Here is a 138,596-nt window from a genome sequence, read left to right on the forward strand (position 1 = left end):
CCTCTCTGGCTTAATTGAGTTGTGATGTCTTACCTTAAAAATGATATATAAATGAACCTATTTAGAAAATTGAAATTGAATCACGGGCACAAAAAGCAAAGCTATGGTTACCAGGGGATATGGTGGGGGAAGGGATCAACTGGCAGTTTCTTGCTTAGTCACTCAGCTGTGTCTGACTATTTGCTACCCCATGGCAGATTCTTTACCAGTGAGCCACCAGGGAAGCCCTAAGCTTTAAAAATGACACATCTGCCAGCGTTCATGTCCTACAAGTGGAATCACACGCTGTGTGTCCTTCTGTGTCTGCTTCTCTCACTGAGCATCGTGTGTTCAAGGTCCATCCACACTGCAGGCTGTGTCAGAGCTGCCCTCCTTTTCATGGCTGCATCATATTCTGCCGTGTGGGTGGGCCACATGCTGTTTATCCATCCATCCATCCATCCATGCATCTATCCATCCAACCACCCATCCATCATCCTTCCACCTGTCATCCATCCATCAACCCTACCATCCATTCATCATCCATCCATTGATCATCCATCTATCCATCCATCCATCCACTCACCCATGCATCCATTCATGATTCAGCCAGCCAGCCAGCCAGCCATCCATCATCCTTCCATCCATCATCCATCCACCCACTCCCCTCCCCCAGCCCCTGGGACCACAAATCCCCTTTTTCTGTCTCTGCGGATTTCCCTGTTCAGGACGTTTCTAGTCAATGGAGTCACATGCTGTGTGTCCTTCTGTGTCTGCTTCTCTCTGAGCATCGTCTGTTCAGCATCCATCCACGTTGCAGCCTGTGTCCGCGCTTCCCTCCGGTAACTGTTCACATGGACGTCAAGAGACCCCTACGCCCCTCAGAACATGAGTCTCCACAGAGGATGACATTAGGGCATTTCACTCACTTGTTGGCTCTTGAAAGATTTCTGCAGAAAAAAAAAGTCTTCAAGGAAACCCTGAAAGGCTGACTGCGCAGTTCCCGGTGAACCTGCAGGGAAAGCGGTGTTTCCAGCCGACGCTGAGCTGGACCGTCTTTGTGTGGGGAGGCGCTGGGAGCCCCGCACACCTGCCCGACCCCGTCCAATACCTGCGTGTGGCTGAGTGGACGTGAGGACTACACTGGCCGCCCTGCACGCCCCTGAAAACAGCTGAAACCTGACTAAATGCCTTCTGGACGGCTCCACACCCAGGTTTGTGATGTTTTCTCTGTTGGGATCACTGGCCGGCTGGGGTAGATGTGCGATATGACTGGGAGCTGTCTCCTGAATCGGATTTCGTCGGATCTGCATGTTGACCCTTGAATCCACAGAGTCAGGCAGAAGTCAGAGAAGCGGCCGAGGGGGTGGGTTTATTAGGAGAACCCTGCAAACTTGCTTGCATCCTCTCTGGCTTAGTTGAGTTCTGGTGTCCCCTGGACCAGGTTAGGATCCAGGGTCAGGTTGGAAGAGGATTCGTGCTAGTTTGTAAGTGCTCATCGCTAAGTCCCCTTCCAACGGTTTGCAACCCTTTGGACGGTACCCGCCAGGCTCCTCTGTCCATGGGATTTTCCAGGCAAGAATACTGGAGTGAGTTGCCATTTCCTTCTCTGGGGGATCTTCCCCACCCAGGGATCGAACCCACATCTCTTGCATTGGCAGGCGGATTCTTTAGCATTGAGCCAGCAGGGAAGCCTAGTTTACAATGAACTTCAAACAAAAAGGAAAGAAAGAAATGCAAGCCACGTTAAACATAGAAAGGTGGGGAAGGCTCCATTTGGCCAGCAGAGAAAAATTTTCAATACTTTGGTAAAGAAGTATGCATTCTAAAACTAGGCAGACGCTTAGGGACGTTTCTGCTTTTCTGTGGGTGACAGCGCCATCGTGTGGCTACACGGGGAATGGGCGCCCAGATCCCGGATTTTCTTATCCAGCCGCTCAGTCTGATTCTCTGCGACCGCATGGACTGCAGCACGCCAGGCTCCCCGTCCATCACCAACTCCCGGGGTTTACTCACACTTGCAGGAGATCCGGGTTCGATCCCTGGGTTGGGAAGATCCCCTGGAGAAGGGAAAGGCTTACCCACTCCAGTATTCTGGCCTCAAGAATTCCATGGCCTGTATAGTCCACGGGGTCGCAGAGTCAGACATGACTGACGACTTTCACTTTCATGTCCAAAGAATCGGTGATGCCATCCAACCATCTCATCCTCTGTTGTGCCCTTCTCCAGCCTTCAATCTTTCCCAGCATCACGGTCTTTTCCAATGAGTCGGTTCTTTGCATCAGATGGTCAAAGTATTTGAGTTTCAGCTTCAGCATCAGTCCTTCCAATGAATCTTCAGGACTGATTTCCTTTAAGATGGACTGGTTGGCTCCCCTTGCAGTCCAAGGGACTCTCAAGAGCTTTCCCGGGTTTAGGCTCTAAACATCTTCTACCCCTCAGGAATACCCCGCCTGGACTTTGGCCCACCCTGACTGCCTTCAGCTCTGAGAACTTGCCGAGCTCTTTCCCAGCTTAGACCCCTGGATTGCTGTTCCTCGTGGGTGGCTGGCTCCTCCTGGGTGCTCTCGCTGTCTGTCTACATGTCCTCCCCTCTTCATGGACAGCTCCACGACCAGCCCAAGGACACAGCCCCCACTGTGCCCTTCTCCGCACGCTACAAGGTCACTTCCTCCCAGGAACACCCCACAAGCAGCAGTTATATATGATTTTGTTTGTCTATGCACTTTCAGGGCTTCCCTGGTGGCTCAGACAGTAAAGAACCCACCTGCCAATACAGGAGACCCAGTTTGGATCCCTGGGTTGGGAAGATCCCCTGGAGGAGGAAATGGCAACCCACTCCAGTGTTCTGGCCTGGAGAATCCCACAGACAGACAAGCCTGGCAGGCTACAGTCCAGGGGTCGCAAACAGTCAGACACGAATGAAACGATTTAGCACGCACGCACGCACTTTCAGTCTCCACAGTGGATGGTCAACCGGCATCTCCTAAGCTAAACTCTGCAGGGCGGGGCTGAGAGGTGTAGTGTGGAGGAGAAAAGAATTCTCTGGGCCCGTTCCGAGCGCCAGAGCCGCTTGCAGCCTCTTTGCTTCTGTATCTCCGAGGCCACACATACGATAAATCTCCCGTCGTCACCGTGGCCTGCGGAGCCTGCAGCCGCCTACATCCTGTGGCCCCAGCACTGTCTCAGGTGCCCCCAAACCCTGAGGGTTTTCTGTGGAAAATGAAAGCATTAGTTCTCCAGTTGCATCCGACCCTTTGTGATCCCCTGGACTGTAGCCCTCCAGGCTCGTCCATGGGATTCTCCAGACAGAAATACTGGAGTGGGTTGCCATGCCCTCCTCCAGGGGATCTTCCCCACCCGGGGGTCAAACCTGCATCTCTTCTGTCTCCTGCATTGCAAACAGGTTCTTGATCACTGAGCCCCCAGGGAAGCCCTTATAGGCTGAATCGTGTCCTTAATAAAGACACTTCCGCATCATGACCCCAAGAGCTACAAACGGGGCTGTTTAGAAACAGGGTCTCTGCAGGTGTGATGGAGTGAAGGGTCTGAGATGAGGTCCCTCCTGGATGGGGTGGCCCTAAACCCAGTGACAGGGTCCTTACAAGACACAAAAGAGGAGCGACACGGACACAGAGGAGAAGCCACGTGGAGACGGAGGCGGAGACGGGAGGGAGGCAGCCACCAGCCCAGGGACGATGCCCGGAGCCCCCAGAAGCCGGAAGAGGTGGGGAGGAGCCTCTCCTGGAGACTCTGCAGGGAGCTCAGCCCTGGGACACCGTGACCTCGGACGTCTGGTCCCCAGGGCTGGAGGAGGACGGATGTCTGTGGTTTGAAGCCCCCAGTCTAGTCCTTCATGACAGCAGCCGCTGGAAACCCCTGCAAAGCCGTTTTCCTTGGTGAGGCTGGTGGGCGTCGGGGGGATGATAACCCGGCGGAGGTTGGCGCTGTAATGAGGCCGATGGTGCAGCCTTCAGCGTTTTGGTGTCGAAGGCTGGAGAGAGTTCCTTCCGTCCCTGCCTTCCGGGCTCCGCTCCAGAGCCATAAATCAGAGCCGTGCGCAAGGGCCCGTGCGTGGGCACCGTCCTCACCAAGCAGCTCCTCCTGTGGGATCTGGAAACAAGCGGAGCGCCTGCACGGCCAGGAAACGGCTGGATCGGCCGCGGAGGAGCCACACCGAGAAACAGCCTCATCACTTGGGAGAGGAAAAGACCGTTCTCTGAGGTTTTCTTTGTGGCACGGAGACTGCTCATCACACAATTTAACTGGAAAAAATTCTGGCTGTAAAAGCATCTGCTGTTACTCTGGTGAGATCCCAGCTTATAAGACGAGCTGTTGTTGTCGTTCAGTTGCTCAGTCATGTCAGACTCTTTTGCTACCCATGGACTGTAGCCCTCCAGGCTCCTCTGTCCATGGGATTCTCCAGGCAAGAATCCTGGAGTGGGTAGCCGTTCCCTTCTCCAGGGGATCTTCCCGACCCACGGATCGAACCCAGGTCTCTCACATTAGAGGTGGATTCTCTACCAGCTGAGCCACCGGGGAAGCCCTATATATACATATGTATGTTCATATACTGGAGTGAGTTGCTATTCCCTTCTCCAGGGGATCTTCCTGACCCCGGGATCGAGCCCAGGTCTCCTGTATTGCAGGCAGACTCTTTACCGTTTGAGCCACCAGGGAAGCCCTTTCTTTTTTTTTACTATCTCAATTCCCTTCTTCTTTAGTGTTCTCTGGAATTTTCTGCCGGCAGCCTGTGCGGATTGCTCTTGCCGTCAGGGACAAGCATCTCATGGCATGTAAAAGCCAAGACAAACTTTCCTTCCGTCTTGGTCTGGAGGATGGTAGGGCTCGCCCCCCACCCAGAGCCTCTGAAGGAAGAAGGGACCCCCTCCGCTTGTCTTCCACAGGCACCAAGCACCGCCCGCCCCCCGGGTAGGGGAGACGATGGGCCCAGCCTGCGGGCCCTCAGCGGACACAAGGACCTGTGTTCTGGTGCCCACACAGCAGACCCAGGAGGGGCGGGGGCCGAGGGCGGAACCCCAGGCCGCCCACCTGCCCGGCCCTGGTGCCCGCGCGCGAGTCCGGGGCAGGGCTCCCGGCCCCCCCCCTGCAGTTTTCTCCCCCGGGCAGGGCCCCCAGCCCAGCCCAGTGGCCGCAGACGCCTTTCCCGGTTCTGGGAAGCCCTGGGCGTCCATCCTGGGTGTGGAGGCCGCCGGGAGGCGGCCGTGGGATTAACACCGGCAGACGCGGGCGGATGTGCGCCCAGGGTGCTGGACCCTGCGGGGCAGACGACTGTGTCTGTAAACACGGCCTCTGTGCCGGGCCGGCGGCGATGTTTGTCCACCAGCGAGAGCGCTCCGTCCGCCCGGCGCTCCGAGGCCACTAAAGAGAGACCACGGAATCCGGCCGTCGGGACCGCGGCCACCAGCAGCACTGCCCGTGTTTGCTCAGCTCTGCTCCGGGCGCGGGCGTCACGGGGACCAGTTGCGGGCCCCACCTCTGCCTGGTCCTAGGCTGCGGGGCGTCCCTGGTCTCAGAGCGGGGGGCATCCCTGGGGGCCCGTCAGCCACGGGGACCACCAGGAGCCCTAGACCCCCTGCCGGGTGGGCCTGCGGGGGCCTCCTGCGTCTTCATCCTGTGCGTCCCCTCCCTGCCGGCTGTAGGGTGCTCAGATGTGGCAGGAAGTGGTTTTGAAGTTGGCCTTGGAACCCACCCATGGACATAAATCTGAGCAAGCCCCAGGAGATGGTGAAGGACAGGGAGGCCTGGCGTGCTGCAGCCCACGGGGTCGCAGAGAGTCAGACACGACTGATGGACTCAACCACCACAATGCCTTACGGCTTTCCCGATTAAAGCAGCCACTGCACTCTGGGGTCGGATTCACGAAGGTTCCCCTGGAAACGGAGTCTATTCAAGCCTCACTGAACCCACTCTGGGTTGGGAGGCGGCTTCTTCTCCAGGTCTGACCAAGTGCTTTTTGCAGCGGGTGTGGTTGCTCACTCGTGTCCGACTCTTCGCGACCCCATGGCTGTAGCCCGCCAGGCTCCTCTGTCCATGGGACTCACTAAGTGTAAAAAAGACCCAAAACGATCGACATGGAGATCCCGCTTGTGGAGGTCCCTGGAGTTGTCAGGCTCACAGAGGGTAGATGGTGAGTCCAGGGGCTGGGAGTCCGCGTTTCGGGGGCTGGGAGTCCGCGTTTCGGGGGCTCGGAGTCTGGGTCTGGGACCGTGAGGAAGTCCCGGAGACGATGGTGGGGAGGGTCGTACGTCAGTGTGAACGTAATCGATGCTGCTGAGATGTGCGCTTAAAGCAGTGAAAATAGAAAGTGGTACATTCCGTATATTTTACCAACACAGGATAAACAGCGGTGTTAACCAGCCACATGTCAAGACCTGGCCTGCGTCACGAACCTCAGTTCCTTTGTGTAATTACTTTCCGTCAGATGCTTCCGATGCCGCAAAATCTAAGTGCTAGGCGTTCAATTTGCATGAATTAGTGCTACCTGGGGGCTTCCCTGGGGGCTCAGATGGTAAAGAATCCACCAGCAGTGAGGGAGACCTGGGTTCGATCCCTGGGTTGGGAAGATCCCCTGGAGGAGGGCATGGCGACCCACTCCAGTGTTCTTGCCTGGAGAATCCCACAGACGGAGGAGCCTGGTGGGCCACAGTCCAGGGGGTCGCAAAGAGTCAGACACGCCTGAGTGACTCAGCAGTGCTACCTGGGGTGCCCAGATCCTGAACTGCAAAATAGTTAGGGATAATTGCTGTCTTCTTTTCATCTCTATCTCATCTTCCTCTCCCTACGTTTTTTTTTCTTCATGTTTTTAACACCGAAAACATTGCGTATTGGGGTAGAGCCGATTAACAATGTTGTGATAGTTTCTGGTGCACAGCAAAGGGACTCAGCCAGACATATACACGTATCCATTCTCCCCTAAACTCCCCTCCCATCCATCTCATCTTAATGAAAGGCCTGTCGTTCTCAGGCTCAAAGTTCACATCCACAGACTCTGGGTCAAATTCAAAGATGTTCGGATGTTTGCTAAGGCTGCCGAGGCTCCGTTAATAAAGCAGGCGGAATGCTTTGCAACATTGGGTTTTTTTTGTTTTTTTTTTTTACTTTAATAAGGGAAGTTTAATTTCTTTCAGTTAAATGCTTTTAAAAAGTTCATCTTTTTCACTAATGGGCAAGGTTATAGGAAAATAAGTACCAATGTTATTTCTTGTTGTTGCTTAGTCACTCAGTCATGTCCGACTCTTTGCGACCCCCTGGACTGTAGCCCCGCCAGGCTCCTCTATCCATGGGATTTCCCAGAGCAAGAATACTGGAGTGGGTTGCCGTTCCCTCCTCCAGGGGATCTTCCTGACCCAGGGATTGAACCCGGGTCTCCTGCATCAAAAGAGTAAACAAAACCTCAAAACTGGCAGGCTTGTACAAAATTAGGCACGCATGTTAAAAAAGAATCACATCCGATCACATCTCGCAACACAGATGGGGAAAACAGAACATGAGACCAGCAAAAATAATTTTCTGTTTGAATGATGTGTCAGTTGATACCCGCGTGCAGCTGCGGTTAATTACCTAACATCTGCTAATGGAAGCTTTAAGAAGCTGTGGGAAACCCCTGAGCAGTTACAATCAGCGCCCAGACAGTTCACCCTTCTCGGGAAGCCGTCTGCGTTTTCTCACTTGGCCCCTCCTCCTCTGGGGTCTTCAGGGCTGCTGGCACTGCGTGTGGGCACACCGCAAAGCCCCCGGAAGGCTATTTTGAGGTGCCGTGTCCCCCATAAGCACCCGTGCCCGCCGAGATGCCAGCCCCAGCTGTCAGTGTTTACAAGCACCGGCGCTGGCCGCTCCACGCCCAGCTGCAGCCCCTGCTGACCTCCTATTTCTAGCCCGTGTCTCCCGGCAACTGCACAAACACAGCTCCCGCGACAGCTGCGGGCCCGGGGCGTGGCCCCGAGGTCTCAGATGCAGAGATCCTGTTTCCTTACACGCACTCAGAGGGAGAGCTGGGCCCCGAGCGCCCGGGGTGCCCACTCTGGGGTCAGCCCTGCCCCCTGCCCCGTGCCCAGCCCAGGGGCGCCTGGATGTCCCGAGTGAGCCAGGCTCGGAGGACGAGGGAGGCTGTGTTACCCCCTGCCCGGGTGTGGATCTATTTCCTCCATCCCACGGAGGTCTCCGCGGTCCCCGGGGGTGAGGTCAGCGCTGGCCGGCCGCCCCCGGGCTCGGGGCCACAGGATGTGCTGTGTGCGGGGTCGCAGCGGAGGGTTAGGAGCCCGCGCGCCCAGCCGCTCGGCGTCCCTTTAAAAGGCGCGTGACCACATGGATGGGCCGTGACGCCGAGTGAAATAAGTCAGATAGAGGCTGTACATCACCGCTTAGGTGTGGAGTTAAAAAAAATCACAGAAACGAACACACACAGCAAAACAGAAGGAGAGAAAACGAAGCAACTCGACAAACAGGAGACAAACGGGCGGGTCCCAGTGGGGAGAGGAGGCTGCAGAGGGGTCCGCTTAGGGCACAGGGACCGACGGACACACAGGACTGTGTATGAGCCAAACGGGCAGCAGAGGTCGGCTGAACAGCACAGAGAACGGAGGCGATGCTTTACACGTGGGGTGAAAACAGTGAAAGTCGCTCCGCCGTGTCTGACTCTTTGCCACACCATGGACTATACAATCCTTGGAACTCTCCAGGCCAGAACACTGGAGCGAGGAGCCTTTCTCGTCTCCAGGGGACCTTCCCAACCCAGGGATCGAACCCAGGTCTCCCACATGGCAGGTGGATTCTTCACCAGCCTAGCCACCAGGGAAGCCCAAGAACACTGGACTGGGCTGCCACGCCCTCCTCCAGGGGACCTTCCCGACCCAGGGATGGAACAAGAGTCTCTTATGTCTCCTGCACTGGCAGGCAGGTTCTTGACCACTAGGGCCACCTGGGAAGCCCCAATCAACCATACTTCAATTAAAAAGAATCAAAATACACACAAATTAATCAATTTTTTTTTTTTAATGCAGTGTGTCCCGCCATCCACAGAGGCATGAAAACCAGGGATTTTCAGTCCTGCTGGGAGTCCAGGCCCAGTCGCTCTGGCCCCATCCTCCTGGCCACTGTCTTGGCTCTTGGCAACGCCGGGCGGGAGGTTTTCACCAGGTGGGCATCTCGGCTCACAGCTCAGCCCCTATTAATAGCCACCGGCTTTCAGCATGTGCCCTGGCCTCGTGAAAGCAAGAGCTTTGGAATTCCGGGCGGGGCCCTGGGGCTGGCCTCAGAGGCAAGCAGGCCGCCACAGCTGTTCCTGGCCGCTGCGTTTTCCATTTTTACTTCAAATGCACTGGCTGGACGCCTAGAGACCCTGAACCTGTGTGTTCTTTGTAAGCCTTTCTGCTTCTTTCCACACAAACAAAGCCTCTCCACATCTTAGGGAAAACGGCAGCTCATGCTGAACTTGGGGGCTTCCCTGAAGGCTCCGTGGTAAAGAATCCACCTGCAATGCAAGAGATGCAGGTTCGATCCCTGGATTGGGAAGATTCCATAGAGAAGGAAATAGCAACCCACTCCAGTGTTCTTGCCTGAAGAATCCCATGGACGGAGGAGCCGGGAGGGCTGCAGTCCATGGGGTCGCAGAGAGTCGGCCAGGACTGAGTCACTAAACAACAGTACTCAACACAAATGAGTGAGCTCCTGGCTCCTTCTCAGATGGTAAAAGGCAAAACCCCTGGTGCCCCGCTGGCTGGGCCAGACCTGGGCTCGTCCTCCTCTGCACCCCCACCTCCCGGCAGCTGGCAAGTTCCCGGGGCTCCATCTCCAGCTGGACCTTGCCTCCCATACCCCACGGTGTGAGCCTCCGTAGTCTCTGGTCTGGGCCCAGGCTTTGGGTTCTGTGGCCCAACACTCTCCATGATGGTCAGTTCTCAGCTGGGGCCAGAGGCGGGTCCAGACAGCTCAGCTTCAGAATCCTCCCTGAGGGTGAGAGCCAAGTGGGGAAAACCATCCAAGTTGTCCATGGATGGACGATGGGTGGGTGGGTGGATGATGGATGGATGGATGGAGGATGGATGATGGATGGATGGTGGGTGGATGGAGGATGGGTGGATGGATGGTGGATGGATGGATGGATGATGGATGGATGGATGGATAGATGGAGGATGGGTGGATGGATGGTGGGTGGATGATGGATGGATGGTGGGTGGATGATGGATGGATGGATGGATGGTGGATGGATGGATGATGGATGGTGGATGGATGGTGGATAGATGATGGATGCATGGATGATGGATGGATGGTGGATGGATGGATGGATGGATGGATGGATGGATGGTGGATGGATGGATGGATGATGGATGGATAGATAGAGGATGGGTGGATGGATGGTGGATGGATGGATGGTGGATGGATGATGGATGATGGATGGTGGATGGATGGATGGATGATGGATGGATGGATGGATGGTGGATGGATGGATGGTGGATGCATACATGGATGGAGAGATAAAAGACAGAACTATTGAGAGATTACTGACAGGTGGCTAGAAGTCTGGACCCAACAGCCCACAGCCTGGGAGGGTTAGGTTGGTGTCTCCCCTGCCCCCTTTAAAAGTGGTCAACCGCTACATTGTATACCTGGAAAAAGTCACTTCAGTCGCTCAGTTGTGTCCAACTCTTTGCACCCCATGGACTGCAGCACCCCAGGCCTCCCTGTCCATCACCATCTCCCTAAGTTTGCTCAAACTCATGTCCATTGAGTCGGTGATGCCATCCAACCATCTCATCCTCTGGCATCCCCTTCGCCTCCCACCTGCAATCTTTCCCAGCATCAGGGTCTTTTCCAGTGAGTCAGCTCTTCCCATCAGGGGGCCAAACTACTAGAGTTTCAGCTTCAGCATCAGTCCTTCCAATGAATATTCAGGACTGATTTCCTCTAGGAGTGACTGGTTTGATTTCCTTGCAGTCCAAGGGACTGTCAAGAGTCTTGTCCAACACGACAACTCAAAAGCATCAGTTCTTTGGCGCTCAGCTATCTTTATGATCCAACTCTCACATCCATATATGACTACTGGAAAAGCCATGGCCTTGACTAGATGTACCTTTGTCCGTAAAGTGATGTCTCTGCTTTTTAATGTGCTGTCTAGGTTGGTCGTAGCTTTTCTTCCAAGAAACTAGTATACTCCTGTAAATTAACCATACATCAATTTCAAAATGAGAATCAAAATAAACTACACATTAAGTTACACATTTTTTTAAATGCTGCGCCAGGCACATGGGCATGTATATCCAGGCCCGTGGGATCTTGCTGGGGCTCCTGACCCAGCCGGTCAGTCCCCCTCCTCCTGGATTATATACTGACCTGGCTTTCACCCTGGGGCCCCTCACCAAGCCTCTGAAGCCGCCTCGGAGCCCCTGGAATGTTTTTCTTCTAGCAGGTCCAGAGTGAGCAGGTCTGCTGGGAGAGAGGGGGTGGGTGTCAGGATGGAAGGGTCACCCTCCTGGGGACAAGACAGGAAATGTCACGCTGGGCGGTGGTAGTGACGCCCACGGAGACCAGTAAACAGACCCAGCCTGCCCGGAAGGAAGCCACCTCCCAGGCCGAAAGGTCAAGGCCAGCTGTTCCCCCTGACCTCGGCCACGGTGGCAGCTGCTACCTCCACCCCGCCTTCGGGAAGAAGGTCTGGGTGACGGGTGAGACAGACACACCTCCGCCGTGTGGCCACGTCCCGGGCTGTAAGCTGGGTAATCTGCCAGGCTCACAGGGTTTGCAGAGCTGTCCGGACATGGAGACCAGCAGGTCTGTGCTCTCAGGTGAAGTCTGGGCGCCTGTGCTCAGGCAGAGCACAGTTTCTGGGTTCCAGCTAAGAACCCTTGAAGATGCTGGGAGAGCGGGCCAGTTGGAAGGGTTCGCCTGCGATGGTCGTTTCCGTCTGGCCCACCAGGTGGCGCCCACCGCCACCAGCCGCAGCCCGCTGTGAGCCCCTAAGGGCGTTAATTCCCTGCACGAGGGAGGTTTCCCCAATGGCTCAGTGGTAGAGAGTCCGCCTGCAATGCACGAGACACGGGTTCGATGCCTGGCTCGGGAAGATCCCTTGGAGGAGAAAATGGCAACCCACTCCAGTGTTCTGACCTGGAGAATCCCATGGACAGAGGAGGCTGGTGGGCTACAGTCCATGGGGCCGCAGAGGCAGACACGCCTTAGCAGCTGAGCCCGGGTACAGGTTGGGGCCATATATTCATCCCTGGCATATCCCACGTCCCTAAAGCACTAGGACCACAGCTGTTAACAGGACCTTTCACAGGGATGGTTTCTCCGTGGCGGTGGGAATGCAAAATGGTGCAGCTGCTATGGGGGGGAAAAATTACATAGATCTATCACGTGAAAGAGGAGAGTGAAAGAGTTGGCTTAAAGCTCAACATTTAGAAAACTATGATCATGGCACCTGGTCCCACCACTTCATGGCAGATAGATGGGGAAACAGTGGAAACAGTGGCTGACTTTATTTTTCCGGGCTCCAAAATCACTGCAGATGGTGACTGCAGCCATGAAATTAAAAGACGCTTACTCCTTGGAAGGAAAGTTATGACCAACCTAGACAGCATATTAAAAAGCAGAGACATTACTTTGTCAACAAAGGTCCATCTAGTCAAGGCTATGGTTTTTCCAGTGGTCATGTATGGATGTGAGAGTTGGATGGTGAAGAAAGCTGAGCGCCGAAGAATTGATGCTTTTGAACTGTGGTGTTGGAGAAGACTCTTAAGAGTCTCTTGGACTGCAAGGAGATCCATCCAGTCTATCCTAAAGGAGACCAGTCCTGGGTGTTCATTGGAAGGACTGATGTTGAAGCTGAAACTCCAATCCTTTGGCCACCTGATGAGAAGAGCTGACTCATTGGAAAAGACCCTGATGATGGGATGAGATGGCCGGATGGCATCATTGACTCGATGGACATGGGTTTGGGTGGACTCAGGGAGTTGGTGATGGACAGGGAGGCCTGGCGTGCTGTGGTTCATGAGGTTGCAAAGAGTTGGACGCGACTGAGCGACTGAACTGAACTGATTATGTGACCCAGCAGTCTCAATTCTGGATGTTTACCCTGAAGAATGGAAAGGAAGGTCTGAAAGACATGCTTGCACAACCATGCCCACAGTGGCATTATTCAGAGTAGCATCTGAGAAGTAATACAAGTGTCCATGGATGGATGAGTGAGTGGAGGATGGATTGATGGATGGGTGGATGGATGGATGGGTGGATGGGTGGATGGATAGATGATGGGTGGATGGATGGGTGGAGGATGGATGGATGGTTGATAGATGGATGGGTAGCTGGATGGATGGATAAGTGCATGGATGGATGGGTGGGTGGATGGATGGATGGATAAACAGCATGTGGTCTATCGCCACAGTGGAATATTATGCAGCCATGAAAAGGAGTGAAGCTCTGACACAGGCTACAGCATGGATGGACCTTGAACACGGGATTCTCAGTGAGTGAAGCAGACACAGAACGACACACGTCTATGGAAAAGGAAACACCCCAAACACGCAAATCCATGGATACAGAAAGTGAATCCTTGGTGCCAGGGGCTGCTTGGAGGGCCTCAGGGCCATGGCAAAGGGATGTGGACTTTCTTTCTAAGCTGATGAACGTGATCTGAAAGTGACTGAGCTGATGGCTGTTCAATGGTGAACACACTAAAACATCCCTGAAATGAACACTGTATTATTTTGATATTTTTTGTATTGGGGTATAGTGTATTAACAACGCTGTGGTAGTTCCAGGTGGAGAGTGAAGGGACTCAACTGTTCATACACATGTACTCATTCTCTCCCCAAACCCCTCTCCCATCCAGGCTGCCACGTGACATTCAGCAGAGCTCGCTGGTGAATCAGACTCTTTCTGTGGCTAAACTGTCTCATGTGAACCATATCTCAGCGTGCCGTGTGCTCAGTGGCTTTAGTCGTGTCCGCTTCTCTGCGACCCCATGTACTGTAACCCACCATGGTATTTCCCAGGCAAGAACACTGGAGTGGGTAGCCATTCCCTTGTTTATGGGATCTTCCCAACCCAGGGATCAAACCCATGTCTCCCACATTGTAGGCGGATTCTTTACTGCTTGAATCATCAGGGAAGCCTTCGTATCTCAGTAAAGCCCTTTTTTAAACACAATCAATCTGTTTCACCCACCTTACAAATAGCATAAAAGACAAAAAAAAAACATGATTATTGTGATTGACACAGAAAAAGCATTTTTAAAAAAGGCCAACACCTTTCATGATAAAAACTCAATACACAAAGAACAGAAAGATCTCCATCAGCCTGACTGAAGACATCTACAATAAACCCACAGTCAATATCATACTGAATGCTTATGTGAATTTGAGGGGAAACAACTCAATTAGAAAAGAAAATAGAAGCGAGGTGGTCACCCTCCTGCCTGCCTGACATGGCTAAAGGGAGCAAAGACTGTGGACGTCTGAGTTCAAACAAACGCGACGGGAAGGGGAGGGCGTGAGCAGTGGCCGCTGCAGGGCGAGCGGGCCGCTGGCCGGTCAGCGACCTGAACCGGCCCCCTCCCCAGCCCGGCACAGCCCAGAGAAATGAGGAAAGCTGGATGGGTCCTTGAGGGTCCCGGGGCGCCCAGCCTCGGGAGCGTCCTTCCCCCCTGGGAAGAGCAGACACACCGCACCGAGGAGCCCGACGGGCAGGGACACAGATTTGTTGCTGTTGTCGTTCAGTCGCTCAGTCGCGTCCAACTCTACAACCCCACGGACCGCAGCACGCCAGGCCTCCCTGTCCATCACCAACTCCCGGAGCTCACCCAAACCCATGGCCATTGAGTCGGCGATGCCATCCACCCATCTCATCCTCTGTCGTCCCCTTCTCCTCCTGCCTTCAATCTTTCCCAGCATCAGGGTCTGTTCCAATGAGTCGATTCTTCTCATCAGGTAGACAAAGGATTGGAGTTTCAGCTTCAGCATCAGTCCTTCCAGTGAATATTCAGGGTTGATTTCCTTTAGGATGGACTGGTTGGAACTCCAACACGAAGTTAGGTTTTATTTAAAATAGGTATCAAAGCAGATGTACCAGCAGACAGCCAAGCGCTCTTTTGTTCCTTTGCAAAACAGATCACAGTAACACAGCCTCATCGTTGGAGATCAAAGGTACACAAGGATGCGTGAACGTCAGTGAACGGTTTGGGTTTTTTCTTCTTTTTTTTTTTTGGCTGTTCCACACAACATGTGGGATCTTAGTTCCCCAACCAGGGATCAAAACCTGTGCCCCCTGCAGTGAAGTTCAGAGTGCTAACCACTGAATCCCCAGGGACATCCCTCTTCTTATTCTTTGGTAGGATTTTTCACTTTGGAACGGCGATATGTATGATTTTAGTATTTATTTTTAGTTGATTGATGAGTGCAATATTGGTTTGATCTGTCACATGTCAGCAAGAATTTACGGTAGGTGCACATATGTGCCCTCCATCTCGACGCTCACTCCCAGCTCCCGCCCATTCCCACCCCTCTAGGTTGTTACAGAGCCCAGGGTGAGCTCCCCGAGTCACACAGCAAATTCCCACACTGTCTATTTACAAACGTTGGTGCACATGCGTCCGTGCTGCCCTCCATTCATCTCCCCTCTCCCTCTGGCTCCCACCCTAGTCTGAGTCTGTTCTCTGTGTCTGCATCTCCATGGCCGCTCTGCACACAGATACAGCAGTACCGTCCTTGTAGATTCCATACCCATGGGACTGCTCTCAGTCAAGCTGGACTCTTTGCGAGTCCATGGACTGTAGCCCGCCAGGCTCCTCTGTCCATGGGCTTCTCCAGGCAAGAATGCCGAAGTGGGTTGTCATTTCCTCCTCCAGGAGATCTTTCTGGCCCAGGGACGGAACCCAAGTCTCCTGTGTCTCCTGCATTGGCAGGTAGATTCTTTACCACTGAGCCACCCGGGAAGCCCTAGATTACATATATAAGCCTTTAAAGAAAAAACAAAAACAGTTATATTTTGTATAGACTTATTACTTGCTTGAGCAAAAAGCCCTTTTTTTTGGTCTCTAGAAGACAAAACAATTACGCTCCGCAATTTTTGGCTCTGACCATGTGCCGTGCTGTGAAGCACTAAAAGAAAAAAACACAGAACCAGGTGAGAGTTTACACTCCATTTCCCCATAGAAATCTGAGGGAAGGACGCCGGGCTGGCCCCACAAGCCCGTCATCAACAGCAGAGTTGAAGCGCCCCATCTTAGTAGCTGATTAAAAAATTCTTCGTGTATTAAATAAGCCCACATCCTTTTAGGAAGCGATGAAGCAACTGCCGAGGATCTAGGACCCGTTTCCCTCCGGGGAGCGGTCGGCGCCCTGCACCGCGGTCCGGCCTTCCTCTTTCAACTCTGCCGACCCCAGGTTATCGCAGGCTTGACTTAAGCCCATCAGCATTTGCTCTGCATGACGGGCGAGGGGAGGGGAATGGGGTTCTGACGCCGGCAGTGCAGGTGACAGACGTCAGAATTGCGCGTCAGTGCAGGTGACAGACGTCAGAATTGTGCGTTGTCCAAAAAATGGCCTTGCTGGGATGAGCCGCCACGGTTCTGATATAGGGCAGTTTCTCTGTTTCTGACCCAGAAGGAAATAAAAATGAACTTTAATAACAGGGATTCCATAACTGAGCCGGAGCCTCAGGGCCAAGCAGTCTGAGTGCAGGATGCTCACCTTGCTTTTTTATAAAATTAATCACTTTATTTTTTATTTTCTTGGGCTCCACCATCACCCCAGATAGTGACCGCAGCCACGAAGTTCAAAGATGCTTGCTCCTCGGAAGAAAAGCTATAACCAACCTAGACAGCATATTAAAAAGCAGAGACACCACTTTGCTGACAAAAATCTGTCTAGTCAAGGCTATGGTTTTTCCAGTGGTCACGTATGGGTGTGAGAGTTGAACCATAAAGAAAACTGAGTGCCAGAGAACTGATGCTTTTGAACTGTGGTGTTGGAGAAGACTCTTGAGAGTCCCTTGGACTGCAAGGAGACCCAACCAGTCCACCCTAAGGGTATCAGCCCTGAATGTTCACTGGAAGGACTGATGCTGAAGCTCCAATCCTGATGTGAACAGCCAGCTCATTGGAAAAGACCCTGATGCTGGGAAAGATTGTGGGCAGGAGGAGAAGGGGAGGACAGAGGATGAGATGGTTGGATGGCATCACCTACTCAATGGACATGGGTTTGAGCAAGCTCTGGGAGTTGGTGACGGACAGGGAGGCCTGGCGTGCTGCAGTCCACGGGGTCACAAGGACACGACTGAGCGACTGGACGACAGCAACAATTTCATTTTTGACTGTGCGGGGTCTTTGCCGCCCCGAGCAAGCTTTCTCCAGTGGAGAGAGCGGTGGCTTCTCCCGTTGTGGACTGCGGGCTCCAGGCGCGCAAGCTCAGTAGCCGTGGCCCTCGGGCTTGGTTGTCCCACGGCCTGTTGGATCTTCCCAGACCAGAGAGGGAACTGGACCCACCCTGCTTTGCCAGGCGTGTTCTTATCACCGCGTCACCAGGGAAGTCCCGGGGGGACCCTTCTAAGGTTATCGTTCCCTCCGGGCTCCCAAGCCCTGGATGTGGACATGTCGGCCCGTCTTTCATCAGCTCAGCGCAGGAAGCCTGGAGCGTGAGCATGTCAGCCGGGCTAGGGATCCCTCGGCCATCCACCGCTCGACACCACAGAGCCGCCCGGCTCCAGGCTTCCTCCAGCTGCCGTCCCGAAATAGCCCTGCCCAGGCCGCCCGCTATCAGGTGTCAGGCGGGGAGGCGTGTGGACACATGTCCCCTGCACGCTCCCGGGGGATGTTTTTAGACCGTCGGAATCTGGTCCACTTGCGCTGCAGCCAGAAATAAACTCTCCCACTCAGATGGGCGAGGCGTCCGGGAGACGTGGGCCAGGCGACATGCGGTCCCCCCCGCCCTCCGTGCTGTAGAGACGCTGGACACAGTCCGGAGACGGCACCCCGTCCACGCCTGGATCTTCACTGTCCAACCCTCCGCGGGGCCTCACTGGCGTTGTGTGTCTGCGTGTCTGTTATTGCTGTTGTCCGGTCGTCAAGTCGTGTCCAACTTGGTTCAACTTAACATCATCATCATGAAATAAATGGCATTCAGCCTAAGGGAAATGACAAAAATACACAACGGTTCCTTAAAATGAACTTAAGTAATTGTAGCTGTGCTGACGTTCAGTCACTCTGTCGTGTCTGGCTCTCTGCAGCCCCGTGGACTGTAGCCCACCAGGCTCCTCTGTCCGTGGGATTCTCCAGCCAGGAACACTGGAGTGGGCTGCCCTGCCCTCCTCCAGGCTAGCTGTGGTGAGCAGGGGCTCCTCTTGTTGCGGAGAACAGCCTTGAGCAGTTCTGATCACCTGGCCTCAGGAGCCGTGGCCCACAGACAGTTACTGCGTGACTCGGGGGACTGCTCACTGAAGCAGGCTTTCTCATCTCTCCTTGCTGTTCTCCAGAACTCTGCTTTCAGTTGGGTGTATCTTTCCCTTTCTCCCCTGCCTCTCGCTTCTCTTCTTTTCTCAGCTATTCGTAAGACCTCCTCTGACAACCGCTTTGCCCTCTTGCATTTCTTTCTCTTTGGGATGGTTCTCATCACTGCTGCGGCGTGTGGGATCTTCCTGGACCAGGGATCGAACCCATGTCTCCCGCGTCGGCAGGCGGATTCTCACCCCCTGGACCATGAGGGAAGTCCTCCCTGGCTGCCTTCAACGTCCTTTCAGTCGTGTCCGACTCTTTGTGACCCCATGGACTGTAGCCCACCATGTTCCTCTGTCCATGGGATTCTCCCGGCAAGAATACTGGAGCGGGTTGTTATTCCCTCCTCCAGGGGATCTTCCCGAACCAGGAATTCAACTCATGTCTCTTACATCTCCTGCACTAGCAGGTGGGTTCTTTACCACTACGGCCACCTGGGAGGCCCCGGGAAGTCCTCCACCACACTCTTGTTCACGAGCTGAAGGGCCAGCCCAGCCGTTCTCCTGGCTCTCAGCCTCCACATGGGGCTCCATCCTCTGAAGTCTAACAACACAGCCCGCCTTGATCGCACCCTCACTGGCACCATAACCATACGCTATTGACCCGCAGCCCCGGCCAGACAGCAGCTCGGAGCTGCAGAAGGCACTTGGCTGATGCCTCCCTGGGGGCGGTTATCACGTCCAAGGGGCCAGGGCGATGCCTTCCCCTGTGAGAGCTTGGGTGTCTTCCCTGTGCATTCAGACCCTACAGGTGGGGATCTTCAAGGGCTGGTGGGTGCAGCCTGCTGAACACATGAAGCGATGAAGACCCCTGCCTGCATTGGGTGGACCCTAGTTTTTAATGAGAAAACCTAATTGCTAATCAGGGCTTCCCAGATGGCTCAGCAGTAAAGAACCCAGCTGCCAGTGCAGGAGACACAAAAGACTCGAGTTCCATCCCTGGGTCTGGAAGATCCCCTGGAGGACGAAAGGGCAGCCCACTCCACGATTCTTGCCTGGAGGATCCCATGGACAGAGGAGTCCGGTGGACTACGGTCCATGGGGTCACATAACATTGGACACAACTGAGTGACTGAGCACACAGCATCTACGTATTTATCATAAATCTGTCATCTATTTATCATCCATATTTCCATCCAATCTAATCTATCATTTATCTATGTATCTCTAATCTATATATCCACCTACTGTATGTATGTATCTATCATCTACCTATCGGCTCATCTGCCTTATCATCCATCTGTCTGTCTTATCTATCTACTACCTATTTCCCTTTCATCTGGTGTCCGGAAGGAAAGTCAAGCTCAATACGTGAGTGAGTTTTCAAGGAGTCCAGCATCCACCACTCCAGTGCATTTACATAGAAAGAATTTGATTGATTTGGGCAACGTGGTCTGGCTTGGGTTTACAGAGAGTCAAAAACAAAGCCCCAGTGAGTAACCCAATTCCTTTCTGAAACCCGGGCTTCCCTGGTGGCTCAGACGGTAAAGAATCCACCTGCAATGCAGGAAATGTGGGTTCAATCCCTGGGTCGGGATAATCCCTTGGAGAAGGGAATGGCAACCCACTCCAGCACTCTTGCCTGGAGAATCCCATGGACGGAGGAGCCTGGTGGGCTGTAATCCACGGGGTCTCAGAGAGTTGGACACCACCGAGTGACGAACACTTTTTCTGACGCACAGATCTAACTCGGCCCTAGCCCCGGTGGCAGGGCAATTCAGCAGAGAAGTTGAGACACCCAAAAACAACACCCATGTTGACCCCTGGTGTCCCTGACGATGGTGATGGGACGGGGTGGGTGGAGGGGCCCGTCTTCGCCTCCCACTGACAGCGTCCGCTCCGTGTGACCATCAGCAGTGCCACTGGCTCTCCGAGTTCCTGCAAGAAAAAGTTTGTGTCCCACACCAGGACAGCCCTTGGGGAGATGGAGGAAGACACCGCGAAACCATCTAGTCTCCTCCCGAGCCCGGCCCCGCACACCCAACACCAGACTCCACGTGTCAGCGGAACCCGCGTGGGCTCCGCGTCCCCCTGCTCCGGCGAAAGCTCCCCCAGTGCCCGGGGCGCCTCTGTCCTCGGAGAGCCTGACCGCGGCAGCTGCTCGGCACGGCAGCTGCAGTTCCACGCGTGGTTGTCATTTCCTGAAATGTGCTGGGATGTAACCTCTGGGGCACGCACGCGAGTCCTTAAAATAGCCCGACTTATGTGCTGCCAAACGCCAGCCTGTTGCCAGGTGTCCCCTCCCCAAGGCTCCTGGAGGGTGGGGGACACGGCAGCCCAGACGGCGGCCTCCTCAGCCTTGGGGGTGGCGGCCAGAGAAGGACCACGGTGTTCGGGACGCCACGCGTGCTGTTTAGGACAGTCGTCGTGATGTCTGCTCGCAGCCAGGCTCCAGGCTGATGGGCTGTGTGCAGTCCCTGCGGTCCCCCACTGTGTGGGCTCCCCGGGGCAGCAGATGCCTGCTAAGTGGGCACCTTAAAAGCACAGGCATCCGTCCTCCCCCAGCCCTGGAGACCAGACGTCTGAGGTCAAGGGGTCCCAGGGCTGAGCTCCCTGCAGAGGCTCCAGGGGAGGGTCCTGCCCACCTCTTCCGGCTTCTGGGGGCTCCGGGCGGCCGTCCCTGGGCGGGTGGCCTCCCTCCCGTCTCTGCCTGCGTCTCCACGTGGCTTCTCCTCTGTGTCCGTGTCTCTCTTCCTTTGGCCTGTCACGGGGTTTAGGGCCACCCCCATCCAGGAGGACCTCATCTCAGACCTTCACTCCATCACCTCTGCAGAGACCCTGTTCCTTACTAAGGTCCCGTTCTGAGGTTCTGAGAGGACGTGAATGTGGAAGGAAGGGGAGGCAAGGAGGCCACTGAGCGCCATCTGGGCCCCTGGGCCCTGTCGGTCCAGCCCTGTGTCTGGGCTTCCCTGGTGGTCTTGCTCCCCATCGGTCCGCACAAGGACGGCGCCGACCCACTTTTGTGTTAGGGACCCCATGGGCATCACACACGTCTCAGCGAGACTTTGGTGAAAAGCTAGGTCTTACTGCTCTAGACACCTCCCAGGAAGCACGTCCCCTCCCCAAGCCCCCGCCCCCACCCCCCTGCTGTACACCCCAAACCTCTCCCAGTAATGTCTCTGGCATGGCGACCCAGGAAGAAACACACTAAACAGCCGGCTTTCATAGCATAAATAAAAGACACTCCCAACGTGTGTGCTTACCCAGGATAGGTAAACCATAGGGCACAGCCCAGGTCCCTTCCAGGCTGCGAGTCTCATGTTCAAGCACAAATTCTCCACCCCAACACTCTCTTGTGCCCAAGAATCCCTGTCCTGCCTCCCACGTTGGGATGGGCTGGTGTCTTGACCATCCAGGCTCTCCATCCTGTGAAATTCCACCCTTGTCTCTATAAAGTGGGGTTTACCTGGTGGCTCAGATGAAGAATCCGCCCGCACTGCAGAAGACACTGGTTCGAACCCTGGGCTGGGAAGATCCCCTGCAGGAGGAAATGGCAACCCACTCCAGTATTCTGGCCTGGGAAATCCCACGGAAAGAGGAGCCAGGCGGGTGGCAGTCCATGGGGTCGCCAAGAGTGGGACACGCGACTGAGCGACTACACACACACTCTGACGTGTCTGCGGTTCTCCGTTACCTCCAGGGCTCCATCTCTCCCTCGGAGTCCTTAGGAGACACGTCAACATCTTGCATGATCCACAGTGAATTCCGCTCAGTCGTGTCCAACTCTCTGGGACCCCATGGACTGTACCCGGCGGGCTCCTGTGTCCACGGGATTCTCCAGGCGAGAATCCTGGAGTGGGTTGTCATGCCCTCCTCCAGGAGACCGTCCCCACCCAAGGATGGAAGCTGGACCTCCTGCACTGCAGGTGGATTCTTCACCGTCTGAGCTTGCGTAACCCACAGCTCACACTCATCTCCCACAGGGACATCCGTCTCGCCCACGGATGCTGCGGCAGGCGGCCCCTGCATTTCCATACCCTCTTGTACATCGAGTCCTAATCTGTGGGCAAGCGCTTCCACCACCCCGAGACGGAGCTCTCACGGGTCCCATAATAGGAGGGCGCGGGGTCTCGTGCTTTAATGTGCAACTCTGCACTTTCTGGGGATGTTCAATCGACTTCATTATCTCCTGCGCTCGGGCCGTGCGGCCGGCGGTTTCATTACCTGCCCCAGACACATTTCCAGACTCCATCCATCACCCCGACCCGTTCACAGTGCTGAATATTCAGATGAAACCGCAGCTGTTTCCCCATGAATAAGGAATTTGATTCGATTCTATCTCTCTCTCACACACACACACACACACACACACACACACACACACACACACACACACACCGTCTCTTGGGACAGGAAATTGAGTTGAAGGTGGTGGAAGGCAACTCAGAAAATTTTATTATCCAAATACGAAAATCTTTTCCATATCATCAAAAAACCTTGAAATGGCGCCGGGGGCGGGGAGGGAGGGTGAACCGGCAGGGCCTGGCAGGGAGAGAATTCAGTGTACACATGAAAACGGAACAGAAGCATTTGCTGACAGGCTTTTTTGTTGCCAAACAGGTGGCAGTGAGGGTGGTGGAATCCAGAACAAAGGGGCATTTGTCTGGGGCCTCCTTCGATTTGTGAACACACATGGGGAGTGACGGAAGGAGCCGTGTGCCGTCTGAGACCCGCGGCCAGCAGGCCTGTCTTCTTCCTGTCCTCTGGCGGGCCTGCTCAGTCACTCAGTCGTGTCCGACTCTCTGCGACCCCACGGACGGTAGCCCACCAGCCTCCTCCGTCCGTGGGATTCTCCAGGCAAGAATGCTGGAGTGGGTTGCATGCCCTCCTCCAGGGGATCTTCCTGACCCAGGGATCGAACCTGGGTCTCCTACGTCTCCTGCACTGGCAGGCGGGTTCTTTACCACCAGCACCGTGCGGGAAACCCCTTAAGGCTATCAGTCATCCTTAAAGACTCCGCTTAAACAGCACTGCCCTCACGCCCAAGCCTGTCCTCTCTCCCTACGTTTTTTTTATTGTCTTTCCGCCTCATACCATGTAATTGAATGCTGAATTATCTAATTAAATGATTCCCCTCTCCCATGCCATTACACTACCAGATCTCCGAGCTCATGAACTGTCCATGTTCCTGGGCGTGTAGCACACACTCAGATGACTCAATGCTAACCCATTTAGATATGCCATGTCCCAGCATAACAAATAAACTGTCAGTAAATTAAAAGACAAGGGACCAATAGAGGCAGCAAGCTGAGGGCGAGAAGTTACTGCTGATCACAACCGTGGCAGCCCACGGACGGACAACAACACGGGATGGGGCAGAGTCCAAGTTCCTTAACAGGTCAGGGTCCCGAGTCCACGTTTACAGCTGGTATACTGAATGGAGACCACCAGTGGCTGTCGGGAAAGTTTCATTAGAAATAGTACAAAACCAGGAACACACACAACTTCTGCAAAACTTTTTCATGTGATAAAAGGGCAGACTATTTGCACACTCCCCAATCGTTTTTAGAATTTTTTATCTTATATGAAAATTTTACAATTTTCAAATTTTATTTTAGAAATTGTTTTTTATTTTTCTTTAATTTTATGCTAAAATTTGGCTGGAACTGGGGTGAGTTCATGTTATTTTTTTCTATTTCATTCAACATTCTTATTCTTTGAAAGCTTATCAAAATGCACACTAACCAAAAAAGATTTGTTTTCTTTATTTTGGGTTACACCATACTGCTTGTGGAATTTTAGTCCCCCAGCTGGGGATTGAAACCACAGCCTCAGTAGTGAAAGCACCAAGTCCTTACCACTGATTGTTGTCCAGTCACTCAAGTTGTGTCCGAATCTTTTTGACCCCATGGACTGCAGCACACCGGGCTTCCCTGTCCTTCACCATCTCCCAGGGATTGTTCAAACTTATATCCATTCAGTCGGGGATGCCATCCAACCATCTCATCCTCTGCCATCCTCTTCTCCTGCCTTCAATCTTTCCCAGCATCAGGGTGTTTTCCAATGAGTCGGTTCTTCCCAATAGGTGGCCAAGGTACCGGAGTTTCAGCTTCAGCATCAGTCCTTCCAATGAATATTCAGGACTGATTTCCTTTAGGATTGACTGGTTTGATCTCCTTGCAGTCCAAGGGATTCTCAAGAGTCTTCTCCAACACCACAGTTAAAAGCATCAGTTCTTCAGCGTTCAGCCTTCCTTGTGGTCCAAGTTTAGCTTTGACTAGATGGACCTTTGTCGGGAAAGCGATGTCTCTTTTTCAGATGAGATGGCAAGTGCCAATTTGTCATTGGCTTCTAGAATCTTCCTCTTCACCCCTACCCTCTGTCCTGAGACCTCTGGCCACCCCTGGGAGGCAGATGCAGCCAGCAGACCTTACATTCCTATTATCAGCAGAGTCCTGCCCCTGTTTAGGTGTGGCTGTGCCCATCCCAGGCCTCTCCAGCCTCTGCCCCACTGGCCTCGGGCTCACAGCACCTCTCTGTCCCCTGGGGCAGGCTCCTGCCCCACCGCACAGACTGAAGGAGGTTCTGTTTCCCTCCCGGGGTTTGTTGATGTTCTGCTGGCAGACGCACAGGCCTTGCCGACCCTGGGGTATAAAGCCGTCTTGTGGAGGGAATGAAAAATGCCATCCCCCCCAACCCCCCCCCCAACACACAAAAAAAACCACACAGATGAGTGGCAGCTCATTTACAGACCCAGAGTGAAAAGCCCGTTTGTGCTCTGAGAAGATGTCAGTGTGTGATAAATGCAAACAGAAACACGTATTAATATTTGCCTCCCTCCTGAACTGACATGGGCTTCCCTGGTGGCTCAGATGGTAAAGAATCTGCCAGCAAGGCAGGAGACCCGGGTCCAATCCCTGGGTCAGGAAGATCCCCTGGAGAAGGAATGGCAACCCACTCCAGTATTCTTGCCTGGAGAATCCCATGGACAGAGGAGCCTGGGGGGCTAAAGTTCATGGAATTGCAAAGAGTCAGACAGGACTGAGTGACTAACAGTTTCACAGAACTGACAACCTGCACACACAAGCATCAGCTTCCCAAGGCACAGAAATAACCGCACAGAATTCCTGTGTCGTGGCCCTTTAGTGACCCAGAATACTTGCGTTTTTATCTTTAGCCACGAAACGTGGACAAAAGATCGTCTGCCCTATCAGTAAGCAAAGGATGTTGAGGCCGCCAAGCCCTCAGCCACTGCAGCTGCCCCAAGGGTGCACTCTGAGGGGGTTTAGGATGAAGAAAAACAGGATTCTGGTATACCAGATAGTGTGCCCTGTTGTGTCCGACGATTTCTCAACAGCGTCCCCAGAAAATGTGTGGGGTTCAGCCACAGGGAGCACGCTGAGAGCCCAAGGTGGGCTTCGGGCAAGGATGAGGGCTGTGGGTTGGCAACAGCACCAACTTGGATATAAATATTTTCCCTTTCTCAGGACACACAGGCTCACCCTGTCATTAATTCCTATAGAATGGAGTGGAACGGTATTTCCTCAGTTGTGTCCGACACTTTATGACCCCATGGACTGTAGCCGGCCAGGCTCCTCTGTCCATGGAATTCTCCAGGCAAGAATTCTGGAGTGGGTTGCCATTTCCTCCTCCAGGCAATCTTCCTGATCCAGGGATCGAACCCAGACTCTTAGATCTTCCCATACATAGAAAAGCGCTAAATTCATTAACTTGGAATGTCTGGTTTTCTCTACATTACTGTCATTTTTTGATGTTCCAACCTTCTTTTTTGTTGCAAAAAGTCCTATATATCATGGTCTCTCCCTTATGTCTTCTGAAAAGTCCCTCAGAAAGATCTGAGAGGATACTTTCTGAGCTTAGCTCTTGAGCAGGTCCTCAGATTAAAACACAATTCTCAGCTTTAAGATGGTGTATTTTTTCAGTAGACAAACACAAAGTTTGCAGTCATTACAAACACAAATAAAATCACAGTTTAACAAGAGTTATTTAGCTGATGGCTCAGAAGTAAAGAAACCACCTGCAATGCAGGACATGCAGGTTCAATCTCTGGGTTGGGGAAGCTCCCCTGGAGAAGGAAATGACAACCCACTCCAATATTCTTGCCTGGAGAATCCCAGAGACAGAGGAGCCTGGAAGGCTATAGTCCATGGGGTTGCAAACAGTGGGACATGATTGAGCAACTGAAGTACAACAAAGCTATATTTACACTGCTGCTGCTAAGCCGCTTCAGTTGTGTCCGACTCTGTGCGACCCCATAGACGGCAGCCTACCAGGCTCCCCTGTCCCTGGGATTCTCCAGGCAAGAACACTGGAGTGGGTTGCCATTTCCTTCTCCAATGCATGAAAGTGAAAAGTGAAAGTGAAGTCGCTCAGTCGTGTCTGACTCTTAGCAACCCCATGGACTGCAGCCTACCAGGCTCCTCCATCCATGGGATTTTCCAGGCAAGAGGACTGGAGTGGAGTGCCACTGCCTTCTCCTGAGAAGCAAAAAGTGAAAGTGAAGTCCATCAGTGGTGACCAACTCTTTAGGACCCCATGGACTGTAGCCTACCAGGCTCCTCCGTCCAGGGAATTTTTCAGGTAAGAATACTGGAGTGCGTTGCCATTTCCTTCTCCAGGGGATCTTCCTTACCCAAGGATCAAACCCAGATCTCTCGCATTTCAAGCAGATGCTTTACCGTCTGAGCCACCAGGGAAGCCTAACTGAGAAGCAGGAGATTTTAACTCCCAAGAACTTGAAATTACCTCCTAAAAGAGAGCAAAGTCAAGTGAAAACTTTTAAAGAGGGGGAAAAAAAAATCTTCCTCCCTCCCCAAAATACCTATAAAAAAGGCGGTGCTTGTGAGCCGTGTGGATGATTTATCAACACTGTTAAAACTGCTGAAACAAGGTAGTCATGCGGCCAAAGGTCAGGTAAGTATTAATTTCGCTTCCATTAAAACAGATTATTTTTGCAATTACTAAAGTAGTTCATGCTCATCCTGAAAGGCCAGCTTGAAAGCAGTTACACGCCTCCAATGCATCATTAACACTTAACACACTTAACGTAACCTTCCGGTCTGATGAGGTCAGTTCTATCTAAAAAAAATTGCACTGGTCTCCAACCCCGCCTCACACTCCCTCCCGCGGGGCGCATGCCCGCTCCGGCGCTCGGCGGGCACGCACTGCGCATGCTCCCCCGTACCCTTTCTCCTGCAGGCACACGGTCCGGCCTCCGGCTCGCTCCCGGTGGGCACGCACTGCGCATGCTCGACCGACAGCCTCCCCGAACGCCGCCGCTACAGACACGCACTGCGCATGCTCGACCCCCAAGCCAACTACCCGCGCGCGCCCCTCCAGACGAACTCGCACCGCGCACGCGCGCAGCTCCGCGGAGGGCGGGGGTGCGTCTCGCTGGCGCGGGGCCACACCCACAGAAAGCCTAAAAGCTAAAAGGCCTCGAGTCGGGTGCCCGCCACCCCTCGCTCGCGTCCAAACTCCAGCTCCTGAGCGCCCTCCGGAGCGCCCACACGCCCCGCACGGCGTCCGGCCCACCGCGCCCCGCACTGCCTCGGGGCGCTGACGGGCGGCGCCGTGTGATGACGCCACGCGTCGCGCTGACTCACGGCTGAGGCGACCTTCTTTGGGCGCTCGTCTCGGCGCGCCCGTTTTGAAGCTGCCCTGAGTTGGGCGGATCCCGCCGCGGTCGGACTGCCCGCCTCAGCCGGGACCCCGAGTCCGCGCAGCCCCCCGGGGCTGGGCGTCGCCTCACCCCTGACCTCCTGAACCCCGGACCCGCGACCCCCTCCCGGGTCCCTGCCTCCTCACCAGACCCCAGGCCCGCGACCCCCACCGGGCCGGGCGCCGCCTCAGCCTTGACCTGAACCCAGGGCCCGCGACCCCCACCGGGCCGGACCACTTCTTCCCCGAACCCCGGGGCCCGCGACCCCCACCGGGCCGGACCACTTCTTCCCCGAACCCCGGGGCCCGCGAACCCCACCGGGCCGGACCACTTCTTCCCCGAACCCCGGGGCCCGCGGTCCCCGCCGGATCCCTGCCTCCTCACCAGATCCCAGGACCCCCACCGGGCCGAGCGCCGCCTCAGGCCGGACCCCAGGACCCCAGGCCCGCGACCCCCACCGGGCCGGGCCTCCTCTTCCCCGAACCCCGGGCCCGCGTCCCCCGCCGGGCCAGGCTGCCTCCTCACCAGACCCCGGGAGACCCCCGGCCAAGTTCCCGCCTTTTGCCCCGGGGCCCTTGAGCCCCCCTGGCTCGTGCCCTCGGGCTGGTCGTCGGCTCCGTGTGTGGTCCATTCAGGCCAGACGTGGGTCCCGGCTCCAGGCACCTGTGCGGGAGGAAGGAGAGGTGGGGGCGCCCCTCGGGAAGGAGGGCCCGAGTCCCGGAGATGCCGCCTGGCAAGGTCCTGCAGCCGGTCCTGAAGATGAAGGTGGACGAGCTCTTCCTGTGCTGGCTCAGCGAGTCCAGCACGCAGGCGATGCTCCGGGACTGCTTGCTGAGGATCCAGATGCCCACGAGGCCCGAGACGGGCGCGGGAGACGCGGAGCAGCCGGGGCCCTGGCTCGCAGCCGCCGCCACCGACCCCGCCTGGAGGCCGCACGAGTGCGAAGGTCCCGGGGCGCCCGGCCCGACCCCCGCGTCCACCGCGCTTCCAGTGGGAGCCGCCTCCAGTGCCCGGAGTGGGCCGCCGGTTCGAGGGCCTCGACGATCCGGAGGGACGAGAGTAGTAAGTTCCTCTTGCTTCTGCTAACGCCTGCTAAGGTAACTGGGGAGTTCCCACCGACATGGGGCTGGGGGTGGCCCAGGCACGTGGAGGAATGTCTAGTGTGCAAGCGCTTGAGTGTCTAGTCTGCCTCCTGCAGTGACCAGTGATCAGTTCAGTCTTCCAGTCGTGACCGACTCTTTGCTACCCCATGGACTTATGCAGCCAGGCTTCCCTGTCCATCACCAACTCCCCCAGCTTGCTCAAACTCACGTCCATCCAGTCGGTGATGCCATCCAACCATCTCATCTCCTCCCCCCGCCCCCAAAAAAGTCCTGCCCACTGAAAAGTACTGTCTTTAACATCTTTCCAAATTGATCATGTTTTTGGAGTTTGTTTACAGTTGGTTTTAGTTATGCATGCATGGCTGTTTTTTTCCTGCTCTGCTTAGTTTGTGAACCTTGACATTTTACCCCAAATTTGCCCGCTTTTGTCCCTGAGTTTTCTACAATAGGGCTTCCCTGGTGTCTCAGATGGTAAAGAATCTGCCCACAGTGCAGGAGACCTAGGTTCAGTCCCTGGGTGGGGAGGATCCCTGGAGAAGGAAATGGCTACTCACTCCAGTATTCTTGCCTTGAGAATTGTGTGGACAGAGGAGCCTGGCAGGCTACAGTCCATGGGGTTGCAGAGAGTCTGACATAACTGAGGGACTAACAGTTCTTCTACAATAAGGACAGTTGGATAGCAGTGCATTTAAAAGTAAAAAAGTGCTTCTGTGTTGGTTAAATGTAATAAAGCGTCTCCAGGGTTTATGGAAGAAGCATGGTGGGGGAAAACAAAGAAAAAGTGTGGTGGGTGCATATTGTTCCCCTTGTTGTTGTTTTGTTGTTTAGTCATGTCGAACTCTTCGTGACCCAGTGGACTGTAGCCCGCCAGGCTCCTCTGTCCGTGGGATTTTCCAGGTAAGAATACTGGGGTGGGTTACTATGCCCTTCTCCAGGGGATCTTCCTGACCCAGGGATTGAACCCTAGTCTCGTACACCTCCTGCATTAGCAGGCGGGTTCTTTACTGATAGTGCCACCTGGGAAGCCCAGATGCACTGAGGGTGGCTGTAAATAGACAGGAAGCTTGTGTTGCTCACCTCCTGCTGTGCAGCTCAGTTCCTAACAGGCTGCAGACTGGTACCAGTCCATGGCTCGGGTGCTGGGGACCCCTGCTCTTGACGTCCTGCCTGAGCCCCCCCTAAAATGAGGAGGTGGCTGTGTGAGGAGAGCCAGGGCTTGGAGAGCTGACTGCAGTAGTGACAGTCCCCCATCCTCCCACCAACCCCTTGGTGCTCTTACTGGGATCCCCGGAATCTCACGTGGTGAGCCGTCCACGTTGTCACTAAGTGTGTTTCGTGACACAGCCCAACAGACACCACTGGAAGATGAATTCCTGTGTTTTGTGACCCCATAAATTGTGTGAGTCCCCGTGGGACTGGAACTGTTTACAGAAAATTCGAGGAGGGTGGCTTTGATGTATGAGAAAGACCTCATTTATGCATGGCAGGCAGAAAGCCACGGAGTGTGGGTGTGAAGTTCCTCAGGCCAGAGTGCTGTTTCCCCAAGACCAGGTTCGTGCATCGTGCTGCCTGGGGCCGTGGAGAGACCAGCTTCTGCCTGGAAGGATGTGATGTGGCCTCGGTGGTGGGGCTGGAATAGTCGGGGGGCGGAAGGGGGGTCGTCTGTTGGATGAAAGAAGGGCTGATGGGTGTGGGTAAGACTAAAGACCCCTCTTCCTGTCTGCAGTTTCCAGGACCAGACAGAGTAAGTTACCATGAGGACCTGGTTTTTGTTTTTTTTGTTTTGAGTATTTGCTTATTTTTATTTATTTATTTGACTGCACCAGGGTCTTACTTGTGGCCTGTGGGATCTAGTTCCCTGACCGGTGATCGAACCCAGGCCCTCTGCTTTGGGAGCCCAGAGTCTTAGCCACTGGGCTACCAAGGAAGTCCCTTGAGGACTCGGTTTTGAGGAAAAGCAGAATGACTCAACCGTCCCAAGAGGTCTCAGGAAGGAGTGACGGGGACCTGCCTGGTGGTCCAGTGGTTGAGTCCACGCTGCCAATGCGGAGGGCACAGGTTCCATCCGTGGTTAGGGAGCCAACATCCAACATTCTACTGTGGCCAAAAAAACCGGGGCCTGAAGGTGGCTTTAAACGTGTCTTGATGAACGTGGATTTTGTGGCTTCAGTTGAATTTTGAGAGGCCAGTAACACAAAAAGGACTGTTGTCATTGGGATAAAATAAGACTTTTTTGGCCCCAAGAAATGGATAATTAATGTTAGGAAAAAGTTCCTACATAAAATGCCATAAGGAAAGTTCTGAGTTTGTGTTCTCTAAGAACTAATAGGAAGTTAAGAAACCTCATGTGTAGCTTTCCTGGGGGCTCAGCGGTAAAGAATCCACCTGCCAATGCAGGAGACTCAGGTTCGATCCCCGAGTCGGGAATATCCCCTGGAGGAAGGCATGGCAACCCACTCCAGTATTCCTGCCTGGAGAATCCCATGGACAGAGGAATTGGGTGAGCTACAGTCCACGGGGTCACAAAGAGTCGCACACGACTGAGCAAGTCAACAACATAAGGGTTCTTTGTGTAGTATCTGCATGCAGCTCCTTTGTGAGACTTATATTTTCACATATTTCTCTTCAGTCTTTGTCCCATTTTGTTGTTGGTTTAACATGTCTTTTGAACACAAAAAGCTGTTATTTTTTTTTTTTTAATTCTTTCAATTTCATTCTTTCATGGTTCTTATTTATTGCATCCAATCTACGAAGTGTGTGACTCTCCCAGGCTGTCAGGGTCGTCTTCTGTTTTCCTCCTAAAAGATGCCTGGTTTTCTCTTTTGCATTTAGAGTTCTGATCCATTTCTCTTAAGTTTCTGTGTGTGGTATATGATATCCAGGTAACCAGTGGTCTTTGAAATTGCTCTTTTCCTGCAGAGCTGCACTGTGAGTTACATTGTTGAAAATCAGTCAGCTTTGTGCATGTGGGTCTGTTTCCTGATCTCTGATCCTGGGAACTGTGTTTGAAATCTCACTCTGCAGCTCTTTGGGGATGAACCTGTGGAAAGCAGGTGGCGTACGGCCAACCCTGTTCTTTTAAAACGGTCTGAGATTCTCAGATGTCCTCTGACCTCAGGCTACCCTAACATTCTCATCTCCATGGAACCCTGAGAACCAGCTTGTCAGCCTCCACAGGAAAGCTTGGTGGAGTTTTGATGGGGGCTGCGTTGAGTCTGTAGATCAATCTTGCACCGCTAATGCCTTAAAAATGTCGAGTTTCCCAGCCCACGAGCTCCGGATGTCTTTCTGTCTCCTTGCATCTCATCATTTTCCGTCAGTGGGTTGCATGCATTCCAGTGCTTCGCCTCCTTGGTGAAATTTATTATCTATCTGTTTAGACATTTAGTGCTTTGCCTCTGTTCGTAGATATGGGGTGCCCAGTTACCTGGTGATCTGACTTTACCTGACTCAGTACTGGTTCAGCCCTGGTTTAGGGCTCTGGTTCAGTCCGGGTCCAGTCCATGTTCAGTCTGGGTTCAGTCCACGTTCAGTTTGGTCCACATTCAGTTCACTTTCAGTCCACGTTCAGCACGGGTTCAGTCCATACTCAGTTCTGGTTCAGTCCATCTTCAGTGCACATTCAGTCCATGTTCAGTCCACGTTCAGTCCGGGTTCAGTCCAGATTTACCTTCCTCACCTCCTGGGACTGCCTTCTTCCTGTCTGTCTCCAAGGCGGGTGCAGCCCTGGGGGAAGGTGCGGGGTCCCCATGAGGAGGAGGAGGGGCATGGGGTCCCCATAGGAGGGTAATGCAGGGTCTCATAAAGAGAAGAGGGGACGCGGGGTCCCCATGAGGAGAAAGAGGGGGGCGGAGTCCCATGAGGAGGAGGGGCACAGGGTCCCCATAGGAGCTTGGTGTGGGGTGTCTGTGAAGAAGGCTTTCAGGGTCTACCCGAGGACATGGCAGCGGCTGGTCTCCATCAGGAGGTGGTGGCCGCTGCTGCTCCCCAGATTTGGGGGTGCCTGTGGCTGAGGGGTTCTGAGCTTTGAAGCAGCGCCCTGGTCAACAGCATGAGGTGGCACGTGTCCTCCGAGTCCCTGGCACGGGCAAGAGAGTGCCCGGGCTGAGAGTGCCCGGGCTGTGCAGGGCGCTTTTGCGGCGTCACCGCTGGTGGAGCAGAGCTGGCTCGGTTTTGGGAGAAGGGGCGCTTTCCCGTCAGCTTTCACAGGCCTTGGAAAGCTGTGCACACAGCTCCTCTCGTCTTGCCGTCGCCCCGAGGCATCCAGGGCTCTGGGCCAGGGCAGAGCCGTGTGAGGTCTCTTCTACAGCCGCCCGTGCACCAGCCGGTTCCGCCCAGGACGCTCCCCACGGTCCAGTGCTGGGTCCTCCCGTGTCCTTGCTGAGCGCTGCTCCCCGACTGCGGTGCCTTGTGCTGTGCCAGGTGGACCCTTCCTCTGTCCCTGGCTCCCAGCTCTCGGATCCTCGTGCCGAGGACGTCGATGCTCAGTCCTCGTGAGGACCTCGCCTTCTCTCGTCTCAGCAAAGGGTCAGTCTCTTACTCGTGTCCGACACTGTGCGACCTCATGGACTGTAGCCCACCAGGCTCCTCTGTCCATGGAATTCCAGGCAAGAATCCTGGAGTGGTTTCCTGTTTCCTCCTCCAGGGGATCTTCCCGACCCAGGGTTCGAGCTCAGGTCTCCTGCCTTGGCAGGGGGGTTCTTTACCCCTGAGCCACCTGGGAAGCGACTGACGTCTCAGGGAGACGCCTACAGAGTAACCGCTGTGTTTTAAGGCTCAGAAGCATTTCTGACTCCTTTTAAAATTTATTTATTGTTAATTGGAGGACAATTGCTTTACAATATTGTGTTGGTTTCTGCCGTAATCAACACGGATCAGCCATAGGTGTACACGTCCCCTCCCTCTTGAACCTCCCTTCCACCTCCCTCCCCATCCCACCCTCTAGGTTGTCACAGACTCATTTCTTTTTTCAAGACCCCATCAAGCGGTGTTCCAGAGGGGCTGCACCGTGGGTGTTCCCTACCCGAAAGCAGCCCAGAGTTCCACGACCCCCCCCCCCCCCGTCCCCGGCGGGCACCGGACCAGCCGCTGTCCGTAACATGGCTCTCTGGTGGCACCTCTGTGGCTTTGTCACCGTTTCCCTGGTGACCGTGATCTCAAGCCTTCTTGTCCTCATACGTCTTCTCTACTGGGGCGTCTTTTCAGATGCTCTTCTTTTCAGATGCTCAAACCAACAGACTGGTTTGTTGGTTTTTCTCATTCAGTTAGCAAGTTCTATGTCTGTTCTGGGTGCAACTGCTCTATTTATCACTACGGGATTTGCAAGATGTCTTTGTAGCAAGTGACTTGTCATACGTTTCATCTCTTCCACCAGTTTTGCACGTGTGTTAAGTTGTTTCAGTCGTGTCTGACTCTTTGCAACTCCATGGACTGAAGAACGCCAGGCTTCCCTGGCCATTGCCATCTCCCAGAGCTTGCTGAAACTTATGTCCATTGAGTAGGGGATGCCAGCCAACTGTCTCATCCTCTGTCACCCCCTTCTCCTCCTGCCTTCAATCTTTCCCAGCATCAGGGTCTTTTCTAAGGAGTCAGTTCTTCACATCAGGTGGCCAAATTATTGGAGCTTCAGCTTCAGCGTCAGTCCTTCCAGTGAATATTCAGGGCTGATTTCCTTTAGGATGGACTGGTTGAATCTCCTTGCAGTCCAAGGGACTCTTGAGTCTTCTCCAGTACCATAGTTTGAAAGCCTCAGTTCTTTGGCACTTAGCCTTCTTTATGGTCCAGTTCTCACATCTGTACATGGCTACAGGAAAAACCACTTATATTGGAAGATTGTACGTCTTAACCACTGCCTTCATGCTCACAACTACCCCCTTCCCCTGGAAGCTACAAGTCTGACCTCTTTTCCTCTGAGTTTGTTTCTGAAGCATAATTGACGTACAACGCTATGTTAGTTCCTGGTGGAGAACATTTTTGTTGCGGTGTTTAGTCCCTCAGTCGTGTCTGACCCTTTGCGACCCCATGGACTGTAGCCCGCCAGGCTCCTCTGTCCATGGGATTCTTCAGACAAGAATACTGGAGAGGGTTGCCATTTCCTCCTCCAGGGAATCTTCCCAACCCAGGGTTCGAACCTGAGTTTCTTGCATTGGCAGGTGGGTTCTTTGCCATTGAGCCACCTGGGAAGCCCAGTGCAGAACACAGTGATTTGATATTTCTGTACATTTGAACAAGTCTGTGCTTTCTCACTGTACAAAGACATGGCGGAATAAGTTACCATGCTCCCCAGACTGTATCTTTAAGCTTTTTAAAAAAATCTTGATGTGGACCACGTTTTAAAGTTTTTAATGAGTTTATCACAATATTCCTTCTGGTTTATGTTTTGGTTTTTGGCCCCAGGGCATGTGGGATCTTAGGTCCCTGACCAGGAATGGAGCCCTCACCCCCTGCGCTGGAAGGGGGAGTTGTAACCACTGGACCCCCAGGGAAGTCAGTTCCCCTAACCTCTCGGCCGTGATGGTGAGAGGGCGTGGCCACCCAGGGATAGAACCCAGGCCTCCTTCATTGGCAGGTGTGTTCTTTACCGTCTGAACCACCAGTTGAGATGTACACTCAACCTGCAGAGGACACACTGCTCTCCTGTGAAAACTCGGGGTGCGGGTGGAATATTGTAACAAATTCATTAAAAACTTTAAAAAGTGGGCCACATTTTAAAAAATGTTCTAAAAAGCTTCAAAAATGTACAGTCCCCAGGGCAGCAACCCTGCTGTGATACCACAGCGGTGGCCACAGGGCGCTGTGCCTCTGTCCAAACCCTCAGGGTGCGCGGGACCAGACGCGCCCCGGGGAGACTGTGTGCTTCTTCAGGGCAGCCGGATCCGCGTGGGCTCCTCACCGCAGTGACGTGGGCTCCTGTCTCGAACAGACGCAGCGCCCTGCTCAGGGAGTTCCTGACAGGGGAACCTGGGCCCTGTGGGCGCTTCTGGACTTTCTGCCCCACGTTTTAGTAAGACAAACACGGCTGGAAGAAAACGAACCCCAAACCCGAACTCCATTAGAGAGACAGGACGAGGGTGGGTGGGTGAAAGGCTCCTGACCCCCAAGGCCATTTCCCCAGACATCTCTGTCTGGGGGCAGGGAAGGGCGAAGGAGCAGGTGTCCCTGGGGTCCTGCGGTGTCAGTGTGGGACCCGCAGGCCAGAGGGGGACAATGTGTGTGTGTGGGGGGGGGGTGAGGGCAGGGAGACCTTCCCAAAGCGAGCCTGGCTCTGCGGAGAGTCCATCCGCACATCAGGGCCCGGTTCCGTTTTCACGGTTCCCAGGACATGACAGTCCATCCACGTGGTCTGCTTTTCATTACGTGCTGCACCCGTGTGCACCCCGAAATGCAGTAAAACCCTCGCTTCCACCCGCACCCCGAGTTCTCACAGGAGAGCAGAGTGTGTCCTCTGCAGGTTGAGTGTACATCTTCTCAACTGGTGGTTCAGACAGTAAAGAACACACCTGCCAATGTAGGAGGCCTGGGTTCTATCCCTGGGTGGGGAAGATTCCCCCAGAGAAGGAGTTGGCCGCTCACCTCGGTATTCTTGCCTGGAGAATCCCACGGACCAAGCAGCCTGGTGGGCTACAGTCCATGGGGTCGCACAGAGGCAGAGACGACTGAGCGACGAACACTTGTCACTGTTTGCTCCTGCACTCCTAAGGGCGCGTGGATGCTGACCTCCAAAGCCCTTTTGCGGCCAGTTTCCCGAGGGCACAGCTCTTGGGCCGCAGGCGGGCTGTGGGACCGCGCGCCCGGGCCGCTTGCTCTGTCCCAGCTTCCAGCTTAGTCCTGGGCTGGCTGCCGGTGTCCGGAGAGAAGGCTGGGTCTCTCCCGGGGGAGCCGCGGGCGGCGGCCCCACAGCGGCGGGCCTCGGCGGTCTGTCTGCAGGCTGAGCCGAGCGCGGGTCGGGGGACGGCCGCCTCCCTCCGCGCGCAGCGGGCCGCCCTGGGGGCGGGCGCCCTGCCTCGGGCCTGCCCCGCGGACCGCAGAGGGGCCCTGGGAGGGGCCGCCCGCCGCCCGCTGGCCGCGCCTCCCCTGCCCGCGCGCCGTGCGCGCCCGCCCCGCCGGAGGAATGCGCGCGCCCGGGGCCCGGCCCCCAGAGCGCCGGCCGGCGACGCATGGAGCGCGCTGAGCCCGGCCGCCCGGACCGCCCCGACCCCGCCGGCCCCGGCCAGCCGCAGCCTCGCGACCGCACTCGGCCCGGGCCGCGGCGGCCCATGCGAGCCGACATGCGGCTCCGCGACCTTTCCCTGCGCCAGGACCCCGACCTGCGGCAGGAGTTGGCCTCCCTGGCCCGCGGCTGCGACTTCGTGCTGCCCTCGCGCTTCAAGAAGAGGCTCAAGGCCTTCCAGCAGGTGCGGCCCCGGGGCTGCTGCGTCCGCTCAGCCCCGGAGAGGTCGGGGCGGGGGGCTGCCCGTGCTAGGGGGCGGGGGCTTCACCTCCGCCCGGGAACAGCGCCTCAGCGCGTGGAGAGCAGGTGTGCGGCCCGTGAAGTTTGTTGGGAAAGCCGCTCTGAAGCGAGGCGCCCACAGCGCCTTTCTGGGAGTTCAGCCGCAAGGAAAACACCTGCGGAGCGGATTGAGCGGGCTGGGGAGGCTTTAGCCCCGGCCTGCAGGACGCAGTGGGGCTGCCGCTCCGCGTGCTCGGAGCGCGGCGCCCGCAGCATTACCGCCGCGCTCTCAGCACCGAGCGCGGTTCGCCGCCAGCGCGTGTGGAGTTGGGGCGCTTTAGAGGAAGCGCCGCGCTGCGCGGTTTCAGCAGGCGCTCGGCTCTTAAACCGCTCGGTGCTTCTTCCCCGCGGGCACAGAAGCAAAGCCGGTCTCTGCCCGTGCTTCCTGTGCGGTTTATAAATTCCAGTAAGGGAGCCGGGGCATTTAGAACCCGCCGCCACCCTGGGGTCTTCTGGTAACGGCAGGTCCTGCTGTTCTACGGATGTTTGGCACTGTGTGAATCGCTTGTATTTTCTCTCAAGCGAGGAGTTAAGGTCATCTAGTGGCCTTAAGAAAACAAAAAGTCGCCGAATTACATACCAGCCTGTCTGGGGTGGGAAGAACTTGCTTCCTGTTGGTAGATTAAATCGAGTTTTTCCCCACCCTAGGACCATGTCTGAGCTTTTAGAGAGCTTCTGGGTTTTCTTTTTTTCTGTCTGACAGCTGTCTTTCTAATGTCTGAGCTTTGGTCTGCAAGTGGGTGACGCTTCTAAGTCGGTGCCTCGTTGGGGCAGGAAAGTCTGTTTGGACTCTGTGGGATCAGATGAGGCTGGTCTTGTTTTACAGATGGAGGCGGGACGTCAGCCTGTTGCTGTTTATGTGGTAAACAGTAGTGCTGCTGGGGTGTCCCCGGATCGGGGAGCCCTCCCCCAGGGTGAGGAGGGGGAGCCCCGACTCCAGGCAGGAGCGTTCACAAAGGCCTGCTTTTCCCAGGACAGCTGTGCATCTTATCGAGTCACTCATGCCTGTCAGAGGAAGCAGTTTCACGTTACAGAAAACACGTCCCGGTGATCCTTCCTGGGAATGAGGGCGCCTGCCCTGAGCACTGAGTGCTCCTCAGGTGCGGCCGGAATTCGGCTTTTGAGTGGGGGGTGTCCTGGGGGGAGTGTTGGGGAGGGGAGCTCCCCTGCTGGCTTCATGGCTTCAACGCTTGGTGTTTGAGTGCGGACTCCAGACATAGCCTTGAGGGATCTGCAGACCTCAGGGTGTGTGGAGATGGGGGTCTGGAGGGGGTTGCTGGGGGCTGTGCATGGGGAGATGGAGTCTGGAGGGGAATGGTGGGATGTGTGTGGACATGGATGAGGAGGGACATAGGAGGTGTGTGTGGAGATGGTGGTGGGGGCTGTGCATGGGGAGATGGAGTCTGGAGGGGATGGTGGGGTGTGTGTGGAGATGGAAGAGGAGGGGATGGGGTGACAAGGGGCACGATGGTGGTGGGGGGATGAGGGCTGTGGCGGGGTGGTGAGGTGTGTGTGAGCTTGGAGGGCATGTGGAGATGGACTCAGGGCTTCGCACGCGTGCACCACCATACTTGCAGCTTGGTACGTCTGTGCTGGGCTCAGGGCCACGGGAAAGTGTGCAGTGTGGCTGTCGTGTGTGTAGGAGGGGCTCTCCTCTTCCTGCAGCCCGTGTCCACCCCCTGCATGTGGACGCCCGGGCCAAGCGCACGCTGAGCCCTGAGCCCTCAGGCCCCCAGCTTGTCCTCCGCGGCGGCCCTCACCGTGTGTCCCGAGCCCACGAGGACCCCACCTGGCTGTGCCGCTGCCCCGTCCAAGCTGGGTGCTGGCCCTCCGTCCCCGGGACTGAATCTCGGGTGCTGCACACCCCGGCGACGGGCTCCTCCACTCCCTCCGCCGTCCCTGGTCCTGGTCCCGCTCTCACCCGTCCACCTTCCCTGTGGGCCCTTCAGGTGGACGCCCGGGCCCCACGGAGGGGAAAGCCCAGTGCCGTGACAGTCCAGGCTCCCCTCCCCTCCCCCTGCTGACAGCCTAAGTTGCAGACTCTGCCCGCGTCAGACCCGGGGGCAGGGGCAGTCACATCACTGTGCGGGGTGCCCCTGAGTGTACCCCCTTGATCCATGCTCCCAGGACCCAGGGGTCAGACGTGGTCCCCTGATTCCCAGAGCCTGTGGACTTGGGCCGTCAGGCTGCTCCCCAGGTCCATGCCCCCAGCCCTGCCTCCCGACTCTGTGGACCTGACGGTCCTCTGTCCAGGGGCGCGCACGTTCTCATGTTCATTTTGGCGTCTCTGCTGACTCTTGGACCATTTGGCTCTGGGTATCCATCCATGGGCCATTTGAGGTCCTAGTTGGCCCGCCCTGGCCTCGCCAGCCCGTGGGGAGGGTTCCCAGGCTCGGAAGAGGAGAAGCTTGGGCCTGCAGGGCCTCCCAGCCAGGCACTGGCCTCCGCGGGGTGCCTGGGCCGCCTGTGTCCCCGCACCCGGGCCTCCGCTCCGATGGGGGCCCCGTGCTGGCTGCGCCCCGGCGTGCTGCCCCGCCCCCGGGCTCCTCCGATCGCACCGCGCCCCTCCGGGGGTGCTCAGACCCACGGTCGTCCCGCCGGCCCAGCTCGCGCCCTCTGTCCCTGGAGACGCCGACCGGCTGAGGGCGCGCTCAGAGAAGCCGTGCCGGGAGGGGGCGCCGGGCTGCCCCCGAAGGCGGGCATCTGTCCCGGTGCAGCCGCTCCCGCTGCACACGGACGCCCCGCTTCTCCGTGAGGCCATGTCCTCCGTCCTGTTGTCGGCCGCGCAGCTGCGTGTGTCCCGAGGGCCGCGGGCGTCTCTGATCTCCGCAGTCGCGATGAGTCAGGGAGCGCTGGTGTCCGCGCCGCGACCGAAATAGCCGCCGGGAGCAGGTGTGCTGACGCCGGTGCCCAGAGGCAGGGAGGCCTGGGGCGGGGCCGGGCCGGGCGCCCCTGCCCTGCGGGGTGCTTAGGGGGCTCGGCCCCACTTGGGAACCCTCTGTGTGTGCGTGTGTGTCTCTCAGACACAGACACACGGTTGTGCCACTTCCACCTTCGTCGCGGACGTCCAGCCGGCCGCACCGCGCTCAGGGCGCCGGCCTCCGCCGGTTCTCTCCGGCCCTGGGGAGCCCCGCTCGGCCGGAGGCGGCCGGCCCGCGCGGCGCCTGTGTGCTGGGGAAGGGCGCCGGTCCCGCAGCTGTGCCGGCCGCGCTATTTATGGCCCAGAGATGACCGTGAATCTCCCGTGTCCGCACCCGCTCTTGTGTTTTCCCGTCGCCCGGCCCTGCCCGCCCGCGCCGCACTCCCCGGCTCCGGTGCTTGGTGGGTGCTGAGGCCCCGCCGGGGCAGCGGTCCGCTCGGGGTCGGCGGCGCGGCCCGTGAGGGACCCCCAGCGCGTGTCCCGACCCTCTCCGGAAGTCCAGGCCCCCAGCCCACTCTCTGGGCGTGAACACAGCGCTGCCCGCCTTCTTTCCATCGCTGTTGGCCGCTGTATGTTTTTCCACTTGTTAAGTTTCAGCTGCCGTGTCCTGAGACATGCGTGTGTCTTATAAATAAACCTTATTTTTTTTTCTGTGTGATCTTTGTGTCTTTCAAAGTGAACTTTGTTGGAGTTTGCTTTCGGCTGTGCCGGGTCTCCGTTGCTGCGTGGACTTTCTCTGCTCTTGGTGACCAGGGGCTGCTCCCTAGTTGAGATGTGCAGCCTTCTCATGGCGGTGGATTCTCCTGTTGCAGGGCAGGGCTCTCGGGGGAGTCGGGATGTTGGGCTCAGTCCTCGCGGCTCCTGGGTTCTAGAGCACAGGCTCAGTAGTGGTGGGGCATGGGCTTAGTTCTCCACCATGTGAGATCTTCCTGGACCCACATCCAGGAAGGCATTGAACCCACATCTCCTGCGTTGGCGTGCGGATTCTTCACCACTGAGCACCAGGGAAGGCCCTTGACCTTTGTATTTTAACTGGAACATTTAGGCCACTTATATCTGTGGTGACTTTGAACCCAGCCTGGTTTATTTTGTATTTCTCTATGTGCTCTCCTTTGTCGCCTTTTTTAAAAAAAAATCTGTATCCCTTTGGAGTACTTCCTACCAAGCCACCGCTCACCTGACAGTACTGTCATTTTTGTAGGTACTGAGTTAATCCGTATCTTTCCATCCAACTCAAAATCCTCAAAACACATCTGTTCTATTTTCCTTGCATTGCATGCTGTCCTCTTCTTGGGAGTTTTCAGAAAGAAGTAAAATGACGTTCTTACGATTGATTTCTGTGGTGGATGTGTGTGGAGCTGGCCAGGTAGGCACTGCTCTCCGCCCCCCCCCCCCCCCCCCCCCGTAGTTCAGAGTTTCCGTCTGGGGGCACTTTGCTCTCCCCTCACGTGCACGCCTCAGCATCGCCTGGGCCGGGTGTCTGTCACACGCTCACCTTGGCTTTCTGTTCTGTTTGGGTCGTTGAAACGTCTCGGTGTGCATCTCGTGTGACAGCCTCCTTCTCCCAGGTAGAAGGGGACGAGGTGGGCACTGTCTTCCTCTGGCTTATAGGATCTGCTGCTCCTGTGAAGTGTTGGGTGGAGGTCCGATTATTTCTTTGATGATTTCACCCTCACCTGTCTCATTTTCCGTGCCTGGGCTGTGTTTGAGCACCTGCTGGCTGAGTTTGGTTCTTCTGGCTTTGTCCTCCTCTGGCCAGGTGTCGGTTTCTTTCTGGGATCCTGCCTGGGGCTTATGGGCTCCTGAGGTCTCTGACGGGAGGGTGTGTCATGGGTCCTGATGACCCCATGACCTGGGGTGACAGGGCCTCTGAAGGGGGTGGGGTGGGGTCTGATGGAGGCTGTCATGGATCCTGATGACCCTGTGACCTGGGGTGACAGGGCCTCTGAAGGGGGTGGGGTGGGGTCTGATGGGAGGCTGTCATGGATCCTGATGACCCCGTGACCTGGGGTGACAGGGCCTCTGAAGGGGGTGCGGTGGGGGTGGACAGGTGGGGTGGGATCTGACAGGAGGCTGTCATGGGTCCTGATGACCCCGTGACCTGGGGTGACAGGGCCTGTGAAGGGGGTGCGGTGGGGTCTGACGGAGGCTGTCATGGGTCCTGATGACCCCGTGACCTGGGGTGACAGAGGCTCTGTTGCTGTGTCCCTCCCCAGATGTGACCCCTCCCAGCCCCCCGGCCCTGCACGCGCCCACAGGCCACCCGGCGAGGCCCTGGGTGGACAGCCCACACCACCGAGTGGTAGCTGCGTCGGGAGATGCCTGGCTGACTTTAGCTGCGGCTGAGGGTATGGTGTTGGCCCCTGTGTGGTGCCCGCCGCTGCCCGTCCTGGGAGGCAGAGCCCTGGGGCCGTGTGTTTCCTGAGGGCTGTGCTGGCTGAGGCTGAAACCTCCATGGGGCAGGGTGGGTGTGGGCACAAGCCCACAAGCCTCCGTGGACCTCCCACAGGACATGGGGCAGGTTCTCTCAGCAGCCTGGGCGGTCAGCCGTCCTGTCTAGAGGATCACAGCAGAAGGAGGATCAGGGAGGCGGGGCAGCGTGGACCAGGCCAGGGGTCATGTGTGGCGCTCGCCTGCAGGCTGCATGGTCTCCTGTCTCTGCAGTCAGCCCGCAGTGATGGTCTGGGTGCCCCGTCCACAGTGGGTCAACTGGGCTCGGGGCAGGCACCGTAGATCAGACCCACCTCTGATCATGAAAATAGAGGGAGGAGGTGGCCACATGTCCAGGTCCTCACTGAGTGTGGGTCCTGAGGGGATGCCCACGTGCCCAGGTTACCAAGTGTGGGTCCTGAGGGGATGGCCACGTGCCCAGGCCCTCACTGAGTGCCCAGGTCCTCACTGAGTGTGGGTCCTGAGGGGATGCCCACATGCTGAGGCCCTCACTAAGTGTGGGTCCTGAGGAGATGCCCATGTGCCCAGGTCCTCACTGAGTGTGGGTCCTGAGGAGATGCCCACATGCCTGGGTCCTCACTGAGTATGAGTCCCGAGGAGATGCCCACGTGCCCAGGTTACTGAGTGTGGGTCCTGAGGGGATGCCCATGTGCCCAGGTCCTCACTGAGTGTGGATCCTGAGGGGATGCCCACATGCCTGGGTCACTGAGTATAGATCCTGAGGGGATGCCCACATGCCTGGGTCACTGAGTGTGGATCCTGAGGAGATGCCCACATGCCTGGGTCCTCACTGAGTATGAGTCCCGAGGAGATGCCCACGTGCCCAGGTTACTGAGTGTGGGTCCTGAGGGGGTGCCCACGTGCCCAGGTCCTCACTGATTGTGGATCCTGAGGAGATGCCCATGTGCCCAGGTCCTCACTGAGTGTGAGTCCCGAGGAGATGCCCACATGCCCAGGTTACTGAGTGTGGGTCCTGAGGGGATGCCCACGTGCCCAGGCCCTCAGTGTGGATCCTGAGGGGATGCCCACGTGCCCAGGTCACCGAGTGTGGATCCTGAGGCGATGCCCACGTGCCCAGATCCTCACTGAGTGTGAGTCCCGAGGAGATGCCCACGTGCCCAGGTTACTGAGTGTGGGTCCTGAGGGGATGCCCACGTGCCCAGGTCCTCACCGAGTGTGGATCCTGAGGGGATGCCCACGTGCTCAGGTCACCAAATGTGGGTCCTGAGGAGATGCCCACATGCCCAGGTCCTCACTGAGTGTGGATCCCGAGGAGGTGCCCAGGCCCTCACTGTCGTCTCTCTCAGGTGCAGACGAGGAAGGAGGAGCCCCTACCACCCGCTGCGAGCCGGAGCATCCCCACCTTCTACTTCCCTCGTGGCCGCCCGCAGGACACCGTGAACGTGGACGCCGTCATCGCCAAGATCGAGAGGACCTTTGCCCAGTTCCCACACGAGAGGGCCACCATGGAGGACATGGGCCGCGTGGCCAAGGTGGGTGTCTCTGCAGGCAGGTGGGGTGGTCCTTCTTTGGTCGTGGCACGCCCAGAGCTCGGCTTCTGAGTCTGCTCTCTGCGGTCCTTGGAGCTTGTGGCACAGAGGGCTCTCGTGCCGAGCTCCGTCCTTGCTGTTGGAGGACACAGGCGGCCTGCGTGCCGGCCCCCGGGGCGTCCTGATCTTGGAGGGACCCTCCCCACGGGCTCAGCTCAGGCCCTCCCGTGTCTCTCCTGTCCAAGGGATGTGTGTCCACAGTCCACACACCGCGTGTGTGATTCGGGGCTTACCCTGAGTGTGACTGCAGTGCTCATCGCGGAGAGCGTGGCGCTGGACCCTCCGTGTGGACGCCCAGTCGTTTAGGTGTCTGCGCCATCTCTTAGAGGAACGTGACACGGTGTCCTCTGCCGCCCCAGTGGCTGGCTGGCTGTTGTAAGGGGCCAGGGGCCCCTGGGGTCCCTCCTGTCTCACCCTGTGTGTGTGTGTGCCCATCACTCAGTCCTGTCCGACTGTTTGCGACCCCACGGACTGGAGCCCGCCAGGCGCCTCTGTCCTTGGGATTCTCCAGGCAAGAATCCTGGAGTGGGCTGCCGTTTCCTCCTCCAGGGGCTCTTCCCGTGTCAGGGATCGAACCCGCGTCTCCTGCGCTGGCAGGCTTGCTGGACAGAGGACAGGTCTCCGCTTCACATCTGTCAGAGGCCCCAGGTTGCCCGCTGGTGTCATGCCCACCTGTGGGGTCCCTGTGCTCCCAGCACCCCTACTCTCGCTGTCGTGGACTAGGTGCCCGCCTGTTTGATCCCCCAGGGGTCACGCTGCCGCCCAGACTACTTGTGAAATCAGCGTTGGTTCTTCAGGGCAGTGCGGGGCCTCTCTCCGTTGTGTCCAGTGCTGCGGGCGACTTCTCTTTTCTCTGTGCCCCCTCCTCTCCCCCGCTTCGCCTGCCCTTCCCCCCTCCTCCCCCTCCCCCATCCTCTCCTCCGCTCCCCATCCTCCCCTAACTCTGACCCTCCCCCCTCGCCCCTCCCCTCCGCTCCCCATCCTCCCCTAACTCTGACCCTCCCCCCTCGCCCCTCCCCTCCGCTCCCCGCCCCTCCCCTCCGCTCCCCATCCTCCTCTGACTCTGACCCTCCCCCCTCGCCCCTCCCCTCTGCTCCCCATCCTCCCCTAACTCTGACCCTCCCCCCTCGCCCCTCCCCTCCGCTCCCCATCCTCCCCTAACTCTGACCCTCCCCCCTCGCCCCTCCCCTCCACTCCCCATCCTCCCCTAACTCTGACCCTCCACTCCCCATCCTCCCCTAACTCTGATCCTTTGCTCCCCATCCTCCCCTAACTCTGACCCTCCCCCCTCGCCCCTCCCCTCCACTCCCCATCCTCCCCTAACTCTGACCCTCCACTCCCCATCCTCCCCTAACTCTGATCCTTTGCTCCCCATCCTCCCCTAACTCTGACCCTCCCCCCTCGCCCCTCCCCTCCACTCCCCATCCTCCCCTAACTCTGACCCTCCACTCCCCATCCTCCCCTAACTCTGATCCTTTGCTCCCCATCCTCCCCTAACTCTGACCCTCCCCCCTCGCCCCTCCCCTCCACTCCCCATCCTCCCCTAACTCTGACCCTCCGCTCCCCATCCTCCCCTAACTCTGACCCTCCCCCCTCGCCCCTCCCCTCCGCTCCCCATCCTCCCCTAACTCTCACTCTCCCCTCCTCACCCCTCCCCCTTCCTCTCCTCCCCCATCACCCCTGCCCCTCCTGTAAGATCTCTTTATCTTGGTCCCAGCTGCTAACTTTCTGTCTATTGTGCGTGTCCTGAAAAGTTCTGCTGGACTGTGTGCTGAGTGACTCCACGTGCTCCCTTCTGCCTTCAGTTTTTAGGGGTTGCCTTTTTCTCTTTTTCTAAAACCTTTCTTGAGATGGACTCCACGTGCCACACAATTCACCATTTAAAGTGTACAGCTCAGCCATTCTTAGTGTATTCACACAGTCATGCAGCCGTCTCTACAGGGAGCTCTTATCACCCGAGAAAGAAACCTTGTAGCCTGTGGTTGTCATCGCCCCTCCCCTTCCCCCGCGTCTCTAGGAGAGCACTAGTCTGCCTTCAGTGTCTGTGCATTTGCCTCTTTCTGACCCTTTGTATAAATGGAACCACTCACTGTGTGTCCTTCTGTGCTTGCTTCTCTCACCGAGCACCCTGTGTTCAGGGTCCATCCATGTTGTACCCTGTGTCAGAGCTTCCCACCTCTTCATTCACTGAGTTGTTTTCCAGTGTGTGCATGGACCACATGCTGTTTATCCATCCATCCATCATCCATCCATCCACCCGTCCATCCATCCACCCCTCCATGCATCTACACATCTACCCCTCCATCCATCCACCCATCTATCCACCCATCCACCCATCTATCCATCCATCTACACATCTACCCACCGTCCATCCATCTATCCATCATCCATCCATCCACCCGTCCATCCATCCACCCATCCATGCATCTACACATCTACCCCTCCATCCATCCACCCATCTATCCATCCATCTACACATCTACCCATCCATCCAACCACCCATCCATCCATCCACCCATCCATCCACTCAACCATCCATCATCCATCCACCTGTCTATCCATCCATCATCCATCCATCCACCTATCTGTCAGTCCATCGACCTATCCATCCCCCCATCCACCCACACATCCATCCACCCACCCACCCATCCATCCATCTGTCCATCCAACCGTCTCTCCGTCATCCATCCATTCATCACCCAACGACCCATCTATCCAGTCATCCATCCATCCACCCACCCACTCCCCTCCCCCAGTCCCTGGCAACTGTGAATCTACTTCCTATCTCCATGGATTTGCCTGTTCTGGACATTTCCTATCAGTGAAATCACACGCCGTGTGTCCTTCTGTGTCTGCGTCTCTCACTGAACGTGGTGTGTTCACGGTCCATCCACATTGTAGCCTGTGTCAGAGCTGCCCTCCTTTTAATATTCCTGTACGTACTTGCCCTTCATGAACACTTGGGTGGTTCTACTCTCTGACTCTTGTGCGTGGTGTTGCTATGAACACTCGTGTGCTACAGGTTTGTGCAGATGGACGTGTTTGCGTTTCTCTTGGGTCGAGACCTAGGGAGTGGAATGGCTGGTTCAGACAGTGACGCTGCTCACCTTTCTGAGGAACCTCAAGACTCTTTTCCAAAGCAGCTGCCCCCGTTCACATCCCCCCCCACCACCGCACTGCGTGAGGGTCCCAGCGCGTTCGCACGTCTCCTGCACTCGCCGCCTTTCTGATGTTCGCACCGTCTCCAGCACTCGCCATCCCGGTATGAGGGCGGTGCTGCCTCCTGGTGGCTTTGAACTGCGTTTCCTTCCTGACTACGGGCGTCCCTGGTAGCTCAGACGGTAGGATGTCCGCCTGCAATGCAGAAGCCCTAGGTCAGGAAGATCCCCTGGAGGAGGGCATGGCCGCCCACTCCAGTGTTCTCGCCTGGAGAATCCCATGGACAGAGGAGCCTGGCGGGCTACCGTCCCTGCGATCACAAAGAGTCAGATACAGCTGAAGCGACTTCACGCTTTCCTTGCTGACTAACGTTGAGACTCTTCATGTGCTGTTAGCCGTTTCTATATATTCTTTCCGGCAGTGTCTCTTCAGATCCTCGGGGTGTTTTCAGTTGAGGTCATTTTACTGTTGACTCATAAGCATTCTTTGTCGTTTAGATACAGTCCCTTATTGGATATATATACTGTGTAAATATTTTGTCCCATTCTCTGGGTGGTTTTTTTCAGCTTTTTAAAAATTGAATTAGAGTTGATTTACAACGTTGTGATAATTTCTGCTGTACAGCAGCATGCATTATACATACATGTACATTCTTTTTCATTATGGTGTATCACAGGGTATTGGATGTAGTTCCCTGTGCTGTGTAGCAGGACGTTGTTGTGTGCCCGTCATGTATGTGTAATAGTTTGTTGTGTGCCCGTCATGTATGTGTAATAGTTTGCATCTGCTGCTCTCAGACTCCCTGTCCCTCCCTCTCCAGCCGCACCCCCTCCCTGTCCCGGCAGCCCCAGGTCTGATCTGTGTGTCTGTGAGTCTTCCTGTTTCTCAGGTAGGTTGACCGGTGCCGTGTTCTAGATCCTGGTATAAATGGTATCATTAGGTGCTTCTCTTTCCCTGCCTAACTGACCTCACGTAGTGTAACCGTCTCTCGGTCCATCCATGTTGCTGCAGACGGCACCGCTTTGTTCCTTTTGTGGCCTGGTAGTGCTCCGTGATGTCTGTACCACTTTACCCGTTCCTCTGTGGATGGACACTCAGGTTGCTTCCCTGTCTTGGCTGTTGTAAATAATGCTGCCCTGAACACTGGGTCTGTGTATCTTTTTGAATTAGAATTTTCCCTGGGTATATGCCCAAGAGTGGGATTGCTGGATCATATATGGCAGTTCTGTTTTTAGTTTTTTTAGGAACTTCATTGATTTATATGCGTCTCTCCGGCTTTCCCAGCACCACTTGCTGAAGACTGGGTCTTCTTTCCTCCACTGTCTGTTCTTGCCTCCTCGGTCAGAGCGTCACTGACCGTAGTTGTGGGTTTATCTCTGGATTCTCTGTTGCAGTCCCTGATCTAGGTGTCTGTGTCTCCGTCAGTACCACAGTGTCTTGAAGGCAGAAGGAGGAGAGGGTGGCAGAGGATGAGATGGTTGGATGGCATCACCGACTGACTGCACATGAATTTGAGCAGACTCTGGGAGACGGTGATGGACAGGGAGGCCGGGCGCGCTGCGGTCAGTGGGGTCGCAGAGAGTCGGACACACTGAGCTACTGAGCAGCAATAACAACAGCACACATTGTTTTGATTCCTCTCGCCCTGCAGTGCTGTCTGGCGCCTGGGGCCATTCTGCCTCCTGCTTTATTCTTCCTCTTCAGGATCGTTTGGCAGTTCTGGGTCTTTTGTGATTCCATATCAATTTTACGATTGCTTGTTCCAGTTCTGTGAAAAATGCCATGGGTAATTTGATAGGGATCACGTTAAATATGTAGACTGGTTTGGATAGTATGGTTGTTTTAACCATATTAATTTTTCCAATCCAGGAGCATGGAATATTTCTCCATTTCTTTGCATCATCTTTAATTTTCTTGATTAATGATTTTTTTAGTTTCTCAGCATGTAAATCTCTCACCTCCTTGGTCGGCTTTATTTTTTTTATACAATTTTAAAAGGAATTTTTTTTTTTAACTTTCCCTTTCTGCTATTTCACTATTAGTGTGAAGAAACGCAACTGATTTCTGTATGTTAGTCTTGTATCTTGCTACCTTGCTGAATTCATTTATCAGTTCCAGCAGTTGTTGTGTCTGGAGTCTTTAGGGTTTCCTATGTATGGTATCATATCATCTGCCTGTAGTGACAGTTTTACCGCTTGCCTTCCAATTTGGATACCATTTTCTTAATTTATGTATTTTTAATTGGAGGATAATTGCGGTAGTGTGTTGGTTTTTGCCATCCATCAACGTGGATCAGCCATAGGTATACATATGTCCCCTCCTTCTTGAGCCTCCGTCTCACCTCCACCCCGTCCCACTGCTCCGGGTCCAGTTTGAACACCTTTTATATCTTTTCCTTGTCTGATTGCCCTGGCTAGGACTTGCAGTCCTATGCTGCATAGAAATGGTGAGATTGGACATCCTTGTCTTGTTCACGAAAGGGAAGGCTTTCCACTTTTCACTGTTGAGGATTGTATTGGCTGTGGATTGGTCATAAATAGCTTTTGTGATGTTGAGATATGTTTACTCTAAACTCACTTTGGTAAGAGTTTTTGTCATGAATGGATGTGGAATTATGTCAGTGCTTTTTCTGCATCCATTGAGCCGATCATGCACTTTTTTACTTTTGTTGACATGGTATATCTCATTGATTGATTTGCGTATGTTGAACCATCCTTGTGAACTTGGGGTGAATCCTGCTTGGTCACGGTGTATGATCTTTTTTATGTGTTATTGGATTCGGTTTGCTGGTATTTTGTTGAAATTTTTGCATCTGTATTTATCAAAGATGTTGGCCTTTAATTTTCTTTTTCGGTAGTGTCAGTTTTGGTATTTGGGTGATGGTGGCTTGTCTTTGAGAGTATTCCCTCCTCTTCAATCTTCAAAGCAGTTTGAGAAGGATCACTAAGAGTTCTTCTTTGTAAATTTCTAGATTTAGCTGGTGAAACCATCTGGTAGTGGATTTTTGTTTGTACAGAGCTTTTTGATGGCAGATTCTATTTCACTGCCAGTGATCTCTTTGTTCGAATTACCTGTTCACGATTCGGTTTTGGTGGGCTGTGTGTTCTTAGAAAGCTGTCCTTTTCTTCTCGGTTGTTGGATTGCTCGGCATATAATTCTTCACAGTGTTCTCTTACGGATTTTTTGTATTTCTGTGATACTGGTTGATATGTTTCCTTTTTCATTTCTTATTTTGTTTGTTTGGATTTGCTCTCTTCTTGGTGAGACTGGCCGGCGGTCAGTCAGTCTGCGCCCTTTCCGGCCGGTGGTCGGTCAGTCTGCGCCCTTTCAGAGAATCAGCTCTTGGTTTATGTTTTTTTTCTTAATCTGTATCTTATTTATTTATTTTCTGTCAATGGAAACAGTAACAATTTATTTTCTCGGACTCCAAAATCACTGTGGACAGTGAGTGCAGCCATGAAATTAAAAGACGCCTGCTCCTTGAAAGAAAAGCTAAGACAAACCTCGACAGCGTATTAAAACACAGACACATCACTTTGTCGACAAAAGTCTGTCTAGTCAAAGGTATGGTTTTCCCAGTGATCATGTACGGATGTGAGAGTCGGACCATAAAGAAGGCTGAACATCCAAGAATTGGTGCTTTTGAACTGTGGTGTTGGAGAAGACTCTTGAGAGTCCCTTGGACAGCAAGGGTATCAAAGCAGTCAATACTAAAAGAAATCAGTCCTGAATATTCATTGGAAGGACTGATGCTGAAGCTGAAGCTCCAATCCTTTGCCCACCTGATGCGAAGAGCCGACTGATTAGAAAAGACCCTGATGCTGGGAAAGATTGAGGGCAGGAGGAGAAGGGGACGACAGAGGATGAGATGGCTGGATGGCATCTCTGACTCAGTGGACATGAACTTGGGCAAACTCTGGGAGATAGTGAAGGATAGGAAAGCCTGCAGTTCATGGGATCGCAGAGTTGGACATGACTGGGCAACTGAACAACAAAGAGTTGACGTACAGTGTTGAGTTAGTTTTACATGTATAGCAAAGTAAATCAGCTATACTTAGACAGGCATCCATCCTTTCTCAGACTCTTTTCCCGCTGAGATGATGAGAGAATACTGAGTAAAGCCCCGTGCTACATACAGTGGGCCTTGCGGATCATCTGTTCTATGTATTCGTGGTCTGTATATGTTAATCCCGAGCTCCTGTTTTATCCCTTCCCCTTTGGGAACCATAAAGCTTGTTCTCTGTCTGTGAATCTGTTTCTGTTTTATCAGTAAGTCCATTTGTACCCTTTTTTTTGACTCTACATGTCAGTCATATCATGTGATAGCTGTCTTCATCTCTCTGGCTTACTTCACTGAGGATGATAATCTCTAGGTCCATCTGTGTTGTTACAAATGGCATTTTTTCATTCTTCTTTATGCCTCAGTAATATCCCCTTGTGTATATGTGCACAACGTCTTCTTTTTCCATCCATCTGTCCATGGACATTTAGTTGCTTCCGTTTCTTGGCTATTACAAATAGTGGTGCAGTGAACGCTGGGGTGCATGGATCTTTTTGAATTAGAATTTTCATCTTTTCCAGATACATGGTCAGGAGTGGAACTGCTGGGTCATATTCTAGTTCTGTTTCTAGTTTTTTGAGAAACCCACATACTGTTCTCCATAGTGACTGCGCCAACTTACATTCCCACCAACAGTGTAGGAGGGCTCCCTTCTTTCCACCTCTCCAGCATTTATTGTTTGTAGACCTTTTAATGACCGGTGTGAAGTGCCATCCTGACCAGTGTGAAGTAGTACCTCACTGCAGCTTGGATTTGCATTTCTTTAGCAATCAGTGATGTTGAGTGTCTTTTCATGTGCCTTTTGGTCATCTTTACTGTTTTCTTTGGAGAAATGTCTGTTTAGCTCTTCTGACCATTTTTTAAATGTTTATTATTTATTTGATTGTGCCAGGTCTTAGTTGTGGCATGTGGGGTGAACTTCTCTGGTAGTAGTAAAGTTAGTCTCTCAGTCGTCTCCACGTCTTTGCAATCCCATGGACTGTAGCCCGCCAGGCTCCTCTGTCCATGGAATTTTCCAGGCAAGAATATTGCAGTGGGTTGCCATTTCATTCTCCAGAGCTCTTCTGACCATTTTTTGATTGAATCTTTTAAAGATATGTATTTATTTATTTGGGGCTTCCGGGGTGGCACTAGTGATAAAGAATCCTCCTGCAATGCAGGAGACTCAGGTTCGATCCGTGAGTCGGGAAGATCCCCTGGAGGAGGGTATGGCAGCCCACTCCAGTATTCTTCCTGGAAAACCCCATGGACAGAGGAGCCTGGTGGGCTACAGTTCATGGGGTCGCACAGAGTCGGACACGACTGAGCGACTGAGCACATGTTCATTATTTCTTTGCCATGTTGGGTCTTGGTTGAAGCATACGGGATCTTTGTCTTCATGGAATGAGGGCTCTCTAGTTGCAGCATGCGGCATCCAGTTCCCTGATCGGGGACTAAACCCAGGCCCCCATGGGGAACGTGGAGTCTTAGCCACTGGCCCAGCAGGGAAGTCCCTCGGGTTGTTTTTTCATATTGAACTGTTTGTACGTACAAGCACGAGGTATTTGTACAAGCTCGAGCTATTTGTATATTTTGGAGATCGATCCCTTGTTGGTCGCATCGTTTGCAAATCTTTTCTCCCATTCTGTCTTTTCATTTTGTTATGGTTTCCTTTGCTGTGCAAATGCTTGTACGTCTAATTAGATCCCATTTGTTTATTGTTTGTTTTTATTTCTATTACTCTGAGAGTTAGATCCAAAAAGCTATTTTGTGATTGATGTCAGAGAGTGTTCTGCCTTTGTTTTCCTCTGGGAGTTTTATAGTGTCCGGGCTCACATTTAGGTCTTTCACCCATTTGGAGTTTACTTTTGTGTGTGGTGTCAGAGTGTGTTCTGATTTCATTCTTTCACCTGGAACTGTCCAGTTTTCCCAGCACCACTTACTGAAACGGCTCTTCTACATTCTGTGTTCTTGCTCCCCTTTGTTACAGATTAATTGATCATAGATGCGTGGGTTTGTCTCTAGGCTTTCTATCTTGTTCCATCATCTCTTTGTTTTTATGCCAGTCCCACACTGTTTTGACATCATAGTACCACACAGTTTTGGCATCACTGACTCAGCAGACATGAGTTTGAGGAGGCTCCAAGAGATGGTGAAGGACAAGGAGGCCTGGCGTGCTGCGGTCCATGGGGTTGCAAAGAATCGAATACGATTTGGTGACTGAACCACAACAGGAAATACAATTTTGATTACTGTTGCTTTGAGGTATAGTCTAAAGCCAGGCACCAGGACTCCTCCAGCTGAGTTTTTTTATTTTCAAGATGGCTTTGGCTATTTGGGGTCTTTTATGTCTCCATGCAGATTTAACAAGTTTTTGTTTTAGTTCTGTGAAAAATGCCACTGGTTAATTTGATAGCAGTTGCGCCGAATCTATAGATGACCTTGGGCAGTATAGTCATTTTGACAATATTGATTCTTCTAATCCAAGAACGTCAAATCTGTACATGTGACCCTTTTTCTTTGTAGGGTTATTTATTTCTGATTCATTTTGACTAGTCAGGGTAGAGAGTAACTTCTCTTTTTTCAGATAAGCATCTGTCAGCTTCATGGAGTACTTCAGTTTTTGCTTACCTGTTTCTGCAGTCTGCTCACATCTTTATCACTTTCTTACACATTTGTCTATTGTCATTTTTTCTTAGGTTCTTGAATCAAATAATTAATTTTGTTTTTCAGTCAACTTTATTAAGGTATAATGGACACAGAATAAGATCTCCCTGTTGAAGGTGTACAGTTTTCCACAGTATAAATGTTTGCCCCCGTGGACCCATTTCTTCACATAAATAGGGCTGCTGTGAACGTTGGGGTGAATGTATCTTTTTGAATTTCAGTTTTCATCTTTTCCAGATAACATGGTCAGGAATGGGGCTGTTGGATGACATGGTAATTCTATTTTTAGAGTTATATAGGGAACGCTAAAGGCTTCCCAGGTGGCTCGGTGGTAAAGAACCCACCTGCCAGTGCAGGGGACGTGGGTTAGATCCCTGGGTTGGCAAGATGCACTGAAGGAGGAAATGGCAGTCCTCTGCAGTATTCTTGCCTGGAGAACCCCATGGACAGAGGAGTCCAGCGGGCTGCGGTCCATGGGGTCGTGGAGAGTCGGGCAGGAGTTAGTGACCGAATACCTAACAGAGGGAACCCCGGTCAGCCAGGATGTCTCATGTGCCCCCTCTTGCTCCAGGTCCCCTCCCCGTGTTACTGAGCAGGCTTCCTGGACTCCTCCATCGGTGGTCGGGCCCGAGGGCCTGGCTGGGGCATCGGCCCCCGACCTTGGCGGTGCTGTGTGCAGGGGTCAGTGGGACAGGACGGGCTTCTGCTCCCAGCTCCTCAGGAGGGGCGGCTGGGTGGGCCTGTGGTGTCGTGGCGTCAGCACTCGGCCCTCTGCTGCAGGCGGTGTCTGTAGCCTCGTATAGTTTGTCTGTGTGTCTGCTCTTCCAGACGGCGTCTGTCCCGGGCGCGCTGGAGGAGACGGTCCGGGGCCCCAGCACGCTCACCCCGGGCCTTCTGCTGCTGCTGTTTTACTTGGTGAAGAATGTCACAGGGGCCCCGTGGGGGCTGCCTCTGGTTTCTGGGCACAACTGGGGTATCTGTCCCCGTGTCTGCTGCCGAGTGGCATCCTGTGCATGCGCGTCCCTGGCTTTACCGGTGCAGGAGTGTTTGGTCGTTCTCAGTGCCGTCTCGTGAACATGGCTGCTGTGGACATTTGCATTCCCAGGATTCCGGCGATAGCTTTGCTTGTGTCTGAGGTAAGGAATGCCTCTGTTGAATCGCTGGCTCATCCGCTGCCACTATGTTTAATTTTATATGAAGTACGAAACCGTCTTCTGGCGTGCCTGTGTCTGGGACACGTCTAGCGAGCAGTGTGAGACGCCAGTTCTTGCTGTCTGCAGTTTTCATCCTTAGCCTCACAGAGGGGGGTGTGTGTGTGTGTGCTGAGGTCACAATGGGATGTGTGTGTGTGTGTGTGCTGAGGTCACACTGGGATGTGTGTGTGTGTGTATGTGTGTGCGCTGAGGTCACACTGGGAGCTGTGTATGTGTGTCTCTGTGTGCTGAGGTCACACTGGGATGTGTGTGTGTGTCTGTGTGCTGAGGTCACACTGGGATGTATGTGTGTGTCTGTGTGCTGAGGTCACACTAGGATGTGTGTGTGTGTGCGCTGAGGTCACACTGGGAGCTGTGTATGTGTGTCTCTGTGTGCTGAGGTCACACTGGGATGTATGTGTGTGTCTGTATGCTGAGGTCACACTGGGATGTGTGTGTGTGTCTGTGTGCTGAGGTCACACTGGGGTGTGTGTGTCTGTGTCTGTGTCCCTGTGTGCTGAGGTCACATTAGGATGTGTGTGTGTGTATGTCTGTGTGCTGAGGTCACACTGGGGTGTGTGTGTGTGTGTGTGTCTGTGTGCTGAGGTCACACTGGGATGTGTGTGTGTGTCTGTGTGCTGAGGTCACACTGGGATGTGTGTGTGTGTCTGTGTGCTGAGGTCACACTGGGGGGTGTGTGTGTGTGTCTGTGTCCCTGTGTGCTGAGGTCACATTAGGATGTGTGTGTGTATGTCTGTGTGCTGAGGTCACACTGGGGTGTGTGTGTGTGTGTGTCTGTGTGCTGAGGTCACACTGGGGTGTGTGTGTGTGTGTGTGTGTGCTGAGATCACACTGGGATGTGTGTGTGTCTCTGTGTGCTGAGGTCACACTGAGATGTGTGTGTGTGTGTGTCTGTGTGCTGAGGTCACACTGGGATGTATGTGTGTGTCTGTGTGCTGAGGTCACACTAGGATGTGTGTGTGTCTGTGTGCTGAGGTCACACTGGGAGGTGTGTGTGTGTGTCTGTGTGCTGAGGTCACACTGGGAGGTGTGTGTGTGTGTCTGTATGCTGCAGTCACACTGGGATGTGTGTGTGTGTGTGTGTCTGTGTGCTGAGGTCACACTGGGACGTGTGTGTGTGTGTGTGTGTGTGCTGAGGTCACACTGGGATGTGTGTGTGTGTGTCTCTGCTGAGGTCACACTGGGATGTGTGTGTGTCTCTGTGTTCTGAGGTCACACTGGGACATGTGTGTGTGTGTGTGTGTGTGTGCTGAGGTCACACTGGGATGTGTGTGTGTGTCTCTGTGTTCTGAGGTCACACTGGGACATGTGTGTGTGTGTGTGTGTGTGCTGAGGTCACACTGGGATGTGTGTGTGTGTCTGTGTGCTGAGGTCACACTGGGGTGTGTGTGTGTGTCTGTGTGCTGAGGTCACACTGGGATGTGTGTGTGTCTCTGTGTGCTGAGGTCACTCTGGGATGTGTGTGTGTGTGTGTGTGTGCGCTGAGGTCACACTGGGGTGTGTGTGTGTCTGTGTGCTGAGGTCACACTGGGATGTGTGTGTGTGTCTGTGTGCTGAGGTCACACTGGGGTGTGTGTGTGTGTCTGTGTGCTGAGGTCACACTGGGATGTGTGTGTGTGTCTGTGTGCTGAGGTCACACTGGGGTGTGTGTGTGTGTGTCTGTGTCCCTGTGTGCTGAGGTCACATTAGGATGTGTGTGTGTGTGTCTGTGTGCTGAGGTCACACTGGGGTGTGTGTGTGTGTGTGTCTGTGTGCTGAGGTCACACTGGGGTGTGTGTGTGTGTCTGTGTGCTGAGATCACACTGGGATGTGTGTGTGTCTCTGTGTGCTGAGGTCACACTGAGATGTGTGTGTGTGTGTGTCTGTGCGCTGAGGTCACACTAGGATGTGTGTGTGTGTGCGCTGAGGTCACACTGGGAGCTGTGTATGTGTGTCTCTGTGTGCTGAGGTCACACTGGGATGTATGTGTGTGTCTGTATGCTGAGGTCACACTGGGATGTGTGTGTGTGTCTGTGTGCTGAGGTCACACTGGGGTGTGTGTGTGTGTGTCTGTGTCCCTGTGTGCTGAGGTCACATTAGGATGTGTGTGTGTGTATGTCTGTGTGCTGAGGTCACACTGGGGTGTGTGTGTGTGTGTCTGTGTGCTGAGGTCACACTGGGATGTGTGTGTGTGTCTGTGTGCTGAGGTCACACTGGGATGTGTGTGTGTGTCTGTGTGCTGAGGTCACACTGGGGTGTGTGTGTGTGTGTGTCTGTGTCCCTGTGTGCTGAGGTCACATTAGGATGTGTGTGTGTGTGTCTGTGTGCTGAGGTCACACTGGGGTGTGTGTGTGTGTGTGTGTGCTGAGATCACACTGGGATGTGTGTGTGTCTCTGTGTGCTGAGGTCACACTGAGATGTGTGTGTGTGTGTGTGTCTGTGTGCTGAGGTCACACTGGGATGTATGTGTGTGTCTGTGTGCTGAGGTCACACTAGGATGTGTGTGTGTGTGTCTGTGTGCTGAGGTCACACTGGGGTGTGTGTGTGTGTGTGTGTGTCTGTGTGCTGAGGTCGCACTGGGAGGTGTGTGTGTGTGTCTGTGTGCTGAGGTCACACTGGGAGGTGTGTGTGTGTGTCTGTGTGCTGAGGTCACACTGGGGTGTGTGTGTGTGTGTCTGTGTGCTGAGGTCACACTGGGAGGTGTGTGTGTGTGTGTCTGTGTGCTGAGGTCACACTGGGAGGTGTGTGTGTGTGTGTGTGTGCTGAGGTCACACTGGGAGGTGTGTGTGTGTTTCTGTATGCTGCGGTCACACTGGGATGTGTGTGTGTGTGTGTCTGTGTGCTGAGGTCACACTGGAGTGTGTGTGTGTGTGTGTGTTTCTGTATGCTGAGGTCACACTGGGACGTGTGTGTGTGTGTGTGTGTGCTGAGGTCACACTGGGATGTGTGTGTGTGTCTCTGTGCTGAGGTCACACTGGGATGTGTGTGTGTCTCTGTTCTGAGGTCACACTGGGACATGTGTGTGTGTGTGTGTGTGTGCTGAGGTCAGACTGGGATGTGTGTGTGTGTGTCTGTGTGCTGAGGTCACACTGGGGTGTGTGTGTGTGTGTGTCTGTGTGCTGAGGTCACACTGGGGTGTGTGTGTGTGTGCGCTGAGGTCACACTGGGAGCTGTGTATGTGTGTCTCTGTGTGCTGAGGTCACACTGGGATGTATGTGTGTGTCTGTATGCTGAGGTCACACTGGGATGTGTGTGTGTGTCTGTGTGCTGAGGTCACACTGGGGTGTGTGTGTGTGTGTCTGTGTCCCTGTGTGCTGAGGTCACATTAGGATGTGTGTGTGTGTATGTCTGTGTGCTGAGGTCACACTTGGGTGTGTGTGTGTGTGTGTCTGTGTGCTGAGGTCACACTGGGGTGTGTGTGTGTGTCTGTGTGCTGAGGTCACACTGGGATGTGTGTGTGTGTCTGTGTGCTGAGGTCACACTGGGGTGTGTGTGTGTGTGTGTCTGTGTCCCTGTGTGCTGAGGTCACATTAGGATGTGTGTGTGTGTGTCTGTGTGCTGAGGTCACACTGGGGTGTGTGTGTGTGTGTGTGTGCTGAGATCACACTGGGATGTGTGTGTGTCTCTGTGTGCTGAGGTCACACTGAGATGTGTGTGTGTGTGTCTGTGTGCTGAGGTCACACTGGGATGTATGTGTGTGTCTGTGTGCTGAGGTCACACTAGGATGTGTGTGTGTGTGTCTGTGTGCTGAGGTCACACTGGGGTGTGTGTGTATGTGTGTGTGTCTGTGTGCTGAGGTCACACTGGGAGGTGTGTGTGTGTGTGTCTGTGTGCTGAGGTCACACTGGGAGGTGTGTGTGTGTGTCTGTGTGCTGAGGTCACACTGGGGTGTGTGTGTCTCTGTGTGCTGAGGTCATCACACTGGGTTGTGTGTGTGTGTGCTGAGGTCACACTGGGATGTGTGTGTGTGTGTGTGTGCTGAGGTCACACTGGGGTGTGTGTGTGTGTGCTGAGGTCACACTGGGGTGTGTGTGTGTGTGTGTGCTGAGGTCACACTGGGGTGTGTGTGTGTGTGCTGAGGTCACACTGGGGTGTGTGTGTGTGTGTGTGTGCTGAGGTCACACTGGGGGGTGTGTGTGTGCTGAGGTCACACTGGGAGGTGTGTGTGTGTGTCTCTGTGCTGAGGTCACACTGGGAGGTGTGTGTGTGTGTCTCTGTGGGCTGAGGTCACACTGGGAGGTGTGTGTGTGTGTCTCTGTGCTGAGGTCACACTGGGAGGTGTGTGTGTGTGTCTCTGTGCTGAGGTCACACTGGGGTGTATGTGTGTGTGTCTGTGTGCTGAGGTCACACTGGGGTGTTTGTGTGTGTGTGTCTCTGTGTGCTGAGGTCACACTGGGACATGTGTGTGTGTGTCTGTGTGCTGAGGTCACACTGGGACATGTATGTGTCTGTGTGCTGAGGTCACAGTGGGACATGTGTGTTTGTGTGTGTGTGTGCTGAGGTCACATTGGGGTGTATGTGTATGTGTGTGTCTGTGTGCTGAGGTCACACTGGGATGTGTGTGTGTGTGTGTGTGTGTCTGTGTGCTGAGGTCACACTGGGATGTGTGTGTGTGTCCCTGTGTGCTGAGGTCACACTGGGAGGTGTGTGTGTCTGTGTGCTGAGGTCACACTGGGATGTGTGTGTGTGTCCCTGTGTGCTGAGGTCACACTGGGAGGTGTGTGTGTCTGTGTGCTGAGGTCACACTGGGGTGTTTGTGTGTGTGTGTCTCTGTGTGCTGAGGTCACACTGGGAGGTGTGTGTGTGTGTCTCTGTGTGCTGAGGTCACACTGGGATGTGTGTGTGTCTCTGTGTGCTGAGGTCACACTGGGATGTGTGTGTGTGTCCCTGTGTGCTGAGGTCACACTGGGAGGTGTGTGTGTGTGTCTCTGTGTGCTGAGGTCACATTGGGATGTGTGTGTGTGTCTGTGTGCTGAGGTCACACTGGGATATGTGTGTGTGTGCACGCGTTGAGGTCACACTCCTGTGTGTGTGTGCGCGCGCGCGCGCTGCAGTCACTTACTCGAGCTTCCAGTCTCATTTCTGTCATGGTTGGGTTCAGTGTGTGCTGATGTGTTTGTTTTCCATCGGCATCTTTTCCTTTCGGCGCTGTCTTGGGGTGTAATGACTGAGGTGAACAGTAGGTGTTTCCTGCGGACAATGTCATCCGCTTTGGGGTGCGCGCGTCTCTGTGGAACTGTCCACACCGTCAGATGAGAAGCGTTTCCGGACACCCTCCCCCCCCCCCGCTCACTGTCCGGTCCAGCCCCGGTGCAGCCAGGCCCCCGCTGTGTACTCTCTGTCACTGTGGGTTGGTTAGAGTTCACTCGAACTTTCCCTGTAGAGGATCACACAGTGGGTACTTGCTTTAGCGGGCGCATTTCTAGTGACTCACAGTACTGAGCACCTTTGTGCGTAGCATTTGTGTCACTGTATACTATGCTGACGACATCCGCGTTCAGACCGTTGCCCACTAAGCGTGCAGTGTTTTCTCAGTGTTGACTTAGACGTGCCTTGTGTGTGCCCTAGATGGGAGCACTTGTCAGAGGTCCTCGCCCCAGCGGGTTTTTTTCCCAGTCTTCCCTTGCCTTTCCACTCTTCCGTCAGCCTCTGGAATTACAGATGGTTTTAATTTACACCCTGTCTGGTCCTGTGGTTCTTTATTTGGGGTTTACGCGTTTCTGTCCTTGGTAGGAAGTGTCCGCGATCCCAGTGTCACTAGCATTTTGTCCTGTGTTTTCCTCTGGAGGTTGGTTCGGTAAACTCTTCTGTTCAGGTACGAGCTCCGCTCTGAGCAGGGTGATTGCCTGCATGGGGCAGGAAGAAAGTGCACTTCTGTACACGGTGCCCAGCGGCTCCTTCCCCACCCAGCAGACCCCTCACCCCCTGCCAACTTGCCTTGGCACCTTCTTCAGCCGTGGAGGAGTCGGGCCGTGGGGGCTCTTGGATGTGGGTAACAGGGCGTCTCTACATGTGGGCAGGGCTGTCCCCCTCCAAGGATCCGGACAGTCCTGGCCCCAGCCACCGCCCCCCCCCTTCCCCGACCTCACTGTGGGGTTCTGTCCTCCTGGCAGAATTGAAAGGGAAGCATTTGTGATTGTTCGTTTCCTGCCCAGCAAGGTTGTGGACTTTGAGCTTGCTAAGTTAGTTCCCATCTTTCAGATGCCTGCTCAGCTCACCTCACTTAGCGAATTTATTTATTTTTTTAAAACGTTTTATTTTACATTGAAGTTCAGTCAATTAACAGTGTCGTGATTGTCCCAGGTGGACAGCACAGGGACTCAGCCACACATACACATCTATCCATTCTCCCCCAAACTCCCCTCCCCATCCAGGCTGCCACAGACATGGAGCAGAGCTCCCTGTGCTGTCCAGCAGGTCCTTGCTGATTCTCCATGTTACACACAGCAGTGTGTCCATGTCCATCCCAAACTCCCTGACTATCCCTTCCCCACCCTTCCTCCTGGGAACCATAAGGTTATTACAGAGTATTGAGCAGAGTTCCCTGTGCTGTCCAGCAGGTCCCTGTGGGTTCTCCATGTTAAATACAGCAGTGTGTCCACGTCCATCCCAGACTCCCTGGCTGTCCCTTCCGCTGCGTAACTATAAGTTCATTCTGTAAGTCTATGAGTCTCTTTCTGCTTTGTCAGTAAGTGCATTGATATCGTTTCTTTTAGACTCCCCGTATAAGGGAAGTCATAGGGTATTTCTTTCTGTCTCACTTACTTCACACAGTATGGCAGTTTCTAGGCCCATCCATGTTGCTGCAGACGGCATTATTGCGTTCCTTTTCATGGCTGACTAATATTCCACGGTATACGTGTGCCACACCTTCTTTACCCACTGCTCTGTCAGTGGGCATCGAGGTGGCTTCCTCGTCCTGGCTGTGGTGAGCAGTGCTGCAGTGAGCATTGGGGTGCATGTAGCCTTTCTGGCTGAGTTTTCTCCAGACACAGGGCCAGCTGTGGGGCTGTGGGATCATGTGGTAGCTCTGTTTCTAGTTTTTCAGGAGCCTCCTTGCCGTCCACCACAGTGGCTGTAACAGTTTACGGGCCCACCCGCAGGGGAGGAGGGCTCCTCTCCTCCACACCCTCTGCAGCATTTCCTGTTTGCAGATTGCTGGTGATGGCCCTTCTGCATGGTGTGAGGTGGTCCTCTTTGTGGCTTTGGTTTACATTTCTCCAGTTAGCAGTGTTGAACATCTTTCCGTGTGCTCTCGGCCATCTGTGTGTCTTCTGTGGAGAAGCGTCTTTCTAGGTCGTCCGCCCGTCTTTTTTAACTGGACAGGGGGGTCCCGTCAGACCGCCTGCTGGCCGCTGCACCGCCTCCCCCCGCAGCATAGGGTCTGTCAGCTGCTGTCTGGGTCCTGCTCTCGAGACCATCGTGTGGTCCCCTCTGCTGGGATCTGGTTACTGCTTCCTCTGCGTCTCCCCCCGCAGTCCTGACCCCGTTCACGCTCTTTGCTCGCAGAGCCCGCCAGCGCACAGCTCACAGGCCTCACGGCGGTCACCCTGAGCCGTTCCCGAGCCGTCTGCCTTCTTCCTATTGCTGTTCATTCACTAAGTCCTGTCTGCCTCCGTGCGACCCTTTGGAACGTAGCCCGCCAGGTTCCTCTGTCCTTCGGATTCTCCAGGCAGGAATAGTAGAGTGGATTCCCGTTTCTCTCTGCAGGGGATCTTCCCGACCCAGAGGTCGAACCTGGGTATCCTGGGATTGTTGGAGCGTTCCTACATATTTTGGACTCTCTGTCTTGCCCGTATGAGTTGGGTGTTTGCAGAACTGTTGGTAAAGGTGGTCACGTCTGCTGCTGTCTGTCCCAGGATTTGACCAAAGCGTTCAGGGCGAAACGTAAGCCCCTCTGCAGTCCTGTCACCAGGAAATAAAGCAGTCAGAGAGTCTGCGCTGTTTCCATACCTCTTCAACGCCTTCTGTTGTTGTCCAGTCGCTCAGTCGTGTCCGACTCTCTGCGACCCCATGGACTGCAGCGCGCCAGGCCTCCCTGTCCATCACCAGCTCCCAGAGCTTGCCCAAACTCGTGTCCATCGAGTCGGCGATGCCATGCAACCATCTCCTCCTCTGCCGTCCCCTTCTCCTCCCGCCCTCAATCTTTCCCAGCGTCAGGGCCCTGAAAGCTGTGACTGTGAGCGATGTGGTCACCTTGACCCCTGCGGCGTGCAGTGTCGCAGGAGCGTCCTCTCGTGTCCCGAGTAGCTCACGGTCTCCTCTCGTTTACGCTCTCCTCACGGGTCATGAGGCGCTGAGACTCCGGGGTTGGGGGTGTGCTCACCTGCTCTGTCCTGGTTGCCGACAGTCAGGCTCCGGTCGGGGGACGCGGTGCACACTGCGTCCTCAGGACCACTGTTTGCGCCTTCACCCATGTGACCGAGCGAGGGACTGCCGTGTCCTCAGACACGCGGGGCTGTGCGGGGCGCGCCGTCTGCACACAGCGGCTCTCCCTGCCTTGCTGGGGCCGGCCCTGGGGGCCAGAACGAGCTCGACTGTGTCCCCACCCCTCCCGCAGGCCTGTGGCTGCCCGCTCTACTGGAAGGGGCCGCTCTTCTGCAGCGCCGGCGGGGAGCGCACCGGCTCCGTGTCCGTCCACAAGTTCGTCGCCATGTGGAGAAAGTGAGTCCGGGAGGGGGCGGTGTCCCTGGGCCGTCCCCCGCTCCTGGCTGGCCCTCCTGCGGCCGGGACATTCCCGTCCAGGGGAGACTATGCCTCGGGGTTCCTGGCGGCCGGGACAGTCAGGTCTGGGGGAGACCGTGCCTGGGGGTCCCAGCGGCCGGGACAGGTCTGGGGGAGACCGTGCCTGGGGGGGTCCCGGCGGCTGGGACAGTCACGTTTGCGGGAGATCGTGTGGGGGGTCCCAGCACAGCTGCCGTGTACCTCCTGGGGCCCGAGTCTGGGCGGGGGCCTGTGGACGCACGGGGCGTCAGCAGGGGTGTGCTCTGCGCCCAGGGTCCTGCAGAACTGTCACGACGATGCCGCCAAGTTCGTGCACCTGCTCGTGAGCCCCGGCTGCAGCTACCTGGTGCAGGAGGACTTCGTGCCCTTCCTGCAGGTACGTGCCCGCCGCCCGCTGCATGCCCCTCTCCCGCGCGTCCCTGCTGTGCACCGCACACGCCCCCCGTCCGTGTGTCCCGCCTTTGCGCAATGCACACCCCCATCTGCACGTGCCCAGCACACGCATGTCCCCTCTCTGCTGCACGCACCCCCACCCCTCTCACAGGCGCATCCCTGTGTCTACACCTCCATGTGGGAGCCTGGCTCTCTGCCTGTGGGGCCGCCTCCCTGGGCTGGTCCCGTGCAGCCCCTCGGGAGCCTTGTGAGCCATGGGACGGGGTGGACAGCTGCAGCCCTGGGCCTGGGCACCTGGACTCGGATGGGCACCACGCACGCTGGTGTGTGCCAGGCTGTCACGGGCCGGGTCGGGGTGTGCGAGACATTCATTCCCAGTGCCTTTCTGCTTCCTTTAAACACAGTTAGTTCAGGACTTCATGGTCGGTTGTCTGGAGGAGAGTTTAAAGTGATGGCTGCCTACCTGCATGTTCCACTTAAAACACGGAACAAAGTTACGCAAAGAGTGTGAATGAGAGCGATTTGAAGGGCACCCGGGATTGTAGTCCTTTATCACATGAGGACATGTCACGTACTCCTCAGAACCTGGGATGCTCTTACCTGCTGGGGTTTGCATGTTTATACGTGTCAGGTCACCCTTGGTCATGAGAGGCAGTGGCATTTGCTTCCATTCAGAGCCCCGTCCTTTCTCAGACGTGGCCGCGACGGCTCAGTACAGTCTCGATCTGACGTGATTTCACGTAACCGTGTGTTCGATGGGACTCCCCGGGGCGCCTCTGGGCCTGCCTGTGCGACCCTGGGGTTTCTGGTGGACACGTGGGTTCTCATTCCCGGGGGCTGCGTGTGGTCCCGCGGCGCGTCCCAGGACTGGGTCCTCTCCCCCCGCAGGACGTGGTGAACACGCACCCCGGCCTGGCGTTCCTGAAGGAGGCGGCCGAGTTCCACTCTCGCTACATCACCACGGTGAGTGCCGAGTGTCCGCGCCCCCGCGGTCCGCAGCCCTTACGCCCCGCTTTGTCAGCACGACCAGGTGTCTGTGGTCCTCTTCTCCGGGGCTCGGGAGGGGTGAGCGGTGTGGCCCACGCAGGCCCCGCGCAGGGTACGTCGCCGAGCCCCAGGGTCGGACGGGGCGCAGGTCCCAGCGGGCGAGGGCGCGTCCAGAAACCCTACCGTCTGCCTCCCGGGCAGCAGGCTTTCAGGTTCAGAGCATCAGGCGAGGGCGCTCTGCGTGGGGCATGGGCCCCACCTGGGGACACGGAACCGCAGCCCAGGCCCCGCACCTGCCCTGGGCCGGGGTCACCTGGGGGGAAGGGCTCTCGCCCACACACGTGGCCCGGCTCTGGGTGCGGGTGGTTGGTGGGCAGCCCCCGGGCACGCGGGCTGGGAGCACACTTGTCCTGCAGCACGGAGTGCACACGTGTGGGCGGGGCAGGCGCACGCGGGGGTGGGGGAGCAGAGCCGCGGGGCGGGGCGGGGTGTGGATGCGTGTGCAGCTGCACGTGCCCACGGTTCCCAGGCCCCCCTCACACACACCCTGCCCCACTCTGCTCCCCGACTCACAGTGACGATCCACACTGAGGTTTCTCCCAGCCACACTGAGTGCTGGCTGAGACACTGCTGATGCCAGGGGCTCCTAAACACTCGGGGGACGGGGCGGGGGCGGTCCTGGAGGAGGGGATGGGGGAGGGGGCGCCCCGGGCATTGACGTCTGGACCTGCCGGCCTCCGTGTGCAGGGGCGGGCGCGCTCTCGGCTTTAAGCTCACGCTCCCCTCCAGCCGGCCAGTCAGGTGTTCCTGGAGGGATCGGAGCGGGTTTCCAGCCGCGCTGTGAGGGCTGCCCGCCCCTCAGAGCTGCTGTGTCCGCCCCCTCCAGCCCGAGGACGGCCGGCTCTCGGCTGGGCTGCGCACTGCACCGGGCGCAGCTTCCGCCGCGCCGGGTCCCCCCCTGGGCTCCAACGGGCCTCCTTCCCGACCCTCCGCCAAGTGCGGGGCGGCCGCCCTCTGCTGGCGGCTCGCGGTCCTGCAGCGCACGGTCACAGGGCGGGTCACAGGGGGTCATAGGGCGGCCCGCGGGCTCACACGTGGGCATCACGTGGACCCTGCAGTGCCCACATCGCTGTGCGGGGCTGACGTGCCTCCTGCGTCCCCCGCAGGTCATCCAGAGGATCTTCTACACCGTCAACAGGTCCTGGTCGGGCAGGATCACGTGCGCCGAGCTGCGGAGGAGCACCTTCCTGCAGGTGCGCGGGGAGAGGGACCCCGCCTCCACCCGCCCGGGCGCGCCCCCCCACCCCCGTCCATCCGGCCACCCGCCCGCCCACCCAGACATCCCCATCCGGCCACCCGCCCGCCCACCCAGACATCCCCATCCGGCCACTCGCCCGCCCACCCACACATCCCCATCCGGCCACCCGCGCGCCCACACATCCATCCCGCCTCCCACACCCGGCACCCAGCCGTCCGGCCCTCCTGTCTGCCGTCATCCTGGGGTCTCTGCGCACAGAACCGTCCGCCCATGCTCCCCCCTCCCCCGTCCCCTACCTCCTCCCCTCCGTGTCTCTGACCTGTGCTGCCCCGGTGCACCCCTGACCCGGTTGCCCCTCCCGGCCCTCACACGGCCTTGCCCTGCTCTGACCCTGCCTCCCCACGACACGGGATCTGGGCCCGTCCCCACTGGACGGCCTGTTTGCACTCTACGTCCTGGCGTCCCTGTTGGCAGTTCTCTGGTGTGTCCTGCAGAACGTGGCTCTCCTGGAGGAGGAGGCAGACATCAACCAGCTGACGGAGTTCTTCTCCTACGAGCACTTCTATGTCATCTACTGCAAGTTCTGGGAGCTGGACACGGACCATGACCTGCTCATCGACGCTCAGGACCTGGCCCGGCACAACGACCACGGTGAGCGCTCAGCCAGCTCGGAGGTGGGAGCGGGGGCCGGAGCGGGCGCTAAGCCGGGGGGGGGGGGGGGGGCTCCTGGTCTCCCGGTCTCCCGAGAGTGGCGTTGGCTGCCCCCATGCCACCCGCCCCCCACACTCGGATCCTGCACCCAGACTCCCTCTGGACCTGCTGCGGGAGGCGGAAAACAGGCGCACACGGGGGACATGGCCGCGTGGCGTCGGCGGCGCCCTCACGGCCGGCGTGGACCCGGAGACCTGAGCACTTGGCGGCTCCCCCTCCGAGCCCTTTTACCCCAGCTCTTCCCACCCCCGGGCTCCCGCGTGTGTCTCTGCGGAGGGGGGCCACCCCCGCCGCCACCTCAGGCCAGGGCGCCCGATGGGCCAGTATAAATGGTATTTTTCAAATTTATTGATTTTTTAATTGAAGGATAATTGCTTTACAAAATTGTGTTGGTTTCTCCCAAACCTCAACGTGAGTCAGCCACAGGTAGACATATGTCCCTCCCTCTTGAACCTCCCTCCCCATCCCACCCCTCTAGGTTGTCACAGAACCCCGGTTTGAGTTCCCTACACCTGCCTTTACAAGAAATCAAATTTTCAGGGTATACAAAATGGGCTAAATTTTTCCTGTGTGGTGGATTTCTAGTTTTGTCAACAATTTCTTTAAAACTGTAGGTTTCGATGTAATGGATTTTGAGGTAGTTGCAGCCACGAGAGGGTTTCTGAATTCCCTGAGCATTCCTTTGTGGTCAGTGTGGCCTGGATGGGTCCCCGAGGTCAGCCCCCCAGGTCAGCTGTCTGTTCCCCGAACCCCTCAGGCTGGTCCCCCGAGGGCCCCACAATCCTGGTGCGTGGGTCCCTCTCAGTTGCAGCCCTGAGTGCCACTGTTGGTCTCGACTCTGACCCTGTCGTGAGGTTGGCACAGGCCTTGGTGGCCGGGACATGCTCATCAGGCCCTGAGGCGCCCGAGCTCGTGGCCAGGGCTGCTGCCCACATCCCCGGGGCCTCCTGTCCACCGTGTGGTTCTCATGTCCGGCGGCTCTCGTCAGCTGCTGTTGGGGGTCTGTCAGCAAACAGCGCCACTTGCTGGTGGCTCCGTGGCCTCGTCTGCCCTGGGCACAGTGGTGACCCTGCAGACGGTGGTCTTGCCGGCCGGGACAGGTCACGGGGCGGTTTCGAGTGCAGTCCCCGGTGTGCCCGTGAGCTGTGTCAGCTGCGGGTTTCTGCACGGGCTCATCCTCCCGTTGTGGAGAGGAACGGGCCGCAGCGGAGCTGACCCGTGCCGAGTGGTTTTTCTGCTGTCACGTCGCCAGCTGTGGGAGCGAGTCTGAGTCCTAGTTCTGTCGTGAGTCCTGAGTCCTCAGCTGTCCTAGCTGCCTGGGGCTGCTCTCATGGCGTGGGGGGAACCTCAAAGAACAGGAAGTTATCCTCCCAGTTGTGATGCCGGAGATCCGAAATGAGCTTGTTTATGAGCCCGACACCCACGAGGGCCGCGAGGGTTACCGGAGGCAACGGTAACAGATGACCACAGCGGGGCTCAACACCCACCCTCCCCTGCCCTGGGGACCGGACGCCTGAGGTCAGGGGTCCCAGGGCTGAGCTCCCTGTAGAGGCTCCAGGGGAGGCTCCTCCCCGCCTCTTCCGGCTTCTGGGGGCTCCGGGCATCGTCCCTGGGCTGGTGGCCGCCTCCCTCCCGTCTCCCCCTCTGTGTCCACGTGGCTTCTCCTCTGTGTCCGTGTCTCTCCTCTTCTGTGTCTTATAAGGACCGTGTCACCGGGTTTAGGGCACCGCCATCCAGGAGGGACCTCATCTCAGACCCTTCACTCCATCACCTCTGCAGAGACCCTGTTTTTATGTAGGATCCAGTTCCCATGCCAGGAGGCAGGATGTGGATGTATCTTTTTGGAAAACCCCGTTCAACCTGACACCATCCAGTCATTTCCTCTCAGAGAAGACTTTTATTGAGCCAGGATGAATGGGGCTGAAAGGACGTTTTGTCTTTATTTCCCCATTTTTGTGGTTACCTGTCTAAGTAGTGGCTGAAAAGTGTCCCCAAGATTAATACACTTAAGTTGTGACCCCTGAGATTTCAGGAGGTGGCTGTGTTTGGACATGGTCTTTAAAGAGGGGATGAAGGTGGAATGAAGTCACTAGGCTGGTCCTGATCCCGCAGGACTGGGGTCCTGATGAGAAGGGGAGGTCGGGACACAGACACACACAGGGTTAGGGTTAGGGCAAGGGGAGGAGACGGCCGTCCACACGCCCTGCCCAACCTGGGGCTCCAACTCCAGCCTACAGGACTCGGGGAGGATGACCACGTGCTGTTTAAGCCACCCCGTGTGGTGATCCATCTGACAGCCCCGGCCTTCCACTGTCTCTTCCTCGAACGTGGTTGACATGCATCTGGGTTCTGATCACAAGCGCGTTGTGTGTTCGGGTCAGAGCCCATGCAGCTGTGAACGTGCGTCCTGCTGGCCACACTCCACTCGGTCCTGGAGCCCCGGGGCCAGCGCCTCCCTCTGCAGCTTGGACTCAGGCTCAGTTCTCGGGACTGGGTGGGCTACCCCAGCGGCTCAGCTGGTTTGAGAACCCATCTGCCAATGCAGGAGACGCAGGAGACTCGGGTTCAATTCCTGGGTTGGGAAGATCCCCTGGAGAAGGGAACAGTGACCCACTCCAGTGTTCTTGCCTGGAGAATCCCATGGACATAGGAACCTGGAGGGCTACAGTCCACGGGGTCGCAAAGAGTCGGACATGACTGAAACAACTTAGAACACACATTTGTTCAGCTCAGTCATGTCCGACTCTTTTCGACCCCGTGGACTGCAGCACGCCAGGCCTCCCTGTCCATCACCAATTTCCCAGAGTTGACTCAAACTCATGTCCATTGAGTCGGTGATGCCATCCAACCATCTCATCCTCTGTCATCCCCTTCTCTTGCCTTCAATCTTTCCCAGCATCAGGGTCTTTTCCAATGAATCAGTTCTTCGAATCACGTAGCCAAAGTATTGGAGTTTCACCTTCAGCATCAGTCCCTCCAATGAATATTCAGGGTTGATTTCCTTGAGGATGGACTGGTTGGATCTCCTTGCAGCCCTTGCAGCATACACGTACACACACGCCCAGGACTGGGAAGCACTGGGCAGTGTCCGAGGAGGCGTGTGCAGGAAATTCAGGCCCCCAGGGTCCCTCCCAGCCAGACCTGGGTCTCCAGGTTCAGCCCGGAGCCCACCCGGACAGGTCTACAGCTGCCGCGTGGGGCTCCAGGACCCCCGTGCAAGGCTCACGGCCCGACTCCTCTTTTGCAGCTATTTCCACCAAGATGATCGACCGGATCTTCTCTGGAGCCGTGACGCGGTGCGTGCCAGTGGGTTCGCAGCAGGGCTGGGGCTGGTTTTCCCTGGGAGCATCCGGCCCTGCCTGTCACTCCTGACGGGGGGGGCGTGTTCTGAGCCGTGACCTAGGAGCACGTGTGTAGGGTTTTGCCATACGAGGTCATAGGTAACGGGGACACACGCCATTGTCACAGGAAGTCATGAGTAAGAGGGACACGTGTGCCGTTCATGTAAGGTCATACATAAAGGACACACGCCTGTGCCGTGTGAGGGCATGTGAAAAGGATCCCGTGACCGTCACAGATGTGACGTCATAAGTTACGGGCACGCAAACCATGCTCTTGCCACATGATGCCATGCGTGAGGGGGGCACAGGCCCTGGGCATGGAAGGCTGTGAGGTAACTGTGAGCCGAGCAGGTTCTTCTGCCCTGATCCCTGCCCCCGCCCCTCTAGGCCTACACAGCCTCTCTCTCAGGCCCCTCCGGGTTGGGACCAGGCCAGGACTGGATCCCTGCAGGGCTCCCGTCACCCCTGGGCGTGGGCAGGGACCCGAGCCTCAGGCTGCTTCTCCCTGACGCCGGCTTTGTCTCTCGATTCCGGCCCGGAATCCAGAGGGAAAAAGGTGCAGAAGGAAGGAAAAATTAGCTACGCGGACTTTGTCTGGTTTCTGATCTCCGAGGAGGACAAGAAGACCCCCACCAGGTGGGCGTCCGGGCCTGTGCTCTGTTTGGGCTGTAAGGACACTCACAAGCGGGGCCCAGCGGTCACCCATCAATGAGGGCGCTCTCCGTGGCCCATCCCTGTGAGGTCGTCTCGGAGAGGGTCACATGGGTGGAGTGGTCCCCGGGGGTGGGGTCTGTCCACGTGCGGGTCACCCCGGTTGGAGCGTGTTTGGGTGGACGGCCATCGGGGTGGACATCTGACCCTCCCAGCCGCAGCCTCGAGTACTGGTCCCGGGGGTAAGGTCACCCTGGTCACAGCGGGTCTGGGTGGATGGTTGTCTGGGCGGACGTCTGACCCTCCCGGCCGCAGCATCGAGTACTGGTTCCGCTGCATGGACTTGGATGGGGACGGGGCGCTGTCCATGTTCGAGCTGGAGTACTTCTATGAGGAGCAGTGCCGGCGGCTGGACAGCATGGCCATTGAAGCCCTGCCCTTCGAGGACTGCCTGTGCCAGATGCTGGACCTGGTGAAGCCCCAGAGGGAAGGTGCTGCGCAGGGGTGGGGCCCTGGGAGGGGGGACACCTGGGGGAGGGGGTGCCCAGGGAAGTGGGGCCCCATGGGGGAGGGTGGGGGCCTCTGGGGGAGGGGGACACTTGGGGGAGGTGGAGATGCCCTGGGGAATCGGGTTGCCCCTGGGGGTGGGGAGCTCCAGGGGGGATGGGGCACAGCCTTGGGGGGTGCCCCAGGGAAGTGGGTCCCCCTGCGGTGGGGGGTGCCCCAAGGAGGAGGGACAGCCCTGGGGGATGCTCTGGGGAACTGGGGTGCTCCTGGGGAGGGGGACACCCCAGGGGTTAGGGAGCCCCCGGGGGGTGGGCAGCCCCAGGGGAGGTGTGTGCCGGGCCTCGGAGACGGTAGCCGCGTCCAGGGCAGGTCAAGTGTGGTCTCGTGTAACCGAGCACCGGCCAGTTCTGGTCACTCGGGGTGGACGTGACCCTCGGGTCCCTGCTTCCGCGCCTTCAGCCCTCACGTGTGATCCCCAGGGGTGGACGCGACCCTCGCAGCCCCACCCTCAGCCCTCATGTGTGATCCCTGGGGGGTGGATGCGACCCTCGCGGTCCCGCCCTCAGCCCTCATGTGTGATCCCCGGGGGTGGACGTGACTCTCGCGGCCCCACCCTCAGCCCTCACGTGTGATCCCTGGGGGGTGGACGTGACTCTCGCGGCCCCACCCTCAGCCCTCATGTGTGATCCCCGGGGGTGGACGTGACTCTCGCGGCCCCACCCTCAGCCCTCACGTGTGATCCCCGGGGGTGGACGTGACCCTCGGGTCCCTGCTTCCACGCCTTCAGCCCTCACGTGTGATCCCCAGGGGTGGACGCGACCCTCGCGGCCCCACCCTCAGCCGTCACGTGTGATCCCCGGGGGTGGACACGACCCTCGCGGCCCCACCCTCAGGCCTCACGTGTGGCTGTGCACAGGCGAGGGGACTGGGTTCCTCGGGGTGCCTGGGAGCCGCGTGTCCTCAGAGCCGCTCGCGTGTGCTCACGACATGCCCTCAGAGCTGCTTACCCTCAGAGCCGCTCGCGTGTGCTCACGACATGCCCTCACGCCCACGACCCACCCTGCGCCCTGGAGACCCATCCATGCTTCCCTTGCAGCTGCCCGGGGAGCTCGCCCCCCCCCCCCCCCGCGTGCTCACAGCTGTGCCCCTCCCGCAGGGAGGATCACGCTGCAAGACCTGAAGCGCTGCAAGCTGGCCAACGTGTTCTTCGACACCTTCTTCAACATCGAGAAGTACCTGGACCACGAGCAGAAGGAGCAGGTGTCCCTGCTCAGGGTGAGTGGGGGTCACAGGGAGGCCCTCGGGGGGACGTGCGGGGAGGGTGTGCCGGGCCGCTCCCCAGAGACACCACACCGCGCTCGGTCCATCGTCTGCAGGAGAGCGAGAGCGAGGGCCCCGAGCTGTCTGACTGGGAGCGCTTTGCCGCCGAGGAGTACGACATCCTGGTGGCCGAGGAGGCCGCGGGGGACCCCTGGGAGGACGGGTGAGTGCGCGGGCGGTGGGACGGGGGAGAACTGGGTCTTGGACGAGGGAAGGCCGGCGACGGGGACAGGGAAACGGGCTGCCAGCTGGGCCAGTGATGGCACCACCTCTGGCTGCCACTTCTGGGGAGGGTTTCCAAGGGGCTGCGATCCCACCCCACCCCCGAGGGCAGGCACCCTCAAACTCAGAACCGCGCCTGGTCCTGCCCCCAGGCACCCTGACTCTGGGAGCTTTTCCTGCTGAGTCAGGCCCTCCCCAAGCCCCGCGGAGGGTCCCGCCAGGGCCCCTGGGTGGCACCTCCCAGGGCTCCATCTACCCTCTGGGGTTGGCACCCGTAGGCCGCCAAGGGGTGCAGACCCCACACGGGGGGACGGGGTGGGGAGCCGACTGGGCAGCTGAGCTGCTGAGCGCAGCCCGCCTGTCCTGCCCGCACGTGTCGGGGTGTCGGGGGGCGCACAGCTGCTCAGCGGGCGCTGTCCTCACGGCCCCTCCCTGCAGGTACGAGGCCGAGCTCAGCCCCGTGGAGCAGAAGCTGAGCGCCTTGAGGTCCCCGCTGGCCCAGAGGCCCTTCCTGGAGGCGCCGGGCAGCCTGGGCGCCGTCGAGCTGTACGAGTTCGAGTGTGGGGACGACGACCTGCCGCCCTCATGACCCGAGGCCCGCTTGGGGTCCCGCGGCCTGGGGGTGGGAGACGCGGCCGTCAGCCTCACAAAGTGTCGTGTGTTTGTCTGCGGTGCGTGCGTCTTTACTGAGCACAGAAGCGGCTGCAGAGCTCCACGGTGCCTCCCCAGCGGGCAGGTGGCCTTGGCCCACTGCCCCGTCCAGGCACTTGGAGGCCCCCGTCCGTGGATGGTTCACCCCGGTGGGAACCCGGCGGCGCTGTGGCGGGTCTGCCCGGGTCGTGCCCATGCTGACCCTGGGCCGGCTGTGTCGGCAGGAACATTCCAGGAGGCCTGGCGCCCGCTGTCTCGTGGGGCCCCTGCGGGGAGGCCGCCCCGGCCCTGGTTGGGGCCAAGGGAGCACCCCAGTCCGTGCGGCCCAACGTTCCTGTGTACGTGTACAGAATGTGTAAAGTTACCTTCTATTTGCTGTGCAGAGCGGTTTAAATAATTTTATGAGATCACGTTTGTATTTTGAAATAAAGAATTTAAGGATTTTCAGCCCGAGGCTCACCTCGAGACAAACGAGACACGGTAGCGGGGGATCCTGAACGCGGGTCACGGACGGACGCGGCACGGACGTGGGGTCCCCGCAGGGAGACTGCGGGGCGTGCAGGTTCCCCGGACGCAGAGCTGCTGGGCGCGGGTCACAGGCCGGGGCCCCAGGGTCCCCCCACGGGGGCGCGGGTCACCCCCAGAGCCGTGCAGGCCGCTTTCTGGCCATGGCGGTCCCCACATGGCCCCGGGTGGCCGCCTCTCCTCCGGTCACGTCTGATCTGTGCACGGCGGGGTGCGAGCCTCCCCTGCAGACACCGCACCATGGGAGACCGGATGTCTGGCCTCCACACCGCTCCGCCCACCCCCGGGTCCGACACCGCTCTGCGCTTCGGCACCAGCCCGAGAGTCCAGGGGAGGGTGGGCTCCCACGTGTCCAGTGGAGGTGGCTGAGGAGCGTCACCCCACCAGGCCTTGGGCAGGTCGTCTCAAGTCAGTCCGTGCGTCCGTCCATGCATCTGCAGTCAACCATCCGTATGTATCCATCCGCCCGCCCACACCTCCCCTTCTACCTCTGTCCATCCACCCATCCTTCCTTCTGTCTGCCCGCCTGCGCACCCATTCCTGTGTGTACCTTTCTGTCCATTTCCCTGTACAGTGGCCCGTGCCTCCATGCAGCTGTCCATCCCACCCAGCCCACAGTCCATCCGTGTCTCCGTCCGCTGCGGCCATCAGAACCTCCGGGGCCCTGTTGGGAAGGCCCATGCTGAATCTGGGACCTCCGAGGGTGGGTTGGGGCGGTTCAGTACTGGACACCTAACGACAAAATTCGGGGCCGGTGGAGACGAGCATCGAGCTCTCAGGTCGGATTTGGGAACCCCCAGGGCTGCACTCAGAGACCCCCCCCCACCAAGGCAGGCTCTGGGGTCCCCAAGAAGAGAATGGAGCCCCGGTTGCAGGGTTTGAGGCACTCCAGGGGTAGAACGGGACCCCAAAGCAGGGTTTAGGACCTCTGGGGACCCCAGCAACACCTCCCGCACAAGGCAGAGTCTTGGGCCCCGGGGTGCAGTCCCAGACTCGGGAGGTACGAGAGGGGGAGGACGTATGAGACGTCATACTCCCCCAAGTCAGGACACTTCAAGGCCGAATTTGGGGCCTCTGAGCCACACATGGACACCACCAGATGATCGACACGGAAATCAGATTGATAATATTTGCAGCCAAAGATGGAGAAGCTCTATACAGTCAGCAAAAACAAGACCGGGAGCAGACTGTAGCTCGGATCATGAACTCCTTATTGCCAAATTCAGACTTAAATTGAAGAAAGTAGGGAAAACCACTAGACCATTCAGGTATGACCTAGATCAAATCCCTTATGACTATACAGTGGAAGTGAGAAATAGATTTAAGGGACTAGACCTGATAGACAGAGTGCCTGATGAACTATGGACAGAGGTTCGTGACATTGTACAGGAGACAGGGATCAAGAAAATCCTCAAGAAAAAGAAATGAAAAAAAGCAAAATGGCTGTCTGAGGAGTCCTTACAGATAGCTGTGAAAAGGAAGCAAAAAGCAAAGGAGAAAAGGAAAGATAGACTCATTTGAATGCCGAGTTACAAAGAATAGCAAGGAGAGAGAAGAAAGGCTTCCTCAGCGAACAATGCAAAGAAATAGAGGAAAACAATAGAATGGGAAAGACTAGAGATCTCTTTAAGAAAATTAGAGCTACCAAGGGAACATTTCACGCAAAGATGAGCTCAATAAAGGACAGAAACGGTAGGGACCTAACATAAGGAGAAGATATTAATAAGTGGCAAGAATACACAGAAGAACTGTACAAAAAAGATCTTCATGACCCAGATAATCACGATGGTGTGATCACTCACCTAGAGCCAGACATCCTGGAATGTGAAGTCAAGTGGGCCTTAGGAAGCATCACTACGAACAAAGCTAGTGGAGGTGATGGAATTGCAGTTGAGCTATTTCAATTCCTGAAAGATGATGCTGTGAAAGTGCTGCACTCAATATGCCAGCAAATCTGGAAAACTCAGCAGTGGTCACAGGACTGGAAAAGGTCAGTTTTCATTCCAATCCCAAAGAAAGGCAATGCCAAAGAATGCTCAAACTACCGCACAATTGCACTCATCTCACATCCTAGTAAAGTAATGCTTAGAATTCTCCAAGCCAAGCTTCAGCAATACGTGAACCATGAACTTCCACATGTTCAAGCTGGTTTTAGAAAAGGCAGAGGAACCAGAGATCAAATTGCCAACATCTGCTGGATCATTGAGAAAGCAAGAGAGTTCCAAAAAAACCTCTATTTCTGCTTTACTGACTATGCCAAAGCCTTTGACTGTGTGGATCACCATAAACTGGAAAATTCTTCAAGAGATGGGAATACCAGCCCACCTGACCTGCCTCTTGAGAAACCTGTATGCAGGTCAGGAAGCAACAGTTAGAACTGGACATGGAACAACAGACTGGTTCCAAATAGGAGAAGGAGTACATCAAGGCTGTATATTGTCACGCTGCTTATTTAACTTATATGCAGAGTATATCATTAGAAACGCTGGGCTGGAGGAAGCACAGGCTGGAATTAAGATTGCTGGGAGAAATACCAATGGATGGACATGAGTCGGGAGACAAGGTGGGTCCCTCGGGGGACTTGCCAGTGGAGGAGGACCAGCCTGTCTGTGCTCTGAGGAGATGGTGGCCACACCCGTCTCCCAGGGACGCCCAGAGCCTTTCCCAGGAAGATATGGCTGTGGAGGTGGGGATATGGCATCCATTGGATTGACACCCAGGACAACCTCCGGTATGTAAATGCTGCTGCTGCTGCTGCTAAGTCACTTCAGTCGTGTCCGACTCTGTGCGACCCCATGACGGCAGCCCACCAGGCTCCCCCGTCCCTGGGATTCTCCAGGCAAGAACACTGGAGTGGGTTGCCATTTCCTTCTCCAAAGCATGAAAGTGGAAAGTGAAAGGGAAGTCGCTCAGTCGTGTCCAACTCTTCGCGACCCCATGGACTGTAGCCTACCAGGCTCCTCTGTCCATGGGGTTTTCCAGGCAAGTGTACTGGAGTGGGTTGCCATTGCCTTCTGCAGATATGTAGATGACACCACCTTTATGGAAGAAAGTGAAGAAGAACTGAAGAGCCTCTTGATGAAGGTGAAAGAGGAGAGTGAAACAGTTGGCTTAAAGCTCAACGTTCAGAAAACTAAGATCATGGCATCTGGTCCCATCACTTCATGGCACATAGATGGGGAAACAGTGGCTGACTTTATTTTTCTGGGCTCCAAAATCACTGCAGATGCTGATTGCAGCCATGAAATTAAAAGACGCTTACTCCTTGGAAGGAAAGTTATGACCAACCTAGACAGCATATTGAAAAGCAGAGACATTACTTTGTGAACAAAGGTCCATCTAGTCAAGGCTATGGTTTTTCCAGTAGTCATGTATGGATGTGAGAGTTGGACTATAAAGAAAGCCGAGCCGCCGAAGAATTGATGCTTTTGAATTGTGGTGCTGGAGAAGACTCTTGAGAGTCTCTTGGACTGCAAGGAGATCCAACCAGTCCATCCTAAAGGAAATGAGTCCTGAATATTCATTGGAAGGACTGATGCTGAAGCTGAAACTCCAATACTTGGGCCACCTGATGGGAAGAGCTAACTCATTTAAAAAGACCCTGATGCTGGGAAAGATTGAGGGCAGGAGGAGAAGGGGACGACAGAGGATGAGATGGTTGGATGGCATCACCGACTCAATGGACATGGGTTTGGATGAACTCCGGGAGTTGGTGATGGACAGAGAGGCCTGGCGTGCTGCGGTTCATGGGGTCGCAGAGTCGGACACGACTGAGCGACTGAACTGAACTGAGCTGCACACATCCCCAAGGCAGAGTTCAGGATCCCAGGGGACCTTTGTGGAACCCCACCCCCAGGGCCACAGTCAAGCCACCAGCGTACACTTCAGAGCCGTGGAGCGGGTGCGGAGCCCGAAGCAGGGTTCAGGGTACCCCTCGGGTCAAGACTCCAGGCCCCAAGGCAGGAGCTGGGACCTCCGAGTTAGGGGGCGCACTCGGACGTTCAAGGCAGAGCTCCGGGCTCCCGAGGGTGGAACTGGACCCACAAGCCCAGACCGTCGGCCCCGCGCGGGGGCTGAAGTGGGGCCCGGCTTGGGTGGGCGGCGCGGCTCGGTTCCGGCGCCAGACGCCGGGGGAAGTCGCCGCGAGCATCCCCAACAGAGAGAGGCGCGTGCCCGGCGGCATCGCCCGAACCCGCCTCCCAGCCGGGACTCGCGCACAGCAATGCGGCGGCGGCGGCGAGGGATCGGGCGACCAATGGGCAGCCTGTAAGGGAGCTGAGTCCCCCCGAGGCCCCGCCCTGTTGACCCCGGCGACCAATGGGCAGCCTGTAAGGGAGCTAAGTCCCCCGAGGCCCCGCCCTGTTGACCCCGGCGACCAATGGGCAGCCGGCAAGGGAGGAGGCTCCGCCGTATTGACCCGGGAGACCAATGGGCAGCCGGTACAGGAGCTGGGTCCCCCGCCCTGTTGGCCCGGGTGACGGACGGGCAGCCGGCTAGGGAGCTGGCTCCGCCCCGGAGGCCCCGCCCTGTTGCGCAGAGGCGCGCGGGATGTGGGCCTTGCGGGCCGCCGTCCGCGGGGGCGCCTGGCTCTCTCGCGCGGTTCGTGGTTGCCGGCCCCCGAGGGCTGCGCTGCCGTCGCCGCCGCCCCACCCCGAGCGCGCCCTCACCGCTCTCCGCGGGGGCCTGGGGTGCTCGGAGGGGCGAGAGGGCGGAGGGCGGGGCCCACGTGCGGATGGCCGGAGAAGCCGGGCTGATGGGGAGGAGGAGCCCGAAGATGCGGAGGAGGAGGAAGACGAGGAGGAGCTGCTGAGGAGGGACCCGCTGCTGCCCGCGGGGACACAGCGCGTGTGCCTGGTTCACCCTGAGGTCAAGTGGGGGCCCAGGAAGCCGCAGGGGACCCGAGGTGACCGAGAGCGCGGGGGGACGGTGGCGGGCGCGGGCGGAGCGAGGAGGCTTGAGCTTAAGGGGCGGTGAAGCCGGCGCCCCGGAGGCGGGGCTCCTGGGGGCGGGCCTCGCGGGCTGGAGCTCATAGTTCCGGCGCGCCAGGGGCGGGGCCTCTGGGGGCGGCCCTCGAAGGCCGGAGCTCATAGGTCGAGGCTTCTGGGGGCGGGGCTCCGGAGGCGGGGTTTCTGGGGCCTGCCTCCGACGCTGCAGCCCGATAAGTGGGGCTTCTGGGGCGGACTCGGAGGCCGGAGCTCATAGGTCGGGGCTTCTGTGGGCGGGGCGGCGAAGGCGGGCTTTCTGGGGGCGGATTCTGAAGGCCGGAACTCATTGGTCGGGACTTCGGGGGGCGGGGCGCCAGAGGCTGGGTTTCTGGGGGCGGATTCCGAAGGCCGGAGCTCATAGGTCGGGGCTTCGGAGGCGGGGTTTCTGGGGCCCGCCTCCGAGGCTGCAGCCCGTTAGGTGGGGCTTCTGGGGCGGACTCGGAGGCTGAACTGCCCACTCCCTCTCTTGCTCCGGGAGCTCCCCCCACCCATAGGCCTGGAAACCCTCATTCTGGGCACAGGCGCCCTCCTACTTTGCACGCAGCGAGCCCCTTCCCCTATGAGCCGCTCCTGGGTGTCTCTCTGCCTTGCTCCCCCGGGGCCTCCCCATCCATAATGCACACGATCCCAGCAACTCACGCGGGGTGCACGCGGGGTGCCCCTCGGCTTTAAGCCTTTTATGGACCCACTTTCTCTCTGCGCCGCTGAGTACTAAGCCCGGAGATTGTGCACAAGCTTCTGTAGCAGAAACGGGAACCGGCTGAGAGCTGAGCGGCGGGGTGGGGGCACTTGTGGTCGCAGGGTGGAGGGGACGGGCTCCGGAGGGAGGCTGCCCTCCCGTGAGGCTCTGGCCACTGAGCTTCACACCTCACCGGAGAACAAGCCAGGGCCCTGCACAGCTGTGCTCCGGGCCATCGCCCCCAGGCTCCCAGCCTCTCCAGACCTGCGCCAACCGTGTCCACCCCGTCAGGGCTCAGATCCACGCGGTGGCACCACTGCCCACGTGTCTGTTGTCCATCAGCTTACCTGAGAGGGACCAGCAGGAGGAGACACGAGGACAGGACGGGTCCTGACCGCCTTTGATCCACGGCCTGTGCCCCCACTGCTCTGGACTCCTGTCCTGGGTGGGCCCTGCCTCCCGCTGGCCCCATTATTCTGACTGCTCAGGACCACGAACTCTGGGTGGGCGCCTCCTTGCTCATCCTGGGTTCCGCAAGGGCAGCCACTGAGGGAGGCTGGAACTAGGCTCTGGTCACCCAGGACATGACACCCGCCCAGGACGGGACTCAGCCCACCCCACATACAGGACGGCAGGCTCTGCGGGTCCTGGGAACTTCACGGGAGTGGGTCACAAGGGACCCCGAGTCCCCACGGGGCACATGTGCCCAATTCCAATATGGGGGCGGGGGACTGTCCCTGCATCCCCTGCTCACCTCTGGCTCCCCTCTCCTCCGTCCGCCTTCCTGACCATCCACCCAGAAGAACAGATCTGCCTTTAAGCAAATGCTCATTCGGGTGCTTTCTGGGAGCCTTCCCTCCCCTCCCCTCCCCTCTAACCCTCCCCTCTAACCCAGCCCTCCCCTCCCCTCCCCTCCCCTCCCGTCCATCCTCCGTCCCCCCTCCTGACCATCTACTTAGAAGAGCAGATCTCCGTTTCAAGCAAAGGCCCATTCGGGTGCTTTCTGGGAACCTTCCTGTGACCAGGAAGCAGGAAGCCTCCCCTTCCCTCCCTCCCCTCCCCTCCCCTCCCCCCTCCCCTCCCCTCCCCTCCCCCTCCCTCCCCTCCCCTACCCTCCCCTACCCCTCCCTCCCCTCCCCTCCCCTCCCCCTCCTTCCCTCCCCTCTAACCCTCCCCTCAATCCTCCGTCCCCCCTCCTGACCATCCACCCAGAAGAGCAGAAGAGCAGATCTCCGTTTCAAGCAAAGGCCCATTCGGGTGCTTTCTGAGAACCTTCGTGTGGCCAGGAAGCAGGAAGCCCTCCCAGCCTGGGGGCATGTGGGCCAGGACTCGGGGCAGGGCTGACCAGGCCGGAAGTGGCCCTCACACCAGCCTGTCTCTCCCCCAAGCTGAGTGGCAGGTGGCAGAGGCCCGAGCGCTGGTGTGCACGCTGGACGGCTGGTCAGTGGTGGACACGATGGTGGTGCCCACCAAGACGCCAGACAAGAAGCTCATCTTCGGCAGAGGGACCTTGGACCAGCTGACGGGTGAGTCCATCATCGCATGTGTCACAGCCCCCTTCTAGAATGGCGCAAGCTCGACCGTCCCTCTGGGCCTCATGGAACTTGGATCAGGTGGCAGAAACCAGCGTGCCTGCATCAGTATTCCAGTGAGACCCCAGCACCCAGGCCAGACTGCCACCCCCTGTCAGTGCCCTGGGGTGTGTTCCTGCACGAGACCCTTGCCCCTCTGTGGACCCCAACGTCCCCGCCCCACACCGTCTGGTTCACAGCTCAGGGCAAGCGACCCGCAGAGCGGGTGCCTCGCCCCCTGTCTGTGTCCCTCCGAGTCTAGCATGCACCCTGTCCCCGCGGGCTCACCAGGCCCCTGTGTTTGTGAGACCTCGTTGTTGTTCAGTCGCTCAGTCGTGTCCGACTCTTTGCGACCCTGTGGACTGCAGCGCGCCAGGCTTCCTGTCCGTCACCAACTCCCGGAGCTTACTCAAAGTCATGTCCATTGAGTTGGTGATGCCATCCAACCATCTCATCATCTGTCGTCCCCTTCTCCTGCCCTCAGTATTTCTCAGCATCAGGGTTTTTTTCCAATAAGTTGGTTCTTGGCATCAGGTGGCCAGAGTATTGGAGCTTCAGCTTCAGCAGGTGTGAGACCTGCTTTCCGGGTCCTCCCCGACCCATGCTCCATGCTCCCTGAATACGGTGCTCGGAGACCCAGGGGATGTCCGGGAGACACAGCCGATCAAAGCGCAGGGTCACTCCCCAGAGGTATGTTGCGGGCTTACTGAGCCTCTGACCAGCGGTTCTCTTTTCCTAGAGAGGATCAGAGGGTCGCCGGAAATCACCGCCGTCTTCCTGAACGTGGAGAGGCTGGCCACGCCCGCCAAGGTACAGCGGAAGCAGCGGGTCAGCAGGTCTCAACGGGCCTGGGCTCACGGCTCATCCCCTCTCCCCCGCTGTTTTTTCCAGAAAGAACTGGAAGCCACCTGGCGCGCGCCTGTGTTTGACCGGTTCACCGTGGTTCTTCACATATTCCGCTGCAACGCCCGCACCAAGGAGGCGCGACTGCAGGTGGCGCTGGCGGAGCTCCCCCTACTCAGGTGAGAGCAGGACCCGGGCCGGGGCAGACGGGCCCCGCCACCGCCACACCGGGACCCTCTAGGGACCCCCCACCCGCCGAGACCCTCTCTAGGGACACAGCCCCACCGGGACCCTCTAGGGACACACCCCCACCGGGACCCTCTCTAGGGACCCCCTCCACCGGGACCCTCTCTAGGGACCCCCTCCACCGGGATCCTCTCTAGGGACCACCCTCCACCGGGACCCTCTCTAGGGACCACCCCCTGAAGCCTCTTTATGGACCCCTCCACCGGGACCCTCTCTAGGGACCCTCTCCTCCAGAACCCTCTCTAGGGACCACCCCCTGGAACCCTCTCTAAGGATCCCCTCCACCAGGATCCTCTCTAGGAACCACCCTCCACCGGGACCCTCTCTAGGGACACAGTCACCCACCCTGGACCCTCTGTAGGGACCACCCCCTGAAGCCTCTTTATGGACCCCCCTCACCGGGACCCTCTCCAGGGACCCTCTCCTCCAGAACCCTCTCTAGGGACCACCCCCTGGAACCCTAAGGATCCCCTCTACCAGGATCCTCTCTAGGGACCCCCTCCACTGGGATCCTCTCTAGGGACCACCCCCCACCGGGACCCTCTCTAGGGACACAATCACCCCCCACCCCGGACCCTCTCTAGGAACCACCCCTCGGAACGGTCTCTAGGGAACCTCTCCACCGGGATCCTCTCTAGGGACCACTCCCTGGAACTCTATGGACCACCCCCCCACCGGGACACACTCTAGGGACCCCCCCGAAGCCTCTTTATGGACCCCCCACCAGGACCCTCTCTAGTGACCCCCCCCGACCCTTTCTAGGGATATCCCTCCGCGCGCCCCCTGAGACTGTCTATAGGGACCCCCCCCAGACCCTCTCTAGGGACACCGCCCCCCCCACGGACCCTCTCTAGGGACATCCCCCGACCCTCTCTAGGAAGCCCTCCTGGGACTTTCTCTAGTTTTCATGTATCTAGACATGTTGCCAGGCGTGCTGACGGTGGGATGTGGTGGGTAGGGCTGCAAGCTTGTGGCCGCGGTTGCGACCTATACGCAACCAGGGACACGTCACCCAGGGGGGGCCCTCTGTCCTCACCTGTGATGCCCACGTGGGAGGGGGGCCCCCAGCTATCCCTCCTCCAGAAACCCCAGCCCCACCCCGGCCCCCTGGTCTGTTTTTGCCTCACGTCCTGTGGTGGATGGACATGTACGCCCATCTACTGAGCCAACCCATTTCTGCGCTAGGTCCCACCTGAAAACCGACGTTGCCCATCTGGACGGACGTGGGCGGGGCTCTCGCTACATCATGGGGTCAGGTACGTGTCTGAGGTCTCCTCACTAGGTGTGCAGAAGGGGCTTATCGTGGCCACCACCCCTACAAAGGGAACAGTGTCCTTCACAAGTCCTGAGAGGGCCTCTCTATGGTCACATTCAAACAAGGGTGGGTATCAAGGAGTCCCAGGGCTGAGCTCTGTCCAGAGGCTCCAGGGGAGGGTCCTTCCCGCCTCTTCCAGCTCCTGGGGGCTCCGGGCGTCCGTCCCTGGGCTGGTGGCCGCCTCCCTCCCGTCTCTGCCTCCGTCTCCACGTGGCTTCTCCTCTGTGTCTGTGTGTCTATGTCTCACAAGGACCCTGTCCTTGGGTTTATGGCCGCCCCCACTTCAGGCCCTTGACTTCATCTCTTCTGCAGAGACCCCATTTCCAAATAAGGCCCCATTTGTAGGTCCTGGGGTTGAGGACATGGATGCATCTCTGGGCACCGCTCAGCCCACTGTGGCCATCATGCGGACTCCCCTCGGCCTTTCCTCCTCACGGATAAGGGGGAGCCCAGGTGACCCCAAAGGGCAGTAGGGCCAGGGCAAGGCTGCCTTCCTCTGGGCAGAGCCATCTCCCAACAGGAGGTGTCAAGGCTGTTTGTGCCGGGGGCACAGGCTAGGGGGTTTGTTCCGGGGTCCTGACACCTGTCCAGGCCCCCCAGGCCGCCTCTCCGTGGCTCTTGGCCCCTTTCTACCCAGGGTCTGCTCGCTGACTCGCCGTCTCGGGTGTTTTTAGGGGAGTCCTTCCTGCAGGTGCAGCAGCGTCTCCTGAGAGACAGGGAAGCCAAGATCCAGAAGGCCCTGGAAAGACTCCGCCGCAAGAGGCACCTTCTGGGGCAGCAGCGGAGGCGGAGGGAGTTCCCCGTGGTCTCTGTGGTCGGATACACGAACTGCGGTGAGGAGTGGGGCGGGGGCGGGGCTAGGGGCCGGGGCCCTCCCCGGGAGGAGCTGGTGTTCAGGCCTCACTGGGGCGGGGCTGTGCTTGTGGGCGGGGCGTCACTTGCGAGGGGCTGGTGGGCGGGCCCTAACTGGGGCGGGGATGGTGGGTGGGGTCATCTTGGGGCCAGGATGGTGGGCGGGGCGGGCCCTCCCCCCCCCTCGCCCTCCCCGGGGCTGTGCAGGGCTCTATGGGGCTGGTGGGCGGGGCCTCCCAGGGCGGGGCTGTGCTGGTGGGCGGGGCCTCCTGGGGAGGAGCTGGTGGGTGGACCCGCCCTGGGGCCAGGTGGTGGGTGGGATCTCCCTCAGGCTGCACTGGTGGGTGGGCCCTCCCTGGGACTGGGCAGGGCTGTATGGGGCTGGTGGGCGGGGCCTCCCTGGGGCGGGACTGTGCTGTGGGTGGGGCCTCACTGGGCAGGGCTGTGCTGGTGGGCAGCCTCTTCCTGGGGCTGCAGGGCTGTATGGGGGCTGGTGGGCGGGGCCTTCCAGGGGCAGAGCTGTGCTGTGGGCGGGGCCTCACTGGGCAGGGCTGTGCTGGTGGGCGGGCTCTTCCTGAGACTGCAGGGCTGTATGGGGCTGGTGGGCGGGGCCTTCCAGGGGCGGGGCCTCGCTGGGCGGGGCTGTGTTGGTGGGCAGTCCCTCCCTGGGGCTGTGCTTGTGGATGGTGATGGTGGGTGGATCCGCCCTGGGGCCAGGGTGGTGGGTGGGATCTCCCAGGGACTGCACCGGTGGGCAGGGCCTCCCTGGGGCGGGGCTGTGTGGGCCTGCAACTGAACAGACTCCCACCCCATGGCAGGCACATAGCATCCGCCCAACTGCACCATCACGCTTCTGTATGAGGACACCCACATCACAACTCATGGTCCAGGACACCTCCCTCTGTCTCCAGGGACGCCTCCGCATCTCACACATACGTGACCGCTGTGCACACCATCACTTGTGTACAGGCACACCCACATCACAGCTCACATGGCCCAGGACACCTCCCTCTGTCTCCAGGGACGCCTCCCCATCTCACACACACACACACACACACACACACACACACACACACACGTGACCACTCTACACCATGCCCCTCGTCTGTCTACACTAACCTTCCCACCCAGGCCTGATCTGTCTAACCCCGAATCCTGGACAACAGCAGCTGTGTTCTTCAATGATCCATGCCTGGCATCAGGGCCCTGCAGAGAACTCTGGGCTCAGACACCCTCCCCGCCCCCATCCCACCGTCCAGCAGCCCGTGCTCAGACGTGGACGCTAGGGGGCCCAAGAGGGCCTGAGATGCATGTCCCCTTGTGCCTGACTTGCAGGGAAAACCACGCTGATCAAGGCCCTGACCGGGGACGCCGCCATACAGCCCCGGGACCAGCTGTTCGCGACGCTTGATGTCACGGCCCATGCGGGGCGGCTGCCCTCTGCGCTGACGGTCCTCTACATGGACACCATCGGCTTCCTCTCCCAGCTGCCCCACAGCCTGGTCGAGTCCTTCTCAGCCACCCTGCAGGACGTGGCCCATTCGGTGAGTGGGGAGGGCCAGACCGGTTCCCCCTCAGATACCAGCAAACGGGGAGGGGAGGTGGTTCCCTCCTTACGACAGCACAGGGCTGTGTCCTCTTACACTGGACGTCACAGGGACCAGACTCCCCTCAAACCCCTCCACTCAGGGAGCTAGGTCTGACTGTACATTTTGTTTTGTTTTTATTTATTTACTTAACATTTAGTTTTGGCTGTGCTGGGTCTTAATTGCTATGTTTGGGCTTTTTCCAGTTGTGGTGAGTGGGGGGGCCGTGTCTCTGGTTGTGGTGAGTGGGGGGCGCCTCTCCGGTTGTGTTGAGTGGGGGTGCCTCTCTGGTTGTGTTGAGTGGGGGCCTTCTCTCTGGTTGTGTTGAGTAGGGGGACCTCTCTCTGGTTGTGGTGAGTGGGGGCGTCTCTCTGGTTGTGGTGAGTGGGGGCGTCTCTCTGGTTGTGTTGAGTGGGGGGGCCTCTCTCTGGCTGTGGAGCCCGGTTTTCTCATTGTGGTGGCTTCTCTTGTTGCGGAGCAGGGGCTCTACGGTGCGTGGCGGTCAGTCGTTGCAGCATGCCAGCTCATTAGTTGTGGCGCACGGGCTTAGCTGCTCCGCGGTATGTGGGATCTTCCCGGCCCAGGCATTGAACCCACATCTCTTGCATTGGCAGGCGGATTTCTTATCACCTGCCCGGGAGGTGACCAGGGAAGCCCTACAATTGTAATTTTTCTGCAGGAAATGCTAATGAAGAGGGGTTTCCCTTTCTGTTTGGCCTTATCTGGGGCCCGGAGACAGTGAACCCCAATAGAGCCTGGGGTTTACTTGGCAGGGAGACGGCAGGGCCCAGGGACAGGCACCCCGGGACCTCAAGTCACAGCAGCTGAGGCTGAGGGCACCGTGCAGCTGTCTGCATCATCCCCCACGGCTCCTGAAAATCTCAAGTTGCTAAAATGAAACTTGAATTAAAAGAAAATTTCATCAGAAAGAGAACCTAGAAGTGAATCCCGTAAATGGCACAGAGCACTTCCTTTCCATGACAGAATTACCCTTACCCTCCGTTGTTACTTTTCTTTTGTATCTATTTTCCCAATTCTGCATGAGGAACCTACATGTAAAACATGAAACAGGGAAAGAACTTCTTTAAAAGGTGAGCTTGAAGGTTTCACAGAAAAGTGGACCAGCCCAGAGCTTTGAACATGGCACTATTGGCTGGGCTGGTTGGTGGTGGGGGGTCAGTGGCTGCACCCAGGTGTAGGGACCTGTGGGGTGGGAGACTGGGGAGACAGGTTTGGGGGTGCTGAGCAGTCTCTCGGTTCCAGCTGCACAGGGAGTGGCAGATGGAAACCCTAATGAGGGGGCAGGGGGGCTCTGTCCACCACAGAGCCGCTCTGCGGTCTCAGGTCGCACCCACCCCTTGAGGTATAGGCCCCCACGGTAGGGAGCTCTACCCTCAGCTGGAAGAGCAGTGTCCTGGGGCTGGCGGGTCCTCCTGGGCTGGGGGTAGGAGCCCCTGGCCCCAAGATCTGACCACCCGGCCGGCCCGTCTGGTTCTCAGGATCTGATCGTCCATGTCAGAGATGTGAGCCACCCCGAGACGGAGCTGCAGAAGGCCAGTGTCCTGTCAGCCCTGCGGGGCCTGGGCCTGCCAAACGCCCTCCTGGAGAGCATGGTGGAAGTCCACAACAAGGTGGATCTGGTGCCCGGGTGAGCCCCTGGGTGAGCCCCCTCCCCCGACCCCTGGAGTGTATGGTGGAGTCCATAACGAGGCTACCTGGTGCCTGGGTGAGCCCCTCCATCCCTGGAGTGTATGGTGGAGTCCATAACGAGGCTACCTGGTACCTGAGTAAGCCTGGCCCACCCCTGGACTGTATGATGGAGTCCATAAGGAGGCGACCTGGTGCCTGGGTGAGCCCCTCCATCCCTGGAGTATATGGTGGAGTCCATAACGAGGTGACCTGGTGCCCAGGTGAGCTCATCATTGCTGAGCACGCTGTGCCGGCCGCCCGGACAGGTACACACCCGCGGAGCCCGGCGCCCTGGCTGTGTCTGCCCTCCTGGGGCTCGGGCTGGATGAGCTGATGGCCAGGGTGGAGGACGCCATCCTGCGGGCCACGGGGCGACGGACCCTCACCCTCCGCGTGCGGCTGGCTGGACCGCAACTGAGGTGCGTGGGGCAGGCCTGGTTTGGAGGGGTGGTAGCGCTGATGATCGCTGTGCTGGGTAGGGTGTCATTCATGTGAGCAGGCAAGGCCACGGTGCTAGGGAGCCTTTGTCATCCCTGGGTCCTCGGCTCACCACGTAGGAGCAGGGGTCCGGCCACGTGTCCATGCCTCCGAACGCGGACGGTACTGCCCCCCCCACACACCCCAACCTGACCCTGGGAAGGCTGGGTGGGGGTTCGGGCTCCGTCAGGGTCTCCATTTCCACCAATCGTGTCTCCTTCCCGGCACGAGCAGGTGTATAGCCCTGTGTCCACTTGCTGGGACTGTGGGAGATACTGGCCTCCCAGTCCCGGGAAGGCTGGGTAGGGGTTCAGACACCGTCCGGGTCTTGGTTCCTAGCCGTCGTGTGTCCCTCCCACCAATCGCGTGTCCTGTCTACCTATCACGTATCCCTCCCACCAATAGCGTGTCCCTCCAATATCACTTGTCCTACCCACCAATCACGTGTCCCGCCCACCCCAATCACGTGTCCCTCCCATCTCACTTGTCCCGCCCACCGATCACGTGTTCCTCCCACCAATCGCGTGTCCCCCAACCAATGGCGTCTCCCTCGCAGCTGGCTTCACCAGGAGGCCACGGTGCAGGCGGTGGAGGTGATCCCCGAGGCCGGGACTGCTGATGTGAAAGTCATCATCAGTGACTCTGCTTATGGAAGGTTCCGGAAGCTGTTTCCGGGGTGAAACGATTCCCCCCCTCCCCAAAGATGAGGGCGCTGCACATTTCAGTCTCAGAGACAAGCACGTGCGGTGGGTCTTCGCCCCCCCCCCCACCGTCCCCACCCCCGCCAGCCTGGTGGGGCCGGGACCCAGTGGGTTCTGGGCGACCGTTGGGGTGTCTGGGGAGCAGATATCTGTCCAGGGTGGTTGATCACACACCAGACAATAAAAGCTTTGTGCGGTGTGTGTGTGTAAACTAGCCTCTGTGGCGTTTGTGCACCGGCCGCCTAGCAGACACCCCATGAACGCTGCCCTCTAGGCAAGAAGGTCCAGTTTGTGCGTCCGCTGTGTATCCCACAGGGGTCCCATCTGACCGGCCTGCCCTTGGCCACAGCAGTGTCCAGGGAGTGATAAAAACAAGAACCCAGCAAGCGGGAAGGATCTGCTCATTAATAGGGCCCAGAACACAGAACCCACTGCACAGGCGTTAGGTGTTTTCACCTAAAGGAAAGTACAAGTTTGGGCTTCTTGTCGACAGCCAGGTCCTGCACCAGGTGGACAAGCGGGGCTATGGAGGGGCCGGGAGCAGAGCCCCCTCTCGGAGGGATGAGCAGACTGGGGAGCCAGCCACTCAGGGCCTCAGGACACCTGTGCCTCCGGCCGCTTCCCCTTCATTCAGCTCAGCTCCTGCTGGTCTCCATCCTCTTGTGTCGGCTAGGTGGGGTGGACGGGCGTTAACTCTTACCCCGGTGGGTGGCGAGCATGTGACTTGGGACGAACCCCCAGGCTCCCGGGGTCCAGCCCCCCTCAGCAGGCCCAGGCTACCCTGGGGGTGCCCACGTGGTCCCAGGGCCCCCCTCAGTCATGGTCTCTTCCAGGATCCCGAGGGCTTGGCCACCCAGTTCCTCCCAGCTCCATTCCCAACTCCTCCCAGTCTGCAGAGCACAGGAAGGACAGTGCGGGTCACTTCTGGCCTCTGGTCCCCTCTCCTCCCAGTATCCCTCCACCTGCTTCCCGAGATCCCCCCCCCAGTCCTAGAAGCTGTACCCCAAGAACTCAGGGGAACAGAGCTCACCTCAGAACTGCCGCAGACAGGCAGGCGACTGCAGGGCCTGACATCCTGGAGGGAGCTGAGAGGGGATCCCAAGGAGGAGAAGGAGGTTGGGTCTCATGGGGCAGAGGGCAGGGGTTTCATGGGACAAGGAGGGGGTAGGGGGGTCTCAGGGCCCCAGGATCGCAGGGGGTCCCAGAGAGAGGCTTGGGGCTGGCATACGGTGAGAACAGGTATAAGACCACCGAAGTACCCAGCCTGTCCTGAGACCCTCCATACTGGAGTCTTCCAGAACAGGCCTGGCTAGGTGAGTGGGTGGGTGGGAGGCCATGGTCACAGGAAGGGGGAGTGGGGCGGGCAGCCCCCAGGGGCGCCTCCAACACCTATCTGACAGGGGTGGGTACCCAGATGAGTTTTAGGGCCTAGATCCTCCATTGTGTGGGCTAGTGGTTTCTGTTTTAAAAGGTTAGTTTTGGATGTGTTGGGGGTTTGCTGCTGTGTGGGCAGACAGCAGGGGCTGCTCTCTAGCTGGGGGCTGTGAGGTTCTCATTGCGGTGGCTTCTATTGCTGCAGAGTGCGGACTCCAGGCACACAGGCTACAACAGTTGAGGCTTCCTGCTTCTACGGTACAGGGCTCAGTAGTTGGGGCGCACGGGCTTCGTTGCTGCACAGCATGTGGGAATCTTCCTGGATCAGGGATGGAACCTGTCTCCCCTGCATTGGTAGACGGATTCACTGAGCTGCCAGGGAAGCCCTGGTTTATTTTCTGACCCAGCAGCCCGTGCACTGTGCTCCATCAACCTTGGACTTTCAAGGATACTTCAAGGATTATCATGAAAGCCGCTAGCAACCTCTCCGTTGTCTGGTCACAAAAATACACAAACTGGGACTTCCCTGGCAGTCCAGTGGTTAACATTCTGTGCTTTCAATGCACGGGGTTGTGATGCCATCAAACCATCTCATCCTCTGCTGCCCCCTTCTCCTCCTGCCCTCAGTCTTCCCCAGCGTCGGGGTCTTTTCCAATGAGTTGGCTCTTTCCATCAGGAGGCCAAAATATTGGAGCTTCAGCATCAGTCTTTCCAATGAATATTAAGGGTTGGTGTCCTTTTGGATTGACTGGTTTGATCTCCTTGCTGTTCAAGGGATTATCAAGAGTGTTTTCCAGAATCATAGTCTATAGACTGTTAGCGGCAAAGTGATGTCTCTGCTTTTTATTACTCTGTCTAGGTTTGTCATAGCTTTTCTTCCAAGGAGCAAACATCTTTTAATTCGTGGCTGCAATCACCATCCATGATGATTTTGGAGCCCAAGAAAATAGTCCCTGTTTCCATTGTTTCTCCATCTTTTTGCCATGAAGTGATGGGACCTGATGCCTTTATCTTAGTTTTTTGAATGCTGAGTTTCAAGCCAGCTTTTTCACTTTCATCCTCTTTTTTCACCCTTTTTCACCCTCTTTTTTCACCCTTTTTCACCCTCATCAAGAGGCTCTTTAGTTCCTCTTCACTTTCTGGCATTAGGGTGGTGTCACCTACATATGTTACTGCTATTTCTCCCAGCATTCTTGATTCCAGCTTGTGCTTCATCCAGCCTGGCATTTCGCATGATGTACTCTGCATATAAGTTACATAAGCAGAGTGACAGCGTACAGCCTTGATGTACTCCTTTCCCAATTTTGAACCAGTCTGTTGTTCCATGTCCAGTTCTAACTGTTGCTTCTTGACTTGCATACAGGTTTCTCAGGAGGCAGGTAAGGTTGTCCGGTATTCCCATCTCTTTAAGACTTCTCCAGTTTGTTGTGATTCACACAGTCAAATGCTTTTGCGTAGTCAATGAAGCAGATGTTTTTCTGGATTTCCCTTTTTCTGTGATCCAACAGATGTTGGCAATTTGATCTCTGGTTTCTCTGCCTTTTCTAAATCAGGCTTGTACATCTGGAAGTTCTCGGTTCACATACTGTTGAAGCCTAGCTTGAAGGGTTTTGAGCATTACCTTGCTAGCATGTGAAATGAGTGCAGTTGTGCGGTAGTTTGATTCTTTGGCATTGTCCTTCTTTGGGATTCGGATGAAAACTGACCTTTTCCACTCCTATGGCCACTGTCGAATTTTCCAAAGTTGCTGGCATATTGAGTGCAGCACTTTAACAGCACCATCTTTTAGGATTTCAAATAGCTTAGCTGGAATTCCACCACCTCCACTAGCTTTGTTGTAGTGAGGCTTCTTAAGGCCCACCTAACTTTGCACTCCAGGATGTCTGGCTCTAGGTGAGTGATCACACCATCATGGTTATCCAGGTCATTAAAACCTTTTTTTTACAGTTCTTCTGTGTATTGTTGCTACCTCTTTTTAATCTCTTCTGTTTTAATTGGGCCTATACCATTTCTGTCCTTTACTGAGCCCATCTTTGCATGAAATGTTCCCTTGGCATCTCTAATTTTCTTGAAGAGATCTCTAGTCTTTCCCATTCTATTGTTTTCCTCCATTTCTTTGCTTTGTTCAAATCCCTTATGATTATACAGTGGAAGTGACAAATAGATTCAAAGGTTAGATCTGGCACACAGAGTACTGGAAGAACTATGGAAGGAGGTTCCTAACGTTGTACAGGAGGTGGTGATCAAAACCATCCACAAGGAAAAGAAATACAAAAAGGCAAAGTGGTTGTCTGAGGAGGCCTTACAAATAGCTGAGAAGAGAAAGGCAAAGGAGACGGAAAGATATAGCCATCTGAATGCAGAGTTCCAAATAATAGCAAGGAGAGATAAGAAAGCTGCCTTAGGTGAGCCACCAGGGAAGCCCCTCATCTAATAAAAGGGATTTCTCAGTGGGATCATAATGTGCTCAATCCCCTCCTATGGGCACTATGTCGTAGTGGCTCCCCACCCCGGGCCCCAGCTGGGGGTTGTGTCTGCTGCTCTCAGCGAGCAGGGGGAGGGGGCACCCCAGCCTCTTCCACGGGGAAGCCACAGACCTGAGAACCAGGTATGTCTCCCTGGAGGATGTGATTGTACAAATCACCCACTCGCCTTTAATCATCGCCTCACACCCTACATCCGCCGAGAGACACACGGAGGACCGAGGAGCCCATGGACCCTGCCACCTGGCCCCACTTCTGCCTCCACCCGCATTCCGCGGACGGGCGGATGGATGACGGGCACCGCAGGACGGGACTAACAGCCTCCGCGATGCCCAGCTCCGCAGCGCGCCGCCGGTCAGCCCGGAGGCGGCTTCCGGTTCAGCCCGGTGATGTCACAGGACGCATCCAAGCAGCAGCCACCACGATGCCCAGCTCCACCCTGGCGCGGTTCCTCAGCCCCGAAGCAGCTTCTGGTTCAAGCGGATGACATCACCAACAAACCCACTGGCCCCGATGAAGTCGCCCGCGATGATGTTGGTGCAGCCAGCGGCCGACCCCGGGCACTGGGCCCGCACCCACGCGCACAGGTAGGGGAGCCCCCGCAGGGTCAGCTTCTCCAGGGACCAGGCCGGGTGGACAAGGATGAACTCCAGGTTCTCCGTGAGGTTGATGCCGGCCACGAACAGCCCGCCTGGAGCAGGAGAGGGGCTTCTGTTCATGGTGCCGGCTCTGGGGTTGGCTGCCCACGTGTGCGGTCACTAACCCACGGGGTCACGCAGCCAACCAACCCATATGGTCACCGACTCACATGGTCACCCGCCCACGGGGGTCACTAACCCATGCGGTGACCCCTCCACGTGGCCCCCAACCCATAGGGTCACTAAGCCACCTGGCCACCAAGCCACGTGTTCACCCACCCACGGGGTCACTAACCTGCGAGGTCATGCAGCTACCTGTCCACATGATGACCCACTCACACTGTCACCCGCCCACGCGCTCACGCCTTCAGGGGGTCAGCAACTGACACAGTCACCCACCCATGTGGTCAGCCACTCAAACCAGTCACCCACCCACACAATCACCCACCGACTTGGTCACCCACCCATGTGGTCACCAGCCCACGTGATCACCAACCCATGCGGTCACCTGCCCATGTGATCAGTAACCCATGGGGTCACTCGCCCACATAGTCACCTGCCCATGCGACCGCTAGCCCATGGGGCCACCCACCCATGGGGTCACTAAGCCACCTGGCCACCGAGCCACGTGGTCACCCACCCATGGGGTCACTAACCTGTGAGGTCATGTGGTCACCTGTCCACGTGATTATCCACTCGCACTGTCATCTGCCTACACGGTCACCTACTCAGGGGGTCAGCAACTGACACAGTCACCCACCCATGTGATCAGCAACTCAAACCGGTCACCCAGCCACACAGTCACCCACCCACGTGGTCACCAGCCCACGCAATCACCAACCCATGCGGTCACCCGCCCATGTGATCAGTAACCCATGGGGTCACCCATCCACGTAGTCACCTGCCCATGCAACCACTAACCCATGGGGTCACCCACCCACACGGTCACCAAGCTGTGCCGTCACCCGCCGACGACGTCACCCACCCAGACTCTGGCCTCCGCAGCGGTCAGAGCTTCAGATGTCCGACAGAGACCCAAGTTCAGACAGCAGGGGCTCACAGGGGTGTTGACTCATGAATTTCTCCTGTTACAGAGGGCAGGCGGGCTGGACAGTGACCCCAAAGATGTCCACGTCCTGACCCCGTGTGGTGGACACAGTAATGTCTGCACAGATGTCCACATCCTGTCTGCATCCTGACCCCCTGTGGTGGACAGAGGAACGTCCCCACGGACGTCCACACCCTGGTCCCCGTGTGGTGGACAGAGGAACGTCTCCTAACATGTCCTGTTCCATTTCTCCACCTGAACCCAAAGCCAGCCCCGTGCCCCAGCACACGCGTGTGACCAGGTGTCCCGGTGCGAGGGCCGCACTCACCTGGGCGGCCGCAGCTCTTCTTGTGCTCCAGGTAGCGGACGAGGTCCTGGGGCTTCACCTTGTTCCCCCACCAGTAGGGGATCCCGGGCCACAGTTCCACGTGCCGGCTCACGGACGCCTCGTCCTCGTACGACAGGATGACCTGCTGGCCCCGGGACCACAGCTGGCGCAGAGTTGGCACCTCCTGGGGGGGATCATCCGGGTGCCCGTGAGACGTGTGCACAGAGGTCATTGGGGTGCCTTGTGACACGATGTGTCAGTTATAGGGGGTGTGCGAGAAGCTACGGTGATGTGTGAATTATTGGGGTGTCTATGAGCAGTGGTGGGCTGGTTATCGGGGTCTCTGTGAGAAGAGACAGTCATGGGTGGATTATTGTCGTGTCTGAGTAGAGACACTGGTGGGTAGATTACTGGGGTGTCTGAGTGGAGATGGTGATGGGTGGGTTATTGGGGTGTCTTGAGCAGTGATTGGTAGATTGTTGGGGTGTTTGAGTGGAAACAGTGGCGGGTAGATTACTTGGGTGTCTTGAGCAGTGATGGGTCGATTATTGGGGTGCCTGAGTGGAAACAGAGGTGGGTGGATTCTTGGGGTTTCTGATAGGAAATGGCGGGTGGATCACTGGGGCATCTTGAGGTGTCATTGATGGATTTTGGGGGTGTCTGAGTGGAGACAGGGCAGGGTGGATTATTGGGGGTGCCTGTGACCAGTGATGGGCTGGTTATTGGGGTGTTTGAGTGGAGACAGTGGTGGGTGGATTACTGGGGTTCCCTGAGTGGCGTCACCTGGTGCCTGAATCAGCCTCACGCAGTGAGCGGACGGTCCGTGATTACAGAGAAGCCTGGCGCTCCCACTGCCCCCACCGTGGAGGGCGTGGGGAGCCCGTAGCCCCTGCTCACCCCGCGGGGACACAGCATGTCCCCAAAGATGTTCTTGATGCAGCCCACCAGGTACTCGTGCAGGTCCTCCGGCATGCCCTCGAAGTTCCTACACGCCAGGATCACCACCTCCCGGGGATGCTTCTCCAGCCACTCGGAGATATCCGTGAGCGTGTCCTGGGCGGGGGTGGGGAGAAGGGCCTTGTGTGAGAGATGGAGGGGCATGGGTGGGGCTTCCCCCAGCAGGACCACTCCACAGACGGGTCGGGGGGTCCTGACACACAAAGACAGAAAGCATGGCGCCCGCTCCCAAGGGACCTGGCCCCTCCTGAGTGGCAGTGGGGAGCCATGGGTGGGTGTGGGTGTGGGTGTGTGTGCACGCGCCGGTAGGTACAGGTGCCAGGGACCCGGTTTAGCCAAACTCCGGGAGACGCCCCAGAGGCCAGGGGTACAGCTGTGAGTTCAGAAACGCACGCTGGTCGGGAATTCTGAGTGACTGATGCCAGAGGTCAGCCCTCTCCTGCCTGGAGTGGACGTGTGTCTGTCTGAGTGGACGTGTGTCCGTCCCGTTAGGGGTCAGCGTTTTCTAACTGCAGTGGACATGTGTCCACCCTGTCAGGGGTCCGCCTCTTGACTGGAGGGGACGTGAGTCCATCAGAGTGGACGTGTGTCCCCCCTTAGGGGCTAGCGTCTTCTCACTGGGGTGGACCTGTGTTGCCCCTCGCAGGCCAGCCTCTCCTGCCCGGACTGCACGTGGCTGTCCCCGGCTGGCGGCCCCGCCCCGTCGGCCCCGGCCCCGCCCCCATCCGCCCCCCGCCCGCCCCGTTCGCTTTCCCTTTGGCCCCGTCCGCCCCCACCCGCCCTCCCACCCCGTCGGCCCCGCCCACCTCCACGAGGGCCGTCGTGTACAGCATGTGGACGAAGAGCAGGTTCCTCTCGGAGCCCCCCTCCACGTGCGCGATCCGCAGGTCCAGGTACCTCACGCCCGCGTCCAGCTGCTCCGTGACGCTCAGCACCTGCACACAGGGGTCGGTCACGTGTGCTGGGGACACAGGGCGGCCCCGTCGGGGGCCGGGCACGCGCTGGGGACGCCCAGCTGAGGGCCGCGTCGTCCACCGTGAAGTCAGCAGTGTGGGTGCCGCCGGGGCTCAGGCCCTGCCTCTGGGGACTCCAGGGTCTCCAGGGTCACTGGTCACGTGCGGCCACAGAGCTCGGGCCCAGACCGTGGTCTTGGGGGGGCTTCCTGCAGGGTCCAGTCTCACCCTCCTCCCAGGCAGTCCCTGGGCGGAAGCCTCCAGTGGGTTTAACAGCGCAGGCCCCACGACACCCCAGCTGAAGCCTCGGACACGAGGACACAGAGGACCCACCGAGGTCCGTGCCCACCCGCACAAGAGCACTACGAAAGGCAGGGAGGAGCCACGGGAGCAGAATGAAAGGGAGAAAAACCTCTGCCCGCCACACAAGTAAGAGGAAAAAGCAAAAAATAACCGTAACATAAAGGGAAAGGGAAAGTTGCTCAGTCATGTCCAACTCTTGGCAATCCCATGGACTGTAGCCCGCAGACCCCTCTGTCCGTGGAATTCTCCAGGCAAGATCACTGGAGTGGGTAGCCTTTCCCTTCTCCAGGGGATCTTCTGAACCCAGGTCTCCCGCGTTGCAGGCAAATTCTTTACCATCTGAGCTACCAGGGAAGCCCCTAAATCATAGCAGAAAATATTGTGTCCTTTACAAGGAGTCATAATGGAAAAAGAAAAAAATAATAAGGATAAAAAAATTGAAAGAAAATAACAGACTCCCTCTACCCAAAATAAAAGAAGAGGCAAAAACTAATATTAACATAAAATAGTAGGAGAAAGTGGTACTATGTTCTCTGCACAGAGTCATAATGGAAAAAGAAAAACATCTAAGGATTTAAAAAATGGGAAAGTGATAGCCTCCCTCTAGCCAAAATAAAAGAAAATGTAACAACTAATAGTAACATACACTAGTAGCAGAAAATGGCACTGTGTTCTCTACACGGAGTCATAATGGAAAAAGAAAAATATATAAAAAAATGGGAGAGAAAGTCACAGTCCCGCCCCCCCATCTAATCCAAAACAACAGAAAAAACAAAGACTAATATGAATATTGTCAGCTACACGTGGCACTTGCCATCCGCCTCTAAAAGGATTAAGTCAAGGGCTGATGCAGCCGCTGACCTTCAACAGCCCCCGAAAGACACCCCCCCCCCTCTGCACACACCCTAGGCCTCCCTGGCAGCCGTACCACTTGAGACCGAGGCCCCCCAGGACGGAGGGACCCCGGCCCCAATGGACCCCAGCCCTGCAGGCCTCCCGGGCTCTGGTGGACCTGCCCCCTGGGTGTGAGCTCTGCAGACCGGGCTGCAGGCGCCTGACCCGAGCAGGAATGAGGTTTGCCCACATTCCAGCCCAGGCTCTCTGCCCATCAGATCCCCCCACCCCCACCCCCAGCAGGATTCCAGCAACCGGGGAACTCCCAGGAGGAAGCAATTACACAAGGCAAGAGGTGGCAATTACACAAGGCAAGAGGTGTGTTTGACAGCCTCTGGTCCTCTGGGGAGGACCAGCCTGTGAGCTGAAAAACCCGGAATGTGAGTGCCCCCCAGGTGGGGTACAGGAAGGCGGGGGCCATCTGCCCCCCAGGTGGGCCCGTTCCTGCGGACACCTGGGCCCAGGTGGGTTCTCCACCCCGTCCCACATCCACCCCCTGGCCGACGTGTGTGCCAGCTACAGGACCACTGTCAGTTGGTGCTCCCTCCCCACAGGCAGGCCCCTGCCATCTACCCCTCCTGCGTAATGACTGCCGCCCACCCGGCGTCTCTCCACCCGCTCCACCCCGATCCACCTGGGAGGCGCATTGCAGGGGAAGGGAGTGAGGGCCTGCCTGTGTTCTCCGTCGTCTGATTCTCTGTGACCCCGCGGACTGCAGCCCGCCAGGCGCTCTGCCCATGGGATTTCCCAGGCGAGAATACTGAAGTGGGTGGCCATTTCCTTCTTCAGGGGATCTTCCCCACCCAGGGATCGAACCTGAGTTTCCTGCATTGCAGGTGGATTCTTTACCGTCTGAGCCACCAAGGAAGCCTCCCTGGAGGGCGTGCCGGGCTGCAAACACAAACCCACCTCAGAGGACGTGGAAACTCAGCTATTGCTTATCTGGGAGCAGGAAGGAGCTCTCCTGTCAGCTCAGCTGCACAGAGGGCGGGACCCAGCCTCCCCCTTCCCCTTCCCCAGCCTCTCTGACTTCAGCCTGTGATGCTCTTAGTCCATGGGTCCCCCTGTGGCTTCAGGCTGGTCCACAGTAAAACTGTGTCCTTTGCTACCTTTCTGGGAGGCTCTCTGAGTCAGGAAGATCCCCTGCAGGAGGGCATGGCAACACACTCCAGTGTTCTTGCCTGGAGAATCCCATGGATGGAGGAGCCTGGCAGGCTTCAGTCCATGGGGTTGCAAAGAAGCAGACACGACTGAGCGGCTAAACAACAATTGTGCTTTACAGTGGGTTTGTTCTCAATCCCGTTTCCCCAACAGGGATAAGAACACTGCCCCGTGGGTGACATCAGCGGCTGGAGCTGGGCCGGGGCCCAGGTGTGCCCGCAGACCCTCACCTGGGTGGTGGACCACTTGAGCACCACAGGCAGGGTGACACATGGCAGCACTTTGCCCAGAAGCTGCAGCAGCCTCGGCTCCTTGCTGGAGATGGGTGACTTCTTGTTCAGGCAGTAGGTCATCGTGTCGTGGCTCCCTGCGGGCAAACCAGGCGGGGGACACATCACCCCCTGAGCCTGTCCTCTGTGCCCCCAAGCCACCCTCAGGACGCACAGCTATAGCGGCACGGGGCACGGGGAATCCCGGAAGTCATATCCACCGAGACTGGGGAACTGAATCCTATTTTGAAACGGGATCTCTGCAGGTGTGAGAAAGTGAAGAGCAGTTTCTTTAAGGAGTCCCATGTTTGGACAGGAAGGGGTTAAGATGGCTTTTGATTTTGTGGTTTGTTTCCCAGGTGGTGCTCGAGGCAAAGAACCTGCCTGCCAATGCAGGACACATTAAAGACGCAGGTGCGATTCCTGGGTCCAGAAGATTCCCCCGGAGGAGGGCATGGCAACCCACGCCAGGATTCTTGCCTGGAGAATCCCATGGACAGAGGGGCAGAGAGTGTGGAGAGATTCACACCTTAGCGGTCACCTGGCGACAATCCAGAAATCCTTCCCTTCCGTCTCTGAACATAGGTTTGGATGAGCTTTATTTCTTTCTCCCCCCCTTTTTTAAAAAAAATTTATTCTCAGGGTCAAGGGACGGGAAGGAGGATTTACAAGTTCACAATATAATTTGATTTGATGATGTTATGTAAGAGTAGATGGGTGGGTGGATAGATAAGTGGATGGATGGATGGGGGGTGGTTGGATGGATAGAGGGATGGATGGGGTTGGTTAGAGGGATGGATGAGTGGATGGACAGTGAGTGGGTGGATGGATGGATAGATGTGTGGATGGGTGGGTGTGTGGGTGGGTGGCGGATGGGTGGGTTCTCAGCATGCGGTCCGTGCACACGGTGGTGTGTGACTCACCATGAAAAGGAGTGAAGCTCTGACACAGGCTACATCGTGGATGGACCTTGAGCATACGATGGTCAGTGAGAGAAGCAGACACAGAAGGACACATTTTCCGTGTCCATTTCTGAGAGATGGCAAGAACAGGCACATTTGCAAAGACAGAAGCAGGTGAGTGGTGCCTGGCCTGGGGGAGGGCCTCAGGAGTTCTGTGTAAGGAGAGCGGCCGGGCCCTCGTGGGCGGAGGCGGCCTGAAGACCTAGACGCCGCCTCCTTGGGGGCCCCCACGGCCTGGCCCGCGGGGAAGCACCGGAAGGGCTGAGAGGAGGGGTCCGCGGTTCGCTGCCTGCTCCACACCCGCAGGGAAGGGCCGTGTGGGGCCCCCTCCCGGGGAGGGTGGGGTGGCCGGCATCGAACCCCAGAGCCGTGGAGAGGGCGAGGAGGAGTCTGAAGCTGCCTTCCGTAGCAAACGGCACTTCCTGTTTGGCCCCCTGTCCGTGTGCGCTGCCAGCGGGCAGTGCCCAGGGTCGCGGCCAGAGGAGGGCTGGTGGAGCACGGGGCGCGTCTGCACCTTGAGGCGGGGGGGCGCAGGCTGGTGCTGGCCGGCAGGGACCCTCCCCGCCCAGGCCGCGGTGGCCGCTGGGCGCCCCTCCGATGGCGTGAGCACAGCAGTGTCGCCCTGGAAGTGCCCACCTGCCTGGGCACCGCCGGGCATCCCCAAGTCGAGATGCCTGCCCACGGCTGAGCTTTGCAGCACTTTTTGCGACCAAACTGGCTGGAGTCAGAAGTTCCTTATTTTAATTAGATAGTTTCGGTACCACTTACCGAGTCGTCTCGGGGCGGGTGGACACCGTAAACTTGGGGCCCTCCGGGCTCAAGTGCAGAAGGTGCTGCACGAGCTCTGATGGAAAACGTGGGTGCGAAGTTGTGGAACCTGAAGTGGCTGAGAAAGCACACCTCCCCCCCAAGGAGGCTGGCCTGTGTCCTGAAGGCAGGCTCTCGGGGGTTCACGAACCTTCCGGGTTGAATGGGGATGAAGTGGACTCAGAAGGGAAGGTGCTGGTGTGTGTATGTACGTGCGCACTATGTGTGCACGCCTATGTATGTGCATGTGTGTTTGGTGTGCATGTGTGCATGCGCGTGTGTGTGGTGTGCATCTACGTTTGTGTGTGTGTGTGTTCGGTGTGCCTGTGTGTGCATGCACGTGTGTGTGTGTGCCTGTGCCTGCATGTTTGACACTGAGGCTTCGCACACCCGGGAGGCCTCACCTGGGATGGAGAGCTGGTGCAGGGGCACGTCCCAGAGCCGAGGGCTCAGCGCCGACATCCAGTCCGCGTTCGCCTCCGAGGCGCAGGGCAGGCCGCGGAAGGAGCCAGGCGAGCTCACCTGCCCGCCCATCGGAGGCCGAGCCTGGGAGATCTGGGGGAGGAACCGGGGCTCTCAGGAGTTAAAACAGGACGTGCAGAAGGCGCGGTGGCGGCGCGGAGGCGAGGCTCTGAGAAACGGGAACCTGCGGGCTTCCCTCCAAGAGAAAGGAGGGTGGGGTGCTGGAGAGGGGAGACGAGCTCTAGAGACAGACGGACACAGAGAGAGGGACAGACGTGAAGAGAGACCGAAGCAGGGCGGGGGGAGAGACGCGGGAGGTGAAGTGAGGGTTTGAGGGGGAGCAGGGGAGGGGGAGACAGGGACCAGCAGACAGACCCCAGCAGCCCACGTCTGTTCTCCCTGTTGCTGGCGTCCCCCTCCAGGGGGCCCCCCACCCGCGCGCTCTGCACCAGCCCCTCCTCTTGGGGCTCTAGGGGGCCCGGTTGAGCCTGCGGGTCTCCAGGTATGGGGGCTTCCACCTTAGGGGGATGGGGCACAGGCAGTAGGTCACACCCCCTTAAGGCCCCAGAGGCGCGCGCTCCGACTGGTGGGTGTTGCTGCAGTAAAAGTGATCGGGACAGTCTCCCAGGATGAAGCACCCACCTGAGCAGCTAAGGAGCTGGGAGCGCCTCCGGTCGGGGTCTGAGTGTCCCCTCGCTCCTGTTACGGTTAGGTGTCCTGATGGGGCGGGGACAGGGGAGTGAAAACACTAGGGCGTCTTTACCCGCGCGGGGCCAAGCGCGGCCATCCCACGAGACGCTTTAAAGCAATCACCTGGAGACAGGGACCCTGAGTGGCGGCTGCAGACTCGGCCACCTGCCTGGACCCTGAACTCGCTCCCCAGCCTCTGGGCTTCGTGTTCCCACCTGGGAGAGGGGACAGAGCCTTGTTCATGGTGTTGAAGGTGACCCGAGGGTCCAGGAAGCCCCTCCCTCACCCACCATGTCCTGGAAACAGTTTCCGCAAAACCCGTCCCTATAGAGACTCAGATCCTCACTTCCCTGACCCGGCCACGCAGACCAGTCCCTCCCCGGGATCGTCAGTCAGGGCTGACCCGGTCATTCCCAGGACCAGTCAGAACATGGGCCGGCGACCCGCTGGTTCTGCCTGCCCAGCCCCAACTGCAGCCACTGTCCCTGCATGGGCAGAAGCCTTCCCTCACAGCTCCTCCTGAGTCAGGGCCTGTGTTCCACGTGCCACGATGACTCCTTTCGTGGCAAACACATGCCTGGGCCTTTATTGTGTTTACTGCTCTCCACGGACAGGGGTTGTCTCTATTCTTACGGTCCCCTTTCTACAGTAATAGTCCCCTTCTGTTGTCATAGGCTTTCCTAGTGGCTCAGTTGGTAAAGAATCTGCCTGCAATGCAGGAGACCTGGGCTCGATCCCGGGGTCAGGAAGATCCCCTGGAGAAGGAAATGGCAACCCACTCCAGTACTCTTGCCTGGAGAATTCCGTGGACAGAGAAGCGAGACAGGCGCAGTCCATGGAATTGCAAAGAGTCAGACACGACTGTGCGACTAACTTTCTGTTGTCATGGTCCCCCCTCTACAGTAATAGTCCCCTCCTGTTGTCATAGTCCCCCCTCTATAGTAATAATCCCCTCCTGTTGTCATAGTCCCCTCTCTACAGTAATAGTTACCCTTCTATAGTAATAGCCCCCTTTAATGTCATGGTATTTAGAGTAATATCCCTCTTGTCAAAATTCTGTTTCTACAGTAACTGGGCTCCTCTACTGTCATAGTCCCCCCTTTGCAATAATAGTCCTCCTTAATTGTTATACTCCCCTTCTGTTGTCATAGTATCCCCTCTACAGTACTAGTCCCCTTCTGTTGTCATGGCCCCCCCTCTACAGTAATAGTCCTCTTCTGTTGTCATAGTTCCCCCTCTACAGTAATAGTTCCTCTTCTATAGTAATAATTCCCTCTAATTTCATAGTTGGAGAAAGGCATGGCAACCCAGTCCAGTATTCTTGCCTGGAGAATCCCATGGACAGAGGAGCCTGGTGGGCTATAGTCCATGTGGTCGCAAAGAGTCGGACCCAACTGAGCGACTAACACTAATGTCATAGTGTTTAGAGTAATAGCCCTCTATTGTCAAAATTCCCCTTAGACAGTAACTGTGCTCCTCTACTGTCATAGCCCCTCCTCGGTGATGATAGTCCTCCTCAATTGTAATACTCTCCTTCCATTGTCATAGTCCCCCCACAGTAATAGTTCCTCTTCTACAGTATTAGCTCCCCTCCATTGTCATAGTCCCCCCACAGTAATAGTTCCTCTTCTACAGTATTAGCTCCCCTCCATCATCATAGTCTCCCTCTAGAGTAACGGTCTCCCCTCTAGAGTAACAGTTCTTTAGTGTCATAGTCCTCCACCCCATACACTAATAGTCCTGTCTCGGTTGTCATACTTGTCTATTGTAATAGTCCCCCCTCTGTGGTAAAAGTCTCTCCTCTACTAAAATAACCCCCCTCTAATGTCATAGTCCTACGATATAGTGATAGTTCCCCCTCTGTTGTCAAAGTTCCTGCTCTACAGTAGTAGTCTCCCCTAGAGTAATAATCCTATAGTGTCATCGTCTCCTCTCTGCAATACTAGTCCTCCTTGATTGTAGTAGTCCCCATAAATTATAATCGTCTGCCTCTGATATCCCCCCTCTAGAGTAAAAGTCCTCTGTTGCTATAATCTCCCTCTATGATTAACGTCCCCCTCGACTGTCATAGTCCACCCCCTGTTGTAATAAATCTATGGTAAAAGTCTCTCCTCTAATAATCTCCCTCTATTGTCAGTATTCCCCCTGCACACTCAAAGTCCCCCTTCTACTATAACAGTCCTGCTTCTATTGTCATAGTTTCCCCTCTACACTAACTCTCCCTTTCTGTTGTCCCTACTCTATATTAATAGTCCTTTCTCTATCATAATAGTCCCCCCTCTATAGTAATGCTGCTGCTGCTGCTAAGTCGCTTCAGTCGTGTCCGACTCTGTGCGACCCCATAGACGGCAGCCCACCAGGCTCCTCCGTCCCTGGGATTCTCCAGGCAAGAACACTGGAGTGGGTTGCCATTTCCTTCTCCAGTGCCTGAAAGTGAAAGTGAAGTCGCTCAGTCGTGTCCGACTCTTCGCGACCCCATGGGCTGCAGCCCACCAGGCTCCTCCGTCCATGGGGTTTCCCAGGCAAGAGTACTGGAGTGGGGTGCCATTGCCTTCTCCGTCTATAGTAATAGTCTGCCTCAGTTTTAGTAGTCCCTTTTCTATTGTAATAGTCCCTGTCTGCGGTAATAGACCCCCATTCATTATAACAGTCCCCGCTAAGGTAATAGCCCTCTTCTGTTATAATAGTCCCTCTCCCTTTGTTGTAGGCTCTTCTGTACAGTAATAGTCCTCCCTCCTCAAGGGTAGACCACTTTCTACTATCATAGTCTCACCTATACTGTAAGAGCTCCCTCTCAACAGTGAGAGGCCTCCTCTGTTGTAATAGTCCCCCTCTATGGTAAGAATCCTCTCTCCACAGAAATAGTTCTGCCTCTTCTGTAATAGTCTCCCTCTACAGAATGGCCCCCCTTTATTACAATAGTCCCCCCATTGTTGTACTGTACTGTACTCTACAGCCCCTCTATGGTAATAGCCCCCACAGTATCAGAGTGCCCCTATTATAACTTTTCCCCCTCCACAGTAATAGTCCCCCACTACAGTAAAAGTCCTCTTTTATTATGAGTCCCCTTTCAACAGTAGGGCTTCCCTGGTGGCTCAGCTGGTAAAGAATCCGCCTGCAATGTGGGAGACCTGGGTTCAATCCCTGGGTTGGGAAGACCCCCTGGAGAAGGGAAAGGCTACCCACCCCAGTATTGTGGCCTGGAGAATCCCATGGCCTGTACAGAGTCAGACACGACTGAGCGACTTTTGCTTTCTCCACGGTAATATCCCCCAAATGGCCATAGCCCCATTTATTGTATCTCCCCTCTATTATATTAGTCCCCTCTCTATAGTAATACTGCCCCTTGCACAAATAAAGTCTTACCTCTATGTAATCATCCCCTCTCTAGAGTAATAGTCCTTCTCCCTGGAGGACTCATCCTCCCGTAATGGTCCCCTTTCCTCTTCACAATAACCCTTCAGAATAAAAGTCTCGTTTCTAATCCAAATATGATCATCAGCTTCAAGCAGATGCAAGTAGATCACAGCAAAACAGTGTGTCAGCACCCCAAGCAGGGCACTGTGGGGAGCACCTGTGGCTGTGTGTGCCCCGTCTCGTAGGGCTCCTTTGGTGAGTCTGTGTCACCATCCTGGGGGCACCTGTGTGTCTGTCTGTCTCTTCCCCTCACAGAGGAGACCTCCCCATAACATAGGTCTCCTGCCCAGTCCTGAGCCCTCCTGTCTCCACCTCCCTGGACCTCTGTTCCACAAGCATCCGGGTCACTGTCACAAGCCCTTCACCCTCCTGTTCGCACTGGCCTGAGACGGTGGTGGCCTCACTGTGAAGGGAGGGAAGATGTTCCGTCCCCCGTGGACGCCAATCCTGTACTTGCAGGACGCTCTCCCGTCTCCCAGGTACACACGTGTGGGTCACCTACCCTCTCTCCCTTGGCTGTGAACTCCACCCGTCTGGTTTCCAAGTGCAGATTGCGGAGTGCTCAGCAGTAGGGCCGCCCAGCCTCGGACGGCACCCCGGGGAGCAGGCGGGGTGCCCCTGCACGCCCCCATGGCTTCCGCTCTGCGGGGCACTTCCTCGTGTGCGTCTGCCGCGCCCTCTGCCTCTCGGGCCACTCAGGTGAGCGCGCCGGTGAGGGCGGGTTCCGCCCCCGCGGGCCCCGGGGAGACACGGAAGCGGCCCCGTGTGCCCGCACGCATATCTGCGGGTGGGACGGGCACAGAGGCGGGTGGGGACGGGCACACAGGGGCCCAGGACATAGTTCTCAGGTGAATGAATGGATGGAGCAACGCAGGGCCGGCCAACCCAGCACAGAGCCGTTCCTGTCGTCCTGCTCACCCGGCCCCCTGAGTGCTCAGCCGGCTTCACGAGCACCAGGCTCCTAGACCTTTGCTCAGGCTCCCAAACTCACCCGCCCCCTGAAAGGCTTACCGGGTCCCCCAAACTCACCAGCTCCCTGAAAGGCTCACCGGGTCCCCCAAACTCACCAGCTCCCTGAAAGGCTCACCGGGTCCCCCAAACTCACCAGCTCCCTGAAAGGCTCACTGGGTCCCCCAAACTCACCCGCTCCCTGAAAGGCTCACCGGGTCCCCCAAACTCACTAGCCCCCTGAAAGGCTCACTGGGTCCCCCAGATACTCGCCGGCCCCCTGAAAGGCTCACCGGGTCCCCCAAACTCACCAGCCCCCTGATACGCTCACTGGATCCCCCAGGTAATTGCCGGCCCCCCTGAAACGCTCGCTGGGTCCCCCAGATACTCGCCGGCCCCCTGAAAGGCCCACTGGGTCCCCTAAAATCACCAGCCCCCTGAAAGGCTCACTGTGTCCCCCAGCTCTCCAGCTCCTTGAAACACTCAATGGGTCCCCCAAGCACTTCCCCGGCTCCCAAAGTGCCCATCCACTCCGACCAGCCCGTGGCCCTACCCCCTCAACGTCAGGACAGGATGGAGACCTGGGTCATCAGCTGTCCTCCGCCAGTGCACCGGCCAGCACAGGGTCAGCACCGGCTCAGGACTCGTGATGGGCTTGTCACCGCGCCCCGCGAGCCGCAGTCCAGGGGCGCCGTCGGGCTCTGCGCTCCCACCCGGAGGGACTATCCTTCCAAGCGGAGACGCCGGGTGGACGCCTCCCTTCCCCTCCCCGGGAGGTCCCGGCCCTCCAGCCCCTCCCGCTGCCCAGTCCAGCCGCCCAGGGCCCGGGACTCCCGCCTTACCTCGGGAGTCTGCCCGTGTGTCTCCCCGGGGGACGCCCCGTGCGCAGCGCACTCTCTGACCGCGGAGTCCAGCGGGGACTCCTGGGCTGCTCGCTGAGCTCGTTCCGCCCACGGGAGCCTCAGGCGTTTCCTCAAAGGCCCGACTGGATGCCGGGAACACCCACTCCCCGAGGTGGGGGGGACCGCCTCCCAGACCTGCCCCGCCCCGACCCCTGCATCGCCCCGCTCCAGGCCGGGAACCCCGTGTGCGGACAGCTCTGCCTGGCCGGTCGGGGTTGGGGGGGCCCGGGTCCTCCCGACAGACAGTCTGCAGGGCCCAACCCTGCCTAGGGGCCGTCGTGGGGACATCCCGACTGACCGTGGGTCCAGCGCCCAGACGGTGGGATGCCAGCGCGTCCCGGGTGCGACCACGGGGGCCCCGAGGGCCGTGAGCTGGACTAGGGCGACCTGACCACCTGGCTGAGCGCTGGCCGCTGTCCAGCATGTGGTCGCTGGCGCCCAGGACCGGAGCAAACAGGACTGTCAGCCCAGGGCTCCGTTGCATCATCCAGGCCTCCAAGCCTTTGATCCCTCCGGGTCACGCTGGCCGGCAGGTGGCCAAGTCCTCCAGGGAAGCGTCCGGCCCTTGTGCCCCGAGTGGCCCTTGACCCAGCCCTGACTGCGGTGTGTGGTCTCCGGGTTAAGGTGGATCCCCAGGGCGTGGGGACCGGCAGACCCGCTGGCCCGAGGTGACCAGAGCCCAGGAGGGTTAGTCCCTCGCCCTCCGCGAGCCCCGTCTGCTCCTCCTAGTGAAGCGCCTTGTCCCCTCGCCTCCCTTCCCCCCATCGTGGCTGGAGGTCAAAGGATCAGAGCTGGACCGTGAATTCCAGCTCATTGCCGGGGAACCTTCCTGGTGGCCAGGCTTCCCAGATGACCTAGAGGGTAAAGAATCTGCCTGCCATGCCAGAGAGCGGGTTCGAGCCCTAGGTGGGGAAGGCACCCTGGAAGAGCAAACATCAGCCCACTCTAGTGTTCCTGTCTGGAGAGTCCCATGGACAGAGGAGCCTGGCGGGCTACAGCCCGTGGGGTCACAGAGAGACCGCACTGGGTGGCTACGAGAAGCAGCTGCAGGTGGCCCGTCACCCCTCGAGTCCCTGTTGCAGGCGCTCCTTGATCCCTCTGGGGGCTCGCCTTCCCGCGTTCTTCTGAGCTGGGGCCCCACCAGCTCCCTCCCGTCCCTGCCCCTCCCTCCGGGCCGGGCTTCCTGCCCCTCCCCCACCCCTCCCCCCAAGCCAGGTGCCCCGCCCCGCTGTCACCCTCCTCAGTCACGGCACCCGGATTGCCCCAAGTCTCCAGAAGCCCTGCTTTCTGCTGGAAAAGAATCTCCAAACACGGAGCATTTCAGAAGGGAGCGAGGTGATTAAGAACCAAGAGCAGAGATCCTGTGAGCACCGTGAGCGAAGCAGGCTGCCTCCCTGACAGAGCAGTTTGCTCGGGTTTGCACGGGTCGGTCGCCAGTTTTTATACCCTCTGTGTGCTTAGTCGTTCAGGCGTGTCCGACTGTTTGCGATCCCAGGGACCGTAGCCCGCCAGGCTCCTCTGTCCATGGGATTCTTCAGGCAAGATCACTGGAGTGGGTTGCCATGTCCTTCTCCATGGGATCTTCCCGTCCCAGGGATCAAACCCAGGCAGATTCTTTATCGTCTGAGCCACCAGGGAAGCCCTCAGGACAGAAAATTCCTGCTGGAAGGTTGGCTTTAGGTGATTGGTCGGGGCACTATAGGGTTTACTGGAGTGGGCATCTTTGTGTAATTTGGGGTCTGGAATTTTGTTAGCGAAGATCAGGAGGCTTTAAGCAACCGGTAGGAAGGGGCTGGGGCTTTCCAGGTGGCGCTGGTGGTAAAAACCCGCCTGCCAATGCGGGAGGTTTAAGAGACCCAGGTTCCATCCCCGGGTCGGGAAGATCCCCTGGAGAAGGGAATGGCAACCCACTCCGGTATTCTTGCCTAGAGAATCCCATGGACAGAGGAGCCTGGCGGGCTGCAGCCCATGGGGTCACAAAGAGTCGGACTTGACAGGACAAAGGGGCTCAGTCAGCCTCGGAGGTGGCCTTGGCTCTGGGCTCTGCTTCTGTGGCCTTGGGGCAGGACTGCACACTTCCCTCAGGTTCCAGACGGAGGGACATTGCCCTCTGGACGGCTGAACATGAAGCAGGGGGATGTCCCTCCTCACCCTGGTGGGCGGTGGGGGTTCAGAGACAGGAGAAGGGAACAGAAACCCTAAAGGAAGGCGTCCCCCTGGCATCGCTGGCTCTGGACACGGACAGAGGGCCCCCCGAGGATGCCGGGGCTTCAGGGGCTGGACAGGCAGGGCACTGACCTCTACCGGAGACCCCGTGGGGGACCGTCCTGGTCACAGCCACACGTGCAGCCAGTGACCTCTGGATGTAACAATAAGCTTGTGCCTTTTTACAGCCAGGACTTTTCGGGACACTGTCGCAGCAGCTGCTGCTCCCCTGCCTGACCCCAGCCCCCACCTTCTTCCTCCAGGCCCAGAGGCCGCCGCCTCCTCGCAGCCCTCCGGCTGCCTCTCACAGCCACGCAGCGAGAGCCGTGTGTTCAGTCGCTCAGTCGTGTCTGACTCTGCGACCCCATGGACCGCAGCACGTCAGGCCTCCCTGTCCTCTGCTATCTCCCGGAGTTTACCCAAACTCATGTCCTTTGAGTCGGTGATGCCATCCAACCATCTCATCCTCTGTCATCCCCTTCTCCCGCCTTCAATCTTTCCCAGCATCAGCGTCTTTTCCAATGAGTCAGCTCTTCCCATCAGGTGGCGAGATACTGGAGCTTCAGCTTCAGCATCGGTCCTTCCAGTGAATATTCAGGGTTGATTTCCTTTAGGATTGACTGGTTGGATCTCCTTGCAGCCCAAGGGACCAGTCCTCCGGGCTCTGTGAGATTTCCCAGGCACGGATATTGGAGCGGGTTGCCATTTCCTCCTAAGGGAAATCTTCCCAACAGAGGGACCGAACCGTCATCTCCTGCACTGCAGGCAGACTCGTTACCACTGAGCCACCAGGGAAGTTCAGTCACCGGTGGCCCCCACGCTTCCTCTGAGAACTGCGGGTTGCTTCTGTCTCCATAGCTTTGCTGCTCTGATGATTCATACGAATGAAATCAAGGACATGTGACCCTGGTGTCTGCTCCTGTGTCCTCAGGGTCCATGCACGTGGGACCAGGTGCCAGGGCTTCATCTTTCTGCCTGATGTTCCTTCAGGGAATGGGAGAGCCATTTATAGGTTCAAATAAAAGTGATGGCCTGTGAATTCTGTTTTGACGGAGCAGCCCCAGGGAGGATGAGCAAACAGTGGACGCTCTCACCCAGGCCCAGCCCCCGGCGCAGGTCCCTCCCAGGGGCCCCAGCCGGCCCCCCTCCTCCTTCACCAGCCTGTGGGGGGAGGGTTTGTGGTCCCCAGACAGCGGTGCCAAACCCTGTAACATCTCACCTGAGTCAAATGATCGGAGCTTCAGCTTCAGCATCAGTCCTTCCAATGGATATTTAGGGTTGATTTCCTTTAGGATGGATGAGTTTGATCTCCTTGCAGCCCAAGGGACTCTCAAGAGTCTTCTCCAACACCACAGTTCAAAAGCTGCCGGGAGCCAGCACACGAGATCCCACCCATGACAAGGTCATGAGGAGAAGACCTGATGAGCAAGGCAACTCAGGCCTCAGGGATTTCGATAAGCTGCCTCGGCGCTCACCTGAAAGATGGTATCTATCTTTCTGATGCTTGCTATAATAGACCACTCCCGGATTTCTGTGACTTAGGCAGAAGGCCTTCCCTGATCTTTTCCCAAACAGATCAATTTAAAACTTTAATCGACATGCCCCCCGAACGGTGGCACCCTATAAGATTATCCATGATAAAAAAGAGTATTTTAATCTAAACTCCCCTTGCTAGCATCTTAGTTTGCTTGACAAATGTGCCTGTGCCTTTGGAGCTAATGTGCATGACTGCTCCTCAACAATAAACAGCATTGAGAGCCTGAACGCATAAAAAGCCCCAATGGGCACAGAACCCTTCGAGGGGGAGAAAGCCTATTGGAAAACATAAGAAATATTACTCTATAAAATGTTATTCGGTCTATATTTGCTTGCTGTGTTTTTGCTCTTAACGTGCTGAGCCTGTATAATAAAAGTATAACAGTTAGAGACTTATAAAAATAAAGGGTTAGCCTTAATATAAAAATAATAAGACAATTGTTAATCTAGCTGGTGATTTTTGTTAAAGAGCTGACCTTTGTGCTACATTGTTTCAGTTTGCTGTACCATGACTTTATGGGACCACATTCTTTTCCGCTAAGCTCAAGGCAAAAGATAGATCACAAAAAACAGGTTTTACTTTAAACCTTTGAGTTAATGAATGCTTTCTTTGTCATAATCCACTGTGCCTGTAGTCTTTAAAAAACAAGTATTTTGGCTGATCAACCCTTATCAATAAAGAGTCATAAGATGTTAGCAGGCCTCTGGCCAGAAGATAATGTAAACATGAGACCTTTGTAAATAAGATATACAAAAAAATATCCTGGTTTCGATAAGGGTCAAAAACTGCTGACCCGTTGAGCTGATTTGGCATGACTCTACATTTTACATTTTCCTCTATGTACAACTCAAGATATAAAAGCTCCTTTTGAAAAATAAAGCTCAGACGCTGCCTCACACCTGCCGAGTCTTGCTGTGTCTTCTCTTCTCCGCGCCGACCCCGTCCATCCTGAGGGAACCCCTGGACCAGCTGGAGCAGGACTCCGGCAAAAAGCATCAGTTCTTTGGCGCTCAGTTTTCTTTATGGTGCAACTCTCACATCCATACATGACTACTGGGCAAAGCATAGCTTTAACAATAGAGACCTTTGCCAGCAAAGTGATGTCTCTGCTTTTTAATACGTTGTCTAGGTTTTTCATAGTTTTTCTTCCAAGGAGCAGTGCCTTTTAATTTCTAGATATGAGGAAATGCAAAGATTGGGATCATGAAATCAGCTCCTGAAAATATCTTAACTATCCACAGACCTGTTCCAGCAGTTTCCCTGGAGCCCAGAGCGCCTCACTCTAAACCCTGAGTTCCCACGGGGGTGTGGAGAGTCAGCAGCCACAGCAGCAGAGGGCTCAGTCTCCATGGAGGCACATGGCAAACGCCCTTGTTGTTCATGTGCTTACTCCCTCAGTCATGTCCGACTGTTTGCGACCCCGTGGATTGTATCCCACGCATGGGTGGACGGATGGTGGATGGATGGTGGGATGGTGGATGGTTGGATAAGTGGATAAACAGAATGGGGTCCATGCACACAGTGGAATATGACACAGCCATGAAAAGGAGTGAAGCTCTGACACAGGTTACAACGTGGATGGACCTTGAACACACGATGCTCAGAGAGAGAAGCAGACGCAGAAGGACTCACTGTCTTAGTCTGTTTGGGCTGCCAGAGCAAAATAGAAGGCTGGGCGCGTCAGCAACACAAATGCATTTCCTACAGTTGTGGAGGCCAGGAGGCTGAGATGAGGGTGTCAGGATGGGCAGGTTCTGGTGAAAATCCGTTCCTGGTGGGGGGCGGGGTCTCCACGGTGTCCTCAGGTGGAGGAGGGGCTGAGGGGGCTCCTTGGGGGTCTGTCATAGGAACCGGGATCCTGTTCATGGGGTCTCCACTCATGACCTCATCACTTACCACCCCCCCACCCCCGCCGGTCCCACCATCACCTAGGCGTTATGATTTCAACATGTGAATTTCAGGGGACACAAACATCCAGCCCAGAATGACCACAGACTGGATGATTCCATTCACAGGAAACGTGCAGGCAAACCCAGAGACAGAAAGGGGTGCCAGGCACTGGGGAGGGACGGGCAATGGGAAGCCACTGTTTACAGGCGGGACCCCATAAACCCTCACCTTCCAACGTTGCAGAATAAGACAGTTCTGACTCCGTGTTGGAACTGTTTCTTCGCCTTGCTGTCTGACGTGCTTTTGTTATTATAATCACACCTAATGGCCCCCCTCTGAGAATCCCACCCCTCTGCCAGGCTGATTAGCTACAGCGCCTTTGTTCAGAACCCTGTTCGCCTGTGGACTGCAGGAAGAAAGGAATTAACACATCGGCCTGCCCGAGGCTCGCTGTTCCAAGATATTTGCAAGATTAATGAGGGTCTTTTTAGTTGGTTTCCTCACGTCCCTCACATCTGATTCCTGAAAGAACCTGGCATCCAGACCCCGACGAGATGTTTATTTGGAGACATTCGTGGCCATCTTGCTGGTCATCTGCCGGGAGCCGCGTGAGGCATTACTGACCAAATGGAGGCACGGCCCCAACCCCCTCTCCGCACCCCGCAGGCACGGTCCCGGGATGAAGGAGTTAGGTCTTGTCATTCTGACCTGTCCTTTTCTTCCTCCGGTTGAGTTGGCTGGAAAGAATGTTAAGGTGCTTATTGTTCTTGCATGAGAAAGCACAAAGCCTTCTGCAGTTATGCCCAGGAAATAATCCATAAAGTTACATTTGTTCAAGGACCTTTACAAAGAATGTTCCAGGATGAGCACATAGGCCGCAGCTTAAGGCCATGGGAAAGATGGTTATTGAGACCTGCTTGTGAGGGATATGTTTACGGCAAAAGAAGTTCGCTGAGTTTAGGGTTTAGGAATAATTAAGAATAGTTAGAAGCTAAAAGTTTAAGGTATGTTGTAGTGTTGGCATATTTTACTATAGCTTATAGAGACTAGGAATTTTAGAGATACTAATAGCTAGAAGCCTTTTTAGGAGATAATGAGCTTAAGATACTAGGGGCTAGCAGGATTTAGAAAGATAAGAAACTGAGGAATGTGGTATGCAGCCCAGATATAAGCATGAGTTACAGTGTAATCACAAGGACACTTAAGAGGGAACTCTGAAGGACAACAATGATTTATGGAGACAGTAAATCTGGGTGAGGGGAACTGAAGATGTCAAACCTCTGACCTAATGCTTTTGTAAAAGTATAAAAGAAAACCTGACAAAAAATAATAAAAAAAGAAAAAAAAGAAAACCTGATGCTTAAAATAAACATGCAGTCCCGCATGCAGGCCGACTCCCTGGCTGCTGGAGCTGGACTCTGGCTGTCATCTGCTCTGAAGAGATGAGCGGTGTCGGCTGAGAATGATGTAGCCTCTGACTCAAGGTGAAGGACTGCATGTTTATTTTAAGCATCAGGTTTTCTTTTATACTTTTACAAAAGCATTAGGTCAGAGGTTTGACATCTTCAGTTCCCCTCACCCAGATTTACTGTCTCCATAAATCATTGTTGTCCTTCAGAGTTCACTCCTAAGTGTCCTTGTGATTACACTGTAACTCATGTTTGCCTCTGGGCTGCATACCACATTCCTCAGTTTATTTCTTATCTTTCTAAATCCTGCTAGCCCCTAGTATCTACGCCCATTATCTCCTAAAAAGGCTTCTAGCTATTAGTATCTCTAAAATTCCTAGTCTCTATAAGCTACAGTAAAATATGCCAACACAATATACCTTAAACTTTTAGCTTCTAACTATTCTTAATTATTCCTAAACCCTAAACTCAGCAAACTTCTTTTGCCATAAACATATCCCTCACAAGCAGATCTCAATAACCGTCTTTCCCATGGCCTCAAGCTGCGGCCTATGTGCTCATCCTGGAACATTCTTTGTAAAGGTCCTTGAACAAATGTAACTTTATGGATTATTTCCTGGGCATAACTGCAGAAGGCTTTGTGCTTTCTCATGCAAGAACAATAAGCACCTTAACATTCTTTCCAGCCAACTCAACCGGAGGAAGGAAGGGACAAGTCAGAAGCACAAGACCTAACTCCTTCATCCCGGGGCCGTGCCTGCGGCATGCGGAGAGGGGGTTGGGGCCGTGCCTCCATTTGGTCAGTAATGCCTCACGCGGCTCCGGACAACAGCCGTGTTCCTGGTCTCAACACCTTTCCTGCGGTGAGCACAGCGGGTTGGATTCCTGCCAGGCCACAACCGAAAGGGCCCTGACCGTCTGCCCTCAGCTGATCTTAATCTGCACCCTAATAGACTGTGCGCCAGCTGCAGAGAGAGGGAGCTTGTGGACACGCCCCTCCCAGGGCACGGGCTCACGTGGGCTGACCCCGCCCAGGGGAGGGGCCCGTCTGGGCAGAGCTCAGCACACAGCGGTCATCGCAGAGCACCCCCAGCCCGTTTCCTGACCAGAGCTGACCCTGAGCCCCTCAGAGCAGGACCTGGACTGACCGACAGCCGCTCCTGGAAGGTCAGTGACCCTGGGCCTTGCTCTGTGTGTCCTCCCAACACCAGGACTTGCACAGGCTTCCGCTGCGCCGGGCACTGTCTCCACCCCCACCCCCCCTTCCCGGACTCCTGGGCTCCTCTCACCAGGAGAAGGTCTGCTCGAAACTGCCTCCCACTTGAGTGCCAGATAAAATGATTAGAAAACCAGCCAGAGCTGTAGCCCCACGTCCATCCTGACCCTCAGGACTGCACTCCTGTTCTTTGCACTTGGCCGGTACAACAAGGCCCATTTTCTGCCACGATGAGCCCCTGATAGGTGAGGATTGGCTGACCCGGCCGGCCAGCCCTTCCCAGGTGTGCCGGGATTGAGGTCTTTATAAACAGCCCCTTCCAGGCAGTGGGGCTTCTCTTGCGGCTCAGTGGGTAAGGATGCCCTGCCTGCAATGTAGGTAGACGCGGGTTCCATCCCTGGGTCGGGAAGATCCCCTGGAGGAGGGCATGACAACCCACTCCAGTACTCGTGCCTGGAGAATCCCATGGACAGAGGAGCCTGGCGGGCTACGGTCCATGCAGTCGCAGAGTCTTGGCGGGACGCAGGCAACAGAGCTTTTGGAGTTGCTGTTACAAAAAGCGGCCACTAGGCAGCAGCATTTCTTCAGGGCTCAGATTTTTTTTCCCCCTCTTTCTGTGCATTCATTGTTATTTTCTATTGGAGTAGAGTTGATTTCTGAAACTGTGTTTGTTTCAGATGTACAGGAACTTGATTCAGTGATACTCAGACGTTTATCTCTTCTTTCTTTGGGTTCTTGTTCTATATAGGTGACAACAGTGTGTATTTCCCATGCTCTTCAATAAGTCCCTTTTGATCGTCTCTTCGATACATAGTAATGTGTATATTCCTAACATGTATGTGGGCTTCCTGGGTGGTGCTAGCAGTAAAGAGCCTGCCTGCCAATGCAGAAGGTGCGAGAGACGCGGCTTTGATCCCTGGGTCAGGAAGATCCCCTGGAGGAGGGAATGACAACCCACTCCAGTTTTCTTGCCTGGAAAACCCCCATGGACAGAGGAGCCTGGTGGGCTACAGTCCATGCTGTCTCAGAGTTGGACACGACTGAGCGACTAAGCACGCCCCAATATGTATATATTATTAGCAAACTCTTAATTTATCCCTTATCCTTAACATCTTTTTGATAATCGTAAGTTGGTTTTCTAAGTTTGTGAGTGTTTCTAACTGGCTGAGATACTTCATTTGCATTAGGTGGCTCAGATGGTAAAGCGTCTGCCTGCAATGTGGAAGACCCGGCTTCAACCCCTGGGTTGGGAAGATCCCCTGGAGAAGGACATGGCAACCCTCTCCAGTATTCCTGCCTGGAAAATCCCATGGAGCCTGGTAGGCTACAGTCCATGGGGTCGCAAAGTCGGACACGACTGAGCGACTTCACTTCACTCACTGGAGTATAATTCTCAATGATATCTCATGACGTTTGTCTTTCTCGCTCTGATCTGCGGTTAGTATGAAGATCAGTCTGTCCATTCATGATGCCGTTGGTGGCATTATAACAAACTGGGCTTCTGATTGCTAACTGTGTGTTAAGCTGCTTCGCCCTGTCTGACTCTTTGTGACCGCATGGACTGTGGCCCACCAGGCTCCTCTGTCCATGGGATTCTCCAGGCAAGAACACTGGAGCGGGTTGCTGTTTCCTCCTCCAGGGGATCATTCCGCCCCAAGGGACTTCTGATGGTCCTGTCTCTGATAGAGATGATGAGCATCTTGTCGTGTGCCTTATGGGAATCTCTAAGCCTTCTTGGAAGACATATCTGTTTCTATCTTGGGCCCTTTTATTTCTTGGGTTGCTTGTTTTGTTTTTTTGACATTGAGCTGCAAAACTCTTTCTATGTTTTGGACACAAATTCCTTGTGGGTATGTGCCGGAGTCCAGCTCCAGCAGCCAGGGAATCGGCCTGAAGGGATGAGCGGTGTTGGTGGAGAATGATGCAGCCTCTGACTCAAGGTACGGGACTGCATGTTTATTTCAAGCATCAGGTTTTCTTTTATACTTTGACAAAGGCATTAGGTCAGAGGTTTAACATCTTCAGTTCCCCCTCACCCAGATTTATTGTCTCCAGAAATCACTGTTGCCCTTCAAGCAGAGTTCCTGCTTTAGTGATTCTCTCCGAATCAGCTTTACTATCTATTATCTACTTTCTCTTAAGTATCCTATATTTAACTTGTGATTACATTGTAACTCATGCTTATATCTGGGCTGCATACCACATTCCTCAGTTTATTTCTTATCTTTCTAAATCCTGCTAGCCCCTAGTATCCTAAGCGCACTACCTCCTAAAAAGGCTCCTAGCTATTAGTATCTCTAAAATTCCTAATCTCTATACGCTGAAGTAAAATATGCTAACACTACAACATTTCTTAAACTTTTAGCTTCTAACTATTCTTAATTATTCCTAAACCCTAAACTCAGCAAACTTCTTTTGCCATAAACGTTTCCCTCACAAGCAGGTCTCAGATAACAATCCTTCCCATGGCCTCAAGCTGCGGCCTACGTGCTCATCCTGGAACATTCTTTGTAAAGACCCTTGAACAAATGTCAATGGTTAACTTTATGGATTATTTTCTGGGCACAGCTGCAGAAGGCTTTGTGCTTTCTCATGCTCCTCTCAAGGACAATAAGCACCTTAACATTCTTTCCAGCCAACTCAACCAAAGAAAGGAAAGAACAAGTCAGAATCACAAGACTTAACTTCTTCATCCTGGGACCATGCCTGTGGGATGAGGAGAGGGGGTTGGGGCCATGCCTCCATTTTGTCAGTAATGCCTGACGTGGCTCCGGACAAGAACCACTGCCCTGGGGCAGCACGGGCTTCATACCAGACAGGGGCTGGTGCTCTGAGGAAAACAGCGCAGGAAAAGTGCCTCGGATCAGCCTGAGCAGAGGGTGGGCTGTGGCACAGGATGGTGGGGCAGGGTCTCTGCAGAGATAACACCCCTGGGAAAGGATTCAGGCAGGGGAGCATCCAGTGCCGCAGCCCCAGGGCCGGGACGAGAGGCCATGCCGGTGGTCGCAGGAGGAAGCACAGAGGGCGAGGAAGGAGGCTGGACCGGACATGGAAGCCTCAGGGCCCGCGTCCACGTGCAGGCCCCAGGGCTCTTCCTGGGTGACACAGAACAACCGTGAGGCTTTCAGCTGCAAGCGGCACGTTCTCTGTTCTGTGACGATGCTTTGGTTCATTTTGGGGAAAAGACAGTAGCGGGGAGTCCCCTCAGAGGTCAGTTCATTGCCAGACATGAGGGGAGAGTGGGCTGGCTGAAGGTGCACGGGAGTGAGGGTGTGAGGAGTCTGGCTGGAGGTGTATTTTTAAACAGGAATTCCTAGTGCATGTTAAATGGACTAAGACTGAATGAAATAAATGAGGTATGAATACTGCTGAGGCTTGAGAAAGGACATGCCTTTATTTTCTGATTTATGGAAAACTCAGAGAGGAGCAATTTGTGAACCAGTTGGGGCAGCAGGAGCCAGAGACCTGTAGTCAGTGGGACCTGGGCCACTCGGTCTCGTCCAGTCTGAAACCCACTTCCTGCAGAGATCGGCGCAAAGGCCGCTCTTTGAACCAGGAGCCATAAATTCAGCTTTACTCACACCTGCTCTAACCACCCCTTGCACTCCCTCCCATATGCAGAGAGCTCCAGGCCAGGCGCCCCTAACTTAATAGACCCTTTCCCCTCACAGGGAGCCACTAAGGAAGATTCTACCTAAGTCATCAGGAGTCTTATCTCTCAGTAGGGTAAAATACCTGTGGCCACGGTGACATGACTTTTCAGATACACGCAGGGAAAGGTCCCTGCAGATCCACCTCTATCAGGAGAGACGCTGCCTCTGATGCTGCGGGAAGGTCCCTACTCTGGGTGATATATAGAAAAGGCCTTTGACACAAGCTTCCTAGATTTCTCTAGATGTAGAGAATAAGAATGGAATGGAAAAGTGGACTGTAAAGACACACTTGGTGGGACACAAATCGTGTGCTCTCAACACTAAGATGATTAGTGGCCAGGCCTTACCATGGCAAACCAGCTACCTGACCAAAAGCTTCCTCTTTCAGCAGCACCGAAGCCCAAGATCCACCCATGTGCCTCCTGCTCTCTGGCCTTCTCCAGTCAGAAATTCCTCAGCCAACACGTCCAATGCAATCACCCGTCTCAGACCCTCCTGAGACCATCTGAAAGAGACCACCTCCAAGCAGAGGATCCCTGCCCAGGCAATCAAAATCAGCAGCAGCGATTTTATTCTGATACACACAGCCCGAGTGACAAACCTGAGGGTCACGAGGCCAAGGACAGGCCCCAACCTTTGCTGAAAAGCATAAGGCTGAAGAGGATTTCAAGGGCCTCTTCCTACTCACCCAGAGGACAAATGGGGGGTTCTGGGGTGCATGAGAGAATGACAGAAGAGACCAGCACAAGCAAGGAACTGAATCCAGAGGACACAGGCAAATTATTCATGGAGGCAGGGGTCTCAAGGATTATAAGAGTCAGGTACGGAGAGTGTGGGCAAGGCTCCAAGGATAGGTCAAGTCTCATCACAAACCAGAGGACACACACAGGGGAGAAGCCCTATGTTTGCGAGGAATGTGGACGAAGCTTCAATCAGAAGTCCCATCTCATCACACACCAGAGGACACACACAGGGGAGAAGCCCTATGTTTGCAGGGAGTGTGGGCGAAGCTTCAGTGATAACTCAGTCCTCATCAGACACCAGAGGACACACACAGGGGAGAAGCCCTATGTTTGCAGGGAGTGTGGGCAAAGCTTCAGTCAGAAGTCCAATCTCCTCTCACACCAGAGGACACACACAGGGGAGAAGCCCTATGTGTGCGGGGAGTGTGGGCAAAGCTTCAGTGATAAGTCAAATCTCATCTCACACAAGAGGACACACACAGGGGAGAAGCCCTATGTTTGCGGGGAGTGTGGGCGAAGCTTCAGTCAGAAGTCAGCCCTCATCACACACCAGAGGACACACACAGGGGAGAAACCCTATGTTTGCGTGGAGTGTGGGCGAAGCTTCAGTCAGAAGGCCCATCTCATCAGACACCAGAGGACACACACACGGGAGAAGCCCTATGTTTGCAGGGAGTGTGACTGAGTCATGACCAGCAAACCACATCTTAGCCACAGGAGGATTACTGCAGCCACCCCATGCCTCAGCCCTAAGGGGGCCTCAGAGGACATCTATGACACGTTACTGTCCCCAAGAGTATGAGGAGAGACTTCCCAGGTGGTCTAGTGGCCAAGACTCCAATGCAGAGACCCATGTTCAATACCTGATTGGGGAACTAGCTCCCACATGCTGCAACTAAGACACAGCTCAGCCAAGTAAATAAATACATAAATAAATATTTTAAAGAAAGAGTGTGATAAGCACAGAATTAGTTGATTAAATAGCCCTTCCACTTTTATGACAGGAAAGGAGGTAGATAAACAGCAGAGGGTTTCTTAAGTGTTCCGGAGATGTTCATGCCAATTGCCTTTGTGGTTTTTTGTACTCCTCTTCTAATACATTTTGTCTCCAAACAAATCTGAAGCCCAGACTACACACTGACTCTCCCCTTATTACTGACAGCAGTGGGGTCCAGTGGGAGCTGAACCCCTGGGAAGGCATAATTCTGGAACCAACTCAGTTAGGTCATGGGACAGTCAGTTCCTGGGTCCAGGGAGAGGAATCTAGGGTTTCAGACAGATTCACCAGAGAAGAGAATTTCCTGGCCTCCTGGGAAGTGTGGCCTCTCCTCCTTATAGACCTTGACCCTCCTTTGGCCTCTCCTGGTTGCCCTCTGGTTTCCTCTGTCTTCTGTGGCCCCAAAGGTGAAGGCCTCGTGCACGTGTGTGTGTGTGTGCCTCGCTCAGCCTGGGCCATCTGGTCTTTGCCACTCCCTCAGGGTCATCACAGCATCTGGACTCCAGATTCAACCACAGGGGTCCAGTTCTCAGCCCTGCCCTCAGCATCTGTGCGACCTGGGGCAAGATGCTCAGCCTCTCTGTGTCTCTGTTCTCATCTGTGATACAGGGTGGAGGCACCAGCATTTTAGTCTGATGCATGAGCACAGGCAGAATCTGGCAGAGGCTGGCTGAGGGTGCAAGCCCCACCTTTGCTGTTCTTTGTGGACTTTTTAATCTTTTTTTATTTTTTAATAGAAAGGTACTTGCTTTACAGAATTTTGTTTTCTGCATGTCCTTCAGCCCCCACACCTTCCAGGTCTCCAGAGCTAGACGAGGAAGGGGCCGTTTAGGCACTCGGCTGCCCTGATGAGTGTGTGTGAGGTCAGGGGTGCTAAGGGAGGGCGCCCTCCCTTCCCACCATTGCCGTTCCTGCTGAGCTGGGCAGCCCCAGAGCCCCTCCACGGACAGGCAGTGCCGACAGTCGTCCGCCCTGCCGAGAACAGAGCCTGGAGCCGCGTGTGCAGGAAATCCCTGTCCGGCCCCCATCCCACCCCCACACGGAGGGTCCTCGAAGCCCACACAGCGGCTTCTCTATGCACGGGCCTCGTACCTGTGTCCACGTGCTCTGGTCAATGCTGTCACGACCTTGAAATTCTTAACTATGGAATAGCTCATCCTTACATGTCCCTTTTATGAGTGAAGTCTGATGGACCCCGGGGTGTGCTGTGAGCAGAGCAGATACGCACACACGGGTCCCAGGGGTGACCAGGCTGCACGAAGGGACAAGGTGGACACAAAGGCCCCCCGGTGAGTGAAGGTAGTGACCGCATCAGGAAGCCACGCTTGCTTTGACCCAGAACTGAGCTCCGACACAGAGTGGAGGCAATGGCGTGCTAAAGAGTCGACCACACCCTCCCCTCTGTGAATGACCTCTGCCCTGGCCTCATCCTTCCAGGATGGGTTCAGGAGGCTGAAGTTCGCCCGGTCACCAGAAGACACCAAGGGGAGAGTGGGCCGTGGGACGGGGGGCGGAGGGTGCAAACTCCAGGACTGGGGGCAATAGCCCTCAGTTCCCTTCCTGTGCCCGGCTTCTGAAGCGTCTCTACATGAACCATGTCAGTAATAACCACCCACTAGTATTTTCTCGTTTCTTTCATGCTTTCTTAAAGGAACACGTTTGTCTGTGGCTTGGTTTCCCTACAGGAAGGGAAGCCGTATAGACTCCCCATCTTCTGCGGCTTTAGGCAGGGGCCGCGGGAGGGAGAGTTAGGGGTAGTGCAGGCAGAGGGGCTTCAACTGAACTACGGTGGGGACCGAGCAACCTGCAGGGGCTTCTCACCTGCACCTCCCACCGGAGCTGGGCCTGGAATCCCCTGGGAGCCTGAGCAATTCAAAGCTTCTCCCTCCCCTCTGCTCCCCTCTCCTCCCCTCAAAAAGCTGGCTCCTGGGCCAGCCCACAACACCCCCAAATCCCCCATCACCCACAGCCCCTCACAGGCCCTCCCTCACAGAAGTGGGACGACCTGCATGGTGGCGGGGACGGTGTGTGACCCCAGAGCTTGGGGTCTCAGCTGACCTTGAGCAAGAGGGCTGGTGCTTTCCACAGCCTCCCAGCCCTCGGGAGCTGCCAGCAGCCACAAGCCACGACCTGAAGCGGGGGTGGGGTGGGGGTGTGAGCTGTCTGAAGTCCCATCCTGTCCCCACGACAGCGGCCAGGCCTCACCTGACACCGTGACTGCCCTGCACGGGGACAGGTCAGCAGCTGCCTCCGCCGCAGGCTCCACTCTGACTGCAGCAGCCCCGCCTGCGCGCCGCTCTGCTTGGCTGCCAGGACTCAGGGACCCTGGGTGAGTCGGTGAGGGCAGAGCTCCAGGGGTCAAGCCTGTCTTCAGCCACCAGATCTGCGCTGGTTGCCAGACTCATGAGCCCAACCAGTATCTGAAGCCTTTGGGAGAATGACACCACAGACGCTGACCTCAGAGCTCAGACTCTTGAAAAGTTACTAAACAGATTATTTTTAGTCTTTTTTTAAATGGGGATGTTGGCAGGAAGCGGGGAGGGGAATGGCTTCCTTGGTGGTGCAGTGGTTAAGAATTCACCTGCCAATGCAGGAGACACGGGTTCAATCCGTGATCTGGGAAGATCCCATCTGCCATGGAGCAACTAAACCCGGGCACAGCTACTGCAGCCCAAGTGCCTGGAGCCTGTGCTTCCCAACCAGAGCAGCCAGCACAGTGAGAAGCTCAGCACAGAAACGAGAGAGCAGCCCCCACTCCCTACAACCAGAGAGAAGCCCGCATGCAGCGAAGACCAGCACAGCCAAAAGTAAATAAATAATCTTTTTTAAGTAGGAGGTTGCAGCATTCCCTGCTGGTCCAGAGGCTAAGACTCTGAGCTCCCAACACAGGGGGGTGGCGTTCAATCCCTGGGCAGGGCACTGGATCCCACATACCGCAACTGAAGACCCTGCGTGCCACAACTAAGACCCAGCGCAGCCGATTAAATGAATATTCAAAAGTAGGAAGCTGTTCATCTGTCACCATAGAAAACTTCAACATTTTAGTGAAAGAAAAAAAATCTTATTTTGCAAGTTCTCGTGGTTGATTGCAAAAATTTTCTCATAATATGCAGCTGTTTAAGAAAAAAAAGAAATTTAGGAAAAAAGAAACTAAAACCCACCCATCAATGTGTAGGAAACATCAATCACTGCAGCCTCTGGCCACCACACACGGGAACACACGTGCATCTTTTTCTTCTATGAAAGCTTTCAGCCTCCACCCACCTTCCCACCGGCCTCTGCTCTGCTCACCAAGAAGCCTGCGCTTTGGCCTCGTGACCGGGGCTTTCTGTTGAACTCAGGGAGGCGGGAGAGCGGGGCTGTGAGGTTGGGGGCACCGTCTGGCCTGCAGTGCGGAGAGAAGCGTGAGTGCACCCCCTCTGGGTCCAGTAACTCCGGGGGCCCCAGGGGAGCCGTCCAGGAAGAAGCCTCTCAAACACGTTCCCTGCGGTTTCCACAGTTACAGCACGTCCCACGTCTCGGGGTTCAGCTGTGGGTTAACAAATCCTCTCTTGTTGCACATGAAACATGTTTCCACAGAGAATCTGCCCAGATCTTGGCCTCAGTTGGTTCTCTTGTTGGACGTGAAAAGTGCTTCCACAGAGAATCTGTCTGGATCTCGGCTTCGGTTGGTACAGATGTAACAGGCAGTACTTTCAGGGCTCAGGGAAGTTAGTTCTCAAGCTTCCTTTAGGGCTACAGCGCCTCCTCACCCCCACCCCTTCCACGGTCATGGATTCTTCTCTTCCAGAGGAAGGTGTTTGGCAACATCAGCCACAAAGACACATACTGAAGAGGAGAAAGGCCACGGCAGGCGAGGCCGGGTGATCCTGGGGCAGCAGAGGGGCCTTGGACACTCCATGCTGGGCCCCTGCCCCACCGGCTTCTCCTCCCTCTCGCTGGGCATGCAGCTTTCACCTCCTGGGTGCCTGCCAGCGAGGGGCTCCCAAGACACCAAGCTGGGGTTGGCGATGGGCGAGCTGGATGCCAGGGAACCTGAGACCCTGCCGCAGGTCAGTGCACTGTGGCCAAGGGCCGGCCTCACTGAACGGTCAGGCCCTGTGCATCCTGGACACCCTCTCCGGACCCCAGGTGGAGGCGCTGCCGGTGCCCACCTGGGTCTCAGGAGGAGGAAGAGAGACCGGGTTGTCCTTCCCACCTCCTGCCCAGAGAATGACAAAGGCCAGCTCCCGGAAGTCGGAGCAGGGTGGGCAGAGTGAGTCTTGGGTCTCACAGGGTCCCTGTGAAGAGGGCTTTACGCTGACTGGCTTCCTCTTGGCTGGTTCTCCTTCTGTGCTGTCTTCACATCAAATCTCACAAGGACGAGGCAGTCCTGGTGCCCAGACATCACTCGCCCAGGTGCTGACAGCCCTCCTTATTTATTACGGGCAGGGAGACAGGGTGGCTGGTGTGACGCTGCCCTGGACCAGAGAAGAGAGCCCCTAGGCTGTGTCTCTTCCGCCTCCTGAGACCCAGGTGGGCATGGGGGCAGAGCACACCCACCTGGGTCCGGAGAGGGTGTCCTGAATGGACGGGCCTCACTGTCCAGTGCGGCTTCAGGGTGGACGGGCGAGAGGGGCACTAACTCCCTTTTAAATATTTCAGACACCACTGAGCTCCTTTTGGTTTTTGGTTTCAGATCTTTTTGAGATGGTCCATTTTCAGAGTCTTTATTGAATTTGTTACAATATTGCTTCCATTTTATGTTCTGATTTTTTGACTGCAAGGCATGTGGGATTGTTACCAAGTCCAAGCTCGCTCTGCTTGCCTCACAACAGGCCAATAAATCAGAGGCGAGGTGATGAGGCAAGGCATACGACTCTACTTGGGAAGCCGGCAGACTGAGAAGATAGCAGACTAACATGTAAAAGAAACCATCTTGTCAGGGTCTGGATGCCAGTGTCTTTTATGGAACACAGAGCTGGGAGGTGAGGAAATAAAGTGAAAAGGCCATTACTCTGGCAAATATCTCCTGGAATGGCCAGCCTCGGGAGGAGACGTGTTACTTTCTCCCTGCTGTAGCCATCCAGAGGTGGTCAGGTCCTGAACAAAGGCAGAGGGGCAGGGTTTCCTGAGGCAGGCCATTATGTATGGACAGAATCCCTGTAGTAAACAAACCAACAGGAAGCAAAGGTTAAACCGAAACATTCAACATGGAGTCAGATTTTGTTCTTCCCTGTAGCAATTCCCCACTCTCAGCGTCCACTCCACAATCTTATGGAAAAGGGGTGATGACTGTGCTAATGGCTCCACGAGCTGCATCTTTCGGGGTGTGGCCACCGCTGGCGCCAGTGTTCCGAATGCTGAGATTTGTCTTTTGTTTTTCTTTGGAAAGTCTCTACTTCATATGTGTTGAAATAAAAATATTTATAACCTAGCTGTTGAGAGTTATGTTTTATTCAGTAAGACTCTTTTAGGATTTCAAAACCAGGAGGCAGCATCTAAAGTTAAGGAATTTAGCACTTTTCTGTGCGTGGGAAGATGCACCAGCCATCTCACTGTAATCATCCCCTTTGATACACGCCTCACCACCTGGGACCAGTATCCTGTCTTCTCCTTCCTGAGTTTCCTCAGGGCTCACTGTGGGGAGTGGCTGCAGCCTGATGGCTCCTAGAGGGAAGGTATTCTCCTTCAAGCATTTCCTCGGGGATCACCGTGGGGAGTGGCTGCGCTTTGATGGCTGATGAAAAGCAGGTATTCTTCTCCTTGCTGAGTTTCCTCAGGGCTCACCAGGAGAAGTGGCTTCAGCTTGATGGCTGCTAGAGGGCAGGTACTCTCCTTCCCGAGTTTGCTCAGGGCTTACTGTGGGGAGTGCCTGCAGTCTGATGGCTGCTAGAGAGTAGGAGGGAGAACCTGGGTCCCCATTGATATCATCTCAGCAGAGAGAGCAAACATGTCCTGTGACTCCAGACAGTCTTCCAATGTTTGGGGTTCAGCGTTCAGACTGCAGGATCCACAGCCATCAGCTCGGCCACCATACTCTGCACTTAGCTGCTACAACTACAAAGCAAGAGGCCCTCTAAATGTGGCGTCCTGTCCAGCAAACTCTCGGTCACATCCTCCAAGCCCAACCCAGGCCCAGCTTCGCTGAGAGGGTCTCACTGGGGACCCAGGTTCCCCCTCCTGCTCTCCCACATTCCATACCTGAGTGAGGAGAAGGCAGGGGCTCGGGGCACAGTGCCTCCAAGCAGGCAGGGCAGAAGTTCTCCCATCACCCCTTATGGTCCATCCCTGGGAGCACAGTCTAATGTCACTTTAGCAGCAGAGAACATGTGTCTCCAGATCTGGCCCACTCTCTAGGAGGTGTGAGCTGTGAGCACTAACACAGGAAACACCAGTGACCTGCTTAGGCTAAAAAGCTAGTTGCTGAGATGTGAGCTGAAGTCTGAAAGTAGCTTCTCATTGGGATGAGCCTTCTCCAGACCTACCCTGGGAGCAGCAAGAGTGCAATAAGTGGCCCCCAGCTGGGGCAGCCACACAGGGCCTCTCGACAGCCCCATGGAGACTGTGCACCAGAGTGACCACGAGCCCACATTCACCCAGAAGATGGCCTCTGAGAGGTCTGTGACAGACCAGAGTGATCACGAGCCTGCACTCACACAGCAGTGAATTCTTGCCTGGAGAATCTCATGGACAGAAGAGGCTGGTGGGCTACAGCCCATGGGGTCGCAAAGAGTCAGTCACAGCTGAGCACCTGAGCACACACACATGAAGCAGAAACAGACTCAGGGACAGAGAGAACAGGCTGGTGCTCTCCGAGGAGGAGGCGGTGTCGGGAGCCGCGTGAGGCATTACTGACAAAATGGAGGCACAGCCCCAACCCCCTCTCCCCATCCCGCAGGCACGGTCCCGGGATGAAGGAGTTAAGTCTTGTGATTCTGACTTGTCCTTTCCTTCCTCCGGTTGAGTTGGCTGGAAAGAATGTTAAGGTGCTTATTGTTCTTGCATGAGAAAGCACAAAGCCTTCTGCAGTTATGCCCAGGAAATAATCCATAAGGTTACATTTGTTGTTCAAGGACCTTTACAAAGAATGTTCCAGGATGAGCACATAGGCCGCAGCTTGAGGCCATGGGAAAGATGGTTATTGAGACCTGCTTGTGAGGGATATGTTTATGGCAAAAGAAGTTTGCTGAGTTTAGGGTTTAGGAATAATTAAGAATAGTTAGAAGCTAAAAGTTTAAGGTATGTTGTAGTGTTGGCTTATTTTACTATAGCTTATAGAGACTAGGAATTTTAGAGACACTAATAGCTAGAAGCCTTTTTAGGAGATAATGGGCGTAGATACTAGGGGCTAGCAGGATTTAGAAAGATAAGAAATAAACTGAGGTCCCTGTATGCAGCCCAGATATAAGCATGAGTTACAATGTAATCACAAGGACACTTACGAGGGAACTTTGAAGGACAACAATGATTTATGGAGACAGTAAAACTGGGTGAGGGGAACTGGGAAGATGTCAAACCTCTGACCTAATGCTTTTGTAAAAGTATAAAAGAAAACCTGATGCTTAAAATAAACATGCAGTCCCTCACCTTGAGTCAGAGGCTGCATCATTCTCCACCAACACCGCTCATCCCTTCGGGCCGATTCCCTGGCTGCTGGAGCTGGACTCCAGCAGAGGGGTATTGGAGGTGGAGGGGGAGGCTGGGGTCAGCAGATGTAGCTTTTATAAGTAGAGGGGATAAACAAGGCCCTGCTGTACAGCAGAGAAAAATATTCAATATCCAATGATAAACTATAAAAGAATATTTTTTAAAAAGAATGTATATATGTGTATAAGTGTATCCCTGAGCTGTGCAGCAGAAATTAACACATTGTAAATCAACTATACTTCAAAAAAAAAATACTGATTAAAAAAAAAAGGAACAGACCCTAGCCAATTACAACAGATACTCAACCCAGGAGCACAGAGTCCTGAGCAGTCAGAACACGGACCAACCAGTCAGAAGAGGGGTCGACAGGGGACAGGGCCCCACAGCGGCCCACAGGCCGGCTGCGAGCCCTGGGCGCCGTAAGCCACGAGTGTCGCTGGAGGAAATGAGAACTCTACCCACACGACTCCTCCTGCAGCTCAAGACGAAGTGGCTCTGCTTCCCCTGACCCCTTAACTGAAGGGGCCCCGGGACGCCCTGGCTTGGTGCTGGGACCAGGAATGTACTGGTCAGATCCCAAAGCGGGGGAGGTCTGTGAGGGCAGCCCTGGAGCGTGGTGGGCCAGGATGAGCGCAGCAGCTCAGCCCGTTCCTTGAAGTTCGGGCAAACAGAGCCCAGGAGGCTGGAAAGTGTTCTAATGGAGGGCAGGCCCCCACGTTCAGTGCCTCTGCTCTCTGGCTGCGGCCCAGCTCTGACCCCCCTTTGCCGGTCTGCAGCGTGTTCTGCACACATCCTGACGGCTCAGCTGCTGAGCCCCAAGGTGAAGGCTTGTGACCGCAGCCATGCCCACAGGCACCAACAGCACCGACCATCTAGCTCCTGGTCCAACTGCGAGGTCCACCTGAGACCAGCAGACACGTTGTGAGCTGTGCTCTAGGGTGGGCCCCCGTGTCACCAGTAAATGGCAGTGTCACGATGCAGGCCAGCAGGACTCAACCTGGTGGGTTGCTAGAATCAGCGGGGACACACTGACCCATGAACACTTCCGGCCCTGGGTCAGGCAGAGACCCGAACAGGCAGACAACTGCAGAGAGCAGAGTCCACAGCACAGACAAGGTGTGGCCGTCCCCGGGCTGGGAAGGAGCTCCGTCTCAGGGGGAGCCCTCGGGATCCCCCAGCTTAAGCATAAAGAGGCTTCAGGCACAGGTGGTGGGAACAGACTCGGAGCTGCTCTTTAAGTCATGCAGGGCAGGACATGCAGGTGCGTGAAGGCCAGAGGGAATTTACCGTAAAAAACAGACTGTCTGGGGAACAGACAGGCTTGGGTGGAACTGAGCCCAAGGGACTGGGAGTCCCGGCTTAGAAACCCTGTATGCCTCTCTCCCGTCTCTGCCTCCTAATCTACTTAACCCCCACTCTGCAGCCTGACGCCGCCTGTCCTGTGCATCTCCACACTCAGACCGTCCACTCATTCACAGATATTTGCTTAGCACCTGCCTCTGGCCAGGTCGTGTTCCAGGCACGGGACAGGTGTGAGGAGACAGACAATAACCCCAGTCCTTGGGGAGCAGAAACTCTACCAGAGGCCAGATGCACCCTTCCTGTGGCCGGGCCCCGGCCTCGCCCTCCTCAGCCACCGGCTGGCCCTGCTGGAGCTCCGGCCCCAGACGCCGTTCCGTCTGAGCACCCCTCCTCCTCCAAGAGGCGCCTCTCTGGACTTGCCGCCCGTCAGCCCCTGCCACCCCCTGCCCTGTGTCCTTCTCAGCACGTACCACCCTCTGCAATGGCCTCCCCGGCACCTGCATCACCTCAGTGTACCTGCCATGTCACGTCCTCGGTGAAGGAAGGACCCAGCTGCCTTCACGCCCTTTCTGCTGAGTTCCCACCACAGATTCCCATCACGGCGGCCTGGAAGGACTCTCCAGACAGGTGTGGAGCAGGGGATCGGCGGGGCGGAGAGGGTGGGCCCGCTGGGCCGCTCAGTGGTCAGGGTAGGCAGGGACCCCCCAGCACTGGCTCGGACCAGCTCCCTTCTTCCTGGGACCACGAGGGGGCGAGGCTCTCATCGCTGCCCAGGGTCGGGGCTGCGCAGGAAGGGCTGTCAGTTCCACGGTCCTGAGCGCCCTGTGTTGCACGTTTTACCTGTGTGATCTCAACTCCCTCAGGCAAAATGCTTTGGGCTACACGCTTGGAAGAATCAACAGGAGTAGTTTAAGGTCACTCAGTGTGACACAATCCAGAGACCCAAGGCCCCACCGCCTGCCCGGAGGCCCAGGGACAACACCCGGAAGGGAGCTGCTTGTCTCCTGCTCCGCGTCTCATGTCTTCCTTGGCGTGAGTCGTGCCCTCCTGGTGCCCAGGGGCTGCTGTGCCTCCAGCATCACATCACACACTCAGCAGGGAGTGGGAGGAGGAGGGCAGGCCCACCAGCAGAGCTGCACTTTGCTCCCAGGAGCCTGAAGGTGCTGTGTGCCAGCTACCATTCAGGGGTCACGTGGTGAGCATGGCAAGGCTGGTCCTGGCATTATTCAGCTGGACCCCCTGGCTGCCCTTAGTCAGCCCACTGCCCTCTCAGGTTCCAGGTGAAGCCCACAGGATGGGCAGGAGCCCTGGTGAGGCCACAGAAGCACCTGTGGTGATGCCCTTCCCTGCCCTGCGCTCTCCCAGGACTAGGTTCCCTCTTGGGGCAGAGAAGGCGTCAGGGCTCTAGACAGAGGGGGTGACAGGCAGCCACCAAAAAAGGTTTGATTCTTGTTTTTGGTAGCTTGCTTCTGACATTTGAGACTGTAATACTAGAGTGGGTCGCCATGTCCTCCTCCAGGGGATCTTCCCAACCAAGGCATTGAACCCAGGTCTCCTGCATTGCAGGCAGAGTCTTTACTATCTGAGACACCAGGGAAGCCCATGAATACTGGAGTGGGTAGCCTAGCTCTTCTCCAGGGGATCTTCCCGACCCAGGGATTGAACCAGGGTCTCCTGTATTGCAGGCGGACTCTTTACCAGCTGAGTGACCAGAGAAGCCCGGAAGGGAAGGCTGCAGAGTGAAAATGATCAGTCGACACTGTTCACCCCAGACGAGGTCCTGACATCACTCCTCTGTGTCCCACACCAGAAGGTGTTCCAGCACACAGCCCCCCTGTGCCTCAGCTTCGGCCCCTGGGACACGGGGACTCTGACAGCCACCCCTTGAGCCCGTGCTGGTGATGAGGTGAGCAAACCCTGGTAATGGATTGAAAGCTGCTGCAGATTCAAACCACAAAGCTATACTCCCGCTCCCCCTGGTTACCAACCAGAACTCACCACTCACCTCACACACACAGGCTCCCTCTCTGCACTCAGCTGCACAGCGGCCAGTGTGTGGGAGTGCGAGTGATTTAGCTGTCCCTCGTGGCGGCGGTATGCTTGTTCATGCTGCTGTCCCCATGTTGCTGTTCAGTTGCTCAGTTGTGTCCGACCCTTTGTGACCCCATGGACTGCAGCATGCCAGGCCTCCCTGTCCATCACCAATTCCCGGAGTTTACTCAAACTCACGTCCATTGAGTCTGTGATGCCATCCAACCATCTCATCCTCTCTCATCCCCTTCTCCTCCCGCCCTCAATCTTTCCCAGCATCAGCGTCTTTTCAAATGGGTCAGCTCTTCGCATCAGGTGGCCAAAGTATTGGAGCTTCAGCTTCAACCTCAGTTCTTCCAATGAACACCCAGGACTGATCTCCTTTAGGATGGGCTGGTTGGATCTCCTTGCAGTCCAAGGGACTCTCAAGAGTCTTCTCCAACACCACAGTTCAAAAGCATCAATTCTTCTGCACTCAGCTTTCTTCATAGTCGAACTCTCACATCCATACATGACCACTGGAAAAACCATAGCTTTGACTAGACAGACATTTGTTGGCAAAGTAATGCCTCTGCTTTTTAATATGCTGTCTAGGTTGGTCATAAATTTTCTTCCAAGGAGTAAGTGTCTTTTTATTTCATGGCTGCAGTCAGCATCTGCAGTGATTTTGGAGCCCCCCAAAATAAAGTCTGCCACTGTTTCCACTGTTGATCAGAATATAATCAATCTGATTTCAGTGTTGACCATCTGGTGATGTCCATGTGTAGAGTCTTCTCTTGTGTTGTTGGAAGAGAGTGTTTGCTATGACCAGTGCATTCTCTTGGCAGAACTCTATTAGCCGTTGCCCTGCTTCATTCTGCACTCCAAGGCCAAATTTGCCTGTTACTCCAGGTGTTTCTTGACTTCTTACTTTTGCATTCCAGTCCCTATAATGAAAAAGACATCTTTTTTGGGTGTTAATTCTAGAAGGTCTTGTAAGTCTTCATAGAACAGTTCAACTTCAGCTTCTTCAGCATTACTGGCTGGGGCATAGACTTGGATTACCGTGATTTTGAATGGCTTGCCTTGGAAACGAACAGAGATCATCCTGTCATTTTTGAGATTGCATCCAAGTACTGCATTTCGGACTCTTTTGTTGACCATGATGGCTACTCCATTTCTTCTAAGGGATTTTGGCCACAGTAGTAGATATAATGGCCATCTGAGTTAAATTCACCCATTCCAGTCCATTTTAGTTCGCTGATTCCTAAAATGTCGATGTTCACTCTTGCCATCTCCTGGTTGATCTCCTCCAATTTGCCTTGATTCATGGACCTAACATTCCAGGTTCCTATGCAATATTGCTCTTTACAGCATCGGACCTTGCTTCCATCACCAGTCACATTCACAGCAGGGTGTTGTTTTTGCTTTGGCTCCATGTCTTCATTCTTTCTGGAGTTATGTATCCACTGATCTCCAGTAGCATATTGGGCACCTACTGATCTGGAGAGTTCATCTTTCAGTGTCCTATCTTTTTGCCTTTTCATACTGTTCATTGGGTTCTCAAGGCAAGAATACTGAAGTGGGGCTTAGTTAGAGACAGTTTCAAGGCTTCAGTTAGAGATAACTTGAGGGCCTTAAAGAAGTTCAGGCTGTTACTTAGCAGCATCTCAGTACCTTAACAGGGCTAGCGTCGGGTTCATAGTTGTGACCAGTGTCAGGGTGTTAGTTAGGGACAGCATCAGAGACCTACTTCAGTACATACTCAGGGCCTTAGTTACGGACAGGATCATGGCAAAAGTAGGGATATTGAGGGCTATTAGAGACATCATCAGGGCGTTAGGATGGGTCTCAGGGTGTTATTTAGAGGCACAATGAGGATGTCAGTTAGGGAAACAGAGTCAGACAATTGGTTACAGACAGTACCAGCCCCTCAGGTAGAGACTTCAAGGCCTTAGTGCCTTGAAGTGAGGGAGAGCATCAGGGGTGCATCTTCAGTGCCTGAGAGAGGGAGAGCATCAGGCCGTCACCTAAATACAGCGTTAAGGGCTTTATTAGGGAGCATGTAGGGCCTCAGAGAAAACTTGAAGACCTTAGTAAAAGACACTTTAGACCATTTGTCCCAGGGATATTGTCAGGGTGTTCGTTACAACCAGCATCAGGGCCTTAGTTAGGGAGAGAGTTCAGAGGACAGTTTGGGAAAGCTCAGGCCGTCATGGACAGCTCAGGGCCATAGTCAGTGTAGGGTCAGGGCCTGGGAGTGAAATCGAGCAGGACCCTGTGGGGCTCCTGGGCCCAGAAGCCTTTCCCATGTCCCCTGTTTCTTTGTTGGGAATAGACTCCCGGCTCCATGACCTACCCTGAGCTCGAAAGGGCAGACTGGAAGAGGTGCTAATCAGGGGAGGGAGGGGATGCAGAGAGAAGGAAAGAGCACTCAAGAAAGAGCATTGTGTCTTCGGTCAGGGTCTTGTTTCTGTCAAAAGGGATACACGCAAAAATATCTCTAAACTTTTTACCCAACTAAACATCCTCTCCAGCAAAATGGTAAATTGTAGCATTCTTCGTTCCAGAGAAGCTCACCAGGAGACCACCTGAGGTCAGATGAAGGGAGTTCAGGCCCTGTACACACCCTAATCCTTACCACAACTCTGCCCTTTAACCATTGCTATAAAGTGAAAGTCACTCAGTCCGACTCTTTGTGATCCCATGGACTATAGAGTCCATGGAATTCTCCAGACCAGAATACTGGAGTGGGTAGCCATTCCCTTCTTCAGGGCATCTTCCCAACCCAGAGATCAAGCCCAGGTCTCCCGTGTTGCAGGTGGACTCTGCACCAGCTGAGCCACCAGGCAAGCCCAAGAATACTGAAGTGGGTAGCCTATCCCTTCTCCAGGGAGTCTTCCCAACCCAAGAATTGAACCAGGGTCTTCTGGGTTACACGCAGATTATTCACTAGCTGAGCTACCAGGGAAGCCCATAGCTATAAAACTCCTAAGCAAATCCTCCTGCCTTGGGGCAGTTTTTGAGGGCATGAGTTTTCTGTGTCCCTCTTTGCTAGCAAAGCAGTATAGCTATGCTTTTCTACTTCACCTGAAACTCTATCTCTGAGATTCGGTTTAGCACGGGTGTACAGAGGTGGCGTTTTGGGATCAGATTTGGTGCTCAGTGCGGGGCTGACTTGGGGATGGCCCCTGTGGGTCCTCTGACTTGATCAGATGCTCCAAGATTTTCTCCATGCTAGCCTCTTTTAAGAGAGTGGAAGGTTGGAGCATTCCATTAGAGGGCAGATCACCTGGCATTCTTGACTGGAAAGGCCGAGACCGAGTCATACCCCATCTGGCAATTGGAACTCCAGGGCAGGAGCAGACAGCGAAGAGGGACTGCCCTAGCCGCTGCCAAGACCAACTCTGCCTTGAGGACAATCCTCTCTTCATCTTGTCTGGACTGTTCCAAATGTCCTACTCCAAGGAATTGATGTGGGAAACTGGGAAAGCAGCACTTTGGGTGTTTCAAGAACTCTGTGTGATAACTCGCTGGCATGCACTCTGTGGTTCCGTAGACTTAGGATAATCTTGGTTCTCATTTTGGTGGTTGCTCATTCCAGGAAGTCTCATCTGGAAGGTGCTTCTGAATTCCTTTGCTTTGAAGTGATCTGTATTTGTGTTTGAAATAACTTCACTCTGTTTATGTAGGTATTGTATGGCATATTTTAACAGTTCTTTTAGAGTCAGGCCCAATCAAGGACCAGATACAGGGTTGAAAGTGTAGTCAGGTCCAGAGTAAGGGCATAGTGAGGACCGGAGTCAGGTCGTAGTGAGGTCCAAAGACGTGAAATAGTGAGGACCGATGTCAGGGAGTAGTGAGGACCAGGGTCAGGGTGTAGTGAGGACCAGAAGTGGGCCAATGAGAGGACCATTGGCAGGCGACGAGAGGGGACCAGCGGCGGGCCGTCGACAGGAACTGGCGACCGGATTCTGGCCGATGAGAGTACCTGCGGGGACCCACGGAGAGAACCTGGGAGGGGGAGGGGTGGTCAGAGGAGGGGACCCTGAGGGGAGCAGTCAAGTGGGCCTGGGGTGGGGAGTCTTAAGTGCACGAGTGGCGGTGCACGGGGGTCTGTGGAGAGGACCTGAAGGGGGCAGTCAAAGGGCATATAGAGAGGAAAGAAGTCAGGGCCGGTCACAGGCAGCGTCAGGTCCTAGAGAGGAAAGACGTCAGGGAGCAGCGAGAGGCCGTGTCAGTCCTAGAGAGGAAAGGCGTCAGGGATCAGTGAGAGGCGGAGTGCGGTCCTAGAGAGGAAAGACGTCAGGGAGCCGTGAGAGGCGGTGTCCGGTCCCAGAGAGGAAAGACGTCAGGGATCAGTGAGTGGCGGCGTCCGATCCTAGAGAGAACGACCTCAGGGATCAGTGAGAGGCAGCGTCAGGTCCTAGAGAGGAAAGACGTCACGGAGCTGTGAGAGGAGGCGTCCGGTCCTAGAGAGGAAAGACGTCAGGGATCAGTGAGAGGCGGTGTCCGGTCCTAGAGAAGACGACCTCAGGGATCAGTGAGAGGCGGAGTCCGGTCCTAGAGAGGACGACCTCAGGGATCAGTGAGAGGCAGCGTGAGGTCCTAGAGAGGAGAGACGGCACGGACCAGTGATAAGTGGCGTGACGTCCTAGAGAGGAAAGTGTGGGTCACGACTTGGGGACTGAACAACAAAGAGGTACTCATAAGCAAATTCTTAAGGCTGCTATTGCAGGGAATGGCCACAAGGCGGCAGGATTCTTTCATGTCTAGTTGTGATTCCTTGGCAATGAAAGCTTTCGAGTTTTAACTCAAGACTGTAATTTAATACGGAATGTACCTGAAGAAACACCCAAAAGCCTGTGTGTTCTTCCTGAACATTCTATTTATTTTAATAATTTTATTTATTGGCCATGCCATGAGGCTTGTGGGATCTTCAGCTCCCCGCCCAAGGATCAAACCTTCACCCTCTGCATTGGAAGCACAGAATCTTAAACCCTGAACTGCAGGGAAGTCCCCCTGAGCATTCTTTTTTTAAACGAACCTTTATTTTATATTGTAGTAACACTGATACACTATGTGTTGTTGGTGGCAGGTGAACCGAGTGTATCTTCTATTTGTTGTTCAGTCGCCATGTCTGACTCTTTTTGTAGGAGCGTTCTCTTTTCGCCAGGCCCTGTTACACTGGTAAAACATCTATTTGTGTATACATAAGTGTACATAATTATAAATGTCTAGGTACATAGATATGTAAATGTCTATATGCATAGATAAATAGATATATAAATACCTAGATACACAGAAACATAAATATCTATATACATAGGCATATAAATATCTATGTACATATAGACATAAATATCTATGTACATACAGATATAAATATCTATTGTAGATACGTATAGACATAGATATTTTTAGACATAGACATATAAATATTTGTATACATGGAAGATGGTTACACAGTGGAGAATGCAAGAGACAACCTTATAGACAAAAT

At 56.0% G+C, this 138,596-nt stretch overlaps 4 protein-coding genes and 2 long non-coding RNA genes across 26 annotated transcripts; 4 read left to right on the forward strand and 2 right to left on the reverse strand.

The window, feature by feature from the left end:
• Positions 1-4,053: 4,053 nt before the first annotated feature.
• LOC145536009 (uncharacterized) lies at positions 4,054-7,073 on the forward strand. Its single transcript, XR_014075594.1, has 2 exons — positions 4,054-4,286; positions 4,704-7,073. It is a non-coding gene; the product is annotated as an uncharacterized LOC145536009 (long non-coding RNA).
• Positions 7,074-26,689: 19,616 nt separating this feature from the next.
• On the forward strand, positions 26,690-74,884 carry LOC145535248 (serine/threonine-protein phosphatase 2A regulatory subunit B'' subunit beta). 4 transcript variants are annotated; one of them, XM_081563593.1, is made up of 16 exons: positions 26,690-27,021; positions 27,111-27,354; positions 27,640-29,164; positions 30,034-30,102; positions 44,372-44,557; positions 64,233-64,336; positions 64,670-64,772; positions 65,678-65,752; positions 66,943-67,029; positions 67,529-67,685; positions 70,993-71,041; positions 71,633-71,722; positions 72,053-72,228; positions 73,401-73,519; positions 73,621-73,727; positions 74,225-74,884. In XM_081563593.1, exons 3-16 carry the CDS (start codon positions 28,826-28,828, stop codon positions 74,373-74,375), a joined length of 1,812 nt encoding a protein of 603 aa, XP_081419719.1. In that variant the 5' UTR covers positions 26,690-27,021; positions 27,111-27,354; positions 27,640-28,825; the 3' UTR covers positions 74,376-74,884. The 4 variants fall into 4 exon arrangements, with proteins under 4 accessions (XP_081419719.1, XP_081419720.1, XP_081419721.1 ...); XM_081563594.1 differs by lacking the exons at positions 26,690-27,021; positions 27,111-27,354; positions 27,640-29,164; positions 30,034-30,102 and adding an exon at positions 37,317-37,598; XM_081563595.1 differs by lacking the exons at positions 26,690-27,021; positions 27,111-27,354; positions 27,640-29,164; positions 30,034-30,102 and adding an exon at positions 40,358-40,585.
• On the reverse strand, positions 33,999-37,221 carry LOC145535249 (uncharacterized). Its single transcript, XR_014075338.1, has 2 exons — positions 36,778-37,221; positions 33,999-35,008 (listed from the first exon to the last, which is right to left on the reverse strand). It is a non-coding gene; the product is annotated as an uncharacterized LOC145535249 (long non-coding RNA).
• A 4,611-nt stretch (positions 74,885-79,495) lies between the features above and the next one.
• Positions 79,496-90,117, forward strand: LOC145536986 (putative GTP-binding protein 6). The gene is made up of 10 exons (XM_081567335.1): positions 79,496-79,865; positions 82,015-82,152; positions 82,937-83,007; positions 83,089-83,219; positions 84,472-84,542; positions 85,276-85,434; positions 86,789-86,997; positions 88,539-88,687; positions 88,995-89,147; positions 89,762-90,117. The coding sequence occupies exons 1-10, from the start codon at positions 79,511-79,513 to the stop codon at positions 89,883-89,885; spliced, it is 1,560 nt and encodes a 519-aa protein (XP_081423461.1). The 5' UTR covers positions 79,496-79,510; the 3' UTR covers positions 89,886-90,117.
• A 3,772-nt stretch (positions 90,118-93,889) lies between these two features.
• On the reverse strand, positions 93,890-108,505 carry LOC145536987 (PI-PLC X domain-containing protein 1-like). 17 transcript variants are annotated; one of them, XM_081567351.1, is made up of 10 exons: positions 108,443-108,505; positions 103,359-103,450; positions 103,188-103,262; positions 102,488-102,638; positions 101,238-101,283; positions 100,276-100,412; positions 97,541-97,669; positions 96,675-96,830; positions 95,778-95,961; positions 93,890-94,454 (listed from the first exon to the last, which is right to left on the reverse strand). In XM_081567351.1, the coding sequence occupies exons 6-10, from the start codon at positions 100,396-100,398 to the stop codon at positions 94,216-94,218; spliced, it is 831 nt and encodes a 276-aa protein (XP_081423477.1). In that variant the 5' UTR covers positions 100,399-100,412; positions 101,238-101,283; positions 102,488-102,638; positions 103,188-103,262; positions 103,359-103,450; positions 108,443-108,505; the 3' UTR covers positions 93,890-94,215. The 17 variants fall into 17 exon arrangements, with proteins under 17 accessions (XP_081423477.1, XP_081423478.1, XP_081423479.1 ...); XM_081567352.1 differs by lacking the exon at positions 108,443-108,505 and adding an exon at positions 107,155-107,282; XM_081567353.1 differs by lacking the exon at positions 103,359-103,450.
• An 8,102-nt stretch (positions 108,506-116,607) lies between these two features.
• LOC145535812 (uncharacterized) lies at positions 116,608-122,272 on the forward strand. 2 transcript variants are annotated; one of them, XM_081564143.1, is made up of 3 exons: positions 116,608-116,710; positions 118,628-118,699; positions 120,801-122,272. In XM_081564143.1, exons 2-3 carry the CDS (start codon positions 118,678-118,680, stop codon positions 121,838-121,840), a joined length of 1,062 nt encoding a protein of 353 aa, XP_081420269.1. In that variant the 5' UTR covers positions 116,608-116,710; positions 118,628-118,677; the 3' UTR covers positions 121,841-122,272. The 2 variants fall into 2 exon arrangements, with proteins under 2 accessions (XP_081420269.1, XP_081420271.1); XM_081564145.1 differs by lacking the exon at positions 116,608-116,710 and having other exon boundaries at positions 118,581-118,699; positions 120,804-122,272.
• Positions 122,273-138,596: the final 16,324 nt, after the last annotated feature.

The sequence above is a fragment of the Giraffa tippelskirchi genome, chromosome X (assembly GCF_054371585.1).
Source record: "Giraffa tippelskirchi isolate mGirTip1 chromosome X, T2T-mGirTip1v1.2.pri, whole genome shotgun sequence".
NCBI classification, from domain to species: Eukaryota; Metazoa; Chordata; class Mammalia; order Artiodactyla; family Giraffidae; genus Giraffa; species Giraffa tippelskirchi.

Coding starts and splice junctions, on each gene's coding strand:
- LOC145535248 (XM_081563593.1), top strand. CDS start 28,826: ATGCCGCCTGGCAAGGTCCTGCAGCCGGTCCTGAAGATGAAGGTGGAC. Junction 29,165..30,033: donor GATCCGGAGGGACGAGAGTA/GTAAGTTCCTCT, acceptor TTTGTTGTTTAG/TCATGTCGAACTCTTCGTGA. Junction 73,728..74,224: donor GGGGACCCCTGGGAGGACGG/GTGAGTGCGCGG, acceptor CCCTCCCTGCAG/GTACGAGGCCGAGCTCAGCC.
- LOC145536986 (XM_081567335.1), top strand. CDS start 79,511: ATGTGGGCCTTGCGGGCCGCCGTCCGCGGGGGCGCCTGGCTCTCTCGC. Junction 79,866..82,014: donor GAAGCCGCAGGGGACCCGAG/GTGACCGAGAGC, acceptor CTCTCCCCCAAG/CTGAGTGGCAGGTGGCAGAG. Junction 83,008..83,088: donor GGCTGGCCACGCCCGCCAAG/GTACAGCGGAAG, acceptor TGTTTTTTCCAG/AAAGAACTGGAAGCCACCTG.
- LOC145536987 (XM_081567341.1), bottom strand. CDS start 102,617: ATGGGCGGGCAGGTGAGCTCGCCTGGCTCCTTCCGCGGCCTGCCCTGC. Junction 97,670..100,275: donor TCAAGTGGTCCACCACCCAG/GTGAGGGTCTGC, acceptor CCCTGTGTGCAG/GTGCTGAGCGTCACGGAGCA. Junction 95,962..96,674: donor ACATGCTGTGTCCCCGCGGG/GTGAGCAGGGGC, acceptor GATCCCCCCCAG/GAGGTGCCAACTCTGCGCCA.
- LOC145535812 (XM_081564143.1), top strand. CDS start 118,678: ATGATGCAGCCTCTGACTCAAG. Junction 118,700..120,800: donor GATGCAGCCTCTGACTCAAG/GTACGGGACTGC, acceptor TTCCTCTTTCAG/CAGCACCGAAGCCCAAGATC.